This window comes from Camelus bactrianus, unplaced genomic scaffold (genome assembly GCF_048773025.1).
Source record: "Camelus bactrianus isolate YW-2024 breed Bactrian camel unplaced genomic scaffold, ASM4877302v1 HiC_scaffold_34, whole genome shotgun sequence".
Classification (NCBI taxonomy): Eukaryota; Metazoa; Chordata; class Mammalia; order Artiodactyla; family Camelidae; genus Camelus; species Camelus bactrianus.
The window spans coordinates 3,752,628-3,896,806 of NW_027413949.1; positions in this window are offsets into that span (position 1 = coordinate 3,752,628).

Consider the following 144,179-nt stretch of genomic DNA (forward strand, 5'->3'; position numbering starts at 1 on the left):
TATGCTAACAACTCTGTAGTGAATATTTGTCGAATCCGTGATGCATGTAGCGTGTTCAGGACACGGAATATCACGGTGAATGGAAGTAGGGAAATTACCTATCTTTTGGTTATAACTGGTTCTTAGAAAATTTTTCTGCCCAATCTGCCTCATTTTCAAAACTGGCGTTCAAACTAACGTGTGAAATCTGAGAAAATTCTTCAAAGTGTCAGTAAGCCTTGTATGGTGGATGAAAGTGCTGTAATCCACTTGCTAACATCTCTGTTGTGAATATATGTCGCATCCGAGATGCATGTAGCGTGTTCGGAACACGGAATTTGACGGTGAGCGAATCCATGTAAATTACATGTCTATTGGTTAGAATACGCTCCAAGAGATTTTTGCCGTGAAATCTGCCTCATTTTTTATACTGGAGTTTGGAAAGCACTGTGAAATCACAGAAAATGCTTCTAAGCATCTATATGCCTTCTATAGTGAGAAAGTCCTGTAATCCACATGCAAACAACTCTGTAGTGTATTTTTGTCGTATCTTATCTGCATGTAGCATGATAGAAACACGTAATTTCACAGCGGGAGAATCTATGTGATTTACATATCTATTGGGTAGAACACACTCCAACAGTTTTGTCCTTTGAAAACTGCCTGATTTTCAAAACTGCTCTTAGGAAATATATGTGAACTCAGAGGTAACGTTTCTAGGTGTAAATATGCCTTGTATGGTGGATGAAACTTGTGTAATACACATGTACACAACTCATTAAGAAGGTTTGTCAAATCCGTGATGTGTGTAGCGTGTTCGGAACATGGACTGTCACGGTGAGGCAAACTATGTAAATTATATATCTATTGGTTAGAACACGCTCCAGGAGCATTTTACTGAAAAATCTGCCTCAGTTTGGAAACTGTTGATATTAAAACGCTCCAAATCTGAGTAAATGCTTTAAGGTGACAATATGTCTTCAATGGGTTATTAAAGATGTGTAATTCACATGCTAAAAATTCAGCAGGGTATATTTGTTGAATCCGTGGTGCATGTACCGTTTTCGGAACACGGAATGTTTCAGTGAAGTTATCTATGAAAATGAGATGTCTATTGGATAGAACATGCACCAAGAGAATTTTTCTGCGAAAACTGCCTGATTTTCGTAACTGACATTAGGAAAACCTGCGAAATGTAAGTAAATGTTTCTAGGTGTAAATATGCCTTGTATTGTGGTTGAAAAATCGGTAATCCCCATGCTCACGGTCATTAAATAATGTATGTCGAAGCCGTGATGAATGTAACATTTTCGGAACACGGAATGTCTCGGTGAGTGAAGCTCTGAAAATAACAATTCTACTTGATAGAACTCGCTTGAATTGAATGCTTCTGTGAAAATTTTATGATTTTCGAAACTGAATGTTAGGAAAAACCTGCGAAATCAGAATAAATACTTCTAGGTGTAAATATGCCTTGTATAGTGAATGAAAGTTCGGTAATCCACATGCTCAAACTCATTAAAGATTGTTTGTCGAACTCGTGATGCATGTAAGGTGTTTGGAATACGGAATGTCATAGTGAAGGAAAAATGTAATTACATGTGTATTGGGTAGAACTCGCTTGAAGAGAATTTTTCTGTGAAATGTGCCTCAGTTTGAAAACTGCCATTAGGAGAACCCTGTTAAATCTGAGAAAATGCTTCTAAGTGTCAATATGCCTTGAATGGTGAATGAAAGTCCGGTCATCCACATGTTAATAACAGTGTAATAATTGTTTTGGAAACCGTGATTCATGTAGCACTTTTGGAAAATGGAATTTCACGGTAATGAAACTATGTAAATTACAATTCTATTGAGTAGAACGAGCTAGAAGAGAATTTTTCTGCCAAAATTGCATGATTATCGAATCTGAAGTTTGGAAAAAGCTGAAAAAAGGGAGTAAATATTTGCAGGTGTAAATATGCCTTTATGTTGCAAGAAAGTTCGGTAATCCACATTATCACAAGTTATTAAAGAATATTTTCTAATCCGTGATGCATGTAGCGTGTTCAGAACGTGGATTTTCACGGTGATTGAAACAATGTCAATGACTACTCTATTGGGTAGAACTCTCTCCGAGAGAGTTTTTCTGCGAAAACTTCGTCATTTTTGAACCTGGCGTTTAGAAAACGCTGCAAAATCTGAGAAAATACTTCTAAGAATCAATATTCAATGTATTGTGATGAAAGTTCGGTAATCCACATGCTAACAAATTTGTAGTGAATATTTGTCGAATCCTATATGCATGTTACATGTTCGGAACACGGAATTTCACGGCCAGGGAAATTATGTAAATTACATTTCCCTTGTTTAGAAATCACTCCAACTGATTTTTCCTGAGAAATCGGCCTGATTTTCAAAACTGGCGTTAGGAAAAACCTGCAATCCCAGATTTCTAGATTCTCGGTGTACATCTGCCTATTATGGTGGATGAAAGTTCGGTAATCCGGATGCTAACTACTCTGTAGTGAATATTTGTCGAATCTGAGATTCGTGAATTGTGTTCGGGACACAGAATATGACGGTGAGCGTATATATGTAAAATACATGTCTCTTGGGTAGAATATGCTCTAAGAGTTTTTTCTGAGAAATCTGCCTCATTTTAGAACCTGGCGTTTGAAAATCTCTGCAAAATCAGAGAAAATGCTTCAAAGTGTCAATATTCCTTTTATTGTGATGCAAGATCGTAAAACCACATGCAAACAAATCTGTGGTGAATATTTTTAGAAAGCATTATGCATGCAGTTGGGTCGTATCACGGAAAATCCCGGCGATGGAATCTATGTAAATTACACACCTATTGGTTAGAATTCGCTCCAAAAGTTTTTCCCTGAGAAAACGGACTTATTTTCCAAACTGGCATTAGGAAAAAGCTGCAAATTCAGAGTTAATGTTTCTAGTTGTAAATATGCCATGTATGGTGGATGAAACTTCTCTAATCTACATGTTCACAACTCATTTGAGAAAGTTTGTTGAAACCTTGATGCATGTATCATGTTCGTAATATTGAATATCACTGTGAGGGAAAGTATGTTAATTACATTTCTATAGGGAAGTACTCGCTCCACGAGAATTTTTCTGCCAAATCTGCCTCCTTATCAAAACTGGCATTAGGAAAATCTTTCGAAATGTGAGAAAATGCTTCAAATTGTCAACATGGCTTTCATGGTGGATGAAAGTTCGGTAATCCTTATGCTAACAACTCTGTAGTGAATATTTTTCGAATCTGTGATGCATGTAGCTTTTTCGGAACACGGAATTTCATGATGACGGGTTCTATGTAAATTGCATGTCTATTGGGTAGAACTCGCTCCAAGAGGATTTTTCTGTGGAAACTGCATGATTTTAGAGACTGACATTAGGAGAATTCTACTAAATCTGAATAAAATTTCTATGTATATATATGCACTGTAAGGTGGATTAAAGTTCGTTAATACACATGTTCACAACTCATTAAAGAATGTTTGTTGAATCCGTGGTGCATGTAACGTGTTCAGGACATGGAATATCACGGTGAATGGAAGTAGGGAAATTACCTATATTTTGGGTAGAACTGGCTCCAAGAGCATTTTTCTGCCCAATCTGCCTCATTTTCAAAACTGGTGTTCAAACTAAAGTGTGAAATCTGAGAAAATTCTTCAAAGTGTCAGTCAGCCTTGTATGGTGGATGAAAGTGCTGTAATCCACTTGCTAACAACTCTGTTGTGAATATATGTCGCATCCGAGATGCATGTAGTGTGTTCGGAACACGGAATTTGACGGTGAGCGAATCCATGTAAATTACATGTCTATTGGTTAGAACACGCTCCAAGAGATTTTTGCCGTGAAATCTGCCTCATTTTTTAAACTGGAGTTTGGAAAGCACTGTGAAATCACAGAAAATGCTTCTAAGCATCTATATGCCTTCTATAGTGAGAAAGTCCTCTAATCCACATGCAAACAACTCTGTAGTGTATTTTTGTCGTATCTTGTCTGCATGTAGCATGATCGAAACACGTAATTTCACAGCGGGAGAATCTATGTGATTTACATATCTATTGGGTAGAACACACTCCAACAGTTTTGTCCTTTGAAAACTGCCTGATTTTCAAAACTGCTCTTAGGAAATATATGTGAACTCAGAGGTAACGTTTCTAGGTGTAAATATGCCTTGTATGGTGGATGAAAGTTGTGTAATACACATGTACACAACTGATAAAGAATGTTTGTCAAATCCGTGATGTGTGTAGCGTGTTCGGAACATGGACTGTCACGGTGAGGCAAACTATGTAAATTATATATCTATTGGTTAGAACACGCTCCAGGAGCATTTTAATGAAAAATCTGCCTCAGTTTGGAAACTGTTGATATGAAAACGCTGCAAAATCTGAGTAAATGATTTAAGGTGACAATATGTCTTCAATGGGTTATTAAAGATGTGTAATTCACATGCTAAGAATTCAGCAGGGTATATTTGTTGAATCCGTGGTGCATGTACCGTTTTCGGAACACGGAATGTTTCGGTGAAGTTATCTATGAAAATGAGATGTCTATTGGATAGAACATGCAGCAAGAGAATTTTTCTACGAAAACTGCCTGATTTTCGCAACTGACGTTAGGAAATCCTGTGAAATATAAGTAAATGTTTCTAGGTGTAAATATGCCTTGTATTGTGGTTGAAAAATCGGTAATCCACATGCTCACAGTTATTAAATAATTTTTGTCAAAGCCGTGATGAATGTAACGTTTTCAGAACACGGAATGTCTCGGTGAGTGAAGCTCTGAAAATAAAAATTCTGCTGGATAGAACTCGCTTGAATTGAATGTTTCTGTGAAAATATCATGATTTTTGAACCTGGATGTTAGGAAAAACCTGCGAAATCATAATAACTACTTCTAGGTGTAAATATACCTTGTATGGTGGATGAAAGTTCGGTAATACTTATGCTAACAACTCTGTAGTGAATATTTGTCGAATCCGTGATGCATGTAGCGTGTTCAGAACACGGAATTTCATGATGATGTGTTCTATGTAAATTGCATGTCTATTGGGTAGAACTCGTTCCAAGAGGATATTTCTGTGGAAACTGCATGATTTTAGAGACTCACATTAGGAGAATACTACTAAATCTGAATAAAATTTCTATGTATAAATATGCACTGTAAGGTGGATTAAAGTTCGTTAATACACATGTTCACAACTCATTAAAGAATGTTTGTTGAATCCGTGGTGCATATAACGTGTTCAAACACAGAATGTCACGGTGAGTGAAAATAGGTAAATTACATATCTTTTGGGTAGAACAGGCTCCAAGAGCATTTTTCTGCCAAATCTACCTCATTTTCAAAACTGGCGTTCAAATTAAACGTGTGAAATCTGAGAAAATGCTTCTAAGTGTCAATATGCCTTGAATGTTGAATGAAAGTCCGGTAATCCACATGTTAATAACAGTGTAGTAATTATTTTTTAAACCGTGATTCATGTAGTGCCTTTAATAAATGGAATTTCACGGTAATGAAACTATGGAAATTACAATTCTATTGAGTAGAACGAGCTAGAAGAGAATTTTTCTGTGAAAATTGCATGATTATCGAATCTGAATTTTGGAAAAAGCTGCAAAAAGGGAGTTAATATTTGCAGCTGTAAATGTGCCTTTATTTTGCAAGAAAGTTCGGTAATCCACATTTTCACAACATATTAAAGAATGTTTTTCTAATCCGTGATGCATGTAGCGTGTTCAGAACGTGGAATTTCACGGTGATTGAAACAATGTAAATGACTACTCTATTGGTTAGAACTCGCTCCGAGAGAGTTTTTCTGCGAAAACTTCGTCATTTCTGGCGTTTAGAAAACGCTGCAAAATCTGAGAAAATACTTCTAAGAATCAATATTCAATGTATTGAGATGAAAGTCCGGTAATCAAGATGCTAACAAATTTGTAGTGAATATTTGTCGAATCCTTTATGCATGTATCATGTTCGGAACACGGAATTTCACGGCCAGGAAATTTATGTAAATTATATTTCCCTTGGTTAGAAATCACTCCAAGAGATTTTTTCTGAGAAATCTGCCTGATTTTCGAAACTGGCGTTAGGAAAAATCTGCGAACCCAGATTTCTAGATTCTCGGTGTACATCTGCCTTTTATGGTGGATGAAAGTTCAGTAATCCGCATGCTAACTACTCTGTAGTGAATATTTGTCGAATCCGAGATACGTGAAATGTGTTCGGAACACAGAATATCACGGTGAGCGAATCTATGTAAAATACATGTCTCTTGGGTAGAATTTGCTCTAAGAGTTTTTTCTGAGAAATCTGCTTCATTTTTGAACCTGGCGTTTGAAAATCTCTGCAAAATCAGAGAAAATGCTTCAAAGTGTCAATATGCCTTGTATTGTGATGCTAGATCATAAAAACACATGCAAACAAATCTGTGGTGAATATTTTTAGAAGGCGTTATGCATGCAGTGTGATCGTATCACGGAAAATCCTGGCGATGGAATCTATGTAAATTACACACCTATTAGTTAGAATTCGCCCCAAAAATTTTTCCCTGAGAAAACGGCCTGATTTTCGAAACTGGCATTAGGAAAAAGCTGCAAATTCAGAGTTAATGTTTCTAGTTGTAAATATGCCATGTATGGTGGATGAAAGTTCTGTAATCTACATGTTCACAACTCATTCGAGAAAGTTTGTTGAAACCTTGTTGTATGTAGCGTGTTCGGAAAATGGAATGTCACTGTGAGGGAAACTATGTAAATTACTTTTCTATTGGGAAGTAGTCGCTCCACGAGTATTTTTCTGTCAAATCTGTCTCCTTTTCAAAACTGGCATTAGGAAAATCTTTCAAAATGTAAGAAAATGTTTCAAATTGTCAACATGGCTTTTATGGTGGATGAAAGTTCGGTAATACTTATGCTAACAACTCTGTAGTGAATATTTGTCGAATCCGTGATGCATGTAGCTTTTTCGGAACACGGAATTTCACGATGACGGGTTGTATGTAAATTGCATGTCTATTGGGTAAAACACTCTCCAAGAGGATTTTTCTGTGGAAACTGCATGATTTTAGAGACTGACATTAGGAGAATACTACTAAATCAGATTAAAATTTCTATGTAAAAATAAGCACTGTAAGGTCGATTAAATTTCGTTAATACACATGTTCACAACTCATTAAAGAATGATTGTTGAATCCGCGGTGCATGTAACGTGTTCAGAACACGGAAAGTCACGGTTAGTGAAACTAGGTAAATTACATATCTTTTGGGTAGAACTGGCTCCTAGAGCAATTTTCTGCCAAATCTGCCTCCTTTTCAAAACTGGCATTAGGAAAAACTTTCAAAATGTAAGAAAATGTTTCAAATTGTCAACATGGCTTTTATGGTGGATGAAAGTTCGGTAATCCTTATGCTAACAACTCTGTAGTGAATATTTGTCGAATCCGTGATGCATGTAGCGTGTTCAGAACACGGAATATCACAGTGATTGAAAGTAGGGAAATTACCTATCTTTTGGTTATAACTGGTTCTTAGAAAATTTTTCTGCCCAATCTGCCTCATTTTCAAAACTGGCGTTCAAACTAACCTGTGAAATCTGAGAAAATTCTTCAAAGTGTCAGTAAGCCTTGTATGGTGAATGAAAGTGCTGTAATCAACTTGCTAACAACTCTGTAGTGAATATTTGTCGCATCCGAGATGCATGTAGCGTGTTCGGAACACGGAATTTGACGGTGAGCTAATCCATGTAAATTACATGTCTATTGGTTAGAACCCGCTCCAAGAGGTTTTTGCCATGAAATCTGCCTCATTTTCGAAACTGGCATTTGGAAAACTCTGTGAAATCACAGTAAATGCTTCTAAGCATCTATATGCCTTCTATAGTGAGAAAGTCCTGTAATCCACATGCAAACAACTCTGTAGTGTATATTTGTCGTATCTTTCTGCATGTAGTATGTTCGAAACACGTAATTTCACAGCGGGAGAATCTATTTAATTTACATATCTATTGGGTAGAACACGCTCCAACAGTTTTTTCCTTTGAAAACTGCCTGATTTTCGAAACTGCTATAAGGAAATATCTGCGAAATCAGCGTTAATGTTTCTAGGTGTCAATATGCCTTGTATGGTGGATGAAAGTTTTGTACTACACATGTACACAACTGATTAAGAATGTTTGTCAAATCCGTGATGTGTGTAGCGCGTTCGGAACATGGACTGTCACGATGAGGCAAACAATGTAAATTATATATCTATTGGTTAGAACACGCTCCAGGAGCATTTTACTGAAAAATCTGCCTCAGTTTGGAAACTGTTGATATTAAAACGCTCCAAATCTGAGTAAATGCTTTAAGGTGACAATATGTCTTCAATGGGTTATTAAAGATGTGTAATTCACATGCTAAAAATTCAGCAGGGTATATTTGTTGAATCCGTGGTGCATGTACCGTTTTCGGAACACGGAATGTTTCAGTGAAGTTATCTATGAAAATGAGATGTCTATTGGATAGAACATGCACCAAGAGAATTTTTCTGCGAAAACTGCCTGATTTTCGTAACTGACATTAGGAAAACCTGCGAAATGTAAGTAAATGTTTCTAGGTGTAAATATGCCTTGTATTGTGGTTGAAAAATCGGTAATCCACATGCTCACGGTCATTAAATAATGTATGTCGAAGCCGTGATGAATGTAACATTTTCGGAACACGGAATGTCTCGGTGAGTGAAGCTCTGAAAATAACAATTCTACTTGATAGAACTCGCTTGAATTGAATGCTTCTGTGAAAATTTTATGATTTTCGAAACTGAATGTTAGGAAAAACCTGCGAAATCAGAATAAATACTTCTAGGTGTAAATATGCCTTGTATAGTGGATGAAAGTTCGGTAATCCACATGCTCAAACTCATTAAAGATTGTTTGTCGAACTCGTGATGCATGTAAGGTGTTTGGAATACGGAATGTCATAGTGAAGGAAAAATGTAATTACATGTCTATTGGGTAGAACTCGCTTGAAGAGAATTTTTCTGTGAAATGTGCCTCATTTTGAAAACTGCCATTAGGAGAACCCTGTTAAATCTGAGAAAATGCTTCTAAGTGTCAATATGCCTTGAATGGTGAATGAAAGTCCGGTCATCCACATGTTAATAACAGTGTAATAATTGTTTTGGAAACCGTGATTCATGTAGCACTTTTGGAAAATGGAATTTCACGGTAATGAAACTATGTAAATTACAATTCTATTGAGTAGAACGAGCTAGAAGAGAATTTTTCTGCCAAAATTGCATGATTATCGAATCTGAAGTTTGGAAAAAGCTGAAAAAAGGGAGTAAATATTTGCAGGTGTAAATATGCCTTTATGTTGCAAGAAAGTTCGGTAATCCACATTATCACAAGTTATTAAAGAATATTTTCTAATCCGTGATGCATGTAGCGTGTTCAGAACGTGGATTTTCACGGTGATTGAAACAATGTCAATGACTACTCTATTGGGTAGAACTCTCTCCGAGAGAGTTTTTCTGCGAAAACTTCGTCATTTTTGAACCTGGCGTTTAGAAAACGCTGCAAAATCTGAGAAAATACTTCTAAGAATCAATATTCAATGTATTGTGATGAAAGTTCGGTAATCCACATGCTAACAAATTTGTAGTGAATATTTGTCGAATCCTATATGCATGTTACATGTTCGGAACACGGAATTTCACGGCCAGGGAAATTATGTAAATTACATTTCCCTTGTTTAGAAATCACTCCAACTGATTTTTCCTGAGAAATCGGCCTGATTTTCAAAACTGGCGTTAGGAAAAACCTGCAATCCCAGATTTCTAGATTCTCGGTGTACATCTGCCTATTATGGTGGATGAAAGTTCGGTAATCCGGATGCTAACTACTCTGTAGTGAATATTTGTCGAATCTGAGATTCGTGAATTGTGTTCGGGACACAGAATATGACGGTGAGCGTATATATGTAAAATACATGTCTCTTGGGTAGAATATGCTCTAAGAGTTTTTTCTGAGAAATCTGCCTCATTTTAGAACCTGGCGTTTGAAAATCTCTGCAAAATCAGAGAAAATGCTTCAAAGTGTCAATATTCCTTGTATTGTGATGAAAGATCGTAAAACCACATGCAAACAAATCTGTGGTGAATATTTTTAGAAAGCGTTATGCATGCAGTTGGGTCGTATCACGGAAAATCCCGGCGATGGAATCTATGTAAATTACACACCTATTGGTTAGAATTGGTTCCAACAGTTTTTCCCTGAGAAAACGGCCTGATTTTCAAACTGGCATTAGGAAAATCCTGCAAATTCAGATTTAATGTTTCTAGTTGTAAATATGCCATGTATGGTGGATGAAAGTTCTGTAATGTACATGTTCTCAACTCATTCGAGAAAGTTTGTTGAAACATTGTTGCATGTAGCGTGTTCGGAAAATGGAATGTCACTGTGAGGGAAACTATATAAATTACTTTTCTATTGGGAAGTACTCGCTCCACGAGTATTTTTCTGTCAAATCTGCCTCCTTTTCAAAACTGGCATTAGGAAAATCTTTCGAAATGTAATAAAATGTTTCAAATTGTCAACATGGATTTTATGGTGAATGAAAGTTCGTTAATCCTTATGCTAAAAATTGTGTAGTTAATATATGTCGAATCCGTGATGCATGTAGCTTTATCGGAACACGGAATTTCACGATGACGGGTTATATGTAAATTGCAAGTCTATTGGGTAGAACATTCTCCAAGAGGATTTTTCTGTGAAAACCGCATGAATTTACAGACTGACATTAGGAGAATACTACTAAATCAGATTAAAATTTCTATGTATAAATAAGCACTGTAAGGTCGATTAAAGTTCGTTAATACACATGTTCACAACTCATTAAAGAATGTTTGTTGAATCCGTGGTTCATGTAACGTGTTCAGAACACGGAATGTCACGGTTAGTGAAACTACGTAAATTACATATCTTTTGGGTAGAACTGGCTCCTAGAACAATTTTCTGCCAAATCTGCCTCCTTTTCAAAACTGGCATTAGGAAAAACTTTCAAAATGTAAGAAAATGTTTCAAATTGTCAACATGGCTTTTATGGTGGATGAAAGTTCGGTAATCCTTATGCTTACAACTCTGTAGTGAATATTTGTCGAAACCGTGATGCATGTAACGTGTTCAGAACACGGAATATCACGGTGACTGAAAGTAGGGAAATTACCTATTTTTTGGGTATAACTGGATCCAAGAAAATTTTTCTGCCAAATCTGCCTCATTTTCAAAACTGGCATTCAAAGTAACGTGTGAAATCTGAGAAAATTTTTCAAAGTGTCAGTAAGCCTTGTATGGTGGATGAAAGTGCTGTAATCCACTTGCTAACAACTCTGTAGTGAATATTTGTCGCATCCGAGATTCATGTAGCGTGTTCGGAACACAGAATTTGACGGTGAGCAAATCCATGTAAATTACATGTCTATTGGTTAGAACCCGCTCCAAGAGGTTTTTGCCATGAAATCTGCCTCATTTTCGAAACTGGCATTTGGAAAACTCTGTGAAATCACAGAAAATGCTTCTAAACATCGATATGCCTTCTATAGTGAGAAATTCCTGTAATCCACATGCAAACAACTCTGTAGTGTATTTTTGTCGTAACTTTTCAGCATGTAGCATGTTCGAAACACGTAATTTCACAGCGGGAGAATCTATTTAATTTACATATCTATTGGGTAGAACACGCTCCAACAGATTTTTCCTTTGAAAACTGCCTGATTTTCGAAACTGCTATAAGGAAATATCTTCGAAATCAGCGTTAATGTTTCTAGGTGTCAATATGCCTTGTATGGCGGATGAAAGTCTTGTAATACACATGTACACAACTCATTAAGAATGTTTGTCAAATCCGTGATGTGTGTAGTGCGTTCGGAACATGGACTGTCACGGTGAGGCAAACTATGTAAATGACATATCTATTGGTTAGGACAAGCTCCAGGAGCTTTTTACTGAAAAATCTGCCTCAGTTTGGAAACTGTTGTTATGAAAACGCTGCAAAATCTGAGTAAATGCTTTAAGGTGACAATATGTCTTCAATGAGTTATTAAAGATGTGTAATTCACATGCTAAGAACTCAGCAGTGAATGTTTGTTGAATCCGTGGTGCATGTACCATTTTCAAAACACGGAATTTTACGGGGAAAGTATCTGTGAAAATGAGATGTCTATTGGATAGAACAGGCACCAAGAGAATTTTTCTGCGAAAACTGCCTGATTTTAATAACTGACATTGGGAAAACCTGCGAAATGTAAGTTAATGTTTCTAGGTGTAAATATGCCTTTTATTGTGGTTGAAAAATCGGCAATACACATGCTCACGGTCATTAAATACTGTATGTCAAAGCCGTGATGAATGTAACATTTTCGGAACACGGAAAGTCTCGGTGAGTGAAGCTCTGAAAATAACAATTCTACTGGATAGAACTCGCTTGAATTGAATGCTTCTGTGAAAATTTCATGATTTTCGAAACTGAATGTTAGGAAAAACCTGCGAAATAATAATAACTACATCTAGGTGTAAATATTCCTTGTATGGTGGATGAAAGTTCGGTAATGCACATGCTGAAACTCATTAAAGATTCTTTGTCGAACTCGTGATGCATGTAACGTGTTCGGAATACGGAATGACATAGTGAGGGAAAAAATGTAATTACATGTCTATTGGGTAGAACTCGCTTGAAGAGAATTTTTCTGTGAAATGTGACTCATTTTGAAATCTGCCATTAGGAGAACCCTGTTAAATCTGAGAAAGTGCTTCTAAGTGTCTATATGCCTTGAATGGTGAATGAAAGTCCGGTCATCCACATGTTAATAACAGTGTAATAATTGTTTTCTAAACCGTGATTCATGTAGCACTTTTGGAAAATGTAATTTCACGGTAATGAAACTATGTAAATTACAATTCTATTGAGTAGAACGAGCTAGAAGAGAAATTTTTTGCCAAAATTGCATGATTATCGAATCTGAAGTTTGGAAAAAGCTGAAAAAAGGGAGTAAATATTTGCAGGTGTAAATATGCCTTTATGTTGCAAGAAAGTTCGGTAATCCACATTTTCACAACTTATTAAAGAATCTTTTTCTAATCCGTGATTCATGTAGCGTGTTCAGAACGTGGAATTTCACGGTGATTGAAACAATGTAAATGAATTCTCTGTTGGGTAGAACTCGCTCCGAGAGTGTTTTTCTGCTAAACCTTCGTCTTTTTTGAAACTGGCTTTTAGAAAACGCTGCAAAATCTGAGAAAATAGTTCAAAGAATCAATATTCAATGTATTGAGATGAAAGTTCGGTAATCCACATGCTAACAAATTTGCAGTGAATATATCTCGAATCCTTTATGCATGTAACATGTTCAGAACACGGAATTTCACGGCCAGGGAATTTATGTAAATTACATTTCCCTTGCTTAGAAATCACTCCAAGAGGTTTTCTTGAGAAATCGGCCTGATTTTCGAAACTGGCGTTAGGAAAATCCTGCGATCCCAGTTTTCTAGATTCTCGGTGTACATCTGCCTTTTATGGTGCATGAAATTTCGGTAATACACATGCTAACTACTCTGTAGAGAATATTTGTCGAATCCGAGATACGGGAAATGTGTTCAGGGCACAGAATATCACGGTGAGCGAATCTATGTAAAATATATGTCTCTAGGGTAGATTTTGCTCTAAGAGTATTTTCTGAGAAATCTGCCTCATTTTTGAACCTGGCGTTTGAAAATCTCTGCAAAAGCAGAGAAAATGCTTCAAAGTGTCAATATGCCTTGTATTGTGATGCAAGATCGTAAAACCACATGCAAACAAATCTGTGGTGAATATTTTTAGAAAGCGTTATGCATGCAGTGTGATCGTATCACGGAAAATCCGGGCGATGGAATCTATGTAAATTACACACCTATTGGTTAGAATTCGCTCCAAAAGTTTTTCCCTGAGAAAACGGCCTGATTTTTCAAACTGGCATTAGGAAAAAGCTGCAAATTCAGACTTAATATTTCTTGTTGTAAATATGCCATGTATGGTGGTTGAAAGTTCTGTAATCTACATGTTCACAACTCATTCGAGAAATTTTGTTGAAAATTTGATGCATGTAGCGTGTTCGGAAAATGGAATGTCACTGTGAGGGAAACTATGTAAATTACATTTCTATAGGGAAGTACTGACTCTTCGAGAATTTTTCTGCCAAATCTGCCTCCTCTTCTAAACTGGCATTAGGAAAAACTTTCGAAATTGAGAAAATGCTTCAAATTCTCAACATGGCTTTTATGGTGGATGAAAGTTCGGTAATCCTTATGCTAACAACTCTGTAGTGAATATTTGTCGAATCCGTGATGCATGTAGCTTTTTCGGAACACGGAATTTCACAATGACGGGTTCTATGTAAATTGCATGTCTATTGGGTAGAACTCGCTCCAAGAGGATTTTTCTGTGGAAACTGCATGATTTTAGAGACTGACATTAGGAGAACACTACTAAATCACAATAAAATTTCTATGTAGAAATATGCACTGTAAGGTGGATTAAAGTTCGTTATTACACGTGTCCACAACTCATTAAAGAATGTTTGTTGAATCCATGGTGCATGTAACATGTTCAGAACACGGAATGTCACGGTGAATGAAAGTAGGGAAATTACCTATCTTTTGGGTATAACTGGCTCCAAGAGCATTTTTCTGCCCAATCTGCCTCATTTTCAAAACTGGCGTTCAAACTAATGTGTGAAATCTGAGAAAATACTTCAAAGTGTCAGTAAGCATTGTATGGTGGATGAAAGTGCTGTAATCCACTTGCTAACAACTCTGTAGTGAATATTTGTCGCATCCGAGGTGCATGTAGCGTGTTCGGAACACGGAATTTGACGGTGAGCGAATCCATGTAAATTACATGTCTATTGGTTAGAACAAGCTCCAAGAGTTTTTTCCTGTGAAATCTGACTCATTTTCGAAACTGGCGTTTGGAAAGCTCTGTGAAATCACAGAAAATGCTTCTAAGCATCTATATGCCTTCGATAGTGAGAAAGTCCTTTACTACATGCAAACAACACTGTAGTGTATTTTTGTCGTATCTTTTCTGCATGTAGCTTGTTCGAAACACATAATTTCACAGTGGGAGCATCTATGTAAAATATCTATTGGGTAGAACACGCTCCAACAGTTTTTTCCTTTGAAAACTGCCTGATTTTCGAAACTGCTATTAGGAAATATCTGTGAACTCAAAGTAAATGTTTCTAGGTGTCAATATGCCTTGTATGGTGGATGAAACTCTTGTAATACACATGTACACAACTCATTAAGAATGTTTGTCAAATCCGTGATGTGTGTAGCACGTACGGATCATGGAATCTCAAGGTGAGGCAAACTATGTAAATTACATATCTATTGGTTAGAATACGCTCCAGGAGCATTTTACTGAAAAATCTGCCTCAGTTTGGAAACTGTTGTTATGAAAATGCTGCAAAATCTGAGTAAATGCTTTAAGGTGACAATATGTCTTCAATGGGTTATTAAAGATGTGTAATTCACATGCTACGAATTCACCAGGGAATATTAGTTGAATCCGTGGAGCATGTACCGTTTTCAGAACACGGAATGTTTCGGTGAAGGTATCTATGAAAATGAGATGTCTATTGGATAGAACATGCACCAAGAGAATTTTTCTGCGAAAACTGCCTGATTTTCGCAACTGACGTTATGAAGACCTGCGAAATGTAAGTAAATGTTTCTAGGTGTAAATATGCCTTGTATTGTGGTTGAAAAATCGGTAATCCACATGCTCACGGTCATTAAATAATGTTTGTCGAAGCCGTGATGAATGTAACGTTTTCAGAACACGGAATGTCTCGGTGAGTGGAGCTCTGAAAATAACATTTCTGCTGGATAGAACTCGCTTGAATTGAATGTTTCTGTGAATATTTCATGATTTTTGAACCTGGAAGTTAGGAAAAACCTGCGAAATCAGAATAACTACTTCTAGGTGTAAATAAGCCTTTTAGGGTGGATGAAAGTTCGGTATTCCACATGCTCACACTCATTAAAGAATATTTGTCGAACTCGTGATGCATGTAAGGTGTTTGGAATACGGAATGTCATAGTGAAGGAAACAATGTAAGTTACATGTCTATTGGGTAGAACTCGCTTGAAGAGAATATTTCTGCGAAATGTGCCTCATTTTGAAAACTGCCATTAGGAGAACCCTGTGAAATCTGAGAAAATGCTTCTAAGTGTCATTATGCCTTGAATGGTGAATGAAAGTCTGGTAATCCACATGTTAATAACAGTGTAGTAATTATTTTTTAAACCGTGATTCATGTAGCGCTTTTGGAAAATGAAATTTCACGGTAATGAAACTATGTAAATTACAATTCTATTGAGTAGAACGAGCTAGAAGAGAATTTTTCTGCGAAAATTGCATGATTATCGAATCTGAATTTTGGAAAAAGCTGCAAAAAGGGAGTAAATATTTGCAGGTTTAAATGTGCCTTTATGTTGCAAGAAAGTTCGGTAATCCAAATTTTCACAACATATTAAAGAATCTTTTTCTAATCCGTGGTGCATGTACCGTGTTCAGAACGTGGAATTTCATGGTGATTGAAACAATGTAAATGACTTCTTTGTTGGGTAGAACTCGCTCCGAGAGTGTTTTTCTGTGAAAACTTCGTCATTTTTGAAACTGGTGTTTAGAAAACGCTCCAAAATCTGAGAAAATTCTTCTAAGAATCAATATTTAATGTTTTGTGGTGAAAGTTCAGTAATCCACATGCTAACAAATTTGTAGTGAATATTTGTCGAATCCTTTATGCATGTAACATATTCAGAACACGGAAATTCAAGGCCAGGGAATTTATGTAAATTACATTTCCCTTGGCTAGAATTCACTCCAAGAGATTTTTCCTGAGAAATCGGCCTGATTTTCGAAACTGGCGTTAGGAAAATCCTGCGAACCCAGTTTACTTGATTCTCGGTGTACATCTGCCTTTTATGGTGGATGAAAGTTCGGTAATCCGCATGCTAACTAATCTGTAGTGAATATTTGTCGAATCCGAGATACGTGAAGTGTGTTCGGAACACAGAATATCACGGTGAGCGAATCTATGTAAAATACATGTCTCTTGGGTAGAATATGCTCTAAGAGTTTTTTCTGAGAAATCTGCTTCATTTTTGAACCTGGCGTTTGAAAATCTCTGCAAAAGCAGAGAAAATGCTTCAAAGTGTCAATATGCCTTGTATTGTGATGCGAGATCGTAAAACCACATGCAAACAAATCTGTGGTGAATATTTTTAGAAAGCGTTATGCATGCAGTGTGATCGTATCACGGAAAATCCTGGCGATGGAATCTATGTAAATTACACACCTATTAGTTAGAATTCGCTCCAAAAATTTTTCCCTGAGAAAACGGCCTGATTTTCGAAACTGGCATTAGGAAAAAGCTGCAAATTCAGAGTTAATGTTTCTAGTTGTAAATATGCCATGTATGGTGGATGAAAGTTCTGTAATCTACATGTTCACAACTCATTCGAGAAAGTTTGTTGAAACCTTGTTGTATGTAGCGTGTTCGGAAAATGGAATGTTACTGTGAGGGAAACTATGTAAATTACTTTTCTATTGGGAAGTAGTCGCTCCACGAGTATTTTTCTGTCAAATCTGTCTCCTTTTCAAAACTGGCATTAGGAAAATCTTTCAAAATGTAAGAAAATGTTTCAAATTGTCAACATGGCTTTTATGGTGGATGAAAGTTCGGTAATACTTATGCTAACAACTCTGTAGTGAATATTTGTCGAATCCGTGATGCATGTAGCTTTTTCGGAACACGGAATTTCACGATGACGGGTTGTATGTAAATTGCATGTCTATTGGGTAAAACACTCTCCAAGAGGATTTTTCTGTGGAAACTGCATGATTTTAGAGACTGACATTAGGAGAATACTACTAAATCAGATTAAAATTTCTATGTAAAAATAAGCACTGTAAGGTCGATTAAATTTCATTAATACACATGTTCACAACTCATTAAAGAATGATTGTTGAATCCGCGGTGCATGTAACGTGTTCAGAACACGGAAAGTCACGGTTAGTGAAACTAGGTAAATTACATATCTTTTGGGTAGAACTGGCTCCTAGAGCAATTTTCTGCCAAATCTGCCTCCTTTTCAAAACTGGCATTAGGAAAAACTTTCAAAATGTAAGAAAATGTTTCAAATTGTCAACATGGCTTTTATGGTGGATGAAAGTTCGGTAATCCTTATGCTAACAACTCTGTAGTGAATATTTGTCGAATCCGTGATGCATGTAGCGTGTTCAGAACACGGAATATCACAGTGATTGAAAGTAGGGAAATTACCTATCTTTTGGTTATAACTGGTTCTTAGAAAATTTTTCTGCCAAATCTGCCTCATTTTCAAAACTGGCGTTCAAACTAACCTGTGAAATCTGAGAAAATTCTTCAAAGTGTCAGTAAGCCTTGTATGGTGAATGAAAGTGCTGTAATCAACTTGCTAACAACTCTGTAGTGAATATTTGTCGCATCCGAGATGCATGTAGCGTGTTCGGAACACGGAATTTGACGGTGAGCTAATCCATGTAAATTACATGTCTATTGGTTAGAACCCGCTCCAAGAGGTTTTTGCCATGAAATCTGCCTCATTTTCGAAACTGGCATTTGGAAAACTCTGTGAAATCACAGTAAATGCTTCTAAGCATCTATATGCCTTCTATAGTGAGAAAGTCCTGTAATCCACATGCAAACAACTCTGTAGTGTATATTTGTCGTATCTTTCTGCATGTAGTATGTTCGAAACACGTAATTTCACAGCGGGAGAATCTATTTAATTTACATATCTATTGGGTACAACACGCTCCAACAGTTTTTTCCTTTGAAAACTGCCTGATTTTCGAAACTGCTATAAGGAAATATCTGCGAAATCAGCGTTAATGTTTCTAGGTGTCAATATGCCTTGTATGGTGGATGAAAGTTTTGTACTACACATGTACACAACTGATTAAGAATGTTTGTCAAATCCGTGATGTGTGTAGCGCGTTCGGAACATGGACTGTCACGATGAGGCAAACAATGTAAATTATATATCTATTGGTTAGAACACGCTCCAGGAGCATTTTACTGAAAAATCTGCCTCAGTTTGGAAACTGTTGATATTAAAACGCTCCAAATCTGAGTAAATGCTTTAAGGTGACAATATGTCTTCAATGGGTTATTAAAGATGTGTAATTCACATGCTAAAAATTCAGCAGGGTATATTTGTTGAATCCGTGGTGCATGTACCGTTTTCGGAACACGGAATGTTTCAGTGAAGTTATCTATGAAAATGAGATGTCTATTGGATAGAACATGCACCAAGAGAATTTTTCTGCGAAAACTGCCTGATTTTCGTAACTGACATTAGGAAAACCTGCGAAATGTAAGTAAATGTTTCTAGGTGTAAATATGCCTTGTATTGTGGTTGAAAAATCGGTAATCCACATGCTCACGGTCATTAAATAATGTATGTCGAAGCCGTGATGAATGTAACATTTTCGGAACACGGAATGTCTCGGTGAGTGAAGCTCTGAAAATAACAATTCTACTTGATAGAACTCGCTTGAATTGAATGCTTCTGTGAAAATTTTATGATTTTCGAAACTGAATGTTAGGAAAAACCTGCGAAATCAGAATAAATACTTCTAGGTGTAAATATGCCTTGTATAGTGGATGAAAGTTCGGTAATCCACATGCTCAAACTCATTAAAGATTGTTTGTCGAACTCGTGATGCATGTAAGGTGTTTGGAATACGGAATGTCATAGTGAAGGAAAAATGTAATTACATGTCTATTGGGTAGAACTCGCTTGAAGAGAATTTTTCTGTGAAATGTGCCTCATTTTGAAAACTGCCATTAGGAGAACCCTGTTAAATCTGAGAAAATGCTTCTAAGTGTCAATATGCCTTGAATGGTGAATGAAAGTCCGGTCATCCACATGTTAATAACAGTGTAATAATTGTTTTGGAAACCGTGATTCATGTAGCACTTTTGGAAAATGGAATTTCACGGTAATGAAACTATGTAAATTACAATTCTATTGAGTAGAACGAGCTAGAAGAGAATTTTTCTGCCAAAATTGCATGATTATCGAATCTGAAGTTTGGAAAAAGCTGAAAAAAGGGAGTAAATATTTGCAGGTGTAAATATGCCTTTATGTTGCAAGAAAGTTCGGTAATCCACATTATCACAAGTTATTAAAGAATATTTTCTAATCCGTGATGCATGTAGCGTGTTCAGAACGTGGATTTTCACGGTGATTGAAACAATGTCAATGACTACTCTATTGGGTAGAACTCTCTCCGAGAGAGTTTTTCTGCGAAAACTTCGTCATTTTTGAACCTGGCGTTTAGAAAACGCTGCAAAATCTGAGAAAATACTTCTAAGAATCAATATTCAATGTATTGTGATGAAAGTTCGGTAATCCACATGCTAACAAATTTGTAGTGAATATTTGTCGAATCCTATATGCATGTTACATGTTCGGAACACGGAATTTCACGGCCAGGGAAATTATGTAAATTACATTTCCCTTGTTTAGAAATCACTCCAACTGATTTTTCCTGAGAAATCGGCCTGATTTTCAAAACTGGCGTTAGGAAAAACCTGCAATCCCAGATTTCTAGATTCTCGGTGTACATCTGCCTATTATGGTGGATGAAAGTTCGGTAATCCGGATGCTAACTACTCTGTAGTGAATATTTGTCGAATCTGAGATTCGTGAATTGTGTTCGGGACACAGAATATGACGGTGAGCGTATATATGTAAAATACATGTCTCTTGGGTAGAATATGCTCTAAGAGTTTTTTCTGAGAAATCTGCCTCATTTTAGAACCTGGCGTTTGAAAATCTCTGCAAAATCAGAGAAAATGCTTCAAAGTGTCAATATTCCTTGTATTGTGATGAAAGATCGTAAAACCACATGCAAACAAATCTGTGGTGAATATTTTTAGAAAGCGTTATGCATGCAGTTGGGTCGTATCACGGAAAATCCCGGCGATGGAATCTATGTAAATTACACACCTATTGGTTAGAATTGGTTCCAACAGTTTTTCCCTGAGAAAACGGCCTGATTTTCAAACTGGCATTAGGAAAATCCTGCAAATTCAGATTTAATGTTTCTAGTTGTAAATATGCCATGTATGGTGGATGAAAGTTCTGTAATGTACATGTTCTCAACTCATTCGAGAAAGTTTGTTGAAACATTGTTGCATGTAGCGTGTTCGGAAAATGGAATGTCACTGTGAGGGAAACTATATAAATTACTTTTCTATTGGGAAGTACTCGCTCCACGAGTATTTTTCTGTCAAATCTGCCTCCTTTTCAAAACTGGCATTAGGAAAATCTTTCGAAATGTAATAAAATGTTTCAAATTGTCAACATGGATTTTATGGTGAATGAAAGTTCGTTAATCCTTATGCTAAAAATTGTGTAGTTAATATATGTCGAATCCGTGATGCATGTAGCTTTATCGGAACACGGAATTTCACGATGACGGGTTATATGTAAATTGCAAGTCTATTGGGTAGAACATTCTCCAAGAGGATTTTTCTGTGAAAACCGCATGAATTTACAGACTGACATTAGGAGAATACTACTAAATCAGATTAAAATTTCTATGTATAAATAAGCACTGTAAGGTCGATTAAAGTTCGTTAATACACATGTTCACAACTCATTAAAGAATGTTTGTTGAATCCGTGGTTCATGTAACGTGTTCAGAACACGGAATGTCACGGTTAGTGAAACTACGTAAATTACATATCTTTTGGGTAGAACTGGCTCCTAGAACAATTTTCTGCCAAATCTGCCTCCTTTTCAAAACTGGCATTAGGAAAAACTTTCAAAATGTAAGAAAATGTTTCAAATTGTCAACATGGCTTTTATGGTGGATGAAAGTTCGGTAATCCTTATGCTTACAACTCTGTAGTGAATATTTGTCGAAACCGTGATGCATGTAACGTGTTCAGAACACGGAATATCACGGTGACTGAAAGTAGGGAAATTACCTATTTTTTGGGTATAACTGGATCCAAGAAAATTTTTCTGCCAAATCTGCCTCATTTTCAAAACTGGCATTCAAAGTAACGTGTGAAATCTGAGAAAATTTTTCAAAGTGTCAGTAAGCCTTGTATGGTGGATGAAAGTGCTGTAATCCACTTGCTAACAACTCTGTAGTGAATATTTGTCGCATCCGAGATTCATGTAGCGTGTTCGGAACACAGAATTTGACGGTGAGCAAATCCATGTAAATTACATGTCTATTGGTTAGAACCCGCTCCAAGAGGTTTTTGCCATGAAATCTGCCTCATTTTCAAAACTGGCATTTGGAAAACTCTGTGAAATCACAGAAAATGCTTCTAAACATCGATATGCCTTCTATAGTGAGAAATTCCTGTAATCCACATGCAAACAACTCTGTAGTGTATTTTTGTCGTAACTTTTCAGCATGTAGCATGTTCGAAACACGTAATTTCACAGCGGGAGAATCTATTTAATTTACATATCTATTGGGTAGAACACGCTCCAACAGATTTTTCCTTTGAAAACTGCCTGATTTTCGAAACTGCTATAAGGAAATATCTTCGAAATCAGCGTTAATGTTTCTAGGTGTCAATATGCCTTGTATGGCGGATGAAAGTCTTGTAATACACATGTACACAACTCATTAAGAATGTTTGTCAAATCCGTGATGTGTGTAGTGCGTTCGGAACATGGACTGCCACGGTGAGGCAAACTATGTAAATGACATATCTATTGGTTAGGACAAGCTCCAGGAGCTTTTTACTGAAAAATCTGCCTCAGTTTGGAAACTGTTGTTATGAAAACGCTGCAAAATCTGAGTAAATGCTTTAAGGTGACAATATGTCTTCAATGAGTTATTAAAGATGTGTAATTCACATGCTAAGAACTCAGCAGTGAATGTTTGTTGAATCCGTGGTGCATGTACCATTTTCAAAACACGGAATTTTACGGGGAAAGTATCTGTGAAAATGAGATGTCTATTGGATAGAACAGGCACCAAGAGAATTTTTCTGCGAAAACTGCCTGATTTTAATAACTGACATTGGGAAAACCTGCGAAATGTAAGTTAATGTTTCTAGGTGTAAATATGCCTTTTATTGTGGTTGAAAAATCGGCAATACACATGCTCACGGTCATTAAATACTGTATGTCGAAGCCGTGATGAATGTAACATTTTCGGAACACGGAAAGTCTCGGTGAGTGAAGCTCTGAAAATAACAATTCTACTGGATAGAACTCGCTTGAATTGAATGCTTCTGTGAAAATTTCATGATTTTCGAAACTGAATGTTAGGAAAAACCTGCGAAATAATAATAACTACATCTAGGTGTAAATATTCCTTGTATGGTGGATGAAAGTTCGGTAATGCACATGCTGAAACTCATTAAAGATTCTTTGTCGAACTCGTGATGCATGTAACGTGTTCGGAATACGGAATGACATAGTGAGGGAAAAAATGTAATTACATGTCTATTGGGTAGAACTCGCTTGAAGAGAATTTTTCTGTGAAATGTGACTCATTTTGAAATCTGCCATTAGGAGAACCCTGTTAAATCTGAGAAAGTGCTTCTAAGTGTCTATATGCCTTGAATGGTGAATGAAAGTCCGGTCATCCACATGTTAATAACAGTGTAATAATTGTTTTCTAAACCGTGATTCATGTAGCACTTTTGGAAAATGTAATTTCACGGTAATGAAACTATGTAAATTACAATTCTATTGAGTAGAACGAGCTAGAAGAGAAATTTTTTGCCAAAATTGCATGATTATCGAATCTGAAGTTTGGAAAAAGCTGAAAAAAGGGAGTAAATATTTGCAGGTGTAAATATGCCTTTATGTTGCAAGAAAGTTCGGTAATCCACATTTTCACAACTTATTAAAGAATCTTTTTCTAATCCGTGATTCATGTAGCGTGTTCAGAACGTGGAATTTCACGGTGATTGAAACAATGTAAATGAATTCTCTGTTGGGTAGAACTCGCTCCGAGAGTGTTTTTCTGCTAAACCTTCGTCTTTTTTGAAACTGGCTTTTAGAAAACGCTGCAAAATCTGAGAAAATAGTTCAAAGAATCAATATTCAATGTATTGAGATGAAAGTTCGGTAATCCACATGCTAACAAATTTGCAGTGAATATATCTCGAATCCTTTATGCATGTAACATGTTCAGAACACGGAATTTCACGGCCAGGGAATTTATGTAAATTACATTTCCCTTGCTTAGAAATCACTCCAAGAGGTTTTCTTGAGAAATCGGCCTGATTTTCGAAACTGGCGTTAGGAAAATCCTGCGATCCCAGTTTTCTAGATTCTCGGTGTACATCTGCCTTTTATGGTGCATGAAATTTCGGTAATACACATGCTAACTACTCTGTAGAGAATATTTGTCGAATCCGAGATACGGGAAATGTGTTCAGGGCACAGAATATCACGGTGAGCGAATCTATGTAAAATATATGTCTCTAGGGTAGATTTTGCTCTAAGAGTATTTTCTGAGAAATCTGCCTCATTTTTGAACCTGGCGTTTGAAAATCTCTGCAAAAGCAGAGAAAATGCTTCAAAGTGTCAATATGCCTTGTATTGTGATGCAAGATCGTAAAACCACATGCAAACAAATCTGTGGTGAATATTTTTAGAAAGCGTTATGCATGCAGTGTGATCGTATCACGGAAAATCCGGGCGATGGAATCTATGTAAATTACACACCTATTGGTTAGAATTCGCTCCAAAAGTTTTTCCCTGAGAAAACGGCCTGATTTTTCAAACTGGCATTAGGAAAAAGCTGCAAATTCAGACTTAATATTTCTTGTTGTAAATATGCCATGTATGGTGGTTGAAAGTTCTGTAATCTACATGTTCACAACTCATTCGAGAAATTTTGTTGAAAATTTGATGCATGTAGCGTGTTCGGAAAATGGAATGTCACTGTGAGGGAAACTATGTAAATTACATTTCTATAGGGAAGTACTGACTCTTCGAGAATTTTTCTGCCAAATCTGCCTCCTCTTCTAAACTGGCATTAGGAAAAACTTTCGAAATTGAGAAAATGCTTCAAATTCTCAACATGGCTTTTATGGTGGATGAAAGTTCGGTAATCCTTATGCTAACAACTCTGTAGTGAATATTTGTCGAATCCGTGATGCATGTAGCTTTTTCGGAACACGGAATTTCACAATGACGGGTTCTATGTAAATTGCATGTCTATTGGGTAGAACTCGCTCCAAGAGGATTTTTCTGTGGAAACTGCATGATTTTAGAGACTGACATTAGGAGAACACTACTAAATCACAATAAAATTTCTATGTAGAAATATGCACTGTAAGGTGGATTAAAGTTCGTTATTACACGTGTCCACAACTCATTAAAGAATGTTTGTTGAATCCATGGTGCATGTAACATGTTCAGAACACGGAATGTCACGGTGAATGAAAGTAGGGAAATTACCTATCTTTTGGGTATAACTGGCTCCAAGAGCATTTTTCTGCCCAATCTGCCTCATTTTCAAAACTGGCGTTCAAACTAATGTGTGAAATCTGAGAAAATACTTCAAAGTGTCAGTAAGCATTGTATGGTGGATGAAAGTGCTGTAATCCACTTGCTAACAACTCTGTAGTGAATATTTGTCGCATCCGAGGTGCATGTAGCGTGTTCGGAACACGGAATTTGACGGTGAGCGAATCCATGTAAATTACATGTCTATTGGTTAGAACAAGCTCCAAGAGTTTTTTCCCGTGAAATCTGACTCATTTTCGAAACTGGCGTTTGGAAAGCTCTGTGAAATCACAGAAAATGCTTCTAAGCATCTATATGCCTTCGATAGTGAGAAAGTCCTTTACTACATGCAAACAACTCTGTAGTGTATTTTTGTCGTATCTTTTCTGCATGTAGCTTGTTCGAAACACATAATTTCACAGTGGGAGCATCTATGTAAAATATCTATTGGGTAGAACACGCTCCAACAGTTTTTTCCTTTGAAAACTGCCTGATTTTCGAAACTGCTATTAGGAAATATCTGTGAACTCAAAGTAAATGTTTCTAGGTGTCAATATGCCTTGTATGGTGGATGAAACTCTTGTAATACACATGTACACAACTCATTAAGAATGTTTGTCAAATCCGTGATGTGTGTAGCGCGTACGGAACATGGAATCTCAAGGAGAGGCAAACTATGTAAATTACATATCTATTGGTTAGAATACGCTCCAGGAGCATTTTACTGAAAAATCTGCCTCAGTTTGGAAACTGTTGTTATGAAAATGCTGCAAAATCTGAGTAAATGCTTTAAGGTGACAATATGTCTTCAATGGGTTATTAAAGATGTGTAATTCACATGCTACGAATTCACCAGGGAATATTAGTTGAATCCGTGGAGCATGTACCGTTTTCAGAACACGGAATGTTTCGGTGAAGGTATCTATGAAAATGAGATGTCTATTGGATAGAACATGCACCAAGAGAATTTTTCTGCGAAAACTGCCTGATTTTCGCAACTGACGTTATGAAGACCTGCGAAATGTAAGTAAATGTTTCTAGGTGTAAATATGCCTTGTATTGTGGTTGAAAAATCGGTAATCCACATGCTCACGGTCATTAAATAATGTTTGTCGAAGCCGTGATGAATGTAACGTTTTCAGAACACGGAATGTCTCGGTGAGTGGAGCTCTGAAAATAACATTTCTGCTGGATAGAACTCGCTTGAATTGAATGTTTCTGTGAATATTTCATGATTTTTGAACCTGGAAGTTAGGAAAAACCTGCGAAATCAGAATAACTACTTCTAGGTGTAAATAAGCCTTTTAGGGTGGATGAAAGTTCGGTATTCCACATGCTCACACTCATTAAAGAATATTTGTCGAACTCGTGATGCATGTAAGGTGTTTGGAATACGGAATGTCATAGTGAAGGAAACAATGTAAGTTACATGTCTATTGGGTAGAACTCGCTTGAAGAGAATATTTCTGCGAAATGTGCCTCATTTTGAAAACTGCCATTAGGAGAACCCTGTGAAATCTGAGAAAATGCTTCTAAGTGTCATTATGCCTTGAATGGTGAATGAAAGTCTGGTAATCCACATGTTAATAACAGTGTAGTAATTATTTTTTAAACCGTGATTCATGTAGCGCTTTTGGAAAATGAAATTTCACGGTAATGAAACTATGTAAATTACAATTCTATTGAGTAGAACGAGCTAGAAGAGAATTTTTCTGCGAAAATTGCATGATTATCGAATCTGAATTTTGGAAAAAGCTGCAAAAAGGGAGTAAATATTTGCAGGTTTAAATGTGCCTTTATGTTGCAAGAAAGTTCGGTAATCCAAATTTTCACAACATATTAAAGAATCTTTTTCTAATCCGTGGTGCATGTACCGTGTTCAGAACGTGGAATTTCATGGTGATTGAAACAATGTAAATGACTTCTTTGTTGGGTAGAACTCGCTCCGAGAGTGTTTTTCTGTGAAAACTTCGTCATTTTTGAAACTGGTGTTTAGAAAACGCTCCAAAATCTGAGAAAATTCTTCTAAGAATCAATATTTAATGTTTTGTGGTGAAAGTTCAGTAATCCACATGCTAACAAATTTGTAGTGAATATTTGTCGAATCCTTTATGCATGTAACATATTCAGAACACGGAAATTCAAGGCCAGGGAATTTATGTAAATTACATTTCCCTTGGCTAGAATTCACTCCAAGAGATTTTTCCTGAGAAATCGGCCTGATTTTCGAAACTGGCGTTAGGAAAATCCTGCGAACCCAGTTTACTTGATTCTCGGTGTACATCTGCCTTTTATGGTGGATGAAAGTTCGGTAATCCGCATGCTAACTAATCTGTAGTGAATATTTGTCGAATCCGAGATACGTGAAGTGTGTACGGAACACAGAATATCACGGTGAGCGAATCTATGTAAAATACATGTCTCTTGGGTAGAATATGCTCTAAGAGTTTTTTCTGAGAAATCTGCTTCATTTTTGAACCTGGCGTTTGAAAATCTCTGCAAAAGCAGAGAAAATGCTTCAAAGTGTCAATATGCCTTGTATTGTGATGCGAGATCGTAAAACCACATGCAAACAAATCTGTGGTGAATATTTTTAGAAAGCGTTATGCATGCAGTGTGATCGTATCACGGAAAATCCTGGCGATGGAATCTATGTAAATTACACACCTATTAGTTAGAATTCGCTCCAAAAATTTTTCCCTGAGAAAACGGCCTGATTTTCGAAACTGGCATTAGGAAAAAGCTGCAAATTCAGAGTTAATGTTTCTAGTTGTAAATATGCCATGTATGGTGGATGAAAGTTCTGTAATCTACATGTTCACAACTCATTCGAGAAAGTTTGTTGAAACCTTGTTGTATGTAGCGTGTTCGGAAAATGGAATGTCACTGTGAGGGAAACTATGTAAATTACTTTTCTATTGGGAAGTAGTCGCTCCACGAGTATTTTTCTGTCAAATCTGTCTCCTTTTCAAAACTGGCATTAGGAAAATCTTTCAAAATGTAAGAAAATGTTTCAAATTGTCAACATGGCTTTTATGGTGGATGAAAGTTCGGTAATACTTATGCTAACAACTCTGTAGTGAATATTTGTCGAATCCGTGATGCATGTAGCTTTTTCGGAACACGGAATTTCACGATGACGGGTTGTATGTAAATTGCATGTCTATTGGGTAAAACACTCTCCAAGAGGATTTTTCTGTGGAAACTGCATGATTTTAGAGACTGACATTAGGAGAATACTACTAAATCAGATTAAAATTTCTATGTAAAAATAAGCACTGTAAGGTCGATTAAATTTCATTAATACACATGTTCACAACTCATTAAAGAATGATTGTTGAATCCGCGGTGCATGTAACGTGTTCAGAACACGGAAAGTCACGGTTAGTGAAACTAGGTAAATTACATATCTTTTGGGTAGAACTGGCTCCTAGAGCAATTTTCTGCCAAATCTGCCTCCTTTTCAAAACTGGCATTAGGAAAAACTTTCAAAATGTAAGAAAATGTTTCAAATTGTCAACATGGCTTTTATGGTGGATGAAAGTTCGGTAATCCTTATGCTAACAACTCTGTAGTGAATATTTGTCGAATCCGTGATGCATGTAGCGTGTTCAGAACACGGAATATCACAGTGATTGAAAGTAGGGAAATTACCTATCTTTTGGTTATAACTGGTTCTTAGAAAATTTTTCTGCCAAATCTGCCTCATTTTCAAAACTGGCGTTCAAACTAACCTGTGAAATCTGAGAAAATTCTTCAAAGTGTCAGTAAGCCTTGTATGGTGAATGAAAGTGCTGTAATCAACTTGCTAACAACTCTGTAGTGAATATTTGTCGCATCCGAGATGCATGTAGCGTGTTCGGAACACGGAATTTGACGGTGAGCTAATCCATGTAAATTACATGTCTATTGGTTAGAACCCGCTCCAAGAGGTTTTTGCCATGAAATCTGCCTCATTTTCGAAACTGGCATTTGGAAAACTCTGTGAAATCACAGTAAATGCTTCTAAGCATCTATATGCCTTCTATAGTGAGAAAGTCCTGTAATCCACATGCAAACAACTCTGTAGTGTATATTTGTCGTATCTTTCTGCATGTAGTATGTTCGAAACACGTAATTTCACAGCGGGAGAATCTATTTAATTTACATATCTATTGGGTAGAACACGCTCCAACAGTTTTTTCCTTTGAAAACTGCCTGATTTTCGAAACTGCTATAAGGAAATATCTGCGAAATCAGCGTTAATGTTTCTAGGTGTCAATATGCCTTGTATGGTGGATGAAAGTTTTGTACTACACATGTACACAACTGATTAAGAATGTTTGTCAAATCCGTGATGTGTGTAGCGCGTTCGGAACATGGACTGTCACGATGAGGCAAACAATGTAAATTATATATCTATTGGTTAGAACACGCTCCAGGAGCATTTTACTGAAAAATCTGCCTCAGTTTGGAAACTGTTGATATTAAAACGCTCCAAATCTGAGTAAATGCTTTAAGGTGACAATATGTCTTCAATGGGTTATTAAAGATGTGTAATTCACATGCTAAAAATTCAGCAGGGTATATTTGTTGAATCCGTGGTGCATGTACCGTTTTCGGAACACGGAATGTTTCAGTGAAGTTATCTATGAAAATGAGATGTCTATTGGATAGAACATGCACCAAGAGAATTTTTCTGCGAAAACTGCCTGATTTTCGTAACTGACATTAGGAAAACCTGCGAAATGTAAGTAAATGTTTCTAGGTGTAAATATGCCTTGTATTGTGGTTGAAAAATCGGTAATCCCCATGCTCACTGTCATTAAATAATGTATGTCGAAGCCGTGATGAATGTAACATTTTCGGAACACGGAATGTCTCGGTGAGTGAAGCTCTGAAAATAACAATTCTACTTGATAGAACTCGCTTGAATTGAATGCTTCTGTGAAAATTTTATGATTTTCGAAACTGAATGTTAGGAAAAACCTGCGAAATCAGAATAAATACTTCTAGGTGTAAATATGCCTTGTATAGTGGATGAAAGTTCGGTAATCCACATGCTCAAACTCATTAAAGATTGTTTGTCGAACTCGTGATGCATGTAAGGTGTTTGGAATACGGAATGTCATAGTGAAGGAAAAATGTAATTACATGTCTATTGGGTAGAACTCGCTTGAAGAGAATTTTTCTGTGAAATGTGCCTCAGTTTGAAAACTGCCATTAGGAGAACCCTGTTAAATCTGAGAAAATGCTTCTAAGTGTCAATATGCCTTGAATGGTGAATGAAAGTCCGGTCATCCACATGTTAATAACAGTGTAATAATTGTTTTGGAAACCGTGATTCATGTAGCACTTTTGGAAAATGGAATTTCACGGTAATGAAACTATGTAAATTACAATTCTATTGAGTAGAACGAGCTAGAAGAGAATTTTTCTGCCAAAATTGCATGATTATCGAATCTGAAGTTTGGAAAAAGCTGAAAAAAGGGAGTAAATATTTGCAGGTGTAAATATGCCTTTATGTTGCAAGAAAGTTCGGTAATCCACATTATCACAAGTTATTAAAGAATATTTTCTAATCCGTGATGCATGTAGCGTGTTCAGAACGTGGATTTTCACGGTGATTGAAACAATGTCAATGACTACTCTATTGGGTAGAACTCTCTCCGAGAGAGTTTTTCTGCGAAAACTTCGTCATTTTTGAACCTGGCGTTTAGAAAACGCTGCAAAATCTGAGAAAATACTTCTAAGAATCAATATTCAATGTATTGTGATGAAAGTTCGGTAATCCACATGCTAACAAATTTGTAGTGAATATTTGTCGAATCCTATATGCATGTTACATGTTCGGAACACGGAATTTCACGGCCAGGGAAATTATGTAAATTACATTTCCCTTGTTTAGAAATCACTCCAACTGATTTTTCCTGAGAAATCGGCCTGATTTTCAAAACTGGCGTTAGGAAAAACCTGCAATCCCAGATTTCTAGATTCTCGGTGTACATCTGCCTATTATGGTGGATGAAAGTTCGGTAATCCGGATGCTAACTACTCTGTAGTGAATATTTGTCGAATCTGAGATTCGTGAATTGTGTTCGGGACACAGAATATGACGGTGAGCGTATATATGTAAAATACATGTCTCTTGGGTAGAATATGCTCTAAGAGTTTTTTCTGAGAAATCTGCCTCATTTTAGAACCTGGCGTTTGAAAATCTCTGCAAAATCAGAGAAAATGCTTCAAAGTGTCAATATTCCTTGTATTGTGATGAAAGATCGTAAAACCACATGCAAACAAATCTGTGGTGAATATTTTTAGAAAGCGTTATGCATGCAGTTGGGTCGTATCACGGAAAATCCCGGCGATGGAATCTATGTAAATTACACACCTATTGGTTAGAATTGGTTCCAACAGTTTTTCCCTGAGAAAACGGCCTGATTTTCAAACTGGCATTAGGAAAATCCTGCAAATTCAGATTTAATGTTTCTAGTTGTAAATATGCCATGTATGGTGGATGAAAGTTCTGTAATGTACATGTTCTCAACTCATTCGAGAAAGTTTGTTGAAACATTGTTGCATGTAGCGTGTTCGGAAAATGGAATGTCACTGTGAGGGAAACTATATAAATTACTTTTCTATTGGGAAGTACTCACTCCACAAGTATTTTTCTGTCAAATCTGCCTCCTTTTCAAAACTGGCATTAGGAAAATCTTTCGAAATGTAATAAAATGTTTCAAATTGTCAACATGGATTTTATGGTGAATGAAAGTTCGTTAATCCTTATGCTAAAAATTGTGTAGTTAATATATGTCGAATCCGTGATGCATGTAGCTTTATCGGAACACGGAATTTCACGATGACGGGTTATATGTAAATTGCAAGTCTATTGGGTAGAACATTCTCCAAGAGGATTTTTCTGTGAAAACCGCATGAATTTACAGACTGACATTAGGAGAATACTACTAAATCAGATTAAAATTTCTATGTATAAATAAGCACTGTAAGGTCGATTAAAGTTCGTTAATACACATGTTCACAACTCATTAAAGAATGTTTGTTGAATCCGTGGTTCATGTAACGTGTTCAGAACACGGAATGTCACGGTTAGTGAAACTACGTAAATTACATATCTTTTGGGTAGAACTGGCTCCTAGAACAATTTTCTGCCAAATCTGCCTCCTTTTCAAAACTGGCATTAGGAAAAACTTTCAAAATGTAAGAAAATGTTTCAAATTGTCAACATGGCTTTTATGGTGGATGAAAGTTCGGTAATCCTTATGCTTACAACTCTGTAGTGAATATTTGTCGAAACCGTGATGCATGTAACGTGTTCAGAACACGGAATATCACGGTGACTGAAAGTAGGGAAATTACCTATTTTTTGGGTATAACTGGATCCAAGAAAATTTTTCTGCCAAATCTGCCTCATTTTCAAAACTGGCATTCAAAGTAACGTGTGAAATCTGAGAAAATTTTTCAAAGTGTCAGTAAGCCTTGTATGGTGGATGAAAGTGCTGTAATCCACTTGCTAACAACTCTGTAGTGAATATTTGTCGCATCCGAGATTCATGTAGCGTGTTCGGAACACAGAATTTGACGGTGAGCGAATCCATGTAAATTACATGTCTATTGGTTAGAACCCGCTCCAAGAGGTTTTTGCCATGAAATCTGCCTCATTTTCGAAACTGGCATTTGGAAAACTCTGTGAAATCACAGAAAATGCTTCTAAACATCGATATGCCTTCTATAGTGAGAAATTCCTGTAATCCACATGCAAACAACTCTGTAGTGTATTTTTGTCGTAACTTTTCAGCATGTAGCATGTTCGAAACACGTAATTTCACAGCGGGAGAATCTATTTAATTTACATATCTATTGGGTAGAACACGCTCCAACAGATTTTTCCTTTGAAAACTGCCTGATTTTCGAAACTGCTGTAAGGAAATATCTTCGAAATCAGCGTTAATGTTTCTAGGTGTCAATATGCCTTGTATGGCGGATGAAAGTCTTGTAATACACATGTACACAACTCATTAAGAATGTTTGTCAAATCCGTGATGTGTGTAGTGCGTTCGGAACATGGACTGTCACGGTGAGGCAAACTATGTAAATGACATATCTATTGGTTAGGACAAGCTCCAGGAGCTTTTTACTGAAAAATCTGCCTCAGTTTGGAAACTGTTGTTATGAAAACGCTGCAAAATCTGAGTAAATGCTTTAAGGTGACAATATGTCTTCAATGAGTTATTAAAGATGTGTAATTCACATGCTAAGAACTCAGCAGTGAATGTTTGTTGAATCCGTGGTGCATGTACCATTTTCAAAACACGGAATTTTACGGGGAAAGTATCTGTGAAAATGAGATGTCTATTGGATAGAACAGGCACCAAGAGAATTTTTCTGCGAAAACTGCCTGATTTTAATAACTGACATTGGGAAAACCTGCGAAATGTAAGTTAATGTTTCTAGGTGTAAATATGACTTTTATTGTGGTTGAAAAATCGGCAATACACATGCTCACGGTCATTAAATACTGTATGTCGAAGCCGTGATGAATGTAACATTTTCGGAACACGGAAAGTCTCGGTGAGTGAAGCTCTGAAAATAACAATTCTACTGGATAGAACTCGCTTGAATTGAATGCTTCTGTGAAAATTTCATGATTTTCGAAACTGAATGTTAGGAAAAACCTGCGAAATAATAATAACTACATCTAGGTGTAAATATTCCTTCTATGGTGGATGAAAGTTCGGTAATGCACATGCTGAAACTCATTAAAGATTCTTTGTCGAAATCGTCATGCATGTAACGTGTTCGGAATACGGAATGACATAGTGAGGGAAAAAATGTAATTACATGTCTATTGGGTAGAACTCGCTTGAAGAGAATTTTTCTGTGAAATGTGACTCATTTTGAAATCTGCCATTAGGAGAACCCTGTTAAATCTGAGAAAGTGCTTCTAAGTGTCTATATGCCTTGAATGGTGAATGAAAGTCCGGTCATCCACATGTTAATAACAGTGTAATAATTGTTTTCTAAACCGTGATTCATGTAGCACTTTTGGAAAATGGAATTTCACGGTAATGAAACTATGTAAATTACAATTCTATTGAGTAGAACGAGCTAGAAGAGAAATTTTTTGCCAAAATTGCATGATTATCGAATCTGAAGTTTGGAAAAAGCTGAAAAAAGGGAGTAAATATTTGCAGGTGTAAATATGCCTTTATGTTGCAAGAAAGTTCGGTAATCCACATTTTCACAACTTATTAAAGAATCTTTTTCTAATCCGAGATTCATGTAGCGTGTTCAGAACGTGGAATTTCACGGTGATTGAAACAATGTAAATGAATTCTCTGTTGGGTAGAACTCGCTCCGAGAGTGTTTTTCTGCTAAACCTTCGTCTTTTTTGAAACTGGCTTTTAGAAAACGCTGCAAAATCTGAGAAAATAGTTCAAAGAATCAATATTCAATGTATTGAGATGAAAGTTCGGTAATCCACATGCTAACAAATTTGCAGTGAATATATCTCGAATCCTTTATGCATGTAACATGTTCAGAACACGGAATTTCACGGCCAGGGAATTTATGTAAATTACATTTCCCTTGCTTAGAAATCACTCCAAGAGGTTTTCTTGAGAAATCGGCCTGATTTTCGAAACTGGCGTTAGGAAAATCCTGCGATCCCAGTTTTCTAGATTCTCGGTGTACATCTGCCTTTTATGGTGCATGAAATTTCGGTAATACACATGCTAACTACTCTGTAGAGAATATTTGTCGAATCCGAGATACGGGAAATGTGTTCAGGGCACAGAATATCACGGTGAGCGAATCTATGTAAAATATATGTCTCTAGGGTAGATTTTGCTCTAAGAGTATTTTCTGAGAAATCTGCCTCATTTTTGAACCTGGCGTTTGAAAATCTCTGCAAAAGCAGAGAAAATGCTTCAAAGTGTCAATATGCCTTGTATTGTGATGCAAGATCGTAAAACCACATGCAAACAAATCTGTGGTGAATATTTTTAGAAAGCGTTATGCATGCAGTGTGATCGTATCACGGAAAATCCGGGCGATGGAATCTATGTAAATTACACACCTATTGGTTAGAATTCGCTCCAAAAGTTTTTCCCTGAGAAAACGGCCTGATTTTTCAAACTGGCATTAGGAAAAAGCTGCAAATTCAGACTTAATATTTCTTGTTGTAAATATGCCATGTATGGTGGTTGAAAGTTCTGTAATCTACATGTTCACAACTCATTCGAGAAATTTTGTTGAAAATTTGATGCATGTAGCGTGTTCGGAAAATGGAATGTCACTGTGAGGGAAACTATGTAAATTACATTTCTATAGGGAAGTACTGACTCTTCGAGAATTTTTCTGCCAAATCTGCCTCCTCTTCTAAACTGGCATTAGGAAAAACTTTCGAAATTGAGAAAATGCTTCAAATTCTCAACATGGCTTTTATGGTGGATGAAAGTTCGGTAATCCTTATGCTAACAACTCTGTAGTGAATATTTGTCGAATCCGTGATGCATGTAGCTTTTTCGGAACACGGAATTTCACGATGACGGGTTCTATGTAAATTGCATGTCTATTGGGTAGAACTCGCTCCAAGAGGATTTTTCTGTGGAAACTGCATGATTTTAGAGACTGACATTAGGAGAACACTACTAAATCACAATAAAATTTCTATGTAGAAATATGCACTGTAAGGTGGATTAAAGTTCGTTATTACACGTGTCCACAACTCATTAAAGAATGTTTGTTGAATCCATGGTGCATGTAACATGTTCAGAACACGGAATGTCACGGTGAATGAAAGTAGGGAAATTACCTATCTTTTGGGTATAACTGGCTCCAAGAGCATTTTTCTGCCCAATCTGCCTCATTTTCAAAACTGGCGTTCAAACTAATGTGTGAAATCTGAGAAAATACTTCAAAGTGTCAGTAAGCATTGTATGGTGGATGAAAGTGCTGTAATCCACTTGCTAACAACTCTGTAGTGAATATTTGTCGCATCCGAGGTGCATGTAGCGTGTTCGGAACACGGAATTTGACGGTGAGCGAATCCATGTAAATTACATGTCTATTGGTTAGAACAAGCTCCAAGAGTTTTTTCCCGTGAAATCTGACTCATTTTCGAAACTGGCGTTTGGAAAGCTCTGTGAAATCACAGAAAATGCTTCTAAGCATCTATATGCCTTCGATAGTGAGAAAGTCCTTTACTACATGCAAACAACTCTGTAGTGTATTTTTGTCGTATCTTTTCTGCATGTAGCTTGTTCGAAACACATAATTTCACAGTGGGAGCATCTATGTAAAATATCTATTGGGTAGAACACGCTCCAACAGTTTTTTCCTTTGAAAACTGCCTGATTTTCGAAACTGCTATTAGGAAATATCTGTGAACTCAAAGTAAATGTTTCTAGGTGTCAATATGCCTTGTATGGTGGATGAAACTCTTGTAATACACATGTACACAACTCATTAAGAATGTTTGTCAAATCCGTGATGTGTGCAGCGCGTACGGAACATGGAATCTCAAGGTGAGGCAAACTATGTAAATTACATATCTATTGGTTAGAATACGCTCCAGGAGCATTTTACTGAAAAATCTGCCTCAGTTTGGAAACTGTTGTTATGAAAATGCTGCAAAATCTGAGTAAATGCTTTAAGGTGACAATATGTCTTCAATGGGTTATTAAAGATGTGTAATTCACATGCTACGAATTCACCAGGGAATATTAGTTGAATCCGTGGAGCATGTACCGTTTTCAGAACACGGAATGTTTCGGTGAAGGTATCTATGAAAATGAGATGTCTATTGGATAGAACATGCACCAAGAGAATTTTTCTGCGAAAACTGCCTGATTTTCGCAACTGACGTTATGAAGACCTGCGAAATGTAAGTAAATGTTTCTAGGTGTAAACATGCCTTGTATTGTGGTTGAAAAATCGGTAATCCACATGCTCACGGTCATTAAATAATGTTTGTCGAAGCCGTGATGAATGTAACGTTTTCAGAACACGGAATGTCTCGGTGAGTGGAGCTCTGAAAATAACATTTCTGCTGGATAGAACACGCTTGAATTGAATGTTTCTGTGAAAATTTCATGATTTTTGAACCTGGAAGTAAGGAAAAACCTGCGAAATCAGAATAACTACTTCTAGGTGTAAATAAGCCTTTTAGGGTGGATGAAAGTTCGGTATTCCACATGCTCACACTCATTAAAGAATATTTGTCGAACTCGTGATGCATGTAAGGTGTTTGGAATACGGAATGTCATAGTGAAGGAAACAATGTAAGTTACATGTCTATTGGGTAGAACTCGCTTGAAGAGAATATTTCTGCGAAATGTGCCTCATTTTGAAAACTGCCATTAGGAGAACACTGTGAAATCTGAGAAAATGCTTCTAAGTGTCATTATGCCTTGAATGGTGAATGAAAGTCTGGTAATCCACATGTTAATAACAGTGTAGTAATTATTTTTTAAACCGTGATTCATGTAGCGCTTTTGGAAAATGAAATTTCACGGTAATGAAACTATGTAAATTACAATTCTATTGAGTAGAACGAGCTAGAAGAGAATTTTTCTGCGAAAATTGCATGATTATCGAATCTGAATTTTGGAAAAAGCTGCAAAAAGGGAGTAAATATTTGCAGGTTTAAATGTGCCTTTATGTTGCAAGAAAGTTCGGTAATCCAAATTTTCACAACATATTAAAGAATCTTTTTCTAATCCGTGGTGCATGTACCGTGTTCAGAACGTGGAATTTCATGGTGATTGAAACAATGTAAATGACTTCTTTGTTGGGTAGAACTCGCTCCGAGAGTGTTTTTCTGTGAAAACTTCGTCATTTTTGAAACTGGTGTTTAGAAAACGCTCCAAAATCTGAGAAAATTCTTCTAAGAATCAATATTTAATGTTTTGTGGTGAAAGTTCAGTAATCCACATGCTAACAAATTTGTAGTGAATATTTGTCGAATCCTTTATGCATGTAACATATTCAGAACACGGAAATTCAAGGCCAGGGAATTTATGTAAATTACATTTCCCTTGGCTAGAATTCACTCCAAGAGATTTTTCCTGAGAAATCGGCCTGATTTTCGAAACTGGCGTTAGGAAAATCCTGCGAACCCAGTTTACTTGATTCTCGGTGTACATCTGCCTTTTATGGTGGATGAAAGTTCGGTAATCCGCATGCTAACTAATCTGTAGTGAATATTTGTCGAATCCGAGATACGTGAAGTGTGTACGGAACACAGAATATCACGGTGAGCGAATCTATGTAAAATACATGTCTCTTGGGTAGAATATGCTCTAAGAGTTTTTTCTGAGAAATCTGCTTCATTTTTGAACCTGGCGTTTGAAAATCTCTGCAAAAGCAGAGAAAATGCTTCAAAGTGTCAATATGCCTTGTATTGTGATGCGAGATCGTAAAACCACATGCAAACAAATCTGTGGTGAATATTTTTAGAAAGCGTTATGCATGCAGTGGGATCGTATCACGGAAAATCCTGGCGATGGAATGTATGTAAATTACACACCTATTGGTTAGAATTCGCTCCAAAAGATTTTCCCTGAGAAAACGGCCTGATTTTCCAAACTGGCATTAGGAAAAAGCTGCAAATTCAGAGTTAATGTTTCTAGTTGTTAATATGCCATGTATGGTGGATGAAAGTTCTTTAATCTTCATGTTCACAACTCATTCGAGAAAGTTTGTTGAAACCTTGATGCATGTAGCGTGTTCGGAAAATGGAATGTCACTGTGAGGGAAACTATGTAAATTACATTTCTAATGGGAAGTACTCGCTCCACGAGAATTTTTCTGCCAAATCTGCATCCTTTTCAAAACTGGCATTAGGAAAAACTTTCGAAATGTGAGAAAATGCTTCAAAGTGTCAACATGGCTTTTATGGTGGATGAAAGTTCGGTAATCCTTATGCTAACAACTCTGTAGTGAATATTTGTCGAATCCGTGATGCATGTAGCGAGTTCAGAACACGGAATTTCACGATGACGGGTTCTATGTAAATTGCATGTCTATTGGGTAGAACTCGCTCCAAAAAGATTTTTCTGTGGAAACTGCATGATTTTAGAGACTGACATTAGGAGGATACTACTAAAATAGAATAAAATATCTATGTATAAATATGCACTGTAAGGTGGATTAAAGTTCATTAATACACATGTCCACAATTCATTAAAGAATGTTTGTTGAAACTGGGGTGCATGTAACATGTTCAGAACACGGAATGTCATGGTGATTGAAAGTAGGGAAATTACCTATCTTTTGGGTAGAACTGGCTCCAAGAGCATATATCGGCCAAATCTTTCTCATTTTCAAAACTGGCATTCAAACTAAAGTGTGAAATCTGAGAAAATTCTTCAAAGTGTCAGTAAGCCTTGTATGGTGGATGAAAGTGCTGTAATCCACTTGCTAACAACTTTGTAGTGAATATTTGTCGCATCCGAGATGCATGTAACGTGTTCGGAACACGGAATTTGACGGTGAGCGAATCCATGTAAATTACATGTCTATTGGTTAGAACAAGCTCCAAGAGTTTTTTCCCGTGAAATCTGACTCATTTTCGAACCTGGCATTTGGAAAGCTCTGTGAAATCACAGAAAATGCTTCTAAGCATCTATATGCCTTCGATAGTGAGAAAGTCCTTTACTACATGCAAACAACTCTGTAGTGTATTTTTGTCGTATCTTTTCTGCATGTAGCATGTTCGAAACACGTAATTTCACAGTGGGAGCATCTATGTAAAATATCTATTGGGTAGAACACGCTCCAACAGTTTTTTCCTTTGAAAACTGCCTGATTTTCGAAACTGCTATTAGGAAATATCTGTGAACTCAAAGTAAATGTTTCTAGGTGTAAATATGCCTTGTATGGTGGATGAAACTCTTGTAATACACATGTACACAACTCATTAAGAATGTTTGTCAAATCCGTGATGTGTGTAGCGCGTACGGAACATGGAGTCTCAAGGTGAGGCAAACTATGTAAATTACATATCTATTGGTTAGAATACGCTCCAGGAGCATTTTACTGAAAAATCTGCCTCAGTTTGGAAACTGTTGTTATGAAAATGCTGCAAAATCTGAGTAAATGCTTTAAGGTGACAATATGTCTTCAATGGGTTATTAAAGATGTGTAATTCACATGCTACGAATTCACCAGGGAATATTAGTTGAATCCGTGGAGCATGTACCGTTTTCAGAACACGGAATGTTTCGGTGAATGTATCTACGAAAATGAGATGTCTATTGGATAGAACATGCACCAAGAGAATTTTTCTGCGAAAACTGCCTGATTTTCGCAACTGACGTTATGAAAACCTGCGAAATGTAAGTAAATGTTTCTAGGTGTAAATATGCCTTGTATTGTGGTTGAAAAATCGGTAATCCACATGCTCACGGTCATTAAATAATGTTTGTCGAAGCCGTGATGAATGTAACGTTTTCAGAACACGGAATGTCTCGGTGAGTGGAGCTCTGAAAATAACATTTCTGCTGGATAGAACTCGCTTGAATTGAATGTTTCTGTGAATATTTCATGATTTTTGAACCTGGATGTTAGGAAAAACCTGCGAAATCAGAATAACTACTTCTAGGTGTTAATAAGCCTTTTAGGGTGGATGAAAGTTCGGTATTCCACATGCTCACACTCATTAAAGAATATTTGTCGAACTCGTGATGCATGTAAGGTGTTTGGAATACGGAATGTCATAGTGAAGGAAACAATGTAAGTTACATGTCTATTGGGTAGAACTCGCTTGAAGAGAATATTTCTGCGAAATGTGCCTCATTTTGAAAACTGCCATTAGGAGAACCCTGTGAAATCTGAGAAAATGCTTCTAAGTGTCATTATGCCTTGAATGGTGAATGAAAGTCTGGTAATCCACATGTTAATAACAGTGTAGTAATTATTTTTTAAACCTTGATTCATGTAGCGCTTTTGGAAAATGAAATTTCACGGTAATGAAACTATGTAAATTACAATTCTATTGAGTAGAACGAGCTAGATGAGAATTTTTCTGCGAAAATTGCATGCTTATCGAATCTGAAGATTGGAAAAAGCTGCAAAAAGGGAGTAAATATTTGCAGGTTTAAATGTGCCTTTATGTTGCAAGAAAGTTCGGTAATCCAAATTTTCACAACATGTTAAATAATCTTTTTCAAATCCGTGGTGCATGTACCGTGTTCAGAACGTGGAATTTCATGGTGATTGAAACAATGTAAATGACTTCTTTGTTGGGTAGAACTCGCTCTGAGAGTGTTTTTCTGTGAAAACTTCGTCATTTTTGAAACTGGCGTTTAGAAAACGCTCCAAAATCTGAGAAAATTCTTCTAAGAATCAATATTTAATGTTTTGTGATGAAAGTTCGGTAATCCACATGCTAACAAATTTGTAGTGAATATTTGTCGAATCCTTTATGCATGTAACATATTCAGAACACGGAAATTCAAGGCCAGGGAATTTATGTAAATTAAATTTCCCTTGGCTAGAATTCACTCCAAGAGATTTTTCCTGAGAAATCGGCCTGATTTTCGAAACTGGCGTTAGGAAAAACCTGCGAACCCAGTTTACTTGATTCTCGGTGTACATCTGCCTTTTATGGTGGATGAAAGTTCGGTAATCCGCATGCTAACTAATCTGTAGTGAATATTTGTCGAATCCGAGATACGTGAAGTGTGTTCGGAACACAGAATATCACGGTGAGCGAATCTATGTAAAATACATGTCTCTTGGGTAGAATATGCTCTAAGAGTTTTTTCTGAGAAATCTGCTTCATTTTTGAACCTGGCGTTTGAAAATCTCTGCAAAAGCAGAGAAAATGCTTCAAAGTGTCAATATGCCTTGTATTGTGATGCGAGATCGTAAAACCACATGCAAACAAATCTGGGGTGAATATTTTTAGAAAGCGTTATGCATGCAGTGGGATCGTATCACGGAAAATCCCGGCAATGGAATCTATGTAAATTACACACCTATTGGTTAGAATTCGCTCCAAAAGATTTTCCCTGAGAAAACGGCCTGATTTTCCAAACTGGCATTAGGAAAAAGCTGCAAATTCAGAGTTAATGTTTCTAGTTGTTAATATGCCATGTATGGTGGATGAAAGTTCTGTAATCTTCATGTTCACAACTCATTCGAGAAAGTTTGTTCAAACCTTGATGCATGTAGCGTGTTCGGAAAATGGAATGTCACTGTGAGGGAAACTATGTAAATTACATTTCTAATGGGAAGTACTCGCACCACGAGAATTTTTCTGCCAAATCTGCATCCTTTTCAAAACTGGCATTAGGAAAAACTTTCGAAATGTGAGAAAATGCTTCAAATTGTCAACATGGCTTTCATGGTGGATGAAAGTTCGGTAATCCTTATGCTAACAACTCTGTAGTGAATATTTTTCGAATCTGTGATGCATGTAGCTTTTTCGGAACACGGAATTTCATGATGACGGGTTCTATGTAAATTGCATGTCTATTGGGTAGAACTCGCTCCAAGAGGATTTTTCTGTGGAAACTGCATGATTTTAGAGACTGACATTAGGAGAATTCTACTAAATCTGAATAAAATTTCTATGTATATATATGCACTGTAAGGTGGATTAAAGTTCGTTAATACACATGTTCACAACTCATTAAAGAATGTTTGTTGAATCCGTGGTGCATGTAACGTGTTCAGGACACGGAATATCACGGTGAATGGAAGTAGGGAAATTACCTATATTTTGGGTAGAACTGGCTCCAAGAGCATTTTTCTGCCCAATCTGCCTCATTTTCAAAACTGGCGTTCAAACTAAAGTGTGAAATCTGAGAAAATTCTTCAAAGTGTCAGTCAGCCTTGTATGGTGGATGAAAGTGCTGTAATCCACTTGCTAACAACTCTGTTGTGAATATATGTCGCATCCGAGATGCATGTAGCGTGTTCGGAACACGGAATTTGACGGTGAGCGAATCCATGTAAATTACATGTCTATTGGTTAGAACACGCTCCAAGAGATTTTTGCCGTGAAATCTACCTCATTTTTTAAACTGGAGTTTGGAAAGCACTGTGAAATCACAGAAAATGCTTCTAAGCATCTATATGCCTTCTATAGTGAGAAAGTCCTGTAATCCACATGCAAACAACTCTGTAGTGTATTTTTGTCGTATCTTGTCTGCATGTAGCATGATCGAAACACGTAATTTCACAGCGGGAGAATCTATGTGATTTACATATCTATTGGGTAGAACACACTCCAACAGTTTTGTCCTTTGAAAACTGCCTGATTTTCAAAACTGCTCTTAGGAAATATATGTGAACTCAGAGGTAACGTTTCTAGGTGTAAATATGCCTTGTATGGTGGATGAAAGTTGTGTAATACACATGTACACAACTGATAAAGAATGTTTGTCAAATCCGTGATGTGTGTAGCGTGTTCGGAACATGGACTGTCACGGTGAGGCAAACTATGTAAATTATATATCTATTGGTTAGAACACGCTCCAGGAGCATTTTAATGAAAAATCTGCCTCAGTTTGGAAACTGTTGATATGAAAACGCTGCAAAATCTGAGTAAATGATTTAAGGTGACAATATGTCTTCAATGGGTTATTAAAGATGTGTAATTCACATGCTAAGAATTCAGCAGGGTATATTTGTTGAATCCGTGGTGCATGTACCGTTTTCGGAACACGGAATGTTTCGGTGAAGTTATCTATGAAAATGAGATGTCTATTGGATAGAACATGCAGCAAGAGAATTTTTCTACGAAAACTGCCAGATTTTCGCAACTGACGTTAGGAAATCCTGTGAAATATAAGTAAATGTTTCTAGGTGTAAATATGCCTTGTATTGTGGTTGAAAAATCGGTAATCCACATGCTCACAGTTATTAAATAATTTTTGTCGAAGCCGTGATGAATGTAACGTTTTCAGAACACGGAATGTCTCGGTGAGTGAAGCTCTGAAAATAAAAATTCTGCTGGATAGAACTCTCTTGAATTGAATGTTTCTGTGAAAATATCATGATTTTTGGACCTGGATGTTAGGAAAAACCTGCGAAATCAGAATAACTACTTCTAGGTGTAAATATACCTTGTATGGTGGATGAAAGTTCGGTAATACTTATGCTAACAACTCTGTAGTGAATATTTGTCGAATCCGTGATGCATGTAGCGTGTTCAGAACACGGAATTTCATGATGATGTGTTCTATGTAAATTGCATGTCTATTGGGTAGAACTCGTTCCAAGAGGATATTTCTGTGGAAACTGCATGATTTTAGAGACTCACATTAGGAGAATACTACTAAATCTGAATAAAATTTCTATGTATAAATATGCACTGTAAGGTGGATTAAAGTTCGTTAATACACATGTTCACAACTCATTAAAGAATGTTTGTTGAATCCGTGGTGCATATAACGTGTTCAAACACGGAATGTCACGGTGAGTGAAAATAGGTAAATTACATATCTTTTGGGTAGAACAGGCTCCAAGAGCATTTTTCTGCCAAATCTACCTCATTTTCAAAACTGGCGTTCAAATTAAACGTGTGAAATCTGAGAAAATGCTTCTAAGTGTCAATATGCCTTGAATGTTGAATGAAAGTCCGGTAATCCACATGTTAATAACAGTGTAGTAATTATTTTTTAAACCGTGATTCATGTAGTGCCTTTAATAAATGGAATTTCACGGTAATGAAACTATGGAAATTACAATTCTATTGAGTAGAACGAGCTAGAAGAGAATTTTTCTGTGAAAATTGCATGATTATCGAATCTGAAGTTTAGAAAAAGCTGAAGAAAGGGAGTAAATGTTTGCAGGTGTAAATATGCCTTTATGTTGCAAGAAAGTTCAGTAATCCACATTATCACAAGTTATTAAAGAATATTTTCTAATCCGTGATGCATGTAGCGTGTTCAGAACGTGGATTTTCACGGTGATTGAAACAATGTCAATGACTACTCTATTGGGTAGAACTCTCTCCGAGAGTGTTTTTCTGCGAAAACTTCGTCATTTTTGAACCTGGCGTTTAGAAAACGCTGCAAAATCTGAGAAAATACTTCTAAGAATCAATATTAAATGTATTGTGATGAAAGTTCGGTAATCCACATGCTAACAAATTTGTAGTGAATATTTGTCGAATCCTATATGCATGTTACATGTTCGGAACACGGAATTTCACGGCCAGGGAAATTATGTAAATTACATTTCCCTTGTTTAGAAATCACTCCAACTGATTTTTCCTGAGAAATCGGCCTGATTTTCAAAACTGGCGTTAGGAAAAACCTGCAATCCCAGATTTCTAGATTCTCGGTGTACATCTGCCTATTATGGTGGATGAAAGTTCGGTAATCCGGATGCTAACTACTCTGTAGTGAATATTTGTCGAATCTGAGATTCGTGAATTGTGTTCGGGACACAGAATATGACGGTGAGCGTATATATGTAAAATACATGTCTCTTGGGTAGAATATGCTCTAAGAGTTTTTTCTGAGAAATCTGCCTCATTTTAGAACCTGGCGTTTGAAAATCTCTGCAAAATCAGAGAAAATGCTTCAAAGTGTCAATATTCCTTTTATTGTGATGCAAGATCGTAAAACCACATGCAAACAAATCTGTGGTGAATATTTTTAGAAAGCATTATGCATGCAGTTGGGTCGTATCACGGAAAATCCCGGCGATGGAATCTATGTAAATTACACACCTATTGGTTAGAATTCGCTCCAAAAGTTTTTCCCTGAGAAAACGGACTTATTTTCCAAACTGGCATTAGGAAAAAGCTGCAAATTCAGAGTTAATGTTTCTAGTTGTAAATATGCCATGTATGGTGGATGAAACTTCTCTAATCTACATGTTCACAACTCATTTGAGAAAGTTTGTTGAAACCTTGATGCATGTATCATGTTCGTAATATTGAATATCACTGTGAGGGAAAGTATGTTAATTACATTTCTATAGGGAAGTACTCGCTCCACGAGAATTTTTCTGCCAAATCTGCCTCCTTATCAAAACTGGCATTAGGAAAATCTTTTGAAATGTGAGAAAATGCTTCAAATTGTCAACATGGCTTTCATGGTGGATGAAAGTTCGGTAATCCTTATGCTAACAACTCTGTAGTGAATATTTTTCGAATCTGTGATGCATGTAGCTTTTTCGGAACACGGAATTTCATGATGACGGGTTCTATGTAAATTGCATGTCTATTGGGTAGAACTCGCTCCAAGAGGATTTTTCTGTGGAAACTGCATGATTTTAGAGACTGACATTAGGAGAATTCTACTAAATCTGAATAAAATTTCTATGTATATATATGCACTGTAAGGTGGATTAAAGTTCGTTAATACACATGTTCACAACTCATTAAAGAATGTTTGTTGAATCCGTGGTGCATGTAACGTGTTCAGGACACGGAATATCACGGTGAATGGAAGTAGGGAAATTACCTATATTTTGGGTAGAACTGGCTCCAAGAGCATTTTTCTGCCCAATCTGCCTCATTTTCAAAACTGGCATTCAAACTAAAGTGTGAAATCTGAGAAAATTCTTCAAAGTGTCAGTCAGCCTTGTATGGTGGATGAAAGTGCTGTAATCCACTTGCTAACAACTCTGTTGTGAATATATGTCGCATCCGAGATGCATGTAGCGTGTTCGGAACACGGAATTTGACGGTGAGCGAATCCATGTAAATTACATGTCTATTGGTTAGAACACGCTCCAAGAGATTTTTGCCGTGAAATCTGCCTCATTTTTTAAACTGGAGTTTGGAAAGCACTGTGAAATCACAGAAAATGCTTCTAAGCATCTATACGCCTTCTATAGTGAGAAAGTCCTGTAATCCACATGCAAACAACTCTGTAGTGTATTTTTGTCGTATCTTGTCTGCATGTAGCATGATCGAAACACGTAATTTCACAGCGGGAGAATCTATGTGATTTACATATCTATTGGGTAGAACACACTCCAACAGTTTTGTCCTTTGAAAACTGCCTGATTTTCAAAACTGCTCTTAGGAAATATATGTGAACTCAGAGGTAACGTTTCTAGGTGTAAATATGCCTTGTATGGTGGATGAAAGTTGTGTAATACACATGTACACAACTGATAAAGAATGTTTGTCAAATCCGTGATGTGTGTAGCGTGTTCGGAACATGGACTGTCACGGTGAGGCAAACTATGTAAATTATATATCTATTGGTTAGAACACGCTCCAGGAGCATTTTAATGAAAAATCTGCCTCAGTTTGGAAACTGTTGATATGAAAACGCTGCAAAATCTGAGTAAATGATTTAAGGTGACAATATGTCTTCAATGGGTTATTAAAGATGTGTAATTCACATGCTAAGAATTCAGCAGGGTATATTTGTTGAATCCGTGGTGCATGTACCGTTTTCGGAACACGGAATGTTTCGGTGAAGTTATCTATGAAAATGAGATGTCTATTGGATAGAACATGCAGCAAGAGAATTTTTCTACGAAAACTGCCAGATTTTCGCAACTGACGTTAGGAAATCCTGTGAAATATAAGTAAATGTTTCTAGGTGTAAATATGCCTTGTATTGTGGTTGAAAAATCGGTAATCCACATGCTCACAGTTATTAAATAATTTTTGTCGAAGCCGTGATGAATGTAAAGTTTTCAGAACACGGAATGTCTCGGTGAGTGAAGCTCTGAAAATAAAAATTCTGCTGGATAGAACTCTCTTGAATTGAATGTTTCTGTGAAAATATCATGATTTTTGAACCTGGATGTTAGGAAAAACTTGCGAAATCAGAATAACTACTTCTAGGTGTAAATATACCTTGTATGGTGGATGAAAGTTCGGTAATACTTATGCTAACAACTCTGTAGTGAATATTTGTCGAATCCGTGATGCATGTAGCGTGTTCAGAACACGGAATTTCATGATGATGTGTTCTATGTAAATTGCATGTCTATTGGGTAGAACTCGTTCCAAGAGGATATTTCTGTGGAAACTGCATGATTTTAGAGACTCACATTAGGAGAATACTACTAAATCTGAATAAAATTTCTATGTATAAATATGCACTGTAAGGTGGATTAAAGTTCGTTAATACACATGTTCACAACTCATTAAAGAATGTTTGTTGAATCCGTGGTGCATATAACGTGTTCAAACACGGAATGTCACGGTGAGTGAAAATAGGTAAATTACATATCTTTTGGGTAGAACAGGCTCCAAGAGCATTTTTCTGCCAAATCTACCTCATTTTCAAAACTGGCGTTCAAATTAAACGTGTGAAATCTGAGAAAATGCTTCTAAGTGTCAATATGCCTTGAATGTTGAATGAAAGTCCGGTAATCCACATGTTAATAACAGTTTAGTAATTATTTTTTAAACCGTGATTCATGTAGTGCCTTTAATAAATGGAATTTCACGGCAATGAAACTATGGAAATTACAATTCTATTGAGTAGAACGAGCTAGAAGAGAATTTTTCTGTGAAAATTGCATGATTATCGAATCTGAAGTTTAGAAAAAGCTGAAAAAAGGGAGTAAATATTTGCAGGTGTAAATATGCCTTTATGTTGCAAGAAAGTTCAGTAATCCACATTATCACAAGTTATTAAACAATATTTTCTAATCCGTGATGCATGTAGCGTGTTCAGAACGTGGAATTTCACGGTGATTGAAACAATGTAAATGACTACTCTATTGGTTAGAACTCGCTCCGAGAGAGTTTTTCTGCGAAAACTTCGTCATTTCTGGCGTTTAGAAAACGCTGCAAAATCTGAGAAAATACTTCTAAGAATCAATATTCAATGTATTGAGATGAAAGTCCGGTAATCAAGATGCTAACAAATTTGTAGTGAATATTTGTCGAATCCTTTATGCATGTATCATGTTCGGAACACGGAATTTCACGGCCAGGAAATTTATGTAAATTATATTTCCCTTGGTTAGAAATCACTCCAAGAGATTTTTTCTGAGAAATCTGCCTGATTTTCGAAACTGGCGTTAGGAAAAACCTGCGAACCCAGATTTCTAGATTCTCGGTGTACATCTGCCTTTTATGGTGGATGAAAGTTCAGTAATCCGCATGCTAACTACTCTGTAGTGAATATTTGTCGAATCCGAGATACGTGAAATGTGTTCGGAACACAGAATATCACGGTGAGCGAATCTATGTAAAATACATGTCTCTTGGGTAGAATTTGCTCTAAGAGTTTTTTCTGAGAAATCTGCTTCATTTTTGAACCTGGCGTTTGAAAATCTCTGCAAAAGCAGAGAAAATGCTTCAAAGTGTCAATATGCCTTGTATTGTGATGCTAGATCATAAAAACACATGCAAACAAATCTGTGGTGAATATTTTTAGAAGGCGTTATGCATGCAGTGTGATCGTATCACGGAAAATCCTGGCGATGGAATCTATGTAAATTACACACCTATTAGTTAGAATTCGCTCCAAAAATTTTTCCCTGAGAAAATGGCCTGATTTTCGAAACTGGCATTAGGAAAAAGCTGCAAATTCAGAGTTAATGTTTCTAGTTGTAAATATGCCATGTATGGTGGATGAAAGTTCTGTAATCTACATGTTCACAACTCATTCGAGAAAGTTTGTTGAAACCTTGTTGTATGTAGCGTGTTCGGAAAATGGAATGTCACTGTGAGGGAAACTATGTAAATTACTTTTCTATTGGGAAGTAGTCGCTCCACGAGTATTTTTCTGTCAAATCTGTCTCCTTTTCAAAACTGGCATTAGGAAAATCTTTCAAAATGTAAGAAAATGTTTCAAATTGTCAACATGGCTTTTATGGTGGATGAAAGTTCGGTAATACTTATGCTAACAACTCTGTAGTGAATATTTGTCGAATCCGTGATGCATGTAGCTTTTTCGGAACACGGAATTTCACGATGACGGGTTGTATGTAAATTGCATGTCTATTGGGTAAAACACTCTCCAAGAGGATTTTTCTGTGGAAACTGCATGATTTTTCAGACTGACATTAGGAGAATACTACTAAATCAGATTAAAATTTCTATGTAAAAATAAGCACTGTAAGGTCGATTAAATTTCGTTAATACACATGTTCACAACTCATTAAAGAATGATTGTTGAATCCGTGGTGCATGTAACGTGTTCAGAACACGGAAAGTCACGGTTAGTGAAACTAGGTAAATTACATATCTTTTGGGTAGAACTGGCTCCTAGAGCAATTTTCTGCCAAATCTGCCTCCTTTTCAAAACTGGCATTAGGAAAAACTTTCAAAATGTAAGAAAATGTTTCAAATTGTCAACATGGCTTTTATGGTGGATGAAAGTTCGGTAATCCTTATGCTAACAACTCTGTAGTGAATATTTGTCAAATCCGTGATGCATGTAGCGTGTTCAGGACACGGAATATCACGGTGAATGGAAGTAGGGAAATTACCTATCTTTTGGTTATAACTGGTTCTTAGAAAATTTTTCTGCCAAATCTGCCTCATTTTCAAAACTGGCGTTCAAACTAACGTGTGAAATCTGAGAAAATTCTTCAAAGTGTCATTCAGCCTTGTATGGTGGATGAAAGTGCTGTAATCCACTTGCTAACAACTCTGTTGTGAATATATGTCGCATCCGAGATGCATGTAGCGTGTTCGGAACACGGAATTTGACGGTGAGCGAATCCATGTAAATTACATGTCTATTGGTTAGAACACGCTCCAAGAGATTTTTGCCGTGAAATCTGCCTCATTTTTTATACTGGAGTTTGGAAAGCACTGTGAAATCACAGAAAATGCTTCTAAGCATCTATATGCCTTCTATAGTGAGAAAGTCCTGTAATCCACATGCAAACAACTCTGTAGTGTATTTTTGTCGTATCTTATCTGCATGTAGCATGATAGAAACACGTAATTTCACAGCGGGAGAATCTATGTGATTTACATATCTATTGGGTAGAACACACTCCAACAGTTTTGTCCTTTGAAAACTGCCTGATTTTCAAAACTGCTCTTAGGAAATATATGTGAACTCAGAGGTAACGTTTCTAGGTGTAAATATGCCTTGTATGGTGGATGAAACTTGTGTAATACACATGTACACAACTGATAAAGAATGTTTGTCAAATCCGTGATGTGTGTAGCGTGTTCGGAACATGGACTGTCACGGTGAGGCAAACTATGTAAATTATATATCTATTGGTTAGAACACGCTCCAGGAGCATTTTACTGAAAAATCTGCCTCAGTTTGGAAACTGTTGATATTAAAATGCTCCAAATCTGAGTAAATGCTTTAAGGTGACAATATGTCTTCAATGGGTTATTAAAGATGTGTAATTCACATGCTAAAAATTCAGCAGGGTATATTTGTTGAATCCGTGGTGCATGTACCGTTTTCGGAACACGGAATGTTTCAGTGAAGTTATCTATGAAAATGAGATGTCTATTGGATAGAACATGCACCAAGAGAATTTTTCTGCGAAAACTGCCTGATTTTCGTAACTGACATTAGGAAAACCTGCGAAATGTAAGTAAATGTTTCTAGGTGTAAATATGCCTTGTATTGTGGTTGAAAAATCGGTAATCCCCATGCTCACGGTCATTAAATAATGTATGTCGAAGCCGTGATGAATGTAACATTTTCGGAACACGGAATGTCTCGGTGAGTGAAGCTCTGAAAATAACAATTCTACTTGATAGAACTCGCTTGAATTGAATGCTTCTGTGAAAATTTTATGATTTTCGAAACTGAATGTTAGGAAAAACCTGTGAAATCAGAATAAATACTTCTAGGTGTAAATATGCCTTGTATAGTGAATGAAAGTTCGGTAATCCACATGCTCAAACTCATTAAAGATTGTTTGTCGAACTCGTGATGCATGTAAGGTGTTTGGAATACGGAATGTCATAGTGAAGGAAAAATGTAATTACATGTGTATTGGGTAGAACTCGCTTGAAGAGAATTTTTGTGTGAAATGTGCCTCAGTTTGAAAACTGCCATTAGGAGAACCCTGTTAAATCTGAGAAAATGCTTCTAAGTGTCAATATGCCTTGAATGGTGAATGAAAGTCCGGTCATCCACATGTTAATAACAGTGTAATAATTGTTTTGGAAACCGTGATTCATGTAGCACTTTTGGAAAATGGAATTTCACGGTAATGAAACTATGTAAATTACAATTCTATTGAGTAGAACGAGCTAGAAGAGAATTTTTCTGCCAAAATTGCATGATTATCGAATCTGAAGTTTGGAAAAAGCTGAAAAAAGGGAGTAAATATTTGCAGGTGTAAATATGCCTTTATGTTGCAAGAAAGTTCGGTAATCCACATTATCACAAGTTATTAAAGAATATTTTCTAATCCGTGATGCATGTAGCGTGTTCAGAACGTGGATTTTCACGGTGATTGAAACAATGTCAATGACTACTCTATTGGGTAGAACTCTCTCCGAGAGAGTTTTTCTGCGAAAACTTCGTCATTTTTGAACCTGGCGTTTAGAAAACGCTGCAAAATCTGAGAAAATACTTCTAAGAATCAATATTCAATGTATTGTGATGAAAGTTCGGTAATCCACATGCTAACAAATTTGTAGTGAATATTTGTCGAATCCTATATGCATGTTACATGTTCGGAACACGGAATTTCACGGCCAGGGAAATTATGTAAATTACATTTCCCTTGTTTAGAAATCACTCCAACTGATTTTTCCTGAGAAATCGGCCTGATTTTCAAAACTGGCGTTAGGAAAAACCTGCAATCCCAGATTTCTAGATTCTCGGTGTACATCTGCCTATTATGGTGGATGAAAGTTCGGTAATCCGGATGCTAACTACTCTGTAGTGAATATTTGTCGAATCTGAGATTCGTGAATTGTGTTCGGGACACAGAATATGACGGTGAGCGTATATATGTAAAATACATGTCTCTTGGGTAGAATATGCTCTAAGAGTTTTTTCTGAGAAATCTGCCTCATTTTAGAACCTGGCGTTTGAAAATCTCTGCAAAAGCAGAGAAAATGCTTCAAAGTGTCAATATTCCTTTTATTGTGATGCAAGATCGTAAAACCACATGCAAACAAATCTGTGGTGAATATTTTTAGAAAGCATTATGCATGCAGTTGGGTCGTATCACGGAAAATCCCGGCGATGGAATCTATGTAAATTACACACCTATTGGTTAGAATTCGCTCCAAAAGTTTTTCCCTGAAAAAACGGACTTATTTTCCAAACTGGCATTATGAAAAAGCTGCAAATTCAGAGTTAATGTTTCTAGTTGTAAATATGCCATGTATGGTGGATGAAACTTCTCTAATCTACATGTTCACAACTCATTTGAGAAAGTTTGTTGAAACCTTGATGCATGTATCATGTTCGTAATATTGAATATCACTGTGAGGGAAAGTATGTTAATTACATTTCTATAGGGAAGTACTCGCTCCACGAGAATTTTTCTGCCAAATCTGCCTCCTTATCAAAACTGGCATTAGGAAAATCTTTCGAAATGTGAGAAAATGCTTCAAATTGTCAACATGGCTTTCATGGTGGATGAAAGTTCGGTAATCCTTATGCTAACAACTCTGTAGTGAATATTTTTCGAATCTGTGATGCATGTAGCTTTTTCGGAACACGGAATTTCATGATGACGGGTTCTATGTAAATTGCATGTCTATTGGGTAGAACTCGCTCCAAGAGGATTTTTCTGTGGAAACTGCATGATTTTAGAGACTGACATTAGGAGAATTCTACTAAATCTGAATAAAATTTCTATGTATATATATGCACTGTAAGGTGGATTAAAGTTCGTTAATACACATGTTCACAACTCATTAAAGAATGTTTGTTGAATCCGTGGTGCATGTAATGTGTTCAGGACACGGAATATCACGGTGAATGGAAGTAGGGAAATTACCTATATTTTGGGTAGAACTGGCTCCAAGAGCATTTTTCTGCCCAATCTGCCTCATTTTCAAAACTGGCGTTCAAACTAAAGTGTGAAATCTGAGAAAATTCTTCAAAGTGTCAGTCAGCCTTGTATGGTGGATGAAAGTGCTGTAATCCACTTGCTAACAACTCTGTTGTGAATATATGTCGCATCCGAGATGCATGTAGCGTGTTCGGAACACGGAATTTGACGGTGAGCGAATCCATGTAAATTACATGTCTATTGGTTAGAACACGCTCCAAGAGATTTTTGCCGTGAAATCTGCCTCATTTTTTAAACTGGAGTTTGGAAAGCACTGTGAAATCACAGAAAATGCTTCTAAGCATCTATATGCCTTCTATAGTGAGAAAGTCCTCTAATCCACATGCAAACAACTCTGTAGTGTATTTTTGTCGTATCTTGTCTGCATGTAGCATGATCGAAACACGTAATTTCACAGCGGGAGAATCTATGTGATTTACATATCTATTGGGTAGAACACACTCCAACAGTTTTGTCCTTTGAAAACTGCCTGATTTTCAAAACTGCTCTTAGGAAATATATGTGAACTCAGAGGTAACGTTTCTAGGTGTAAATATGCCTTGTATGGTGGATGAAAGTTGTGTAATACACATGTACACAACTGATAAAGAATGTTTGTCAAATCCGTGATGTGTGTAGCGTGTTCGGAACATGGACTGTCACGGTGAGGCAAACTATGTAAATTATATATCTATTGGTTAGAACACGCTCCAGGAGCATTTTAATGAAAAATCTGCCTCAGTTTGGAAACTGTTGATATGAAAACGCTGCAAAATCTGAGTAAATGATTTAAGGTGACAATATGTCTTCAATGGGTTATTAAAGATGTGTAATTCACATGCTAAGAATTCAGCAGGGTATATTTGTTGAATCCGTGGTGCATGTACCGTTTTAGGAACACGGAATGTTTCGGTGAAGTTATCTATGAAAATGAGATGTCTATTGGATAGAACATGCAGCAAGAGAATTTTTCTACGAAAACTGCCTGATTTTCGCAACTGACGTTAGGAAATCCTGTGAAATATAAGTAAATGTTTCTAGGTGTAAATATGCCTTGTATTGTGGTTGAAAAATCGGTAATCCACATGCTCACAGTTATTAAATAATTTTTGTCGAAGCCGTGATGAATGTAACGTTTTCAGAACACGGAATGTCTCGGTGAGTGAAGCTCTGAAAATAAAAATTCTGCTGGATAGAACTCGCTTGAATTGAATGTTTCTGTGAAAATATCATGATTTTTGAACCTGGATGTGAGGAAAAACCTGCGAAATCAGAATAACTACTTCTAGGTGTAAATATACCTTGTATGGTGGATGAAAGTTCGGTAATACTTATGCTAACAACTCTGTAGTAAATATTTGTCGAATCCGTGATGCATGTAGCGTGTTCAGAACACGGAATTTCATGATGATGTGTTCTATGTAAATTGCATGTCTATTGGGTAGAACTCGTTCCAAGAGGATATTTCTGTGGAAACTGCATGATTTTAGAGACTCACATTAGGAGAATACTACTAAATCTGAATAAAATTTCTATGTATAAATATGCACTGTAAGGTGGATTAAAGTTCGTTAATACACATGTTCACAACTCATTAAAGAATGTTTGTTGAATCCGTGGTGCATATAACGTGTTCAAACACAGAATGTCACGGTGAGTGAAAATAGGTAAATTACATATCTTTTGGGTAGAACAGGCTCCAAGAGCATTTTTCTGCCAAATCTACCTCATTTTCAAAACTGGCGTTCAAATTAAACGTGTGAAATCTGAGAAAATGCTTCTAAGTGTCAATATGCCTTGAATGTTGAATGAAAGTCCGGTAATCCACATGTTAATAACAGTGTAGTAATTATTTTTTAAACCGTGATTCATGTAGTGCCTTTAATAAATGGAATTTCACGGTAATGAAACTATGGAAATTACAATTCTATTGAGTAGAACGAGCTAGAAGAGAATTTTTCTGTGAAAATTGCATGATTATCGAATCTGAATTTTGGAAAAAGCTGCAAAAAGGGAGTTAATATTTGCAGCTGTAAATGTGCCTTTATTTTGCAAGAAAGTTCGGTAATCCACATTTTCACAACATATTAAAGAATGTTTTTCTAATCCGTGATGCATGTAGCGTGTTCAGAACGTGGAATTTCACGGTGATTGAAACAATGTAAATGACTACTCTATTGGTTAGAACTCGCTCCGAGAGAGTTTTTCTGCGAAAACTTCGTCATTTCTGGCATTTAGAAAACGCTGCAAAATCTGAGAAAATACTTCTAAGAATCAATATTCAATGTATTGAGATGAAAGTCCGGTAATCAAGATGCTAACAAATTTGTAGTGAATATTTGTCGAATCCTTTATGCATGTATCATGTTCGGAACACGGAATTTCACGGCCAGGAAATTTATGTAAATTATATTTCCCTTGGTTAGAAATCACTCCAAGAGATTTTTTCTGAGAAATCTGCCTGATTTTCGAAACTGGCGTTAGGAAAAATCTGCGAACCCAGATTTCTAGATTCTCGGTGTACATCTGCCTTTTATGGTGGATGAAAGTTCAGTAATCCGCATGCTAACTACTCTGTAGTGAATATTTGTCGAATCCGAGATACGTGAAATGTGTTCGGAACACAGAATATCACGGTGAGCGAATCTATGTAAAATACATGTCTCTTGGGTAGAATTTGCTCTAAGAGTTTTTTCTGAGAAATCTGCTTCATTTTTGAACCTGGCGTTTGAAAATCTCTGCAAAATCAGAGAAAATGCTTCAAAGTGTCAATATGCCTTGTATTGTGATGCTAGATCATAAAAACACATGCAAACTAATCTGTGGTGAATATTTTTAGAAGGCGTTATGCATGCAGTGTGATCGTATCACGGAAAATCCTGGCGATGGAATCTATGTAAATTACACACCTATTAGTTAGAATTCGCTCCAAAAATTTTTCCCTGAGAAAACGGCCTGATTTTCGAAACTGGCATTAGGAAAAAGCTGCAAATTCAGAGTTAATGTTTCTAGTTGTAAATATGCCATGTATGGTGGATGAAAGTTCTGTAATCTACATGTTCACAACTCATTTGAGAAAGTTTGTTGAAACCTTGTTGTATGTAGCGTGTTCGGAAAATGGAATGTCACTGTGAGGGAAACTATGTAAATTACTTTTCTATTGGGAAGTAGTCGCTCCACGAGTATTTTTCTGTCAAATCTGTCTCCTTTTCAAAACTGGCATTAGGAAAATCTTTCAAAATGTAAGAAAATGTTTCAAATTGTCAACATGGCTTTTATGGTGGATGAAAGTTCGGTAATACTTATGCTAACAACTCTGTAGTGAATATTTGTCGAATCCGTGATGCATGTAGCTTTTTCGGAACACGGAATTTCACGATGACGGGTTGTATGTAAATTGCATGTCTATTGGGTAAAACACTCTCCAAGAGGATTTTTCTGTGGAAACTGCATGATTTTAGAGACAGACATTAGGAGAATACTACTAAATCAGATTAAAATTTCTATGTAAAAATAAGCACTGTAAGGTCAATTAAATTTCGTTAATACACATGTTCACAACTCATTAAAGAATGATTGTTGAATCCGCGGTGCATGTAACGTGTTCAGAACACGGAAAGTCACAGTTAGTGAAACTAGGTAAATTACATATCTTTTGGGTAGAACTGGCTCCTAGAGCAATTTTCTGCCAAATCTGCCTCCTTTTCAAAACTGGCATTAGGAAAAACTTTCAAAATGTAAGAAAATGTTTCAAATTGTCAACATGGCTTTTATGGTGGATGAAAGTTCGGTAATCCTTATGCTAACAACTCTGTAGTGAATATTTGTCGAATCCGTGATGCATGTAGCGTGTTCAGAACACGGAATATCACAGTGATTGAAAGTAGGGAAATTACCTATCTTTTGGTTATAACTGGTTCTTAGAAAATTTTTCTGCCAAATCTGCCTCATTTTCAAAACTGGCGTTCAAACTAACCTGTGAAATCTGAGAAAATTCTTCAAAGTGTCAGTAAGCCTTGTATGGTGAATGAAAGTGCTGTAATCAACTTGCTAACAACTCTGTAGTGAATATTTGTCGTATCCGAGATGCATGTAGCGTGTTCGGAACACGGAATTTGACGGTGAGCTAATCCATGTAAATTACATGTCTATTGGTTAGAACCCGCTCCAAGAGGTTTTTGCCATGAAATCTGCCTCATTTTCGAAACTGGCATTTGGAAAACTCTGTGAAATCACAGTAAATGCTTCTAAGCATCTATATGCCTTCTATAGTGAGAAAGTCCTGTAATCCACATGCAAACAACTCTGTAGTGTATATTTGTCGTATCTTTCTGCATGTAGTATGTTCGAAACACGTAATTTCACAGCGGGAGAATCTATTTAATTTACATATCTATTGGGTAGAACACGCTCCAACAGTTTTTTCCTTTGAAAACTGCCTGATTTTCGAAACTGCTATAAGGAAATATCTGCGAAATCAGCGTTAATGTTTCTAGGTGTCAATATGCCTTGTATGGTGGATGAAAGTTTTGTACTACACATGTACACAACTGATTAAGAATGTTTGTCAAATCCGTGATGTGTGTAGCGCGTTCGGAACATGGACTGTCACGATGAGGCAAACAATGTAAATTATATATCTATTGGTTAGAACACGCTCCAGGAGCATTTTACTGAAAAATCTGCCTCAGTTTGGAAACTGTTGATATTAAAACGCTCCAAATCTGAGTAAATGCTTTAAGGTGACAATATGTCTTCAATGGGTTATTAAAGATGTGTAATTCACATGCTAAAAATTCAGCAGGGTATATTTGTTGAATCCGTGGTGCATGTACCGTTTTCGGAACACGGAATGTTTCAGTGAAGTTATCTATGAAAATGAGATGTCTATTGGATAGAACATGCACCAAGAGAATTTTTCTGCGAAAACTGCCTGATTTTCGTAACTGACATTAGGAAAACCTGCGAAATGTAAGTAAATGTTTCTAGGTGTAAATATGCCTTGTATTGTGGTTGAAAAATCGGTAATCCACATGCTCACGGTCATTAAATAATGTATGTCGAAGCCGTGATGAATGTAACATTTTCAGAACACGGAATGTCTCGGTGAGTGAAGCTCTGAAAATAACAATTCTACTTGATAGAACTCGCTTGAATTGAATGCTTCTGTGAAAATTTTATGATTTTCGAAACTGAATGTTAGGAAAAACCTGCGAAATCAGAATAAATACTTCTAGGTGTAAATATGCCTTGTATAGTGGATGAAAGTTCGGTAATCCACATGCTCAAACTCATTAAAGATTGTTTGTCGAACTCGTGATGCATGTAAGGTGTTTGGAATACGGAATGTCATAGTGAAGGAAAAATGTAATTACATGTCTATTGGGTAGAACTCGCTTGAAGAGAATTTTTCTGTGAAATGTGCCTCAGTTTGAAAACTGCCATTAGGAGAACCCTGTTAAATCTGAGAAAATGCTTCTAAGTGTCAATATGCCTTGAATGGTGAATGAAAGTCCGGTCATCCACATGTTAATAACAGTGTAATAATTGTTTTGGAAACCGTGATTCATGTAGCACTTTTGGAAAATGGAATTTCACGGTAATGAAACTATGTAAATTACAATTCTATTGAGTAGAACGAGCTAGAAGAGAATTTTTCTGCCAAAATTGCATGATTATCGAATCTGAAGTTTGGAAAAAGCTGAAAAAAGGGAGTAAATATTTGCAGGTGTAAATATGCCTTTATGTTGCAAGAAAGTTCGGTAATCCACATTATCACAAGTTATTAAAGAATATTTTCTAATCCGTGATGCATGTAGCGTGTTCAGAACGTGGATTTTCACGGTGATTGAAACAATGTCAATGACTACTCTATTGGGTAGAACTCTCTCCGAGAGAGTTTTTCTGCGAAAACTTCGTCATTTTTGAACCTGGCGTTTAGAAAACGCTGCAAAATCTGAGAAAATACTTCTAAGAATCAATATTCAATGTATTGTGATGAAAGTTCGGTAATCCACATGCTAACAAATTTGTAGTGAATATTTGTCGAATCCTATATGCATGTTACATGTTCGGAACACGGAATTTCACGGCCAGGGAAATTATGTAAATTACATTTCCCTTGTTTAGAAATCACTCCAACTGATTTTTCCTGAGAAATCGGCCTGATTTTCAAAACTGGCGTTAGGAAAAACCTGCAATCCCAGATTTCTAGATTCTCGGTGTACATCTGCCTATTATGGTGGATGAAAGTTCGGTAATCCGGATGCTAACTACTCTGTAGTGAATATTTGTCGAATCTGAGATTCGTGAATTGTGTTCGGGACACAGAATATGACGGTGAGCGTATATATGTAAAATACATGTCTCTTGGGTAGAATATGCTCTAAGAGTTTTTTCTGAGAAATCTGCCTCATTTTAGAACCTGGCGTTTGAAAATCTCTGCAAAATCAGAGAAAATGCTTCAAAGTGTCAATATTCCTTGTATTGTGATGAAAGATCGTAAAACCACATGCAAACAAATCTGTGGTGAATATTTTTAGAAAGCGTTATGCATGCAGTTGGGTCGTATCACGGAAAATCCCGGCGATGGAATCTATGTAAATTACACACCTATTGGTTAGAATTGGTTCCAACAGTTTTTCCCTGAGAAAACGGCCTGATTTTCAAACTGGCATTAGGAAAATCCTGCAAATTCAGATTTAATGTTTCTAGTTGTAAATATGCCATGTATGGTGGATGAAAGTTCTGTAATGTACATGTTCTCAACTCATTCGAGAAAGTTTGTTGAAACATTGTTGCATGTAGCGTGTTCGGAAAATGGAATGTCACTGTGAGGGAAACTATATAAATTACTTTTCTATAGGGAAGTACTCGCTCCACGAGTATTTTTCTGTCAAATCTGCCTCCTTTTCAAAACTGGCATTAGGAAAATCTTTCGAAATGTAATAAAATGTTTCAAATTGTCAACATGGATTTTATGGTGAATGAAAGTTCGTTAATCCTTATGCTAAAAATTGTGTAGTTAATATATGTCGAATCCGTGATGCATGTAGCTTTATCGGAACACGGAATTTCACGATGACGGGTTATATGTAAATTGCAAGTCTATTGGGTAGAACATTCTCCAAGAGGATTTTTCTGTGAAAACCGCATGAATTTACAGACTGACATTAGGAGAATACTACTAAATCAGATTAAAATTTCTATGTATAAATAAGCACTGTAAGGTCGATTAAAGTTCGTTAATACACATGTTCACAACTCATTAAAGAATGTTTGTTGAATCCGTGGTTCATGTAACGTGTTCAGAACACGGAATGTCACGGTTAGTGAAACTACGTAAATTACATATCTTTTGGGTAGAACTGGCTCCTAGAACAATTTTCTGCCAAATCTGCCTCCTTTTCAAAACTGGCATTAGGAAAAACTTTCAAAATGTAAGAAAATGTTTCAAATTGTCAACATGGCTTTTATGGTGGATGAAAGTTCGGTAATCCTTATGCTTACAACTCTGTAGTGAATATTTGTCGAAACCGTGATGCATGTAACGTGTTCAGAACACGGAATATCACGGTGACTGAAAGTAGGGAAATTACCTATTTTTTGGGTATAACTGGATCCAAGAAAATTTTTCTGCCAAATCTGCCTCATTTTCAAAACTGGCATTCAAAGTAACGTGTGAAATCTGAGAAAATTTTTCAAAGTGTCAGTAAGCCTTGTATGGTGGATGAAAGTGCTGTAATCCACTTGCTAACAACTCTGTAGTGAATATTTGTCGCATCCGAGATTCATGTAGCGTGTTCGGAACACAGAATTTGACGGTGAGCAAATCCATGTAAATTACATGTCTATTGGTTAGAACCCGCTCCAAGAGGTTTTTGCCATGAAATCTGCCTCATTTTCGAAACTGGCATTTGGAAAACTCTGTGAAATCACAGAAAATGCTTCTAAACATCGATATGCCTTCTATAGTGAGAAATTCCTGTAATCCACATGCAAACAACTCTGTAGTGTATTTTTGTCGTAACTTTTCAGCATGTAGCATGTTCGAAACACGTAATTTCACAGCGGGAGAATCTATTTAATTTACATATCTATTGGGTAGAACACGCTCCAACAGATTTTTCCTTTGAAAACTGCCTGATTTTCGAAACTGCTATAAGGAAATATCTTCGAAATCAGCGTTAATGTTTCTAGGTGTCAATATGCCTTGTATGGCGGATGAAAGTCTTGTAATACACATGTACACAACTCATTAAGAATGTTTGTCAAATCCGTGATGTGTGTAGTGCGTTCGGAACATGGACTGTCACGGTGAGGCAAACTATGTAAATGACATATCTATTGGTTAGGACAAGCTCCAGGAGCTTTTTACTGAAAAATCTGCCTCAGTTTGGAAACTGTTGTTATGAAAACGCTGCAAAATCTGAGTAAATGCTTTAAGGTGACAATATGTCTTCAATGAGTTATTAAAGATGTGTAATTCACATGCTAAGAACTCAGCAGTGAATGTTTGTTGAATCCGTGGTGCATGTACCATTTTCAAAACACGGAATTTTACGGGGAAAGTATCTGTGAAAATGAGATGTCTATTGGATAGAACAGGCACCAAGAGAATTTTTCTGCGAAAACTGCCTGATTTTAATAACTGACATTGGGAAAACCTGCGAAATGTAAGTTAATGTTTCTAGGTGTAAATATGCCTTTTATTGTGGTTGAAAAATCGGCAATACACATGCTCACGGTCATTAAATACTGTATGTCGAAGCCGTGATGAATGTAACATTTTCGGAACACGGAAAGTCTCGGTGAGTGAAGCTCTGAAAATAACAATTCTACTGGATAGAACTCGCTTGAATTGAATGCTTCTGTGAAAATTTTATGATTTTCGAAACTGAATGTTAGGAAAAACCTGCGAAATAATAATAACTACATCTAGGTGTAAATATTCCTTCTATGGTGGATGAAAGTTCGGTAATGCACATGCTGAAACTCATTAAAGATTCTTTGTCGAAATCGTCATGCATGTAACGTGTTCGGAATACGGAATGACATAGTGAGGGAAAAAATGTAATTACATGTCTATTGGGTAGAACTCGCTTGAAGAGAATTTTTCTGTGAAATGTGACTCATTTTGAAATCTGCCATTAGGAGAACCCTGTTAAATCTGAGAAAGTGCTTCTAAGTGTCTATATGCCTTGAATGGTGAATGAAAGTCCGGTCATCCACATGTTAATAACAGTGTAATAATTGTTTTCTAAACCGTGATTCATGTAGCACTTTTGGAAAATGGAATTTCACGGTAATGAAACTATGTAAATTACAATTCTATTGAGTAGAACGAGCTAGAAGAGAAATTTTTTGCCAAAATTGCATGATTATCGAATCTGAAGTTTGGAAAAAGCTGAAAAAAGGGAGTAAATATTTGCAGGTGTAAATATGCCTTTATGTTGCAAGAAAGTTCGGTAATCCACATTTTCACAACTTATTAAAGAATCTTTTTCTAATCCGTGATTCATGTAGCGTGTTCAGAACGTGGAATTTCACGGTGATTGAAACAATGTAAATGAATTCTCTGTTGGGTAGAACTCGCTCCGAGAGTGTTTTTCTGCTAAACCTTCGTCTTTTTTGAAACTGGCTTTTAGAAAACGCTGCAAAATCTGAGAAAATAGTTCAAAGAATCAATATTCAATGTATTGAGATGAAAGTTCGGTAATCCACATGCTAACAAATTTGCAGTGAATATATCTCGAATCCTTTATGCATGTAACATGTTCAGAACACGGAATTTCACGGCCAGGGAATTTATGTAAATTACATTTCCCTTGCTTAGAAATCACTCCAAGAGGTTTTCTTGAGAAATCGGCCTGATTTTCGAAACTGGCGTTAGGAAAATCCTGCGATCCCAGTTTTCTAGATTCTCGGTGTACATCTGCCTTTTATGGTGCATGAAATTTCGGTAATACACATGCTAACTACTCTGTAGAGAATATTTGTCGAATCCGAGATACGGGAAATGTGTTCAGGGCACAGAATATCACGGTGAGCGAATCTATGTAAAATATATGTCTCTAGGGTAGATTTTGCTCTAAGAGTATTTTCTGAGAAATCTGCCTCATTTTTGAACCTGGCGTTTGAAAATCTCTGCAAAAGCAGAGAAAATGCTTCAAAGTGTCAATATGCCTTGTATTGTGATGCAAGATCGTAAAACCACATGCAAACAAATCTGTGGTGAATATTTTTAGAAAGCGTTATGCATGCAGTGTGATCGTATCACGGAAAATCCGGGCGATGGAATCTATGTAAATTACACACCTATTGGTTAGAATTCGCTCCAAAAGTTTTTCCCTGAGAAAACGGCCTGATTTTTCAAACTGGCATTAGGAAAAAGCTGCAAATTCAGACTTAATATTTCTTGTTGTAAATATGCCATGTATGGTGGTTGAAAGTTCTGTAATCTACATGTTCACAACTCATTCGAGAAATTTTGTTGAAAATTTGATGCATGTAGCGTGTTCGGAAAATGGAATGTCACTGTGAGGGAAACTATGTAAATTACATTTCTATAGGGAAGTACTGACTCTTCGAGAATTTTTCTGCCAAATCTGCCTCCTCTTCTAAACTGGCATTAGGAAAAACTTTCGAAATTGAGAAAATGCTTCAAATTCTCAACATGGCTTTTATGGTGGATGAAAGTTCGGTAATCCTTATGCTAACAACTCTGTAGTGAATATTTGTCGAATCCGTGATGCATGTAGCTTTTTCGGAACACGGAATTTCATGATGACGGGTTCTATGTAAATTGCATGTCTATTGGGTAGAACTCGCTCCAAGAGGATTTTTCTGTGGAAACTGCATGATTTTAGAGACTGACATTAGGAGAACACTACTAAATCACAATAAAATTTCTATGTAGAAATATGCACTGTAAGGTGGATTAAAGTTCGTTATTACACGTGTCCACAACTCATTAAAGAATGTTTGTTGAATCCATGGTGCATGTAACATGTTCAGAACACGGAATGTCACGGTGAATGAAAGTAGGGAAATTACCTATCTTTTGGGTATAACTGGCTCCAAGAGCATTTTTCTGCCCAATCTGCCTCATTTTCAAAACTGGCGTTCAAACTAATGTGTGAAATCTGAGAAAATACTTCAAAGTGTCAGTAAGCATTGTATGGTGGATGAAAGTGCTGTAATCCACTTGCTAACAACTCTGTAGTGAATATTTGTCGCATCCGAGGTGCATGTAGCGTGTTCGGAACACGGAATTTGACGGTGAGCGAATCCATGTAAATTACATGTCTATTGGTTAGAACAAGCTCCAAGAGTTTTTTCCTGTGAAATCTGACTCATTTTCGAAACTGGCGTTTGGAAAGCTCTGTGAAATCACAGAAAATGCTTCTAAGCATCTATATGCCTTCGATAGTGAGAAAGTCCTTTACTACATGCAAACAACACTGTAGTGTATTTTTGTCGTATCTTTTCTGCATGTAGCTTGTTCGAAACACATAATTTCACAGTGGGAGCATCTATGTAAAATATCTATTGGGTAGAACACGCTCCAACAGTTTTTTCCTTTGAAAACTGCCTGATTTTCGAAACTGCTATTAGGAAATATCTGTGAACTCAAAGTAAATGTTTCTAGGTGTCAATATGCCTTGTATGGTGGATGAAACTCTTGTAATACACATGTACACAACTCATTAAGAATGTTTGTCAAATCCGTGATGTGTGTACCGCGTACGGAACATGGAATCTCAAGGTGAGGCAAACTATGTAAATTACATATCTATTGGTTAGAATACGCTCCAGGAGCATTTTACTGAAAAATCTGCCTCAGTTTGGAAACTGTTGTTATGAAAATGCTGCAAAATCTGAGTAAATGCTTTAAGGTGACAATATGTCTTCAATGGGTTATTAAAGATGTGTAATTCACATGCTACGAATTCACCAGGGAATATTAGTTGAATCCGTGGAGCATGTACCGTTTTCAGAACACGGAATGTTTCGGTGAAGGTATCTATGAAAATGAGATGTCTATTGGATAGAACATGCACCAAGAGAATTTTTCTGCGAAAACTGCCTGATTTTCGCAACTGACGTTATGAAGACCTGCGAAATGTAAGTAAATGTTTCTAGGTGTAAATATGCCTTGTATTGTGGTTGAAAAATCGGTAATCCACATGCTCACGGTCATTAAATAATGTTTGTCGAAGCCGTGATGAATGTAACGTTTTCAGAACACGGAATGTCTCGGTGAGTGGAGCTCTGAAAATAACATTTCTGCTGGATAGAACACGCTTGAATTGAATGTTTCTGTGAAAATTTCATGATTTTTGAACCTGGAAGTTAGGAAAAACCTGCGAAATCAGAATAACAACTTCTAGGTGTAAATAAGCCTTTTAGGGTGGATGAAAGTTCGGTATTCCACATGCTCACACTCATTAAAGAATATTTGTCGAACTCGTGATGCATGTAAGGTGTTTGGAATACGGAATGTCATAGTGAAGGAAACAATGTAAGTTACATGTCTATTGGGTAGAACTCGCTTGAAGAGAATATTTCTGCGAAATGTGCCTCATTTTGAAAACTGCCATTAGGAGAACCCTGTGAAATCTGAGAAAATGCTTCTAAGTGTCATTATGCCTTGAATGGTGAATGAAAGTCTGGTAATCCACATGTTAATAACAGTGTAGTAATTATTTTTTAAACCGTGATTCATGTAGCGCTTTTGGAAAATGAAATTTCACGGTAATGAATCTATGTAAATTACAATTCTATTGAGTAGAACGAGCTAGAAGAGAATTTTTCTGCGAAAATTGCATGATTATCGAATCTGAATTTTGGAAAAAGCTGCAAAAAGGGAGTAAATATTTGCAGGTTTAAATGTGCCTTTATGTTGCAAGAAAGTTCGGTAATCCAAATTTTCACAACATATTAAAGAATCTTTTTCTAATCCGTGGTGCATGTACCGTGTTCAGAACGTGGAATTTCATGGTGATTGAAACAATGTAAATGACTTCTTTGTTGGGTAGAACTCGCTCCGAGAGTGTTTTTCTGTGAAAACTTCGTCATTTTTGAAACTGGTGTTTAGAAAACGCTCCAAAATCTGAGAAAATTCTTCTAAGAATCAATATTTAATGTTTTGTGATGAAAGTTCAGTAATCCACATGCTAACAAATTTGTAGTGAATATTTGTCGAATCCTTTATGCATGTAACATATTCAGAACACTGAAATTCAAGGCCAGGGAATTTATGTAAATTACATTTCCCTTGGCTAGAATTCACTCCAAGAGATTTTTCCTGAGAAATCGGCCTGATTTTCGAAACTGGCGTTAGGAAAATCCTGCGAACCCAGTTTACTTGATTCTCGGTGTACATCTGCCTTTTATGGTGGATGAAAGTTCGGTAATCCGCATGCTAACTAATCTGTAGTGAATATTTGTCGAATCCGAGATACGTGAAGTGTGTACGGAACACAGAATATCACGGTGAGCGAATCTATGTAAAATACATGTCTCTTGGGTAGAATATGCTCTAAGAGTTTTTTCTGAGAAATCTGCTTCATTTTTGAACCTGGCGTTTGAAAATCTCTGCAAAAGCAGAGAAAATGCTTCAAAGTGTCAATATGCCTTGTATTGTGATGCGAGATCGTAAAACCACATGCAAACAAATCTGTGGTGAATATTTTTAGAAAGCGTTATGCATGCAGTGGGATCGTATCACGGAAAATCCCGGCGATGGAATGTATGTAAATTACACACCTATTGGTTAGAATTCGCTCCAAAAGATTTTCCCTGAGAAAACGGCCTGATTTTCCAAACTGGCATTAGGAAAAAGCTGCAAATTCAGAGTTAATGTTTCTAGTTGTTAATATGCCATGTATGGTGGATGAAAGTTCTGTAATCTTCATGTTCACAACTCATTCGAGAAAGTTTGTTGAAACCTTGATGCATGTAGCGTGTTCGGAAAATGGAATGTCACTGTGAGGGAAACTATGTAAATTACATTTCTAATGGGAAGTACTCGCTCCACGAGAATTTTTCTGCCAAATCTGCATCCTTTTCAAAACTGGCATTAGGAAAAACTTTCGAAATGTGAGAAAATGCTTCAAAGTGTCAACATGGCTTTTATGGTGGATGAAAGTTCGGTAATCCTTATGCTAACAACTCTGTAGTGAATATTTGTCGAATCCGTGATGCATGTAGCGAGTTCAGAACACGGAATTTCACGATGACGGGTTCTATGTAAATTGCATGTCTATTGGGTAGAACTCGCTCCAAAAAGATTTTTCTGTGGAAACTGCATGATTTTAGAGACTGACATTAGGAGGATACTACTAAAATAGAATAAAATATCTATGTATAAATATGCACTGTAAGGTGGATTAAAGTTCATTAATACACATGTCCACAATTCATTAAAGAATGTTTGTTGAAACTGGGGTGCATGTAACATGTTCAGAACACGGAATGTCATGGTGATTGAAAGTAGGGAAATTACCTATCTTTTGGGTAGAACTGGCTCCAAGAGCATATATCGGCCAAATCTTTCTCATTTTCAAAACTGGCATTCAAACTAAAGTGTGAAATCTGAGAAAATTCTTCAAAGTGTCAGTAAGCCATGTATGGTGGATGAAAGTGCTGTAATCCACTTGCTAACAACTTTGTAGTGAATATTTGTCACATCCGAGATGCATGTAACGTGTTCGGAACACGGAATTTGACGGTGAGCGAATCCATGTAAATTACATGTCTATTGGTTAGAACAAGCTCCAAGAGATTTTTCCCGTGAAATCTGACTCATTTTCGAACCTGGCATTTGGAAAGCTCTGTGAAATCACAGAAAATGCTTCTAAGCATCTATATGCCTTCGATAGTGAGAAAGTCCTTTACTACATGCAAACAACTCTGTAGTGTATTTTTGTCGTATCTTTTCTGCATGTAGCATGTTCGAAACACGTAATTTCACAGTGGGAGCATCTATGTAAAATATCTATTGGGTAGAACACGCTCCAACAGTTTTTTCCTTTGAAAACTGCCTGATTTTCGAAACTGCTATTAGGAAATATCTGTGAACTCAAAGTAAATGTTTCTAGGTGTAAATATGCCTTGTATGGTGGATGAAACTCTTGTAATACACATGTACACAACTCATTAAGAATGTTTGTCAAATCCGTGATGTGTGTAGCGCGTACGGAACATGGAGTCTCAAGGTGAGGCAAACTATGTAAATTACATATCTATTGGTTAGAATACGCTCCAGGAGCATTTTACTGAAAAATCTGCCTCAGTTTGGAAACTGTTGTTATGAAAATGCTGCAAAATCTGAGTAAATGCTTTAAGGTGACAATATGTCTTCAATGGGTTATTAAAGATGTGTAATTCACATGCTACGAATTCACCAGGGAATATTAGTTGAATCCGTGGAGCATGTACCGTTTTCAGAACACGGAATGTTTCGGTGAATGTATCTACGAAAATGAGATGTCTATTGGATAGAACATGCACCAAGAGAATTTTTCTGCGAAAACTGCCTGATTTTCGCAACTGACGTTATGAAAACCTGCGAAATGTAAGTAAATGTTTCTAGGTGTAAATATGCCTTGTATTGTGGTTGAAAAATCGGTAATCCACATGCTCACGGTCATTAAATAATGTTTGTCGAAGCCGTGATGAATGTAACGTTTTCAGAACACGGAATGTCTCGGTGAGTGGAGCTCTGAAAATAACATTTCTGCTGGATAGAACTCGCTTGAATTGAATGTTTCTGTGAATATTTCATGATTTTTGAACCTGGATGTTAGGAAAAACCTGCGAAATCAGAATAACTACTTCTAGGTGTTAATAAGCCTTTTAGGGTGGATGAAAGTTCGGTATTCCACATGCTCACACTCATTAAAGAATATTTGTCGAACTCGTGATGCATGTAAGGTGTTTGGAATACGGAATGTCATAGTGAAGGAAACAATGTAAGTTACATGTCTATTGGGTAGAACTCGCTTGAAGAGAATATTTCTGCGAAATGTGCCTCATTTTGAAAACTGCCATTAGGAGAACCCTGTGAAATCTGAGAAAATGCTTCTAAGTGTCATTATGCCTTGAATGGTGAATGAAAGTCTGGTAATCCACATGTTAATAACAGTTTAGTAATTATTTTTTAAACCTTGATTCATGTAGCGCTTTTGGAAAATGAAATTTCACGGTAATGTAACTATGTAAATTACAATTCTATTGAGTAGAACGAGCTAGATGAGAATTTTTCTGCGAAAATTGCATGCTTATCGAATCTGAAGATTGGAAAAAGCTGCAAAAAGGGAGTAAATATTTGCAGGTTTAAATGTGCCTTTATGTTGCAAGAAAGTTCGGTAATCCAAATTTTCACAACATGTTAAATAATCTTTTTCTAATCCGTGGTGCATGTACCGTGTTCAGAACGTGGAATTTCATGGTGATTGAAACAATGTAAATGACTTCTTTGTTGGGTAGAACTCGCTCCGAGAGTGTTTTTCTGTGAAAACTTCGTCATTTTTGAAACTGGCGTTTAGAAAACGCTCCAAAATCTGAGAAAATTCTTCTAAGAATCAATATTTAATGTTTTGTGATGAAAGTTCGGTAATCCACATGCTAACAAATTTGTAGTGAATATTTGTCGAATCCTTTATGCATGTAACATATTCAGAACACGGAAATTCAAGGCCAGGGAATTTATGTAAATTACATTTCCCTTGGCTAGAATTCACTCCAAGAGATTTTTCCTGAGAAATCGGCCTGATTTTCGAAACTGGCGTTAGGAAAAACCTGCGAACCCAGTTTACTTGATTCTCGGTGTACATCTGCCTTTTATGGTGGATGAAAGTTCGGTAATCCGCATGCTAACTAATCTGTAGTGAATATTTGTCGAATCCGAGATACGTGAAGTGTGTTCGGAACACAGAATATCACGGTGAGCGAATCTATGTAAAATACATGTCTCTTGGGTAGAATATGCTCTAAGTGTTTTTTCTGAGAAATCTGCTTCATTTTTGAACCTGGCGTTTGAAAATCTCTGCAAAAGCAGAGAAAATGCTTCAAAGTGTCAATATGCCTTGTATTGTGATGCGAGATCGTAAAACCACATGCAAACAAATCTGTGGTGAATATTTTTAGAAAGCGTTATGCATGCAGTGGGATCGTATCACGGAAAATCCCGGCAATGGAATCTATGTAAATTACACACCTATTGGTTAGAATTCGCTCCAAAAGATTTTCCCTGAGAAAACGGCCTGATTTTCCAAACTGGCATTAGGAAAAAGCTGCAAATTCAGAGTTAATGTTTCTAGTTGTTAATATGCCATGTATGGTGGATGAAAGTTCTGTAATCTTCATGTTCACAACTCATTCGAGAAAGTTTGTTGAAACCTTGATGCATGTAGCGTGTTCGGAAAATGGAATGTCACTGTGAGGGAAACTATGTAAATTACATTTCTAATGGGAAGTACTCGCACCACGAGAATTTTTCTGCCAAATCTGCCTCCTTTTCAAAACTGGCATTAGGAAAAACTTTCGAAATGTGAGAAAATGCTTCAAAGTGTCAACATGGCTTTTATGGTGGATGAAAGTTCGGTAATCCTTATGCTAACAAATCTGTAGTGAATATTTGTCGAATCCGTGATGCATGTAGCTTTTTCGGAACACGGAATTTCACGATGATGGGTTCTATGTAAATTGCATGTCTATTGGGTAGAACTCGCTCCAAAAAGATTTTTCTGTGGAAACTGCATGATTTTAGAGACTGACATTAGGAGGATACTACTAAAACAGAATAAAATATCTATGTATAAATATGCACTGTAAGGTGGATTAAAGTTCGTTAATACACATGTCCACAACTCATTAAAGAATGTTTGTTGAAACTGGGGTGCATATAACATGTTCAGAACACGGAATGTCATGGTGATTGAAAGTAGGGAAATTACCTATCTTTTGGGTAAAACTGGCTCCAAGAGCATATTTCGGCCAAATCTTTCTCATTTTCAAAACTGGCATTCAAACTAACGTGTGAAATCTGAGAAAATTCTTCAAAGTGTCAGTGAGCCTTGTATGGTGGATGAAAGTGCTTTAATCCACTTGCTAACAACTTTGTAGTGAATATTTGTCGCATCCGAGATGCATGTAACGTGTTCGGAACACGGAATTTGACGGTGAGCGAATCCATGTAAATTACATGTCTATTAGTTAGAACAAGCTCCAAGAGTTTTTTCCCGTGAAATCTGACTCATTTTCGAAACTGGCGTTTGGAAAGCTCTGTGAAATCACAGAAAATGCTTCTAAGCATCTATATGCCTTCGATAGTGAGAAAGTCCTTTACTACATGCAAACAACTCTGTAGTGTTTTTCTGTCGTATCTTTTCTGCATGTAGCATGTTCGAAACACGTAATTTCACAGTGGGAGCATCTATGTAAAATATCTATTGGGTAGAACACGCTCCAACAGTTTTTTCCTTTGAAAACTGCCTGATTTTCGAAACTGCTATTAGGAAATATCTGTGAACTCAAAATAAATGTTTCTAGGTGTAAATATGCCTTGTATGGTGGATGAAACTCTTGTAATACACATGTACACAACTCATTAAGAATGTTTGTCAAATCCGTGATGTGTGTAGTGCGTACGGAACATGGACTCTCAAGGTGAGGCAAACTATGTAAATTACATATCTATTGGTTAGAATACGCTCCAGGAGCATTTTACTGAAAAATCTGCCTCAGTTTGGAAACTGTTGTTATGAAAATGCTGCAAAATCTGAGTAAATGCTTTAAGGTGACAATATGTCTTCAATGGGTTATTAAAGATGTGTAATTCACATGCTACGAATTCACCAGGGAATATTAGTTGAATCCGTGGAGCATGTACCGTTTTCAGAACACGGAATGTTTCGGTGAAGGTATCTAAGAAAATGAGATGTCTATTGGATAGAACATGCACCAAGAGAATTTTTCTGCGAAAACTGCCTGATTTTCGCAACTGACGTTATGAAAACCTGCGAAATGTAAGTAAATGTTTCTAAGTGTAAATATGCCTTGTATTGTGGTTGAAAAATCGGTAATCCACATGCTCACGGTCATTAAATAATGTTTGTCGAAGCCGTGATGAATGTAACGTTTTCAGAACACGGAATGTCTCGGTGAGTGGTGCTCTGAAAATAACATTTCTGCTGGATAGAACTCGCTTGAATTGAATGTTTCTGTGAAAATTTCATGATTTTTGAACCTGGATGTTAGGAAAAACCTGCGAAATCAGAATAACTACTTCTAGGTGTAAATAAGCCTTTTAGGGTGGATGAAAGTTCGGTATTCCACATGCTCACACTCATTAAAGAATATTTGTCGAACTCGTGATGCATGTAAGGTGTTTGGAATACGGAATGTCATAGTGAAGGAAACAATGTAAGTTACATGTCTATTGGGTAGAACTCGCTTGAAGAGAATATTTCTGCGAAATGTGCCTCATTTTGAAAACTGCCATTAGGAGAACCCTGTGAAATCTGAGAAAATGCTTCTAAGTGTCATTATGCCTTGAATGGTGAATGAAAGTCTGGTAATCCACATGTTAATAACAGTGTAGTAATTATTTTTTAAACCGTGATTCATGTAGCGCTTTTGGAAAATGAAATTTCACGGTAATGAAACTATGTAAATTACAATTCTATTGAGTAGAACGAGCTAGAAGAGGATTTTTCTGCGAAAATTGCATGATTATCGAATCTGAATTTTGGAAAAAGCTGAAAAAAGGGAGTAAATATTTGCAGGTTTAAATGTGCCTTTATGTTGCAAGAAAGTTCGGTAATCCAAATTTTCACAACATATTAAAGAATCTTTTTCTAATCCGTGGTGCATGTACTGTGTTCAGAACGTGGAACTTCATGGTGATTGAAACAATGTAAATGACTTCTTTGTTGGGTAGAACTCGCTCCGAGAGTGTTTTTCTGTGAAAACTTCGTCATTTTTGAAACTGGCGTTTAGAAAACGCTCCAAAATCTGAGAAAATTCTTCTAAGAATCAATATTTAATGTTTTGTGATGAAAGTTCGGTAATCCACATGCTAACAAATTTGTAGTGAATATTTGTCGAATCCTTTATGCATGTAACATATTCAGAACACGGAAATTCAAGGCCAGGGAATTTATGTAAATTACATTTCCCTTGGCTAGAATTCACTCCAAGAGATTTTTCCTGAGAAATCTGCCTGATTTTCGAAACTGGCTTTAGGAAATACCTGCGAACCCAGTTTACTTGATTCTCGGTGTACATCTGCCTTTTATGGTGGATGAAAGTTCGGTAATCCGCATGCTAACTAATCTGTAGTGAATATTTGTCGAATCCGTGATGCATGTAGCGAGTTCAGAACACGGAATTTCACGATGACGGGTTGTATGTAAATTGCATGTCTATTGGGTAAAACACTCTCCAAGAGGATTTTTCTGTGGAAACTGCATGATTTTTCAGACTGACATTAGGAGAATACTACTAAATAAGATTAAAATTTCTATGTAAAAATAAGCACTGTAAGGTCGATTATATTTCGTTAATACACATGTTCACAACTCATTAAAGAATGATTGTTGAATCCACGGTGCATGTAACGTGTTCAGAACACGGAAAGTCACGGTTAGTGAAACTAGGTAAATTACATATCTTTTGGGTAGAACTGGCTCCTAGAGCAATTTTCTGCCAAATCTGCCTCCTTTTCAAAACTGGCATTAGGAAAAACTTTCAAAATGTAAGAAAATGTTTCAAATTGTCAACATGGCTTTTATGGTGGATGAAAGTTCGGTAATACTTATGCTAACAACTCTGTAGTGAATATTTGTCGAATCCGTGATGCATGTAGCTTTTTCGGAACACGGAATTTCACGATGACGGGTTGTATGTAAATTGCATGTCTATTGGGTAAAACACTCTCCAAGAGGATTTTTCTGTGGAAACTGCATGATTTTTCAGACTGACATTAGGAGAATACTACTAAATCAGATTAAAATTTCTATGTAAAAATAAGCACTGTAAGGTCGATTAAATTTCGTTAATACACATGTTCACAACTCATTAAAGAATGATTGTTGAATCCGCGGTGCATGTAACGTGTTCAGAACACGGAAAGTCACGGTTAGTGAAACTAGGTAAATTACATATCTTTTGGGTAGAACTGGCTCCTAGAGCAATTTTCTGCCAAATCTGCCTCCTTTTCAAAACTGGCATTAGGAAAAACTTTCAAAATGTAAGAAAATGTTTCAAATTGTCAACATGGCTTTTATGGTGGATGAAAGTTCGGTAATCCTTATGCTAACAACTCTGTAGTGAATATTTGTCGAATCCGTGATGCATGTAGCGTGTTCAGGACACGGAATATCACGGTGAATGGAAGTAGGGAAATTACCTATCTTTTGGTTATAACTGGTTCTTAGAAAATTTTTCTGCCCAATCTGCCTCATTTTCAAAACTGGCGTTCAAACTAACGTGTGAAATCTGAGAAAATTCTTCAAAGTGTCATTCAGCCTTGTATGGTGGATGAAAGTGCTGTAATCCACTTGCTAACAACTCTGTTGTGAATATATGTCGCATCCGAGATGCATGTAGCGTGTTCGGAACACGGAATTTGACGGTGAGCGAATCCATGTAAATTACATGTCTATTGGTTAGAACACGCTCCAAGAGATTTTTGCCGTGAAATCTGCCTCATTTTTTATACTGGAGTTTGGAAAGCACTGTGAAATCACAGAAAATGCTTCTAAGCATCTATATGCCTTCTATAGTGAGAAAGTCCTGTAATCCACATGCAAACAACTCTGTAGTGTATTTTTGTCGTATCTTATCTGCATGTAGCATGATAGAAACACGTAATTTCACAGCGGGAGAATCTATGTGATTTACATATCTATTGGGTAGAACACACTCCAACAGTTTTGTCCTTTGAAAACTGCCTGATTTTCAAAACTGCTCTTAGGAAATATATGTGAACTCAGAGGTAACGTTTCTAGGTGTAAATATGCCTTGTATGGTGGATGAAACTTGTGTAATACACATGTACACAACTCATTAAGAATGTTTGTCAAATCCGTGATGTGTGTAGCGTGTTCGGAACATGGACTGTCACGGTGAGGCAAACTATGTAAATTATATATCTATTGGTTAGAACATGCTCCAGGAGCATTTTACTGAAAAATCTGCCTCAGTTTGGAAACTGTTGATATTAAAACGCTCCAAATCTGAGTAAATGCTTTAAGGTGACAATATGTCTTCAATGGGTTATTAAAGATGTGTAATTCACATGCTAAAAATTCAGCAGGGTATATTTGTTGAATCCGTGGTGCATGTACCGTTTTCGGAACACGGAATGTTTCAGGGAAGTTATCTATGAAAATGAGATGTCTATTGGATAGAACATGCACCAAGAGAATTTTTCTGCGAAAACTGCCTGATTTTCGTAACTGACATTAGGAAAACCTGCGAAATGTAAGTAAATGTTTCTAGGTGTAAATATGCCTTGTATTGTGGTTGAAAAATCGGTAATCCACATGCTCACGGTCATTAAATAATGTATGTCGAAGCCGTGATGAATGTAACATTTTCGGAACACGGAATGTCTCGGTGAGTGAAGCTCTGAAAATAACAATTCTACTTGATAGAACTCGCTTGAATTGAATGCTTCTGTGAAAATTTTATGATTTTCGAAACTGAATGTTAGGAAAAACCTGCGAAATCAGAATAAATACTTCTAGGTGTAAATATGCCTTGTATAGTGTATGAAAGTTCGGTAATCCACATGCTCAAACTCATTAAAGATTGTTTGTCGAACTCGTGATGCATGTAAGGTGTTTGGAATACGGAATGTCATAGTGAAGGAAAAATGTAATTACATGTGTATTGGGTAGAACTCGCTTGAAGAGAATTTTTGTGTGAAATGTGCCTCAGTTTGAAAACTGCCATTAGGAGAACCCTGTTAAATCTGAGAAAATGCTTCTAAGTGTCAATATGCCTTGAATGGTGAATGAAAGTCCGGTCATCCACATGTTAATAACAGTGTAATAATTGTTTTGGAAACCGTGATTCATGTAGCACTTTTGGAAAATGGAATTTCACGGTAATGAAACTATGTAAATTACAATTCTATTGAGTAGAACGAGCTAGAAGAGAATTTTTCTGCCAAAATTGCATGATTATCGAATCTGAAGTTTGGAAAAAGCTGAAAAAAGGGAGTAAATATTTGCAGGTGTAAATATGCCTTTATGTTGCAAGAAAGTTCGGTAATCCACATTATCACAAGTTATTAAAGAATATTTTCTAATCCGTGATGCATGTAGCGTGTTCAGAACGTGGATTTTCACGGTGATTGAAACAATGTCAATGACTACTCTATTGGGTAGAACTCTCTCCGAGAGAGTTTTTCTGCGAAAACTTCGTCATTTTTGAACCTGGCGTTTAGAAAACGCTGCAAAATCTGAGAAAATACTTCTAAGAATCAATATTCAATGTATTGTGATGAAAGTTCGGTAATCCACATGCTAACAAATTTGTAGTGAATATTTGTCGAATCCTATATGCATGTTACATGTTCGGAACACGGAATTTCACGGCCAGGGAAATTATGTAAATTACATTTCCCTTGTTTAGAAATCACTCCAACTGATTTTTCCTGAGAAATCGGCCTGATTTTCAAAACTGGCGTTAGGAAAAACCTGCAATCCCAGATTTCTAGATTCTCGGTGTACATCTGCCTATTATGGTGGATGAAAGTTCGGTAATCCGGATGCTAACTACTCTGTAGTGAATATTTGTCGAATCTGAGATTCGTGAATTGTGTTCGGGACACAGAATATGACGGTGAGCGTATATATGTAAAATACATGTCTCTTGGGTAGAATATGCTCTAAGAGTTTTTTCTGAGAAATCTGCCTCATTTTAGAACCTGGCGTTTGAAAATCTCTGCAAAATCAGAGAAAATGCTTCAAAGTGTCAATATTCCTTTTATTGTGATGCAAGATCGTAAAACCACATGCAAACAAATCTGTGGTGAATATTTTTAGAAAGCATTATGCATGCAGTTGGGTCGTATCACGGAAAATCCCGGCGATGGAATCTATGTAAATTACACACCTATTGGTTAGAATTCGCTCCAAAAGTTTTTCCCTGAAAAAACGGACTTATTTTCCAAACTGGCATTATGAAAAAGCTGCAAATTCAGAGTTAATGTTTCTAGTTGTAAATATGCCATGTATGGTGGATGAAACTTCTCTAATCTACATGTTCACAACTCATTTGAGAAAGTTTGTTGAAACCTTGATGCATGTATCATGTTCGTAATATTGAATATCACTGTGAGGGAAAGTATGTTAATTACATTTCTATAGGGAAGTACTCGCTCCACGAGAATTTTTCTGCCAAATCTGCCTCCTTATCAAAACTGGCATTAGGAAAATCTTTCGAAATGTGAGAAAATGCTTCAAATTGTCAACATGGCTTTCATGGTGGATGTAAGTTCGGTAATCCTTATGCTAACAACTCTGTAGTGAATATTTTTCGAATCTGTGATGCATGTAGCTTTTTCGGAACACGGAATTTCATGATGACGGGTTCTATGTAAATTGCATGTCTATTGGGTAGAACTCGCTCCAAGAGGATTTTTCTGTGGAAACTGCATGATTTTAGAGACTGACATTAGGAGAATTCTACTAAATCTGAATAAAATTTCTATGTATATATATGCACTGTAAGGTGGATTAAAGTTCGTTAATACACATGTTCACAACTCATTAAAGAATGTTTGTTGAATCCGTGGTGCATGTAACGTGTTCAGGACACGGAATATCACGGTGAATGGAAGTAGGGAAATTACCTATATTTTGGGTAGAACTGGCTCCAAGAGCATTTTTCTGCCCAATCTGCCTCATTTTCAAAACTGGCGTTCAAACTAAAGTGTGAAATCTGAGAAAATTCTTCAAAGTGTCAGTCAGCCTTGTATGGTGGATGAAAGTGCTGTAATCCACTTGCTAACAACTCTGTTGTGAATATATGTCGCATCCGAGATGCATGTAGTGTGTTCGGAACACGGAATTTGACGGTGAGCGAATCCATGTAAATTACATGTCTATTGGTTAGAACACGCTCCAAGAGATTTTTGCCGTGAAATCTGCCTCATTTTTTAAACTGGAGTTTGGAAAGCACTGTGAAATCACAGAAAATGCTTCTAAGCATCTATATGCCTTCTATAGTGAGAAAGTCCTGTAATCCACATGCAAACAACTCTGTAGTGTATTTTTGTCGTATCTTGTCTGCATGTAGCATGATCGAAACACGTAATTTCACAGCGGGAGAATCTATGTGATTTACATATCTATTGGGTAGAACACACTCCAACAGTTTTGTCCTTTGAAAACTGCCTGATTTTCAAAACTGCTCTTAGGAAATATATGTGAACTCAGAGGTAACGTTTCTAGGTGTAAATATGCCTTGTATGGTGGATGAAATTTGTGTAATACACATGTACACAACTGATAAAGAATGTTTGTCAAATCCGTGATGTGTGTAGCGTGTTCGGAACATGGACTGTCACGGTGAGGCAAACTATGTAAATTATATATCTATTGGTTAGAACACGCTCCAGGAGCATTTTAATGAAAAATCTGCCTCAGTTTGGAAACTGTTGATATGAAAACGCTGCAAAATCTGAGTAAATGATTTAAGGTGACAATATGTCTTCAATGGGTTATTAAAGATGTGTAATTCACATGCTAAGAATTCAGCAGGGTATATTTGTTGAATCCGTGGTGCATGTACCGTTTTCGGAACACGGAATGTTTCGGTGAAGTTATCTATGAAAATGAGATGTCTATTGGATAGAACATGCAGCAAGAGAATTTTTCTACGAAAACTGCCTGATTTTCGCAACTGACGTTAGGAAATCCTGTGAAATATAAGTAAATGTTTCTAGGTGTAAATATGCCTTGTATTGTGGTTGAAAAATCGGTAATCCACATGCTCACAGTTATTAAATAATTTTTGTCAAAGCCGTGATGAATGTAACGTTTTCAGAACACGGAATGTCTCGGTGAGTGAAGCTCTGAAAATAAAAATTCTGCTGGATAGAACTCGCTTGAATTGAATGTTTCTGTGAAAATATCATGATTTTTGAACCTGGATGTTAGGAAAAACCTGCGAAATCATAATAACTACTTCTAGGTGTAAATATACCTTGTATGGTGGATGAAAGTTCGGTAATACTTATGCTAACAAATCTGTAGTGAATATTTGTCGAATCCGTGATGCATGTAGCTTTTTCGGAACACGGAATTTCACGATGATGGGTTCTATGTAAATTGCATGTCTATTGGGTAGAACTCGCTCCAAAAAGATTTTTCTGTGGAAACTGCATGATTTTAGAGACTGACATTAGGAGGATACTACTAAAACAGAATAAAATATCTATGTATAAATATGCACTGTAAGGTGGATTAAAGTTCGTTAATACACATGTCCACAACTCATTAAAGAATGTTTGTTGAAACTGGGGTGCATATAACATGTTCAGAACACGGAATGTCATGGTGATTGAAAGTAGGGAAATTACCTATCTTTTGGGTAAAACTGGCTCCAAGAGCATATTTCGGCCAAATCTTTCTCATTTTCAAAACTGGCATTCAAACTAACGTGTGAAATCTGAGAAAATTCTTCAAAGTGTCAGTGAGCCTTGTATGGTGGATGAAAGTGCTTTAATCCACTTGCTAACAACTTTGTAGTGAATATTTGTCGCATCCGAGATGCATGTAACGTGTTCGGAACACGGAATTTGACGGTGAGCGAATCCATGTAAATTACATGTCTATTAGTTAGAACAAGCTCCAAGAGTTTTTTCCCGTGAAATCTGACTCATTTTCGAAACTTGCGTTTGGAAAGCTCTGTGAAATCACAGAAAATGCTTCTAAGCATCTATATGCCTTCGATAGTGAGAAAGTCCTTTACTACATGCAAACAACTCTGTAGTGTATTTCTGTCGTATCTTTTCTGCATGTAGCATGTTCGAAACACGTAATTTCACAGTGGGAGCATCTATGTAAAATATCTATTGGGTAGAACACGCTCCAACAGTTTTTTCCTTTGAAAACTGCCTGATTTTCGAAACTGCTATTAGGAAATATCTGTGAACTCAAAATAAATGTTTCTAGGTGTAAATATGCCTTGTATGGTGGATGAAACTCTTGTAATACACATGTACACAACTCATTAAGAATGTTTGTCAAATCCGTGATGTGTGTAGTGCGTACGGAACATGGACTCTCAAGGTGAGGCAAACTATGTAAATTACATATCTATTGGTTAGAATACGCTCCAGGAGCATTTTACTGAAAAATCTGCCTCAGTTTGGAAACTGTTGTTATGAAAATGCTGCAAAATCTGAGTAAATGCTTTAAGGTGACAATATGTCTTCAATGGGTTATTAAAGATGTGTAATTCACATGCTACGAATTCACCAGGGAATATTAGTTGAATCCGTGGAGCATGTACCGTTTTCAGAACACGGAATGTTTCGGTGAAGGTATCTAAGAAAATGAGATGTCTATTGGATAGAACATGCACCAAGAGAATTTTTCTGCGAAAACTGCCTGATTTTCGCAACTGACGTTATGAAAACCTGCGAAATGTAAGTAAATGTTTCTAAGTGTAAATATGCCTTGTATTGTGGTTGAAAAATCGGTAATCCACATGCTCACGGTCATTAAATAATGTTTGTCGAAGCCGTGATGAATGTAACGTTTTCAGAACACGGAATGTCTCGGTGAGTGGTGCTCTGAAAATAACATTTCTGCTGGATAGAACTCGCTTGAATTGAATGTTTCTGTGAAAATTTCATGATTTTTGAACCTGGATGTTAGGAAAAACCTGCGAAATCAGAATAACTACTTCTAGGTGTAAATAAGCCTTTTAGGGTGGATGAAAGTTCGGTATTCCACATGCTCACACTCATTAAAGAATATTTGTCGAACTCGTGATGCATGTAAGGTGTTTGGAATACGGAATGTCATAGTGAAGGAAACAATGTAAGTTACATGTCTATTGGGTAGAACTCGCTTGAAGAGAATATTTCTGCGAAATGTGCCTCATTTTGAAAACTGCCATTAGGAGAACCCTGTGAAATCTGAGAAAATGCTTCTAAGTGTCATTATGCCTTGAATGGTGAATGAAAGTCTGGTAATCCACATGTTAATAACAGTGTAGTAATTATTTTTTAAACCGTGATTCATGTAGCGCTTTTGGAAAATGAAATTTCACGGTAATGAAACTATGTAAATTACAATTCTATTGAGTAGAACGAGCTAGAAGAGGATTTTTCTGCGAAAATTGCATGATTATCGAATCTGAATTTTGGAAAAAGCTGAAAAAAGGGAGTAAATATTTGCAGGTTTAAATGTGCCTTTATGTTGCAAGAAAGTTCGGTAATCCAAATTTTCACAACATATTAAAGAATCTTTTTCTAATCCGTGGTGCATGTACTGTGTTCAGAACGTGGAACTTCATGGTGATTGAAACAATGTAAATGACTTCTTTGTTGGGTAGAACTCGCTCCGAGAGTGTTTTTCTGTGAAAACTTCGTCATTTTTGAAACTGGCGTTTAGAAAACGCTCCAAAATCTGAGAAAATTCTTCTAAGAATCAATATTTAATGTTTTGTGATGAAAGTTCGGTAATCCACATGCTAACAAATTTGTAGTGAATATTTGTCGAATCCTTTATGCATGTAACATATTCAGAACACGGAAATTCAAGGCCAGGGAATTTATGTAAATTACATTTCCCTTGGCTAGAATTCACTCCAAGAGATTTTTCCTGAGAAATCTGCCTGATTTTCGAAACTGGCTTTAGGAAAAACCTGCGAACCCAGTTTACTTGATTCTCGGTGTACATCTGCCTTTTATGGTGGATGAAAGTTCGGTAATCCGCATGCTAACTAATCTGTAGTGAATATTTGTCGAATCCGTGATGCATGTAGCGAGTTCAGAACACGGAATTTCACGATGACGGGTTGTATGTAAATTGCATGTCTATTGGGTAAAACACTCTCCAAGAGGATTTTTCTGTGGAAACTGCATGATTTTTCAGACTGACATTAGGAGAATACTACTAAATAAGATTAAAATTTCTATGTAAAAATAAGCACTGTAAGGTCGATTATATTTCGTTAATACACATGTTCACAACTCATTAAAGAATGATTGTTGAATCCACGGTGCATGTAACGTGTTCAGAACACGGAAAGTCACGGTTAGTGAAACTAGGTAAATTACATATCTTTTGGGTAGAACTGGCTCCTAGAGCAATTTTCTGCCAAATCTGCCTCCTTTTCAAAACTGGCATTAGGAAAAACTTTCAAAATGTAAGAAAATGTTTCAAATTGTCAACATGGCTTTTATGGTGGATGAAAGTTCGGTAATACTTATGCTAACAACTCTGTAGTGAATATTTGTCGAATCCGTGATGCATGTAGCTTTTTCGGAACACGGAATTTCACGATGACGGGTTGTATGTAAATTGCATGTCTATTGGGTAAAACACTCTCCAAGAGGATTTTTCTGTGGAAACTGCATGATTTTTCAGACTGACATTAGGAGAATACTACTAAATCAGATTAAAATTTCTATGTAAAAATAAGCACTGTAAGGTCGATTAAATTTCGTTAATACACATGTTCACAACTCATTAAAGAATGATTGTTGAATCCGCGGTGCATGTAACGTGTTCAGAACACGGAAAGTCACGGTTAGTGAAACTAGGTAAATTACATATCTTTTGGGTAGAACTGGCTCCTAGAGCAATTTTCTGCCAAATCTGCCTCCTTTTCAAAACTGGCATTAGGAAAAACTTTCAAAATGTAAGAAAATGTTTCAAATTGTCAACATGGCTTTTATGGTGGATGAAAGTTCGGTAATCCTTATGCTAACAACTCTGTAGTGAATATTTGTCGAATCCGTGATGCATGTAGCGTGTTCAGGACACGGAATATCACGGTGAATGGAAGTAGGGAAATTACCTATCTTTTGGTTATAACTGGTTCTTAGAAAATTTTTCTGCCCAATCTGCCTCATTTTCAAAACTGGCGTTCAAACTAACGTGTGAAATCTGAGAAAATTCTTCAAAGTGTCATTCAGCCTTGTATGGTGGATGAAAGTGCTGTAATCCACTTGCTAACAACTCTGTTGTGAATATATGTCGCATCCGAGATGCATGTAGCGTGTTCGGAACACGGAATTTGACGGTGAGCGAATCCATGTAAATTACATGTCTATTGGTTAGAACACGCTCCAAGAGATTTTTGCCGTGAAATCTGCCTCATTTTTTATACTGGAGTTTGGAAAGCACTGTGAAATCACAGAAAATGCTTCTAAGCATCTATATGCCTTCTATAGTGAGAAAGTCCTGTAATCCACATGCAAACAACTCTGTAGTGTATTTTTGTCGTATCTTATCTGCATGTAGCATGATAGAAACACGTAATTTCACAGCGGGAGAATCTATGTGATTTACATATCTATTGGGTAGAACACACTCCAACAGTTTTGTCCTTTTGAAACTGCCTGATTTTCAAAACTGCTCTTAGGAAATATATGTGAACTCAGAGGTAACGTTTCTAGGTGTAAATATGCCTTGTATGGTGGATGAAACTTGTGTAATACACATGTACACAACTCATTAAGAATGTTTGTCAAATCCGTGATGTGTGTAGCGTGTTCGGAACATGGACTGTCACGGTGAGGCAAACTATGTAAATTATATATCTATTGGTTAGAACACGCTCCAGGAGCATTTTACTGAAAAATCTGCCTCAGTTTGGAAACTGTTGATATTAAAACGCTCCAAATCTGAGTAAATGCTTTAAGGTGACAATATGTCTTCAATGGGTTATTAAAGATGTGTAATTCACATGCTAAAAATTCAGCAGGGTATATTTGTTGAATCCGTGGTGCATGTACCGTTTTCGGAACACGGAATGTTTCAGTGAAGTTATCTATGAAAATGAGATGTCTATTGGATAGAACATGCACCAAGAGAATTTTTCTGCGAAAACTGCCTGATTTTCGTAACTGACATTAGGAAAACCTGCGAAATGTAAGTAAATGTTTCTAGGTGTAAATATGCCTTGTATTGTGGTTGAAAAATCGGTAATCCCCATGCTCACTGTCATTAAATAATGTATGTCGAAGCCGTGATGAATGTAACATTTTCGGAACACGGAATGTCTCGGTGAGTGAAGCTCTGAAAATAACAATTCTACTTGATAGAACTCGCTTGAATTGAATGCTTCTGTGAAAATTTTATGATTTTCGAAACTGAATGTTAGGAAAAACCTGCGAAATCAGAATAAATACTTCTAGGTGTAAATATGCCTTGTATAGTGGATGAAAGTTCGGTAATCCACATGCTCAAACTCATTAAAGATTGTTTGTCGAACTCGTGATGCATGTAAGGTGTTTGGAATACGGAATGTCATAGTGAAGGAAAAATGTAATTACATGTGTATTGGGTAGACCTCGCTTGAAGAGAATTTTTGTGTGAAATGTGCCTCAGTTTGAAAACTGCCATTAGGAGAACCCTGTTAAATCTGAGAAAATGCTTCTAAGTGTCAATATGCCTTGAATGGTGAATGAAAGTCCGGTCATCCACATGTTAATAACAGTGTAATAATTGTTTTGGAAACCGTGATTCATGTAGCACTTTTGGAAAATGGAATTTCACGGTAATGAAACTATGTAAATTACAATTCTATTGAGTAGAACGAGCTAGAAGAGAATTTTTCTGCCAAAATTGCATGATTATCGAATCTGAAGTTTGGAAAAAGCTGAAAAAAGGGAGTAAATATTTGCAGGTGTAAATATGCCTTTATGTTGCAAGAAAGTTCGGTAATCCACATTATCACAAGTTATTAAAGAATATTTTCTAATCCGTGATGCATGTAGCGTGTTCAGAACGTGGATTTTCACGGTGATTGAAACAATGTCAATGACTACTCTATTGGGTAGAACTCTCTCCGAGAGAGTTTTTCTGCGAAAACTTCGTCATTTTTGAACCTGGCGTTTAGAAAACGCTGCAAAATCTGAGAAAATACTTCTAAGAATCAATATTCAATGTATTGTGATGAAAGTTCGGTAATCCACATGCTAACAAATTTGTAGTGAATATTTGTCGAATCCTATATGCATGTTACATGTTCGGAACACGGAATTTCACGGCCAGGGAAATTATGTAAATTACATTTCCCTTGTTTAGAAATCACTCCAACTGATTTTTCCTGAGAAATCGGCCTGATTTTCAAAACTGGCGTTAGGAAAAACCTGCAATCCCAGATTTCTAGATTCTCGGTGTACATCTGCCTATTATGGTGGATGAAAGTTCGGTAATCCGGATGCTAACTACTCTGTAGTGAATATTTGTCGAATCTGAGATTCGTGAATTGTGTTCGGGACACAGAATATGACGGTGAGCGTATATATGTAAAATACATGTCTCTTGGGTAGAATATGCTCTAAGAGTTTTTTCTGAGAAATCTGCCTCATTTTAGAACCTGGCGTTTGAAAATCTCTGCAAAATCAGAGAAAATGCTTCAAAGTGTCAATATTCCTTTTATTGTGATGCAAGATCGTAAAACCACATGCAAACAAATCTGTGGTGAATATTTTTAGAAAGCATTATGCATGCAGTTGGGTCGTATCACGGAAAATCCCGGCGATGGAATCTATGTAAATTACACACCTATTGGTTAGAATTCGCTCCAAAAGTTTTTCCCTGAAAAAACGGACTTATTTTCCAAACTGGCATTATGAAAAAGCTGCAAATTCAGAGTTAATGTTTCTAGTTGTAAATATGCCATGTATGGTGGATGAAACTTCTCTAATCTACATGTTCACAACTCATTTGAGAAAGTTTGTTGAAACCTTGATGCATGTATCATGTTCGTAATATTGAATATCACTGTGAGGGAAAGTATGTTAATTACATTTCTATAGGGAAGTACTCGCTCCACGAGAATTTTTCTGCCAAATCTGCCTCCTTATCAAAACTGGCATTAGGAAAATCTTTCGAAATGTGAGAAAATGCTTCAAATTGTCAACATGGCTTTCATGGTGGATGTAAGTTCGGTAATCCTTATGCTAACAACTCTGTAGTGAATATTTTTCGAATCTGTGATGCATGTAGCTTTTTCGGAACACGGAATTTCATGATGACGGGTTCTATGTAAATTGCATGTCTATTGGGTAGAACTCGCTCCAAGAGGATTTTTCTGTGGAAACTGCATGATTTTAGAGACTGACATTAGGAGAATTCTACTAAATCTGAATAAAATTTCTATGTATATATATGCACTGTAAGGTGGATTAAAGTTCGTTAATACACATGTTCACAACTCATTAAAGAATGTTTGTTGAATCCGTGGTGCATGTAACGTGTTCAGGACACGGAATATCACGGTGAATGGAAGTAGGGAAATTACCTATATTTTGGGTAGAACTGGCTCCAAGAGCATTTTTCTGCCCAATCTGCCTCATTTTCAAAACTGGCGTTCAAACTAAAGTGTGAAATCTGAGAAAATTCTTCAAAGTGTCAGTCAGCCTTGTATGGTGGATGAAAGTGCTGTAATCCACTTGCTAACAACTCTGTTGTGAATATATGTCGCATCCGAGATGCATGTAGTGTGTTCGGAACACGGAATTTGACGGTGAGCGAATCCATGTAAATTACATGTCTATTGGTTAGAACACGCTCCAAGAGATTTTTGCCGTGAAATCTGCCTCATTTTTTAAACTGGAGTTTGGAAAGCACTGTGAAATCACAGAAAATGCTTCTAAGCATCTATATGCCTTCTATAGTGAGAAAGTCCTGTAATCCACATGCAAACAACTCTGTAGTGTATTTTTGTCGTATCTTGTCTGCATGTAGCATGATCGAAACACGTAATTTCACAGCGGGAGAATCTATGTGATTTACATATCTATTGGGTAGAACACACTCCAACAGTTTTGTCCTTTGAAAACTGCCTGATTTTCAAAACTGCTCTTAGGAAATATATGTGAACTCAGAGGTAACGTTTCTAGGTGTAAATATGCCTTGTATGGTGGATGAAAGTTGTGTAATACACATGTACACAACTGATAAAGAATGTTTGTCAAATCCGTGATGTGTGTAGCGTGTTCGGAACATGGACTGTCACGGTGAGGCAAACTATGTAAATTATATATCTATTGGTTAGAACACGCTCCAGGAGCATTTTAATGAAAAATCTGCCTCAGTTTGGAAACTGTTGATATGAAAACGCTGCAAAATCTGAGTAAATGATTTAAGGTGACAATATGTCTTCAATGGGTTATTAAAGATGTGTAATTCACATGCTAAGAATTCAGCAGGGTATATTTGTTGAATCCGTGGTGCATGTACCGTTTTCGGAACACGGAATGTTTCGGTGAAGTTATCTATGAAAATGAGATGTCTATTGGATAGAACATGCAGCAAGAGAATTTTTCTACGAAAACTGCCTGATTTTCGCAACTGACGTTAGGAAATCCTGTGAAATATAAGTAAATGTTTCTAGGTGTAAATATGCCTTGTATTGTGGTTGAAAAATCGGTAATCCACATGCTCACAGTTATTAAATAATTTTTGTCAAAGCCGTGATGAATGTAACGTTTTCAGAACACGGAATGTCTCGGTGAGTGAAGCTCTGAAAATAAAAATTCTGCTGGATAGAACTCGCTTGAATTGAATGTTTCTGTGAAAATATCATGATTTTTGAACCTGGATGTTAGGAAAAACCTGCGAAATCAGAATAACTACTTCTAGGTGTAAATATACCTTGTATGGTGGATGAAAGTTCGGTAATACTTATGCTAACAACTCTGTAGTGAATATTTGTCGAATCCGTGATGCATGTAGCGTGTTCAGAACACGGAATTTCATGATGATGTGTTCTATGTAAATTGCATGTCTATTGGGTAGAACTCGTTCCAAGAGGATATTTCTGTGGAAACTGCATGATTTTAGAGACTCACATTAGGAGAATACTACTAAATCTGAATAAAATTTCTATGTATAAATATGCACTGTAAGGTGGATTAAAGTTCGTTAATACACATGTTCACAACTCATTAAAGAATGTTTGTTGAATCCGTGGTGCATATAACGTGTTCAAACACAGAATGTCACGGTGAGTGAAAATAGGTAAATTACATATCTTTTGGGTAGAACAGGCTCCAAGAGCATTTTTCTGCCAAATCTACCTCATTTTCAAAACTGGCGTTCAAATTAAACGTGTGAAATCTGAGAAAATGCTTCTAAGTGTCAATATGCCTTGAATGTTGAATGAAAGTCCGGTAATCCACATGTTAATAACAGTGTAGTAATTATTTTTTAAACCGTGATTCATGTAGTGCCTTTAATAAATGGAATTTCACGGTAATGAAACTATGGAAATTACAATTCTATTGAGTAGAACGAGCTAGAAGAGAATTTTTCTGTGAAAATTGCATGATTATCGAATCTGAATTTTGGAAAAAGCTGCAAAAAGGGAGTTAATATTTGCAGCTGTAAATGTGCCTTTATTTTGCAAGAAAGTTCGGTAATCCACATTTTCACAACATATTAAAGAATGTTTTTCTAATCCGTGATGCATGTAGCGTGTTCAGAACGTGGAATTTCACGGTGATTGAAACAATGTAAATGACTACTCTATTGGTTAGAACTCGCTCCGAGAGAGTTTTTCTGCGAAAACTTCGTCATTTCTGGCGTTTAGAAAACGCTGCAAAATCTGAGAAAATACTTCTAAGAATCAATATTCAATGTATTGAGATGAAAGTCCGGTAATCAAGATGCTAACAAATTTGTAGTGAATATTTGTCGAATCCTTTATGCATGTATCATGTTCGGAACACGGAATTTCACGGCCAGGAAATTTATGTAAATTATATTTCCCTTGGTTAGAAATCACTCCAAGAGATTTTTTCTGAGAAATCTGCCTGATTTTCGAAACTGGCGTTAGGAAAAATCTGCGAACCCAGATTTCTAGATTCTCGGTGTACATCTGCCTTTTATGGTGGATGAAAGTTCAGTAATCCGCATGCTAACTACTCTGTAGTGAATATTTGTCGAATCCGAGATACGTGAAATGTGTTCGGAACACAGAATATCACGGTGAGCGAATCTATGTAAAATACATGTCTCTTGGGTAGAATTTGCTCTAAGAGTTTTTTCTGAGAAATCTGCTTCATTTTTGAACCTGGCGTTTGAAAATCTCTGCAAAATCAGAGAAAATGCTTCAAAGTGTCAATATGCCTTGTATTGTGATGCTAGATCATAAAAACACATGCAAACAAATCTGTGGTGAATATTTTTAGAAGGCGTTATGCATGCAGTGTGATCGTATCACGGAAAATCCTGGCGATGGAATCTATGTAAATTACACACCTATTAGTTAGAATTCGCTCCAAAAATTTTTCCCTGAGAAAACGGCCTGATTTTCGAAACTGGCATTAGGAAAAAGCTGCAAATTCAGAGTTAATGTTTCTAGTTGTAAATATGCCATGTATGGTGGATGAAAGTTCTGTAATCTACATGTTCACAACTCATTCGAGAAAGTTTGTTGAAACCTTGTTGTATGTAGCGTGTTCGGAAAATGGAATGTCACTGTGAGGGAAACTATGTAAATTACTTTTCTATTGGGAAGTAGTCGCTCCACGAGTATTTTTCTGTCAAATCTGTCTCCTTTTCAAAACTGGCATTAGGAAAATCTTTCAAAATGTAAGAAAATGTTTCAAATTGTCAACATGGCTTTTATGGTGGATAAAAGTTCGGTAATACTTATGCTAACAACTCTGTAGTGAATATTTGTCGAATCCGTGATGCATGTAGCTTTTTCGGAACACGGAATTTCACGATGACGGGTTGTATGTAAATTGCATGTCTATTGGGTAAAACACTCTCCAAGAGGATTTTTCTGTGGAAACTGCATGATTTTAGAGACTGACATTAGGAGAATACTACTAAATCAGATTAAAATTTCTATGTAAAAATAAGCACTGTAAGGTCGATTAAATTTCGTTAATACACATGTTCACAACTCATTAAAGAATGATTGTTGAATCCGCGGTGCATGTAACGTGTTCAGAACACGGAAAGTCACGGTTAGTGAAACTAGGTAAATTACATATCTTTTGGGTAGAACTGGCTCCTAGAGCAATTTTCTGCCAAATCTGCCTCCTTTTCAAAACTGGCATTAGGAAAAACTTTCAAAATGTAAGAAAATGTTTCAAATTGTCAACATGGCTTTTATGGTGGATGAAAGTTCGGTAATCCTTATGCTAACAACTCTGTAGTGAATATTTGTCGAATCCGTGATGCATGTAGCGTGTTCAGAACACGGAATATCACAGTGATTGAAAGTAGGGAAATTACCTATCTTTTGGTTATAACTGGTTCTTAGAAAATTTTTCTGCCCAATCTGCCTCATTTTCAAAACTGGCGTTCAAACTAACCTGTGAAATCTGAGAAAATTCTTCAAAGTGTCAGTAAGCCTTGTATGGTGAATGAAAGTGCTGTAATCAACTTGCTAACAACTCTGTAGTGAATATTTGTCGCATCCGAGATGCATGTAGCGTGTTCGGAACACGGAATTTGACGGTGAGCTAATCCATGTAAATTACATGTCTATTGGTTAGAACCCGCTCCAAGAGGTTTTTGCCATGAAATCTGCCTCATTTTCGAAACTGGCATTTGGAAAACTCTGTGAAATCACAGTAAATGCTTCTAAGCATCTATATGCCTTCTATAGTGAGAAAGTCCTGTAATCCACATGCAAACAACTCTGTAGTGTATATTTGTCGTATCTTTCTGCATGTAGTATGTTCGAAACACGTAATTTCACAGCGGGAGAATCTATTTAATTTACATATCTATTGGGTAGAACACGCTCCAACAGTTTTTTCCTTTGAAAACTGCCTGATTTTCGAAACTGCTATAAGGAAATATCTGCGAAATCAGCGTTAATGTTTCTAGGTGTCAATATGCCTTGTATGGTGGATGAAAGTTTTGTACTACACATGTACACAACTGATTAAGAATGTTTGTCAAATCCGTGATGTGTGTAGCGCGTTCGGAACATGGACTGTCACGATGAGGCAAACAATGTAAATTATATATCTATTGGTTAGAACACGCTCCAGGAGCATTTTACTGAAAAATCTGCCTCAGTTTGGAAACTGTTGATATTAAAACGCTCCAAATCTGAGTAAATGCTTTAAGGTGACAATATGTCTTCAATGGGTTATTAAAGATGTGTAATTCACATGCTAAAAATTCAGCAGGGTATATTTGTTGAATCCGTGGTGCATGTACCGTTTTCGGAACACGGAATGTTTCAGTGAAGTTATCTATGAAAATGAGATGTCTATTGGATAGAACATGCAGCAAGAGAATTTTTCTGCGAAAACTGCCTGATTTTCGTAACTGACATTAGGAAAACCTGCGAAATGTAAGTAAATGTTTCTAGGTGTAAATATGCCTTGTATTGTGGTTGAAAAATCGGTAATCCACATGCTCACGGTCATTAAATAATGTATGTCGAAGCCGTGATGAATGTAACATTTTCGGAACACGGAATGTCTCGGTGAGTGAAGCTCTGAAAATAACAATTCTACTTGATAGAACTCGCTTGAATTGAATGCTTCTGTGAAAATTTTATGATTTTCGAAACTGGATGTTAGGAAAAACCTGCGAAATCAGAATAAATACTTCTAGGTGTAAATATGCCTTGTATAGTGGATGAAAGTTCGGTAATCCACATGCTCAAACTCATTAAAGATTGTTTGTCGAACTCGTGATGCATGTAAGGTGTTTGGAATACGGAATGTCATAGTGAAGGAAAAATGTAATTACATGTGTATTGGGTAGAACTCGCTTGAAGAGAATTTTTGTGTGAAATGTGCCTCAGTTTGAAAACTGCCATTAGGAGAACCCTGTTAAATCTGAGAAAATGCTTCTAAGTGTCAATATGCCTTGAATGGTGAATGAAAGTCCGGTCATCCACATGTTAATAACAGTGTAATAATTGTTTTGGAAACCGTGATTCATGTAGCACTTTTGGAAAATGGAATTTCACGGTAATGAAACTATGTAAATTACAATTCTATTGAGTAGAACGAGCTAGAAGAGAATTTTTCTGCCAAAATTGCATGATTATTGAATCTGAAGTTTGGAAAAAGCTGAAAAAAGGGAGTAAATATTTGCAGGTGTAAATATGCCTTTATGTTGCAAGAAAGTTCGGTAATCCACATTATCACAAGTTATTAAAGAATATTTTCTAATCCGTGATGCATGTAGCGTGTTCAGAACGTGGATTTTCACGGTGATTGAAACAATGTCAATGACTACTCTATTGGGTAGAACTCTCTCCGAGAGAGTTTTTCTGCGAAAACTTCGTCATTTTTGAACCTGGCGTTTAGAAAACGCTGCAAAATCTGAGAAAATACTTCTAAGAATCAATATTCAATGTATTGTGATGAAAGTTCGGTAATCCACATGCTAACAAATTTGTAGTGAATATTTGTCGAATCCTATATGCATGTTACATGTTCGGAACACGGAATTTCACGGCCAGGGAAATTATGTAAATTACATTTCCCTTGTTTAGAAATCACTCCAACTGATTTTTCCTGAGAAATCGGCCTGATTTTCAAAACTGGCGTTAGGAAAAACCTGCAATCCCAGATTTCTAGATTCTCGGTGTACATCTGCCTATTATGGTGGATGAAAGTTCGGTAATCCGGATGCTAACTACTCTGTAGTGAATATTTGTCGAATCTGAGATTCGTGAATTGTGTTCGGGACACAGAATATGACGGTGAGCGTATATATGTAAAATACATGTCTCTTGGGTAGAATATGCTCTAAGAGTTTTTTCTGAGAAATCTGCCTCATTTTAGAACCTGGCGTTTGAAAATCTCTGCAAAATCAGAGAAAATGCTTCAAAGTGTCAATATTCCTTGTATTGTGATGAAAGATCGTAAAACCACATGCAAACAAATCTGTGGTGAATATTTTTAGAAAGCGTTATGCATGCAGTTGGGTCGTATCACGGAAAATCCCGGCGATGGAATCTATGTAAATTACACACCTATTGGTTAGAATTGGTTCCAACAGTTTTTCCCTGAGAAAACGGCCTGATTTTCAAACTGGCATTAGGAAAATCCTGCAAATTCAGATTTAATGTTTCTAGTTGTAAATATGCCATGTATGGTGGATGAAAGTTCTGTAATGTACATGTTCTCAACTCATTCGAGAAAGTTTGTTGAAACATTGTTGCATGTAGCGTGTTCGGAAAATGGAATGTCACTGTGAGGGAAACTATATAAATTACTTTTCTATTGGGAAGTACTCGCTCCACGAGTATTTTTCTGTCAAATCTGCCTCCTTTTCAAAACTGGCATTAGGAAAATCTTTCGAAATGTAATAAAATGTTTCAAATTGTCAACATGGATTTTATGGTGAATGAAAGTTCGTTAATCCTTATGCTAAAAATTGTGTAGTTAATATATGTCGAATCCGTGATGCATGTAGCTTTATCGGAACACGGAATTTCACGATGACGGGTTATATGTAAATTGCAAGTCTATTGGGTAGAACATTCTCCAAGAGGATTTTTCTGTGAAAACCGCATGAATTTACAGACTGACATTAGGAGAATACTACTAAATCAGATTAAAATTTCTATGTATAAATAAGCACTGTAAGGTCGATTAAAGTTCGTTAATACACATGTTCACAACTCATTAAAGAATGTTTGTTGAATCCGTGGTTCATGTAACGTGTTCAGAACACGGAATGTCACGGTTAGTGAAACTACGTAAATTACATATCTTTTGGGTAGAACTGGCTCCTAGAACAATTTTCTGCCAAATCTGCCTCCTTTTCAAAACTGGCATTAGGAAAAACTTTCAAAATGTAAGAAAATGTTTCAAATTGTCAACATGGCTTTTATGGTGGATGAAAGTTCGGTAATCCTTATGCTTACAACTCTGTAGTGAATATTTGTCGAAACCGTGATGCATGTAACGTGTTCAGAACACGGAATATCACGGTGACTGAAAGTAGGGAAATTACCTATTTTTTGGGTATAACTGGATCCAAGAAAATTTTTCTGCCAAATCTGCCTCATTTTCAAAACTGGCATTCAAAGTAACGTGTGAAATCTGAGAAAATTTTTCAAAGTGTCAGTAAGCCTTGTATGGTGGATGAAAGTGCTGTAATCCACTTGCTAACAACTCTGTAGTGAATATTTGTCGCATCCGAGATTCATGTAGCGTGTTCGGAACACAGAATTTGACGGTGAGCAAATCCATGTAAATTACATGTCTATTGGTTAGAACCCGCTCCAAGAGGTTTTTGCCATGAAATCTGCCTCATTTTCGAAACTGGCATTTGGAAAACTCTGTGAAATCACAGAAAATGCTTCTAAACATCGATATGCCTTCTATAGTGAGAAATTCCTGTAATCCACATGCAAACAACTCTGTAGTGTATTTTTGTCGTAACTTTTCAGCATGTAGCATGTTCGAAACACGTAATTTCACAGCGGGAGAATCTATTTAATTTACATATCTATTGGGTAGAACACGCTCCAACAGATTTTTCCTTTGAAAACTGCCTGATTTTCGAAACTGCTATAAGGAAATATCTTCGAAATCAGCGTTAATGTTTCTAGGTGTCAATATGCCTTGTATGGCGGATGAAAGTCTTGTAATACACATGTACACAACTCATTAAGAATGTTTGTCAAATCCGTGATGTGTGTAGTGCGTTCGGAACATGGACTGTCACGGTGAGGCAAACTATGTAAATGACATATCTATTGGTTAGGACAAGCTCCAGGAGCTTTTTACTGAAAAATCTGCCTCAGTTTGGAAACTGTTGTTATGAAAACGCTGCAAAATCTGAGTAAATGCTTTAAGGTGACAATATGTCTTCAATGAGTTATTAAAGATGTGTAATTCACATGCTAAGAACTCAGCAGTGAATGTTTGTTGAATCCGTGGTGCATGTACCATTTTCAAAACACGGAATTTTACGGGGAAAGTATCTGTGAAAATGAGATGTCTATTGGATAGAACAGGCACCAAGAGAATTTTTCTGCGAAAACTGCCTGATTTTAATAACTGACATTGGGAAAACCTGCGAAATGTAAGTTAATGTTTCTAGGTGTAAATATGCCTTTTATTGTGGTTGAAAAATCGGCAATACACATGCTCACGGTCATTAAATACTGTATGTCGAAGCCGTGATGAATGTAACATTTTCGGAACACGGAAAGTCTCGGTGAGTGAAGCTCTGAAAATAACAATTCTACTGGATAGAACTCGCTTGAATTGAATGCTTCTGTGAAAATTTCATGATTTTCGAAACTGAATGTTAGGAAAAACCTGCGAAATAATAATAACTACATCTAGGTGTAAATATTCCTTGTATGGTGGATGAAAGTTCGGTAATGCACATGCTGAAACTCATTAAAGATTCTTTGTCGAAATCGTCATGCATGTAACGTGTTCGGAATACGGAATGACATAGTGAGGGAAAAAATGTAATTACATGTCTATTGGGTAGAACTCGCTTGAAGAGAATTTTTCTGTGAAATGTGACTCATTTTGAAATCTGCCATTAGGAGAACCCTGTTAAATCTGAGAAAGTGCTTCTAAGTGTCTATATGCCTTGAATGGTGAATGAAAGTCCGGTCATCCACATGTTAATAACAGTGTAATAATTGTTTTCTAAACCGTGATTCATGTAGCACTTTTGGAAAATGTAATTTCACGGTAATGAAACTATGTAAATTACAATTCTATTGAGTAGAACGAGCTAGAAGAGAAATTTTTTGCCAAAATTGCATGATTATCGAATCTGAAGTTTGGAAAAAGCTGAAAAAAGGGAGTAAATATTTGCAGGTGTAAATATGCCTTTATGTTGCAAGAAAGTTCGGTAATCCACATTTTCACAACTTATTAAAGAATCTTTTTCTAATCCGTGATTCATGTAGCGTGTTCAGAACGTGGAATTTCACGGTGATTGAAACAATGTAAATGAATTCTCTGTTGGGTAGAACTCGCTCCGAGAGTGTTTTTCTGCTAAACCTTCGTCTTTTTTGAAACTGGCTTTTAGAAAACGCTGCAAAATCTGAGAAAATAGTTCAAAGAATCAATATTCAATGTATTGAGATGAAAGTTCGGTAATCCACATGCTAACAAATTTGCAGTGAATATATCTCGAATCTTTTATGCATGTAACATGTTCAGAACACGGAATTTCACGGCCAGGGAATTTATGTAAATTACATTTCCCTTGCTTAGAAATCACTCCAAGAGGTTTTCTTGAGAAATCGGCCTGATTTTCGAAACTGGCGTTAGGAAAATCCTGCGATCCCAGTTTTCTAGATTCTCGGTGTACATCTGCCTTTTATGGTGCATGAAATTTCGGTAATACACATGCTAACTACTCTGTAGAGAATATTTGTCGAATCCGAGATACGGGAAATGTGTTCAGGGCACAGAATATCACGGTGAGCGAATCTATGTAAAATATATGTCTCTAGGGTAGATTTTGCTCTAAGAGTATTTTCTGAGAAATCTGCCTCATTTTAGAACCTGGCGTTTGAAAATCTCTGCAAAAGCAGAGAAAATGCTTCAAAGTGTCAATATGCCTTGTATTGTGATGCAAGATCGTAAAACCACATGCAAACAAATCTGTGGTGAATATTTTTAGAAAGCGTTATGCATGCAGTGTGATCGTATCACGGAAAATCCGGGCGATGGAATCTATGTAAATTACACACCTATTGGTTAGAATTCGCTCCAAAAGTTTTTCCCTGAGAAAACGGCCTGATTTTTCAAACTGGCATTAGGAAAAAGCTGCAAATTCAGACTTAATATTTCTTGTTGTAAATATGCCATGTATGGTGGTTGAAAGTTCTGTAATCTACATGTTCACAACTCATTCGAGAAATTTTGTTGAAAATTTGATGCATGTAGCGTGTTCGGAAAATGGAATGTCACTGTGAGGGAAACTATGTAAATTACATTTCTATAGGGAAGTACTGACTCTTCGAGAATTTTTCTGCCAAATCTGCCTCCTCTTCTAAACTGGCATTAGGAAAAACTTTCGAAATTGAGAAAATGCTTCAAATTCTCAACATGGCTTTTATGGTGGATGAAAGTTCGGTAATCCTTATGCTAACAACTCTGTAGTGAATATTTGTCGAATCCGTGATGCATGTAGCTTTTTCGGAACACGGAATTTCATGATGACGGGTTCTATGTAAATTGCATGTCTATTGGGTAGAACTCGCTCCAAGAGGATTTTTCTGTGGAAACTGCATGATTTTAGAGACTGACATTAGGAGAACACTACTAAATCACAATAAAATTTCTATGTAGAAATATGCACTGTAAGGTGGATTAAAGTTCGTTATTACACGTGTCCACAACTCATTAAAGAATGTTTGTTGAATCCATGGTGCATGTAACATGTTCAGAACACGGAATGTCACGGTGAATGAAAGTAGGGAAATTACCTATCTTTTGGGTATAACTGGCTCCAAGAGCATTTTTCTGCCCAATCTGCCTCATTTTCAAAACTGGCGTTCAAACTAATGTGTGAAATCTGAGAAAATACTTCAAAGTGTCAGTAAGCATTGTATGGTGGATGAAAGTGCTGTAATCCACTTGCTAACAACTCTGTAGTGAATATTTGTCGCATCCGAGGTGCATGTAGCGTGTTCGGAACACGGAATTTGACGGTGAGCGAATCCATGTAAATTACATGTCTATTGGTTAGAACAAGCTCCAAGAGTTTTTTCCCGTGAAATCTGACTCATTTTCGAAACTGGCGTTTGGAAAGCTCTGTGAAATCACAGAAAATGCTTCTAAGCATCTATATGCCTTCGATAGTGAGAAAGTCCTTTACTACATGCAAACAACTCTGTAGTGTATTTTTGTCGTATCTTTTCTGCATGTAGCTTGTTCGAAACACATAATTTCACAGTGGGAGCATCTATGTAAAATATCTATTGGGTAGAACACGCTCCAACAGTTTTTTCCTTTGAAAACTGCCTGATTTTCGAAACTGCTATTAGGAAATATCTGTGAACTCAAAGTAAATGTTTCTAGGTGTCAATATGCCTTGTATGGTGGATGAAACTCTTGTAATACACATGTACACAACTCATTAAGAATGTTTGTCAAATCCGTGATGTGTGTAGCGCGTACGGAACATGGAATCTCAAGGAGAGGCAAACTATGTAAATTACATATCTATTGGTTAGAATACGCTCCAGGAGCATTTTACTGAAAAATCTGCCTCAGTTTGGAAACTGTTGTTATGAAAATGCTGCAAAATCTGAGTAAATGCTTTAAGGTGACAATATGTCTTCAATGGGTTATTAAAGATGTGTAATTCACATGCTACGAATTCACCAGGGAATATTAGTTGAATCCGTGGAGCATGTACCGTTTTCAGAACACGGAATGTTTCGGTGAAGGTATCTATGAAAATGAGATGTCTATTGGATAGAACATGCACCAAGAGAATTTTTCTGCGAAAACTGCCTGATTTTCGCAACTGACGTTATGAAGACCTGCGAAATGTAAGTAAATGTTTCTAGGTGTAAATATGCCTTGTATTGTGGTTGAAAAATCGGTAATCCACATGCTCACGGTCATTAAATAATGTTTGTCGAAGCCGTGATGAATGTAACGTTTTCAGAACACGGAATGTCTCGGTGAGTGGAGCTCTGAAAATAACATTTCTGCTGGATAGAACTCGCTTGAATTGAATGTTTCTGTGAAAATTTCATGATTTTTGAACCTGGAAGTTAGGAAAAACCTGCGAAATCAGAATAACTACTTCTAGGTGTAAATAAGCCTTTTAGGGTGGATGAAAGTTCGGTATTCCACATGCTCACACTCATTAAAGAATATTTGTCGAACTCGTGATGCATGTAAGGTGTTTGGAATACGGAATGTCATAGTGAAGGAAACAATGTAAGTTACATGTCTATTGGGTAGAACTCGCTTGAAGAGAATATTTCTGCGAAATGTGCCTCATTTTGAAAACTGCCATTAGGAGAACCCTGTGAAATCTGAGAAAATGCTTCTAAGTGTCATTATGCCTTGAATGGTGAATGAAAGTCTGGTAATCCACATGTTAATAACAGTTTAGTAATTATTTTTTAAACCTTGATTCATGTAGCGCTTTTGGAAAATGAAATTTCACGGTAATGTAACTATGTAAATTACAATTCTATTGAGTAGAACGAGCTAGATGAGAATTTTTCTGCGAAAATTGCTTGCTTATCGAATCTGAAGATTGGAAAAAGCTGCAAAAAGGGAGTAAATATTTGCAGGTTTAAATGTGCCTTTATGTTGCAAGAAAGTTCGGTAATCCAAATTTTCACAACATGTTAAATAATCTTTTTCTAATCCGTGGTGCATGTACCGTGTTCAGAACGTGGAACTTCATGGTGATTGAAACAATGTAAATGACTTCTTTGTTGGGTAGAACTCGCTCCGAGAGTGTTTTTCTGTGAAAACTTCGTCATTTTTGAAACTGGCGTTTAGAAAACGCTCCAAAATCTGAGAAAATTCTTCTAAGAATCAATATTTAATGTTTTGTGATGAAAGTTCGGTAATCCACATGCTAACAAATTTGTAGTGAATATTTGTCGAATCCTTTATGCATGTAACAAATTCAGAACACGGAAATTCAAGGCCAGGGAATTTATGTAAATTACATTTCCCTTGGCTAGAATTCACTCCAAGAGATTTTTCCTGAGAAATCGGCCTGATTTTCGAAACTGGCGTTAGGAAAAACCTGCGAACCCAGTTTACTTGATTCTCGGTGTACATCTGCCTTTTATGGTGGATGAAAGTTCGGTAATCCGCATGCTAACTAATCTGTAGTGAATATTTGTCGAATCCGAGATACGTGAAGTGTGTTCGGAACACAGAATATCACGGTGAGCGAATCTATGTAAAATACATGTCTCTTGGGTAGAATATGCTCTAAGAGTTTTTTCTGAGAAATCTGCTTCATTTTTGAACCTGGCGTTTGAAAATCTCTGCAAAAGCAGAGAAAATGCTTCAAAGTGTCAATATGCCTTGTATTGTGATGCGAGATCGTAAAACCACATGCAAACAAATCTGTGGTGAATATTTTTAGAAAGCGTTATGCATGCAGTGGGATCGTATCACGGAAAATCCCGGCAATGGAATCTATGTAAATTACACACCTATTGGTTAGAATTCGCTCCAAAAGATTTTCCCTGAGAAAACGGCCTGATTTTCCAAACTGGCATTAGGAAAAAGCTGCAAATTCAGAGTTAAAGTTTCTAGTTGTTAATATGCCATGTATGGTGGATGAAAGTTCTGTAATCTTCATGTTCACAACTCATTCGAGAAAGTTTGTTGAAACCTTGATGCATGTAGCGTGTTCGGAAAATGGAATGTCACTGTGAGGGAAACTATGTAAATTACATTTCTAATGGGAAGTACTCGCACCACGAGAATTTTTCTGCCAAATCTGCCTCCTTTTCAAAACTGGCATTAGGAAAAACTTTCGAAATGTGAGAAAATGCTTCAAAGTGTCAACATGGCTTTTATGGTGGATGAAAGTTCGGTAATCCTTATGCTAACAAATCTGTAGTGAATATTTGTCGAATCCGTGATGCATGTAGCTTTTTCGGAACACGGAATTTCACGATGATGGGTTCTATGTAAATTGCATGTCTATTGGGTAGAACTCGCTCCAAAAAGATTTTTCTGTGGAAACTGCATGATTTTAGAGACTGACATTAGGAGGATACTACTAAAACAGAATAAAATATCTATGTATAAATATGCACTGTAAGGTGGATTAAAGTTCGTTAATACACATGTCCACAACTCATTAAAGAATGTTTGTTGAAACTGGGGTGCATATAACATGTTCAGAACACGGAATGTCATGGTGATTGAAAGTAGGGAAATTACCTATCTTTTGGGTAAAACTGGCTCCAAGAGCATATTTCGGCCAAATCTTTCTCATTTTCAAAACTGGCATTCAAACTAACGTGTGAAATCTGAGAAAATTCTTCAAAGTGTCAGTGAGCCTTGTATGGTGGATGAAAGTGCTTTAATCCACTTGCTAACAACTTTGTAGTGAATATTTGTCGCATCCGAGATGCATGTAACGTGTTCGGAACACGGAATTTGACGGTGAGCGAATCCATGTAAATTACATGTCTATTGGTTAGAACAAGCTCCAAGAGTTTTTTCCCGTGAAATCTGACTCATTTTCGAAACTGGCGTTTGGAAAGCTCTGTGAAATCACAGAAAATGCTTCTAAGCATCTATATGCCTTCGATAGTGAGAAAGTCCTTTACTACATGCAAACAACTCTGTAGTGTATTTCTGTCGTATCTTTTCTGCATGTAGCATGTTCGAAACACGTAATTTCACAGTGGGAGCATCTATGTAAAATATCTATTGGGTAGAACACGCTCCAACAGTTTTTTCCTTTGAAAACTGCCTGATTTTCGAAACTGCTATTAGGAAATATCTGTGAACTCAAAGTAAATGTTTCTAGGTGTCAATATGCCTTGTATGGTGGATGAAACTCTTGTAATACACATGTACACAACTCATTAAGAATGTTTGTCAAATCCGTGATGTGTGTAGTGCGTACGGAACATGGACTCTCAAGGTGAGGCAAACTATGTAAATTACATATCTATTGGTTAGAATACGCTCCAGGAGCATTTTACTGAAAAATCTGCCTCAGTTTGGAAACTGTTGTTATGAAAATGCTGCAAAATCTGAGTAAATGCTTTAAGGTGACAATATGTCTTCAATGGGTTATTAAAGATGTGTAATTCACATGCTACGAATTCACCAGGGAATATTAGTTGAATCCGTGGAGCATGTACCGTTTTCAGAACACGGAATGTTTCGGTGAAGGTATCTACGAAAATGAGATGTCTATTGGATAGAACATGCACCAAGAGAATTTTTCTGCGAAAACTGCCTGATTTTCGCAACTGACGTTATGAAAACCTGCGAAATGTAAGTAAATGTTTCTAAGTGTAAATATGCCTTGTATTGTGGTTGAAAAATCGGTAATCCACATGCTCACGGTCATTAAATAATGTTTGTCGAAGCCGTGATGAATGTAACGTTTTCAGAACACGGAATGTCTCGGTGAGTGGAGCTCTGAAAATAACATTTCTGCTGGATAGAACTCGCTTGAATTGAATGTTTCTGTGAATATTTCATGATTTTTGAACCTGGATGTTAGGAAAAACCTGCGAAATCAGAATAACTACTTCTAGGTGTTAATAAGCCTTTTAGGGTGGATGAAAGTTCGGTATTCCACATGCTCACACTCATTAAAGAATATTTGTCGAACTCGTGATGCATGTAAGGTGTTTGGAATACGGAATGTCATAGTGAAGGAAACAATGTAAGTTACATGTCTATTGGGTAGAACTCGCTTGAAGAGAATATTTCTGCGAAATGTGCCTCATTTTGAAAACTGCCATTAGGAGAACCCTGTGAAATCTGAGAAAATGCTTCTAAGTGTCATTATCCCTTGAATGGTGAATGAAAGTCTGGTAATCCACATGTTAATAACAGTTTAGTAATTATTTTTTAAACCTTGATTCATGTAGCGCTTTTGGAAAATGAAATTTCACGGTAATGTAACTATGTAAATTACAATTCTATTGAGTAGAACGAGCTAGATGAGAATTTTTCTGCGAAAATTGCTTGCTTATCGAATCTGAAGATTGGAAAAAGCTGCAAAAAGGGAGTAAATATTTGCAGGTTTAAATGTGCCTTTATGTTGCAAGAAAGTTCAGTAATCCAAATTTTCACAACATGTTAAATAATCTTTTTCTAATCCGTGGTGCATGTACCGTGTTCAGAACGTGGAACTTCATGGTGATTGAAACAATGTAAATGACTTCTTTGTTGGGTAGAACTCGCTCCGAGAGTGTTTTTCTGTGAAAACTTCGTCATTTTTGAAACTGGCGTTTAGAAAACGCTCCAAAATCTGAGAAAATTCTTCTAAGAATCAATATTTAATGTTTTGTGATGAAAGTTCGGTAATCCACATGCTAACAAATTTGTAGTGAATATTTGTCGAATCCTTTATGCATGTAACAAATTCAGAACACGGAAATTCAAGGCCAGGGAATTTATGTAAATTACATTTCCCTTGGCTAGAATTCACTCCAAGAGATTTTTCCTGAGAAATCGGCCTGATTTTCGAAACTGGCGTTAGGAAAAACCTGCGAACCCAGTTTACTTGATTCTCGGTGTACATCTGCCTTTTATGGTGGATGAAAGTTCGGTAATCCGCATGCTAACTAATCTGTAGTGAATATTTGTCGAATCCGAGATACGTGAAGTGTGTTCGGAACACAGAATATCACGGTGAGCGAATCTATGTAAAATACATGTCTCTTGGGTAGAATATGCTCTAAGAGTTTTTTCTGAGAAATCTGCTTCATTTTTGAACCTGGCGTTTGAAAATCTCTGCAAAAGCAGAGAAAATGCTTCAAAGTGTCAATATGCCTTGTATTGTGATGCGAGATCGTAAAACCACATGCAAACAAATCTGTGGTGAATATTTTTAGAAAGCGTTATGCATGCAGTGGGATCGTATCACGGAAAATCCCGGCAATGGAATCTATGTAAATTACACACCTATTGGTTAGAATTCGCTCCAAAAGATTTTCCCTGAGAAAACGGCCTGATTTTCCAAACTGGCATTAGGAAAAAGCTGCAAATTCAGAGTTAAAGTTTCTAGTTGTTAATATGCCATGTATGGTGGATGAAAGTTCTGTAATCTTCATGTTCACAACTCATTCGAGAAAGTTTGTTGAAACCTTGATGCATGTAGCGTGTTCGGAAAATGGAATGTCACTGTGAGGGAAACTATGTAAATTACATTTCTAATGGGAAGTACTCGCACCACGAGAATTTTTCTGCCAAATCTGCCTCCTTTTCAAAACTGGCATTAGGAAAAACTTTCGAAATGTGAGAAAATGCTTCAAAGTGTCAACATGGCTTTTATGGTGGATGAAAGTTCGGTAATCCTTATGCTAACAAATCTGTAGTGAATATTTGTCGAATCCGTGATGCATGTAGCTTTTTCGGAACACGGAATTTCACGATGATGGGTTCTATGTAAATTGCATGTCTATTGGGTAGAACTCGCTCCAAAAAGATTTTTCTGTGGAAACTGCATGATTTTAGAGACTGACATTAGGAGGATACTACTAAAACAGAATAAAATATCTATGTATAAATATGCACTGTAAGGTGGATTAAAGTTCGTTAATACACATGTCCACAACTCATTAAAGAATGTTTGTTGAAACTGGGGTGCATATAACATGTTCAGAACACGGAATGTCATGGTGATTGAAAGTAGGGAAATTACCTATCTTTTGGGTAAAACTGGCTCCAAGAGCATATTTCGGCCAAATCTTTCTCATTTTCAAAACTGGCATTCAAACTAACGTGTGAAATCTGAGAAAATTCTTCAAAGTGTCAGTGAGCCTTGTATGGTGGATGAAAGTGCTTTAATCCACTTGCTAACAACTTTGTAGTGAATATTTGTCGCATCCGAGATGCATGTAACGTGTTCGGAACACGGAATTTGACGGTGAGCGAATCCATGTAAATTACATGTCTATTGGTTAGAACAAGCTCCAAGAGTTTTTTCCCGTGAAATCTGACTCATTTTCGAAACTGGCGTTTGGAAAGCTCTGTGAAATCACAGAAAATGCTTCTAAGCATCTATATGCCTTCGATAGTGAGAAAGTCCTTTACTACATGCAAACAACTCTGTAGTGTATTTCTGTCGTATCTTTTCTGCATGTAGCATGTTCGAAACACGTAATTTCACAGTGGGAGCATCTATGTAAAATATCTATTGGGTAGAACACGCTCCAACAGTTTTTTCCTTTGAAAACTGCCTGATTTTCGAAACTGCTATTAGGAAATATCTGTGAACTCAAAGTAAATGTTTCTAGGTGTCAATATGCCTTGTATGGTGGATGAAACTCTTGTAATACACATGTACACAACTCATTAAGAATGTTTGTCAAATCCGTGATGTGTGTAGTGCGTACGGAACATGGACTCTCAAGGTGAGGCAAACTATGTAAATTACATATCTATTGGTTAGAATACGCTCCAGGAGCATTTTACTGAAAAATCTGCCTCAGTTTGGAAACTGTTGTTATGAAAATGCTGCAAAATCTGAGTAAATGCTTTAAGGTGACAATATGTCTTCAATGGGTTATTAAAGATGTGTAATTCACATGCTACGAATTCACCAGGGAATATTAGTTGAATCCGTGGAGCATGTACCGTTTTCAGAACACGGAATGTTTCGGTGAAGGTATCTATGAAAATGAGATGTCTATTGGATAGAACATGCACCAAGAGAATTTTTCTGCGAAAACTGCCTGATTTTCGCAACTGACGTTATGAAAACCTGCGAAATGTAAGTAAATGTTTCTAAGTGTAAATATGCCTTGTATTGTGGTTGAAAAATCGGTAATCCACATGCTCACGGTCATTAAATAATGTTTGTCGAAGCCGTGATGAATGTAACGTTTTCAGAACACGGAATGTCTCGGTGAGTGGAGCTCTGAAAATAACATTTCTGCTGGATAGAACTCGCTTGAATTGAATGTTTCTGTGAAAATTTCATGATTTTTGAACCTGGATGTTAGGAAAAACCTGCGAAATCAGAATAACTACTTCTAGGTGTAAATAAGCCTTTTATGGTGGATGAAAGTTCGGTATTCCACATGCTCACACTCATTAAAGAATATTTGTCGAACTCGTGATGCATGTAAGGTGTTTGGAATACGGAATGTCATAGTGAAGGAAACAATGTAAGTTACATGTCTATTGGGTAGAACTCGCTTGAAGAGAATATTTCTGCGAAATGTGCCTCATTTTGAAAACTGCCATTAGGAGAACCCTGTGAAATCTGAGAAAATGCTTCTAAGTGTCATTATGCCTTGAATGGTGAATGAAAGTCTGGTAATCCACATGTTAATAACAGTGTAGTAATTATTTTTTAAACCGTGATTCATGTAGCGCTTTTGGAAAATGAAATTTCACGGTAATGAAACTATGTAAATTACAATTTTATTGAGTAGAACGAGCTAGAAGAGGATTTTTCTGCGAAAATTGCATGATTATCGAATCTGAATTTTGGAAAAAGCTGAAAAAAGGGAGTAAATATTTGCAGGTTTAAATGTGCCTTTATGTTGCAAGAAAGTTCGGTAATCCAAATTTTCACAACATATTAAAGAATCTTTTTCTAATCCGTGGTGCATGTACCGTGTTCAGAACGTGGAATTTCATGGTGATTGAAACAATGTAAATGACTTCTTTGTTGGGTAGAACTCGCTCCGAGAGTGTTTTTCTGTGAAAACTTCGTCATTTTTGAAACTGGCGTTTAGAAAACGCTCCAAAATCTGAGAAAATTCTTCTAAGAATCAATATTTAATGTTTTGTGATGAAAGTTCGGTAATCCACATGCTAACAAATTTGTAGTGAATATTTGTCGAATCCTTTATGCATGTAACATATTCAGAACACGGAAATTCAAGGCCAGGGAATTTATGTAAATTACATTTCCCTTGGCTAGAATTCACTCCAAGAGATTTTTCCTGAGAAATCTGCCTGATTTTCGAAACTGGCTTTAGGAAAAACCTGCGAACCCAGTTTACTTGATTCTCGGTGTACATCTGCCTTTTATGGTGGATGAAAGTTCGGTAATCCGCATGCTAACTAATCTGTAGTGAATATTTGTCGAATCCGTGATGCATGTAGCGAGTTCAGAACACGGAATTTCACGATGACGGGTTGTATGTAAATTGCATGTCTATTGGGTAAAACACTCTCCAAGAGGATTTTTCTGTGGAAACTGCATGATTTTTCAGACTGACATTAGGAGAATACTACTAAATAAGATTAAAATTTCTATGTAAAAATAAGCACTGTAAGGTCGATTAAATTTCGTTAATACACATGTTCACAACTCATTAAAGAATGATTGTTGAATCCACGGTGCATGTAACGTGTTCAGAACACGGAAAGTCACGGTTAGTGAAACTAGGTAAATTACATATCTTTTGGGTAGAACTGGCTCCTAGAGCAATTTTCTGCCAAATCTGCCTCCTTTTCAAAACTGGCATTAGGAAAAACTTTCAAAATGTAAGAAAATGTTTCAAATTGTCAACATGGCTTTTATGGTGGATGAAAGTTCGGTAATCCTTATGCTAAGAACTCTGTAGTGAATATTTGTCGAATCCGTGATGCATGTAGCGTGTTCAGAACACGGAATATCACGGTGATTGAAAGTAGGGAAATTACCTATCTTTTGGTTATAACTGGTTCTTAGAAAATTTTTCTGCCAAATCTGCTTCATTTTCAAAACAGGCGTTCAAACTAACGTGTGAAATCTGAGAAAATTCTTCAAAGTGTCAGTAAGCCTTGTATGGTGGATGAAAGTGCTGTAATCAACTTGCTAACAACTCTGTAGTGAATATTTGTCGCATCCGAGATGCATGTAGCGTGTTCGGAACACGGAATTTGACGGTGAGCGAATCCATGTAAATTACATGTCTATTGGTTAGAACCCGCTCCAAGAGGTTTTTGCCATGAAATCTGCCTCATTTTCGAAACTGGCATTTGGAAAACTCTGTGAAATCACAGAAAATGCTTCTAAGCATCTATATGCCTTCTATAGTGAGAAAGTCCTGTAATCCACATGCAAACAACTCTGTAGTGTATATTTGTCGTATCTTTCTGCATGTAGTATGTTCGAAACACGTAATTTCACAGCGGGAGAATCTATTTAATTTACATATCTATTGGGTAGAACACGCTCCAACAGTTTTTTCCTTTGAAAACTGCCTGATTTTCGAAACTGCTATAAGGAAATATCTGCGAAATCAGCGTTAATATTTCTAGGTGTCAATATGCCTTGTATGGTGGATGAAAGTTTTGTACTACACATGTACACAACTGATTAAGAATGTTTGTCAAATCCGTGATGTGTGTAGCGCGTTCGGAACATGGACTGTCACGGTGAGGCAAACAATGTAAATTATATATCTATTGGTTAGAACACGCTCCAGGAGCATTTTACTGAAAAATCTGCCTCAGTTTGGAAACTGTTGATATTAAAACGCTCCAAATTTGAGTAAATGATTTAAGGTGACAATATGTCTTCAATGGGTTATTAAAGATGTGTAATTCACATGCTAAGAATTCAGCAGGGTATATTTGTTGAATCCGTGGTGCATGTACCGTTTTCGGAACACGGAATGTTTCGGTGAAGTTATCTATGAAAATGAGATGTCTATTGGATAGAACATGCAGCAAGAGAATTTTTCTACGAAAACTGCCAGATTTTCGCAACTGACGTTAGGAAATCCTGTGAAATATAAGTAAATGTTTCTAGGTGTAAATATGCCTTGTATTGTGGTTGAAAAATCGGTAATCCACATGCTCACAGTTATTAAATAATTTTTGTCGAAGCCGTGATGAATGTAACGTTTTCAGAACACGGAATGTCTCGGTGAGTGAAGCTCTGAAAATAAAAATTCTGCTGGATAGAACTCGCTTGAATTGAATGTTTCTGTGAAAATATCATGATTTTTGAACCTGGATGTTAGGAAAAACCTGCGAAATCAGAATAACTACTTCTAGGTGTAAATATACCTTGTATGGTGGATGAAAGTTCGGTAATACTTATGCTAACAACTCTGTAGTGAATATTTGTCGAATCCGTGATGCATGTAGCGTGTTCAGAACACGGAATTTCATGATGATGTGTTCTATGTAAATTGCATGTCTATTGGGTAGAACTCGTTTCAAGAGGATATTTCTGTGGAAACTGCATGATTTTAGAGACTCACATTAGGAGAATACTACTAAATCTGAATAAAATTTCTATGTATAAATACGCACTGTAAGGTGGATTAAAGTTCGTTAATACACATGTTCACAACTCATTAAAGAATGTTTGTTGAATCCGTGGTGCATATAACGTGTTCAAACACGGAATGTCACGGTGAGTGAAAATAGGTAAATTACATATCTTTTGGGTAGAACAGGCTCCAAGAGCATTTTTTTGCCAAATCTACCTCATTTTCAAAACTGGCGTTCAAATTAAACGTGTGAAATCTGAGAAAATGCTTCTAAGTGTCAATATGCCTTGAATGTTGAATGAAAGTCCGGTAATCCACATGTTAATAACAGTGTAGTAATTATTTTTTAAACCGTGATTCATGTAGTGCCTTTAATAAATGGAATTTCACGGTAATGAAACAATGGAAATTACAATTCTATTGAGTAGAACGAGCTAGAAGAGAATTTTTCTGCGAAAATTGCATGATTATCGAATCTGAAGTTTGGAAAAAGCTGCAAAAAGGGAGTTAATATTTGCAGCTGTAAATGTTCCTTTATTTTGCAAGAAAGTTCGGTAATCCACATTTTCACAACATATTAAAGAATGTTTTTCTAATCCGTGATGCATGTAGTGTGTTCAGAACGTGGAATTTCACGGTGATTGAAACAATGTAAATGACTTCTCTATTGGTTAGAACTCGCTCCGAGAGAGTTTTTCTGCGAAAACTTCATCATTTCTGGCGTTTAGAAAACGCTGCAAAATCTGAGAAAATACTTCTAAGAATCAATATTCAATGTATTGAGATGAAAGTCCGGTAATCAAGATGCTAACAAATTTGTAGTGAATATTTCTCGAATCCTTTATGCATGTATCATGTTCGGAACACGGAATTTCACGGCCAGGAAATTTATGTAAATTATATTTCCCTTGGTTAGAAATCACTCCAAGAGATTTTTTCTGAGAAATCTGCCTGATTTTCGAAACTGGCGTTAGGAAAAATCTGCGAACCCAGATTTCTAGATTCTCGGTGTACATCTGCCTTTTATGGTGGATGAAAGTTCAGTAATCCGCATGCTAACTACTCTGTAGTGAATATTTGTCGAATCCGAGATACGTGAAATGTGTTCGGAACACAGAATATCACGGTGAGCGAATCTATGTAAAATACATGTCTCTTGGGTAGAATTTGCTCTAAGAGTTTTTTCTGAGAAATCTGCTTCATTTTTGAACCTGGCATTTGAAAATCTCTGCAAAATCAGAGAAAATGCTTCAAAGTGTCAATATGCCTTGTATTGTGATGCTAGATCATAAAAACACATGCAAACAAATCTGTGGTGAATATTTTTAGAAGGCGTTATGCATGCAGTGTGATCGTATCACGGAAAATCCTGGCGATGGAATCTATGTAAATTACACACCTATTAGTTAGAATTCGCTCCAAAAATTTTTCCCTGAGAAAACGGCCTGATTTTCGAAACTGGCATTAGGAAAAAGCTGCAAATTCAGAGTTAATGTTTCTAGTTGTAAATATGCCATGTATGGTGGATGAAAGTTCTGTAATCTACATGTTCACAACTCATTCGAGAAAGTTTGTTGAAACCTTGTTGTATGTAGCGTGTTCGGAAAATGGAATGTCACTGTGAGGGAAACTATGTAAATTACTTTTCTATTGGGAAGTAGTCGCTCCACGAGTATTTTTCTGTCAAATCTGTCTCCTTTTCAAAACTGGCATTAGGAAAATCTTTCAAAATGTAAGAAAATGTTTCAAATTGTCAACATGGCTTTTATGGTGGATGAAAGTTCGGTAATACTTATGCTAACAACTCTGTAGTGAATATTTCTCGAATCCGTGATGCATGTAGCTTTTTCGGAACACGGAATTTCACGATGACGGGTTGTATGTAAATTGCATGTCTATTGGGTAAAACACTCTCCAAGAGGATTTTTCTGTGGAAACTGCATGATTTTTCAGACTGACATTAGGAGAATACTACTAAATCAGATTAAAATTTCTATGTAAAAATAAGCACTGTAAGGTCGATTAAATTTCGTTAATACACATGTTCACAACTCATTAAAGAATGATTGTTGAATCCGCGGTGCATGTAATGTGTTCAGAACACGGAAAGTCACGGTTAGTGAAACTAGGTAAATTACAAATCTTTTGGGTAGAACTGGCTCCTAGAGCAATTTTCTGCCAAATCTGCCTCCTTTTCAAAACTGGCATTAGGAAAAACTTTCAAAATGTAAGAAAATGTTTCAAATTGTCAACATGGCTTTATGGTGGATGAAAGTTCGGTAATCCTTATGCTAACAACTCTGTAGTGAATATTTGTCGAATCCGTGATGCATGTAGCTTTTTCGGAACACGGAATATCACGGTGATTGAAAGTAGGGAAATTACCTATCTTTTGGTTATAACTGGTTCTTAGAAAATTTTTCTGCCAAATCTGCCTCATTTTCAAAACTGGCGTTCAAACTAACGTGTGAAATCTGAGAAAATTCTTCAAAGTGTCAGTAAGCCTTGTATGGTGGATGAAAGTGCTGTAATCAACTTGCTAACAACTCTGTAGTGAATATTTGTCGCATCCGAGATGCATGTAGCGTGTTCGGAACACGGAATTTGACGGTGAGCTAATCCATGTAAATTACATGTCTATTGGTTAGAACCCGCTCCAAGAGGTTTTTGCCATGAAATCTGCCTCATTTTCGAAACTGGCATTTGGAAAACTCTGTGAAATCACAGAAAATGCTTCTAAGCATCTATATGCCTTCTATAGTGAGAAAGTCCTGTAATCCACATGCAAACAACTCTGTAGTGTATATTTTTCGTATCTTTCTGCATGTAGTATGTTCGAAACACGTAATTTCACAGCGGGAGAATCTATTTAATTTACATATCTATTGGGTAGAACATGCTCCAACAGTTTTTTCCTTTGAAAACTGCCTGATTTTCGAAACTGCTATAAGGAAATATCTGCGAAATCAGCGTTAATGTTTCTAGGTGTCAATATGCCTTGTATGGTGGATGAAAGTTTTGTACTACACATGTACACAACTCATTAAGAATGTTTGTCAAATCCGTGATGTGTGTAGCGCGTTCGGAACATGGACTGTCACGGTGAGGCAAACAATGTAAATTATATATCTATTGGTTAGAACACGCTCCAGGAGCATTTTACTGAAAAATCTGCCTCAGTTTGGAAACTGTTGATATTAAAACGCTCCAAATCTGAGTAAATGCTTTAAGGTGACAATATGTCTTCAATGGGTTATTAAAGATGTGTAATTCACATGCTAAAAATTCAGCAGGGTATATTTGTTGAATCCGTGGTGCATGTACCGTTTTCGGAACACGGAATGTTTCAGTGAAGTTATCTATGAAAATGAGATGTCTATTGGATAGAACATGCACCAAGAGAATTTTTCTGCGAAAACTGCCTGATTTTCGTAACTGACATTAGGAAAACCTGCGAAATGTAAGTAAATGTTTCTAGGTGTAAATATGCCTTGTATTGTGGTTGAAAAATCGGTAATCCCCATGCTCACGGTCATTAAATAATGTATGTCGAAGCCGTGATGAATGTAACATTTTCGGAACACGGAATGTCTCGGTGAGTGAAGCTCTGAAAATAACAATTCTACTTGATAGAACTCGCTTGAATTGAATGCTTCTGTGAAAATTTTATGATTTTCGAAACTGAATGTTAGGAAAAACCTGCGAAATCAGAATAAATACTTCTAGGTGTAAATATGCCTTGTATAGTGGATGAAAGTTCGGTAATCCACATGCTCAAACTCATTAAAGATTGTTTGTCGAACTCGTGATGCATGTAAGGTGTTTGGAATACGGAATGTCATAGTGAAGGAAAAATGTAATTACATGTCTATTGGGTAGAACTCGCTTGAAGAGAATTTTTCTGTGAAATGTGCCTCATTTTGAAAACTGCCATTAGGAGAACCCTGTTAAATCTGAGAAAATGCTTCTAAGTGTCAATATGCCTTGAATGGTGAATGAAAGTCCGGTCATCCACATGTTAATAACAGTGTAATAATTGTTTTGGAAACCGTGATTCATGTAGCACTTTTGGAAAATGGAATTTCACGGTAATGAAACTATGTAAATTACAATTCTATTGAGTAGAACGAGCTAGAAGAGAATTTTTCTGCCAAAATTGCATGATTATCGAATCTGAAGTTTGGAAAAAGCTGAAAAAAGGGAGTAAATATTTGCAGGTGTAAATATGCCTTTATGTTGCAAGAAAGTTCGGTAATCCACATTATCACAAGTTATTAAAGAATATTTTCTAATCCGTGATGCATGTAGCGTGTTCAGAACGTGGATTTTCACGGTGATTGAAACAATGTCAATGACTACTCTATTGGGTAGAACTCTCTCCGAGAGAGTTTTTCTGCGAAAACTTCGTCATTTTTGAACCTGGCGTTTAGAAAACGCTGCAAAATCTGAGAAAATACTTCTAAGAATCAATATTCAATGTATTGTGATGAAAGTTCGGTAATCCACATGCTAACAAATTTGTAGTGAATATTTGTCGAATCCTATATGCATGTTACATGTTCGGAACACGGAATTTCACGGCCAGGGAAATTATGTAAATTACATTTCCCTTGTTTAGAAATCACTCCAACTGATTTTTCCTGAGAAATCGGCCTGATTTTCAAAACTGGCGTTAGGAAAAACCTGCAATCCCAGATTTCTAGATTCTCGGTGTACATCTGCCTATTATGGTGGATGAAAGTTCGGTAATCCGGATGCTAACTACTCTGTAGTGAATATTTGTCGAATCTGAGATTCGTGAATTGTGTTCGGGACACAGAATATGACGGTGAGCGTATATATGTAAAATACATGTCTCTTGGGTAGAATATGCTCTAAGAGTTTTTTCTGAGAAATCTGCCTCATTTTAGAACCTGGCGTTTGAAAATCTCTGCAAAATCAGAGAAAATGCTTCAAAGTGTCAATATTCCTTGTATTGTGATGCAAGATCGTAAAACCACATGCAAACAAATCTGTGGTGAATATTTTTAGAAAGCATTATGCATGCAGTTGGGTCGTATCACGGAAAATCCCGGCGATGGAATCTATGTAAATTACACACCTATTGGTTAGAATTCGCTCCAAAAGTTTTTCCCTGAGAAAACGGACTTATTTTCCAAACTGGCATTAGGAAAAAGCTGCAAATTCAGAGTTAATGTTTCTAGTTGTAAATATGCCATGTATGGTGGATGAAACTTCTCTAATCTACATGTTCACAACTCATTTGAGAAAGTTTGTTGAAACCTTGATGCATGTATCATGTTCGTAATATTGAATATCACTGTGAGGGAAAGTATGTTAATTACATTTCTATAGGGAAGTAGTCGCTCCACGAGTATTTTTCTGTCAAATCTGTCTCCTTTTCAAAACTAGCATTAGGAAAAACTTTCAAAATGTAAGAAAATGTTTCAAATTGTCAACATGGCTTTTATGGTGGATGAAAGTTCGGTAATCCTTATGCTAACAACTCTGTAGTGAATATTTGTCGAATCCGTGATGCATGTAGCGTGTTCAGAACACGGAATATCACGGTGATTGAAAGTAGGGAAATTACCTATCTTTTGGTTATAACTGGTTCTTAGAAAATTTTTCTGCCAAATCTGCCTCATTTTCAAAACTGGCGTTCAAACTAACGTGTGAAATCTGAGAAAATTCTTCAAAGTGTCAGTAAGCCTTGTATGGTGGATGAAAGTGCTGTAATCAACTTGCTAACAACTCTGTAGTGAATACTTGTCGCATCCGAGATGCATGTAGCGTGTTCGGAACACGGAATTTGACGGTGAGCGAATCCATGTAAATTACATGTCTATTGGTTAGAACACGCTCCAAGAGATTTTTGCCGTGAAAACTGCCTCATTTTTTAAACTGGAGTTTGGAAAGCACTGTGAAATCACAGAAAATGCTTCTAAGCATCTATATGCATTCTATAGTGAGAAAGTCCTGTAATCCACATGCAAACAACTCTGTAGTGTATTTTTGTCGTATCTTGTCTGCATGTAGCATGATCGAAACACGTAATTTCACAGCGGGAGAATCTATGTGATTTACATATCTATTGGGTAGAACACACTCCAACAGTTTTGTCCTTTGAAAACTGCCTGATTTTCAAAACTGCTCTTAGGAAATATATGTGAACTCAGAGGTAACGTTTCTAGGTGTAAATATGCCTTGTATGGTGGATGAAAGTTGTGTAATACACATGTACACAACTCATTAAGAATGTTTGTCAAATCCGTGATGTGTGTAGCGTGTTCGGAACATGGACTGTCACAGTGAGGCAAACAATGTAAATTATATATCTATTGGTTAGAACACGCTCCAGGAGCATTTTACTGAAAAATCTGCCTCAGTTTGGAAACTGTTGATATTAAAACGCTCCAAATCTGAGTAAATGCTTTAAGGTGACAATATGTCTTCAATGGGTTATTAAAGATGTGTAATTCACATGCTAAAAATTCAGCAGGGTATATTTGTTGAATCCGTGGTGCATGTACCGTTTTCGGAACACGGAATGTTTCAGTGAAGTTATCTATGAAAATGAGATGTCTATTGGATAGAACATGCACCAAGAGAATTTTTCTGCGAAAACTGCCTGATTTTCGTAACTGACATTAGGAAAACCTGCGAAATGTAAGTAAATGTTTCTAGGTGTAAATATGCCTTGTATTGTGGTTGAAAAATCGGTAATCCACATGCTCACGGTCATTAAATAATGTATGTCGAAGCCGTGATGAATGTAACATTTTCGGAACACGGAATGTCTCGGTGAGTGAAGCTCTGAAAATAAAAATTCTGCTGGATAGAACTCGCTTGAATTGAATATTTCTGTGAAAATATCATGATTTTTGAACCTGGATGTTAGGAAAAACCTGCGAAATCAGAATAACTACTTCTAGGTGTAAATATACCTTGTATGGTGGATGAAAGTTCGGTAATACTTATGCTATCAACTCTGTAGTGAATATTTGTCGAATCCGTGATGCATGTAGCGTGTTCAGAACACGGAATTTCATGATGATGTGTTCTATGTAAATTGCATGTCTATTGGGTAGAACTCGTTCCAAGAGGATATTTCTGTGGAAACTGCATGATTTTAGAGACTCACATTAGGAGAATACTACTAAATCTGAATAAAATTTCTATGTATAAATATGCACTGTAAGGTGGATTAAAGTTCGTTAATACACATGTTCACAACTCATTAAAGAATGTTTGTTGAATCCGTGGTGCATATAACGTGTTCAAACACGGAATGTCACGGTGAGTGAAAATAGGTAAATTACATATCTTTTGGGTAGAACAGGCTCCAAGAGCATTTTTCTGCCAAATCTACCTCATTTTCAAAACTGGCGTTCAAATTAAACGTGTGAAATCTGAGAAAATGCTTCTAAGTGTCAATATGCCTTGAATGTTGAATGAAAGTCCGGTAATCCACATGTTAATAACAGTGTAGTAATTATTTTTTAAACCGTGATTCATGTAGTGCCTTTAATAAACGGAATTTCACGGTAATTAAACTATGGAAATTACAATTCTATTGAGTAGAACGAGCTAGAAGAGAATTTTTCTGCGAAAATTGCATGATTATCGAATCTGAATTTTGGAAAAAGCTGCAAAAAGGGAGTTAATATTTGCAGCTGTAAATGTTCCTTTATTTTGCAAGAAAGTTCGGTAATCCACATTTTCACAACATATTAAAGAATGTTTTTCTAATCCGTGATGCATGTAGCGTGTTCAGAACGTGGAATTTCACGGTGATTGAAACAATGTAAATGACTTCTCTATTGGTTAGAACTCGCTCCGAGAGAGTTTTTCTGCGAAAACTTCATCATTTCTGGCGTTTAGAAAACGCTGCAAAATCTGAGAAAATACTTCTAAGAATCAATATTCAATGTATTGAGATGAAAGTCCGGTAATCAAGATGCTAACAAATTTGTAGTGAATATTTGTCGAATCTTTATGCATGTATCATGTTCGGAACATGGAATTTCACGGCCAGGAAATTTATGTAAATTATATTTCCCTTGGTTAGAAATCACTCCAACTGATTTTTCCTGAGAAATCGGCCTGATTTTCAAAACTGGCGTTAGGAAAAACCTGCAATCCCAGATTTCTAGATTCTCGGTGTACATCTGCCTATTATGGTGGATGAAAGTTCGGTAATCCGGATGCTAACTACTCTGTAGTGAATATTTGTCGAATCTGAGATTCGTGAATTGTGTTCGGGACACAGAATATGACGGTGAGCGTATATATGTAAAATACATGTCTCTTGGGTAGAATATGCTCTAAGAGTTTTTTCTGAGAAATCTGCCTCATTTTAGAACCTGGCGTTTGAAAATCTCTGCAAAATCAGAGAAAATGCTTCAAAGTGTCAATATTCCTTGTATTGTGATGCAAGATCGTAAAACCACATGCAAACAAATCTGTGGTGAATATTTTTAGAAAGCATTATGCATGCAGTTGGGTCGTATCACGGAAAATCCCGGCGATGGAATCTATGTAAATTACACACCTATTGGTTAGAATTCGCTCCAAAAGTTTTTCCCTGAGAAAACGGACTTATTTTCCAAACTGGCATTAGGAAAAAGCTGCAAATTCAGAGTTAATGTTTCTAGTTGTAAATATGCCATGTATGGTGGATGAAACTTCTCTAATCTACATGTTCACAACTCATTTGAGAAAGTTTGTTGAAACCTTGATGCATGTATCATGTTCGTAATATTGAATATCACTGTGAGGGAAAGTATGTTAATTACATTTCTATAGGGAAGTAGTCGCTCCACGAGTATTTTTCTGTCAAATCTGTCTCCTTTTCAAAACTGGCATTAGGAAAAACTTTCAAAATGTAAGAAAATGTTTCAAATTGTCAACATGGCTTTTATGGTGGATGAAAGTTCGGTAATCCTTATGCTAACAACTCTGTAGTGAATATTTGTCGAATCCGTGATGCATGTAGCGTGTTCAGAACACGGAATATCACGGTGATTGAAAGTAGGGAAATTACCTATCTTTTGGTTATAACTGGTTCTTAGAAAATTTTTCTGCCAAATCTGCCTCATTTTCAAAACTGGCGTTCAAACTAACGTGTGAAATCTGAGAAAATTCTTCAAAGTGTCAGTAAGCCTTGTATGGTGGATGAAAGTGCTGTAATCAACTTGCTAACAACTCTGTAGTGAATACTTGTCGCATCCGAGATGCATGTAGCGTGTTCGGAACACGGAATTTGACGGTGAGCGAATCCATGTAAATTACATGTCTATTGGTTAGAACACGCTCCAAGAGATTTTTGCCGTGAAATCTGCCTCATTTTTTAAACTGGAGTTTGGAAAGCACTGTGAAATCACAGAAAATGCTTCTAAGCATCTATATGCATTCTATAGTGAGAAAGTCCTGTAATCCACATGCAAACAACTCTGTAGTGTATTTTTGTCGTATCTTGTCTGCATGTAGCATGATCGAAACACGTAATTTCACAGCGGGAGAATCTATGTGATTTACATATCTATTGGGTAGAACACACTCCAACAGTTTTGTCCTTTGAAAACTGCCTGATTTTCAAAACTGCTCTTAGGAAATATATGTGAACTCAGAGGTAACGTTTCTAGGTGTAAATATGCCTTGTATGGTGGATGAAAGTTGTGTAATACACATGTACACAACTCATTAAGAATGTTTGTCAAATCCGTGATGTGTGTAGCGTGTTCGGAACATGGACTGTCACAGTGAGGCAAACAATGTAAATTATATATCTATTGGTTAGAACACGCTCCAGGAGCATTTTACTGAAAAATCTGCCTCAGTTTGGAAACTGTTGATATTAAAACGCTCCAAATCTGAGTAAATGCTTTAAGGTGACAATATGTCTTCAATGGGTTATTAAAGATGTGTAATTCACATGCTAAAAATTCAGCAGGGTATATTTGTTGAATCCGTGGTGCATGTACCGTTTTCGGAACACGGAATGTTTCAGTGAAGTTATCTATGAAAATGAGATGTCTATTGGATAGAACATGCACCAAGAGAATTTTTCTGCGAAAACTGCCTGATTTTCGTAACTGACATTAGGAAAACCTGCGAAATGTAAGTAAATGTTTCTAGGTGTAAATATGCCTTGTATTGTGGTTGAAAAATCGGTAATCCACATGCTCACGGTCATTAAATAATGTATGTCGAAGCCGTGATGAATGTAACATTTTCGGAACACGGAATGTCTCGGTGAGTGAAGCTCTGAAAATAAAAATTCTGCTGGATAGAACTCGCTTGAATTGAATATTTCTGTGAAAATATCATGATTTTTGAACCTGGATGTTAGGAAAAACCTGCGAAATCAGAATAACTACTTCTAGGTGTAAATATACCTTGTATGGTGGATGAAAGTTCGGTAATACTTATGCTATCAACTCTGTAGTGAATATTTGTCGAATCCGTGATGCATGTAGCGTGTTCAGAACACGGAATTTCATGATGATGTGTTCTATGTAAATTGCATGTCTATTGGGTAGAACTCGTTCCAAGAGGATATTTCTGTGGAAACTGCATGATTTTAGAGACTCACATTAGGAGAATACTACTAAATCTGAATAAAATTTCTATGTAGAAATATGCACTGTAAGGTGGATTAAAGTTCGTTAATACACATGTTCACAACTCATTAAAGAATGTTTGTTGAATCCGTGGTGCATATAACGTGTTCAAACACGGAATGTCACGGTGAGTGAAAATAGGTAAATTACATATCTTTTGGGTAGAACAGGCTCCAAGAGCATTTTTCTGCCAAATCTACCTCATTTTCAAAACTGGCGTTCAAATTAAACGTGTGAAATCTGAGAAAATGCTTCTAAGTGTCAATATGCCTTGAATGTTGAATGAAAGTCCGGTAATCCACATGTTAATAACAGTGTAGTAATTATTTTTTAAACCGTGATTCATGTAGTGCCTTTAATAAACGGAATTTCACGGTAATTAAACTATGGAAATTACAATTCTATTGAGTAGAACGAGCTAGAAGAGAATTTTTCTGCGAAAATTGCATGATTATCGAATCTGAATTTTGGAAAAAGCTGCAAAAAGGGAGTTAATATTTGCAGCTGTAAATGTTCCTTTATTTTGCAAGAAAGTTCGGTAATCCACATTTTCACAACATATTAAAGAATGTTTTTCTAATCCGTGATGCATGTAGCGTGTTCAGAACGTGGAATTTCACGGTGATTGAAACAATGTAAATGACTTCTCTATTGGTTAGAACTCGCTCCGAGAGAGTTTTTCTGCGAAAACTTCATCATTTCTGGCGTTTAGAAAACGCTGCAAAATCTGAGAAAATACTTCTAAGAATCAATATTCAATGTATTGAGATGAAAGTCCGGTAATCAAGATGCTAACAAATTTGTAGTGAATATTTGTCGAATCTTTATGCATGTATCATGTTCGGAACATGGAATTTCACGGCCAGGAAATTTATGTAAATTATATTTCCCTTGGTTAGAAATCACTCCAAGAGATTTTTTATGAGTAATCTGCCTGATTTTCGAAACTGGCGTTAGGAAAAATCTGCGAACCCAGATTTCTAGATTCTTGGTGTACATCTGCCTTTTATGGTGGATGAAAGTTCAGTAATCCGCATGCTAACTACTCTGTAGTGAATATTTGTCGAATCCGAGATACGTGAAATGTGTTCGGAACACAGAATATCACGGTGAGCGAATCTATGTAAAATACATGTCTCTTGGGTAGAATTTGCTCTAAGAGTTTTTTCTGAGAAATCTGCTTCATTTTTGAACCTGGCGTTTGAAAATCTCTGCAAAATCAGAGAAAATGCTTCAAAGTGTCAATATGCCTTGTATTGTGATGCTAGATCATAAAAACACATGCAAACAAATCTGTGGTGAATATTTTTAGAAGGCGTTATGCATGCAGTGTGATCGTATCACGGAAAATCCTGGCGATGGAATCTATGTAAATTACACACCTATTAGTTAGAATTCGCTCCAAAAATTTTTCCCTGAGAAAACGGCCTGATTTTCGAAACTGGCATTAGGAAAAAGCTGCAAATTCAGAGTTAATGTTTCTAGTTGTAAATATGCCATGTATGGTGGATGAAAGTTCTGTAATCTACATGTTCACAACTCATTCGAGAAAGTTTGTTGAAACCTTGTTGTATGTAGCGTGTTCGGAAAATGGAATGTCACTGTGAGGGAAACTATGTAAATTACTTTTCTATTGGGAAGTAGTCGCTCCACGAGTATTTTTCTGTCAAATCTGTCTCCTTTTCAAAACTGGCATTAGGAAAATCTTTCAAAATGTAAGAAAATGTTTCAAATTGTCAACATGGCTTTTATGGTGGATGAAAGTTCGGTAATACTTATGCTAACAACTCTGTAGTGAATATTTGTCGAATCCGTGATGCATGTAGCTTTTTCGGAACACGGAATTTCACGATGACGGGTTGTATGTAAATTGCATGTCTATTGGGTAAAACACTCTCCAAGAGGATTTTTCTGTGGAAACTGCATGATTTTTCAGACTGACATTAGGAGAATACTACTAAATCAGATTAAAATTTCTATGTAAAAATAAGCACTGTAAGGTCGATTAAATTTCGTTAATACACATGTTCACAACTCATTAAAGAATGATTGTTGAATCCGCGGTGCATGTAACATGTTCAGAACACGGAAAGTCACGGTTAGTGAAACTAGGTAAATTACATATCTTTTGGGTAGAACTGGCTCCTAGAGCAATTTTCTGCCAAATCTGCCTCCTTTTCAAAACTGGCATTAGGAAAAACTTTCAAAATGTAAGAAAATGTTTCAAATTGTCAACATGGCTTTTATGGTGGATGAAAGTTCGGTAATCCTTATGCTAACAACTCTGTAGTGAATATTTGTCGAATCCGTGATGCATGTAGCGTGTTCAGAACACGGAATATCACGGTGATTGAAAGTAGGGAAATTACCTATCTTTTGGTTATAACTGGTTCTTAGAAAATTTTTCTGCCAAATCTGCCTCATTTTCAAAACTGGCGTTCAAACTAACGTGTGAAATCTGAGAAAATTCTTCAAAGTGTCAGTAAGCCTTGTATGGTGGATGAAAGTGCTGTAATCAACTTGCTAACAACTCTGTAGTGAATATTTGTCGCATCCGAGATGCATGTAGCGTGTTCGGAACACGGAATTTGACGGTGAGCTAATCCATGTAAATTACATGTCTATTGGTTAGAACCCGCTCCAAGAGGTTTTTGCCATGAAATCTGCCTCATTTTCGAAACTGGCATTTGGAAAACTCTGTGAAATCACAGAAAATGCTTCTAAGCATCTATATGCCTTCTATAGTGAGAAAGTCCTGTAATCCACATGCAAACAACTCTGTAGTGTATATTTTTCGTATCTTTCTGCATGTAGTATGTTCGAAACACGTAATTTCACAGCGGGAGAATCTATTTAATTTACATATCTATTGGGTAGAACATGCTCCAACAGTTTTTTCCTTTGAAAACTGCCTGATTTTCGAAACTGCTATAAGGAAATATCTGCGAAATCAGCGTTAATGTTTCTAGGTGTCAATATGCCTTGTATGGTGGATGAAAGTTTTGTACTACACATGTACACAACTCATTAAGAATGTTTGTCAAATCCGTGATGTGTGTAGCGCGTTCGGAACATGGACTGTCACGGTGAGGCAAACAATGTAAATTATATATCTATTGGTTAGAACACGCTCCAGGAGCATTTTACTGAAAAATCTGCCTCAGTTTGGAAACTGTTGATATTAAAACGCTCCAAATCTGAGTAAATGCTTTAAGGTGACAATATGTCTTCAATGGGTTATTAAAGATGTGTAATTCACATGCTAAAAATTCAGCAGGGTATATTTGTTGAATCCGTGGTGCATGTACCGTTTTCGGAACACGGAATGTTTCAGTGAAGTTATCTATGAAAATGAGATGTCTATTGGATAGAACATGCACCAAGAGAATTTTTCTGCGAAAACTGCCTGATTTTCGTAACTGACATTAGGAAAACCTGCGAAATGTAAGTAAATGTTTCTAGGTGTAAATATGCCTTGTATTGTGGTTGAAAAATCGGTAATCCCCATGCTCACGGTCATTAAATAATGTATGTCGAAGCCGTGATGAATGTAACATTTTCGGAACACGGAATGTCTCGGTGAGTGAAGCTCTGAAAATAACAATTCTACTTGATAGAACTCGCTTGAATTGAATGCTTCTGTGAAAATTTTATGATTTTCGAAACTGAATGTTAGGAAAAACCTGCGAAATCAGAATAAATACTTCTAGGTGTAAATATGCCTTGTATAGTGGATGAAAGTTCGGTAATCCACATGCTCAAACTCATTAAAGATTGTTTGTCGAACTCGTGATGCATGTAAGGTGTTTGGAATACGGAATGTCATAGTGAAGGAAAAATGTAATTACATGTCTATTGGGTAGAACTCGCTTGAAGAGAATTTTTCTGTGAAATGTGCCTCATTTTGAAAACTGCCATTAGGAGAACCCTGTTAAATCTGAGAAAATGCTTCTAAGTGTCAATATGCCTTGAATGGTGAATGAAAGTCCGGTCATCCACATGTTAATAACAGTGTAATAATTGTTTTGGAAACCGTGATTCATGTAGCACTTTTGGAAAATGGAATTTCACGGTAATGAAACTATGTAAATTACAATTCTATTGAGTAGAACGAGCTAGAAGAGAATTTTTCTGCCAAAATTGCATGATTATCGAATCTGAAGTTTGGAAAAAGCTGAAAAAAGGGAGTAAATATTTGCAGGTGTAAATATGCCTTTATGTTGCAAGAAAGTTCGGTAATCCACATTATCACAAGTTATTAAAGAATATTTTCTAATCCGTGATGCATGTAGCGTGTTCAGAACGTGGATTTTCACGGTGATTGAAACAATGTCAATGACTACTCTATTGGGTAGAACTCTCTCCGAGAGAGTTTTTCTGCGAAAACTTCGTCATTTTTGAACCTGGCGTTTAGAAAACGCTGCAAAATCTGAGAAAATACTTCTAAGAATCAATATTCAATGTATTGTGATGAAAGTTCGGTAATCCACATGCTAACAAATTTGTAGTGAATATTTGTCGAATCCTATATGCATGTTACATGTTCGGAACACGGAATTTCACGGCCAGGGAAATTATGTAAATTACATTTCCCTTGTTTAGAAATCACTCCAACTGATTTTTCCTGAGAAATCGGCCTGATTTTCAAAACTGGCGTTAGGAAAAACCTGCAATCCCAGATTTCTAGATTCTCGGTGTACATCTGCCTATTATGGTGGATGAAAGTTCGGTAATCCGGATGCTAACTACTCTGTAGTGAATATTTGTCGAATCTGAGATTCGTGAATTGTGTTCGGGACACAGAATATGACGGTGAGCGTATATATGTAAAATACATGTCTCTTGGGTAGAATATGCTCTAAGAGTTTTTTCTGAGAAATCTGCCTCATTTTAGAACCTGGCGTTTGAAAATCTCTGCAAAATCAGAGAAAATGCTTCAAAGTGTCAATATTCCTTGTATTGTGATGCAAGATCGTAAAACCACATGCAAACAAATCTGTGGTGAATATTTTTAGAAAGCATTATGCATGCAGTTGGGTCGTATCACGGAAAATCCCGGCGATGGAATCTATGTAAATTACACACCTATTGGTTAGAATTCGCTCCAAAAGTTTTTCCCTGAGAAAACGGACTTATTTTCCAAACTGGCATTAGGAAAAAGCTGCAAATTCAGAGTTAATGTTTCTAGTTGTAAATATGCCATGTATGGTGGATGAAACTTCTCTAATCTACATGTTCACAACTCATTTGAGAAAGTTTGTTGAAACCTTGATGCATGTATCATGTTCGTAATATTGAATATCACTGTGAGGGAAAGTATGTTAATTACATTTCTATAGGGAAGTAGTCGCTCCACGAGTATTTTTCTGTCAAATCTGTCTCCTTTTCAAAACTGGCATTAGGAAAAACTTTCAAAATGTAAGAAAATGTTTCAAATTGTCAACATGGCTTTTATGGTGGATGAAAGTTCGGTAATCCTTATGCTAACAACTCTGTAGTGAATATTTGTCGAATCCGTGATGCATGTAGCGTGTTCAGAACACGGAATATCACGGTGATTGAAAGTAGGGAAATTACCTATCTTTTGGTTATAACTGGTTCTTAGAAAATTTTTCTGCCAAATCTGCCTCATTTTCAAAACTGGCGTTCAAACTAACGTGTGAAATCTGAGAAAATTCTTCAAAGTGTCAGTAAGCCTTGTATGGTGGATGAAAGTGCTGTAATCAACTTGCTAACAACTCTGTAGTGAATACTTGTCGCATCCGAGATGCATGTAGCGTGTTCGGAACACGGAATTTGACGGTGAGCGAATCCATGTAAATTACATGTCTATTGGTTAGAACACGCTCCAAGAGATTTTTGCCGTGAAATCTGCCTCATTTTTTAAACTGGAGTTTGGAAAGCACTGTGAAATCACAGAAAATGCTTCTAAGCATCTATATGCATTCTATAGTGAGAAAGTCCTGTAATCCACATGCAAACAACTCTGTAGTGTATTTTTGTCGTATCTTGTCTGCATGTAGCATGATCGAAACACGTAATTTCACAGCGGGAGAATCTATGTGATTTACATATCTATTGGGTAGAACACACTCCAACAGTTTTGTCCTTTGAAAACTGCCTGATTTTCAAAACTGCTCTTAGGAAATATATGTGAACTCAGAGGTAACGTTTCTAGGTGTAAATATGCCTTGTATGGTGGATGAAAGTTGTGTAATACACATGTACACAACTCATTAAGAATGTTTGTCAAATCCGTGATGTGTGTAGCGTGTTCGGAACATGGACTGTCACAGTGAGGCAAACAATGTAAATTATATATCTATTGGTTAGAACACGCTCCAGGAGCATTTTACTGAAAAATCTGCCTCAGTTTGGAAACTGTTGATATTAAAACGCTCCAAATCTGAGTAAATGCTTTAAGGTGACAATATGTCTTCAATGGGTTATTAAAGATGTGTAATTCACATGCTAAAAATTCAGCAGGGTATATTTGTTGAATCCGTGGTGCATGTACCGTTTTCGGAACACGGAATGTTTCAGTGAAGTTATCTATGAAAATGAGATGTCTATTGGATAGAACATGCACCAAGAGAATTTTTCTGCGAAAACTGCCTGATTTTCGTAACTGACATTAGGAAAACCTGCGAAATGTAAGTAAATGTTTCTAGGTGTAAATATGCCTTGTATTGTGGTTGAAAAATCGGTAATCCACATGCTCACGGTCATTAAATAATGTATGTCGAAGCCGTGATGAATGTAACATTTTCGGAACACGGAATGTCTCGGTGAGTGAAGCTCTGAAAATAAAAATTCTGCTGGATAGAACTCGCTTGAATTGAATATTTCTGTGAAAATATCATGATTTTTGAACCTGGATGTTAGGAAAAACCTGCGAAATCAGAATAACTACTTCTAGGTGTAAATATACCTTGTATGGTGGATGAAAGTTCGGTAATACTTATGCTATCAACTCTGTAGTGAATATTTGTCGAATCCGTGATGCATGTAGCGTGTTCAGAACACGGAATTTCATGATGATGTGTTCTATGTAAATTGCATGTCTATTGGGTAGAACTCGTTCCAAGAGGATATTTCTGTGGAAACTGCATGATTTTAGAGACTCACATTAGGAGAATACTACTAAATCTGAATAAAATTTCTATGTATAAATATGCACTGTAAGGTGGATTAAAGTTCGTTAATACACATGTTCACAACTCATTAAAGAATGTTTGTTGAATCCGTGGTGCATATAACGTGTTCAAACACGGAATGTCACGGTGAGTGAAAATAGGTAAATTACATATCTTTTGGGTAGAACAGGCTCCAAGAGCATTTTTCTGCCAAATCTACCTCATTTTCAAAACTGGCGTTCAAATTAAACGTGTGAAATCTGAGAAAATGCTTCTAAGTGTCAATATGCCTTGAATGTTGAATGAAAGTCCGGTAATCCACATGTTAATAACAGTGTAGTAATTATTTTTTAAACCGTGATTCATGTAGTGCCTTTAATAAACGGAATTTCACGGTAATTAAACTATGGAAATTACAATTCTATTGAGTAGAACGAGCTAGAAGAGAATTTTTCTGCGAAAATTGCATGATTATCGAATCTGAATTTTGGAAAAAGCTGCAAAAAGGGAGTTAATATTTGCAGCTGTAAATGTTCCTTTATTTTGCAAGAAAGTTCGGTAATCCACATTTTCACAACATATTAAAGAATGTTTTTCTAATCCGTGATGCATGTAGCGTGTTCAGAACGTGGAATTTCACGGTGATTGAAACAATGTAAATGACTTCTCTATTGGTTAGAACTCGCTCCGAGAGAGTTTTTCTGCGAAAACTTCATCATTTCTGGCGTTTAGAAAACGCTGCAAAATCTGAGAAAATACTTCTAAGAATCAATATTCAATGTATTGAGATGAAAGTCCGGTAATCAAGATGCTAACAAATTTGTAGTGAATATTTGTCGAATCTTTATGCATGTATCATGTTCGGAACATGGAATTTCACGGCCAGGAAATTTATGTAAATTATATTTCCCTTGGTTAGAAATCACTCCAAGAGATTTTTTATGAGTAATCTGCCTGATTTTCGAAACTGGCGTTAGGAAAAATCTGCGAACCCAGATTTCTAGATTCTTGGTGTACATCTGCCTTTTATGGTGGATGAAAGTTCAGTAATCCGCATGCTAACTACTCTGTAGTGAATATTTGTCGAATCCGAGATACGTGAAATGTGTTCGGAACACAGAATATCACGGTGAGCGAATCTATGTAAAATACATGTCTCTTGGGTAGAATTTGCTCTAAGAGTTTTTTCTGAGAAATCTGCTTCATTTTTGAACCTGGCGTTTGAAAATCTCTGCAAAATCAGAGAAAATGCTTCAAAGTGTCAATATGCCTTGTATTGTGATGCTAGATCATAAAAACACATGCAAACAAATCTGTGGTGAATATTTTTAGAAGGCGTTATGCATGCAGTGTGATCGTATCACGGAAAATCCTGGCGATGGAATCTATGTAAATTACACACCTATTAGTTAGAATTCGCTCCAAAAATTTTTCCCTGAGAAAACGGCCTGATTTTCGAAACTGGCATTAGGAAAAAGCTGCAAATTCAGAGTTAATGTTTCTAGTTGTAAATATGCCATGTATGGTGGATGAAAGTTCTGTAATCTACATGTTCACAACTCATTCGAGAAAGTTTGTTGAAACCTTGTTGTATGTAGCGTGTTCGGAAAATGGAATGTCACTGTGAGGGAAACTATGTAAATTACTTTTCTATTGGGAAGTAGTCGCTCCACGAGTATTTTTCTGTCAAATCTGTCTCCTTTTCAAAACTGGCATTAGGAAAATCTTTCAAAATGTAAGAAAATGTTTCAAATTGTCAACATGGCTTTTATGGTGGATGAAAGTTCGGTAATACTTATGCTAACAACTCTGTAGTGAATATTTGTCGAATCCGTGATGCATGTAGCTTTTTCGGAACACGGAATTTCACGATGACGGGTTGTATGTAAATTGCATGTCTATTGGGTAAAACACTCTCGAAGAGGATTTTTCTGTGGAAACTGCATGATTTTTCAGACTGACATTAGGAGAATACTACTAAATCAGATTAAAATTTCTATGTAAAAATAAGCACTGTAAGGTCGATTAAATTTCGTTAATACACATGTTCACAACTCATTAAAGAATGATTGTTGAATCCGCGGTGCATGTAACGTGTTCAGAACACGGAAAGTCACGGTTAGTGAAACTAGGTAAATTACATATCTTTTGGGTAGAACTGGCTCCTAGAGCAATTTTCTGCCAAATCTGCCTCCTTTTCAAAACTGGCATTAGGAAAAACTTTCAAAATGTAAGAAAATGTTTCAAATTGTCAACATGGCTTTTATGGTGGATGAAAGTTCGGTAATCCTTATGCTAACAACTCTGTAGTGAATATTTGTCGAATCCGTGATGCATGTAGCGTGTTCAGAACACGGAATATCACGGTGATTGAAAGTAGGGAAATTACCTATCTTTTGGTTATAACTGGTTCTTAGAAAATTTTTCTGCCCAATCTGCCTCATTTTCAAAACTGGCGTTCAAACTAACGTGTGAAATCTGAGAAAATTCTTCAAAGTGTCAGTAAGCCTTGTATGGTGGATGAAAGTGCTGTAATCAACTTGCTAACAACTCTGTAGTGAATATTTGTCGCATCCGAGATGCATGTAGCGTGTTCGGAACACGGAATTTGACGGTGAGCTAATCCATGTAAATTACATGTCTATTGGTTAGAACCCGCTCCAAGAGGTTTTTGCCATGAAATCTGCCTCATTTTCGAAACTGGCATTTGGAAAACTCTGTGAAATCACAGAAAATGCTTCTAAGCATCTATATGCCTTCTATAGTGAGAAAGTCCTGTAATCCACATGCAAACAACTCTGTAGTGTATATTTGTCGTATCTTTCTGCATGTAGTATGTTCGAAACACGTAATTTCACAGCGGGAGAATCTATTTAATTTACATATCTATTGGGTAGAACATGCTCCAACAGTTTTTTCCTTTGAAAACTGCCTGATTTTCGAAACTGCTATAAGGAAATATCTGCGAAATCAGCGTTAATGTTTCTAGGTGTCAATATGCCTTGTATGGTGGATGAAAGTTTTGTACTACACATGTACACAACTCATTAAGAATGTTTGTCAAATCCGTGATGTGTGTAGCGCGTTCGGAACATGGACTGTCACGGTGAGGCAAACAATGTAAATTATATATCTATTGGTTAGAACACGCTCCAGGAGCATTTTACTGAAAAATCTGCCTCAGTTTGGAAACTGTTGATATTAAAACGCTCCAAATCTGAGTAAATGCTTTAAGGTGACAATATGTCTTCAATGGGTTATTAAAGATGTGTAATTCACATGCTAAAAATTCAGCAGGGTATATTTGTTGAATCCGTGGTGCATGTACCGTTTTCGGAACACGGAATGTTTCAGTGAAGTTATCTATGAAAATGAGATGTCTATTGGATAGAACATGCACCAAGAGAATTTTTCTGCGAAAACTGCCTGATTTTCGTAACTGACATTAGGAAAACCTGCGAAATGTAAGTAAATGTTTCTAGGTGTAAATATGCCTTGTATTGTGGTTGAAAAATCGGTAATCCCCATGCTCACGGTCATTAAATAATGTATGTCGAAGCCGTGATGAATGTAACATTTTCGGAACACGGAATGTCTCGGTGAGTGAAGCTCTGAAAATAACAATTCTACTTGATAGAACTCGCTTGAATTGAATGCTTCTGTGAAAATTTTATGATTTTCGAAACTGAATGTTAGGAAAAACCTGCGAAATCAGAATAAATACTTCTAGGTGTAAATATGCCTTGTATAGTGGATGAAAGTTCGGTAATCCACATGCTCAAACTCATTAAAGATTGTTTGTCGAACTCGTGATGCATGTAAGGTGTTTGGAATACGGAATGTCATAGTGAAGGAAAAATGTAATTACATGTCTATTGGGTAGAACTCGCTTGAAGAGAATTTTTCTGTGAAATGTGCCTCATTTTGAAAACTGCCATTAGGAGAACCCTGTTAAATCTGAGAAAATGCTTCTAAGTGTCAATATGCCTTGAATGGTGAATGAAAGTCCGGTCATCCACATGTTAATAACAGTGTAATAATTGTTTTGGAAACCGTGATTCATGTAGCACTTTTGGAAAATGGAATTTCACGGTAATGAAACTATGTAAATTACAATTCTATTGAGTAGAACGAGCTAGAAGAGAATTTTTCTGCCAAAATTGCATGATTATCGAATCTGAAGTTTGGAAAAAGCTGAAAAAAGGGAGTAAATATTTGCAGGTGTAAATATGCCTTTATGTTGCAAGAAAGTTCGGTAATCCACATTATCACAAGTTATTAAAGAATATTTTCTAATCCGTGATGCATGTAGCGTGTTCAGAACGTGGATTTTCACGGTGATTGAAACAATGTCAATGACTACTCTATTGGGTAGAACTCTCTCCGAGAGAGTTTTTCTGCGAAAACTTCGTCATTTTTGAACCTGGCGTTTAGAAAACGCTGCAAAATCTGAGAAAATACTTCTAAGAATCAATATTCAATGTATTGTGATGAAAGTTCGGTAATCCACATGCTAACAAATTTGTAGTGAATATTTGTCGAATCCTATATGCATGTTACATGTTCGGAACACGGAATTTCACGGCCAGGGAAATTATGTAAATTATATTTCCCTTGTTTAGAAATCACTCCAACTGATTTTTCCTGAGAAATCGGCCTGATTTTCAAAACTGGCGTTAGGAAAAACCTGCAATCCCAGATTTCTAGATTCTCGGTGTACATCTGCCTATTATGGTGGATGAAAGTTCGGTAATCCGGATGCTAACTACTCTGTAGTGAATATTTGTCGAATCTGAGATTCGTGAATTGTGTTCGGGACACAGAATATGACGGTGAGCGTATATATGTAAAATACATGTCTCTTGGGTAGAATATGCTCTAAGAGTTTTTTCTGAGAAATCTGCCTCATTTTAGAACCTGGCGTTTGAAAATCTCTGCAAAATCAGAGAAAATGCTTCAAAGTGTCAATATTCCTTGTATTGTGATGCAAGATCGTAAAACCACATGCAAACAAATCTGTGGTGAATATTTTTAGAAAGCATTATGCATGCAGTTTGGTCGTATCACGGAAAATCCCGGCGATGGAATCTATGTAAATTACACACCTATTGGTTAGAATTCGCTCCAAAAGTTTTTCCCTGAGAAAACGGACTTATTTTCCAAACTGGCATTAGGAAAAAGCTGCAAATTCAGAGTTAATGTTTCTAGTTGTAAATATGCCATGTATGGTGGATGAAACTTCTCTAATCTACATGTTCACAACTCATTTGAGAAAGTTTGTTGAAACCTTGATGCATGTATCATGTTCGTAATATTGAATATCACTGTGAGGGAAAGTATGTTAATTACATTTCTATAGGGAAGTAGTCGCTCCACGAGTATTTTTCTGTCAAATCTGTCTCCTTTTCAAAACTGGCATTAGGAAAAACTTTCAAAATGTAAGAAAATGTTTCAAATTGTCAACATGGCTTTTATGGTGGATGAAAGTTCGGTAATCCTTATGCTAACAACTCTGTAGTGAATATTTGTCGAATCCGTGATGCATGTAGCGTGTTCAGAACACGGAATATCACGGTGATTGAAAGTAGGGAAATTACCTATCTTTTGGTTATAACTGGTTCTTAGAAAATTTTTCTGCCAAATCTGCCTCATTTTCAAAACTGGCGTTCAAACTAACGTGTGAAATCTGAGAAAATTCTTCAAAGTGTCAGTAAGCCTTGTATGGTGGATGAAAGTGCTGTAATCAACTTGCTAACAACTCTGTAGTGAATACTTGTCGCATCCGAGATGCATGTAGCGTGTTCGGAACACGGAATTTGACGGTGAGCGAATCCATGTAAATTACATGTCTATTGGTTAGAACACGCTCCAAGAGATTTTTGCCGTGAAATCTGCCTCATTTTTTAAACTGGAGTTTGGAAAGCACTGTGAAATCACAGAAAATGCTTCTAAGCATCTATATGCATTCTATAGTGAGAAAGTCCTGTAATCCACATGCAAACAACTCTGTAGTGTATTTTTGTCGTATCTTGTCTGCATGTAGCATGATCGAAACACGTAATTTCACAGCGGGAGAATCTATGTGATTTACATATCTATTGGGTAGAACACACTCCAACAGTTTTGTCCTTTGAAAACTGCCTGATTTTCAAAACTGCTCTTAGGAAATATATGTGAACTCAGAGGTAACGTTTCTAGGTGTAAATATGCCTTGTATGGTGGATGAAAGTTGTGTAATACACATGTACACAACTCATTAAGAATGTTTGTCAAATCCGTGATGTGTGTAGCGTGTTCGGAACATGGACTGTCACAGTGAGGCAAACAATGTAAATTATATATCTATTGGTTAGAACACGCTCCAGGAGCATTTTACTGAAAAATCTGCCTCAGTTTGGAAACTGTTGATATTAAAACGCTCCAAATCTGAGTAAATGCTTTAAGGTGACAATATGTCTTCAATGGGTTATTAAAGATGTGTAATTCACATGCTAAAAATTCAGCAGGGTATATTTGTTGAATCCGTGGTGCATGTACCGTTTTCGGAACACGGAATGTTTCAGTGAAGTTATCTATGAAAATGAGATGTCTATTGGATAGAACATGCACCAAGAGAATTTTTCTGCGAAAACTGCCTGATTTTCGTAACTGACATTAGGAAAACCTGCGAAATGTAAGTAAATGTTTCTAGGTGTAAATATGCCTTGTATTGTGGTTGAAAAATCGGTAATCCACATGCTCACGGTCATTAAATAATGTATGTCGAAGCCGTGATGAATGTAACATTTTCGGAACACGGAATGTCTCGGTGAGTGAAGCTCTGAAAATAACAATTCTACTTGATAGAACTCGCTTGAATTGAATGCTTCTGTGAAAATTTTATGATTTTCGAAACTGAATGTTAGGAAAAACCTGCGAAATCAGAATAAATACTTCTAGGTGTAAATATGCCTTGTATAGTGGATGAAAGTTCGGTAATCCACATGCTCAAACTCATTAAAGATTGTTTGTCGAACTCGTGATGCATGTAAGGTGTTTGGAATACGGAATGTCATAGTGAAGGAAAAATGTAATTACATGTCTATTGGGTAGAACTCGCTTGAAGAGAATTTTTCTGTGAAATGTGCCTCATTTTGAAAACTGCCATTAGGAGAACCCTGTTAAATCTGAGAAAATGCTTCTAAGTGTCAATATGCCTTGAATGGTGAATGAAAGTCCGGTCATCCACATGTTAATAACAGTGTAATAATTGTTTTGGAAACCGTGATTCATGTAGCACTTTTGGAAAATGGAATTTCACGGTAATGAAACTATGTAAATTACAATTCTATTGAGTAGAACGAGCTAGAAGAGAATTTTTCTGCCAAAATTGCATGATTATCGAATCTGAAGTTTGGAAAAAGCTGAAAAAAGGGAGTAAATATTTGCAGGTGTAAATATGCCTTTATGTTGCAAGAAAGTTCGGTAATCCACATTATCACAAGTTATTAAAGAATATTTTCTAATCCGTGATGCATGTAGCGTGTTCAGAACGTGGATTTTCACGGTGATTGAAACAATGTCAATGACTACTCTATTGGGTAGAACTCTCTCCGAGAGAGTTTTTCTGCGAAAACTTCGTCATTTTTGAACCTGGCGTTTAGAAAACGCTGCAAAATCTGAGAAAATACTTCTAAGAATCAATATTCAATGTATTGTGATGAAAGTTCGGTAATCCACATGCTAACAAATTTGTAGTGAATATTTGTCGAATCCTATATGCATGTTACATGTTCGGAACACGGAATTTCACGGCCAGGGAAATTATGTAAATTACATTTCCCTTGTTTAGAAATCACTCCAACTGATTTTTCCTGAGAAATCGGCCTGATTTTCAAAACTGGCGTTAGGAAAAACCTGCAATCCCAGATTTCTAGATTCTCGGTGTACATCTGCCTATTATGGTGGATGAAAGTTTGGTAATCCGGATGCTAACTACTCTGTAGTGAATATTTGTCGAATCTGAGATTCGTGAATTGTGTTCGGGACACAGAATATGACGGTGAGCGTATATATGTAAAATACATGTCTCTTGGGTAGAATATGCTCTAAGAGTTTTTTTCTGAGAAATCTGCCTCATTTTAGAACCTGGCGTTTGAAAATCTCTGCAAAATCAGAGAAAATGCTTCAAAGTGTCAATATTCCTTGTATTGTGATGCAAGATCGTAAAACCACATGCAAACAAATCTGTGGTGAATATTTTTAGAAAGCATTATGCATGCAGTTGGGTCGTATCACGGAAAATCCCGGCGATGGAATCTATGTAAATTACACACCTATTGGTTAGAATTCGCTCCAAAAGTTTTTCCCTGAGAAAACGGACTTATTTTCCAAACTGGCATTAGGAAAAAGCTGCAAATTCAGAGTTAATGTTTCTAGTTGTAAATATGCCATGTATGGTGGATGAAACTTCTCTAATCTACATGTTCACAACTCATTTGAGAAAGTTTGTTGAAACCTTGATGCATGTATCATGTTCGTAATATTGAATATCACTGTGAGGGAAAGTATGTTAATTACATTTCTATAGGGAAGTACTCGCTCCACGAGAATTTTTCTGCCAAATCTGCCTCCTTATCAAAACTGGCATTAGGAAAATCTTTCGAAATGTGAGAAAATGCTTCAAATTGTCAACATGGCTTTCATGGTGGATGAAAGTTCGGTAATCCTTATGCTAACAACTCTGTAGTGAATATTTTTCGAATCTGTGATGCATGTAGCTTTTTCGGAACACGGAATTTCATGATGACGGGTTCTATGTAAATTGCATGTCTATTGGGTAGAACTCGCTCCAAGAGGATTTTTCTGTGGAAACTGCATGATTTTAGAGACTGACATTAGGAGAATTCTACTAAATCTGAATAAAATTTCTATGTATAAATATGCACTGTAAGGTGGATTAAAGTTCGTTAATACACATGTTCACAACTCATTAAAGAATGTTTGTTGAATCCGTGGTGCATGTAACGTGTTCAGGACACGGAATATCACGGTGAATGGAAGTAGGGAAATTACCTATATTTTGGGTAGAACTGGCTCCAAGAGCATTTTTCTGCCCAATCTGCCTCATTTTCAAAACTGGCGTTCAAACTAAAGTGTGAAATCTGAGAAAATTCTTCAAAGTGTCAGTCAGCCTTGTATGGTGGATGAAAGTGCTGTAATCCACTTGCTAACAACTCTGTTGTGAATATATGTCGCATCCGAGATGCATGTAGTGTGTTCGGAACACGGAATTTGACGGTGAGCGAATCCATGTAAATTACATGTCTATTGGTTAGAACACGCTCCAAGAGATTTTTGCCGTGAAATCTGCCTCATTTTCGAAACTGGAGTTTGGAAAGCACTGTGAAATCACAGAAAATGCTTCTAAGCATCTATATGCCTTCTATAGTGAGAAAGTCCTGTAATCCACATGCAAACAACTCTGTAGTGTATATTTTTCGTATCTTTCTGCATGTAGTATGTTCGAAACACGTAATTTCACAGCGGGAGAATCTATTTAATTTACATATCTATTGGGTAGAACATGCTCCAACAGTTTTTTCCTTTGAAAACTGCCTGATTTTCGAAACTGCTATAAGGAAATATCTGCGAAATCAGCGTTAATGTTTCTAGGTGTCAATATGCCTTGTATGGTGGATGAAAGTTTTGTACTACACATGTACACAACTCATTAAGAATGTTTGTCAAATCCGTGATGTGTGTAGCGCGTTCGGAACATGGACTGTCACGGTGAGGCAAACAATGTAAATTATATATCTATTGGTTAGAACACGCTCCAGGAGCATTTTACTGAAAAATCTGCCTCAGTTTGGAAACTGTTGATATTAAAACGCTCCAAATCTGAGTAAATGCTTTAAGGTGACAATATGTCTTCAATGGGTTATTAAAGATGTGTAATTCACATGCTAAAAATTCAGCAGGGTATATTTGTTGAATCCGTGGTGCATGTACCGTTTTCGGAACACGGAATGTTTCAGTGAAGTTATCTATGAAAATGAGATGTCTATTGGATAGAACATGCACCAAGAGAATTTTTCTGCGAAAACTGCCTGATTTTCGTAACTGACATTAGGAAAACCTGCGAAATGTAAGTAAATGTTTCTAGGTGTAAATATGCCTTGTATTGTGGTTGAAAAATCGGTAATCCCCATGCTCACGGTCATTAAATAATGTATGTCGAAGCCGTGATGAATGTAACATTTTCGGAACACGGAATGTCTCGGTGAGTGAAGCTCTGAAAATAACAATTCTACTTGATAGAACTCGCTTGAATTGAATGCTTCTGTGAAAATTTTATGATTTTCGAAACTGAATGTTAGGAAAAACCTGCGAAATCAGAATAAATACTTCTAGGTGTAAATATGCCTTGTATAGTGGATGAAAGTTCGGTAATCCACATGCTCAAACTCATTAAAGATTGTTTGTCGAACTCGTGATGCATGTAAGGTGTTTGGAATACGGAATGTCATAGTGAAGGAAAAATGTAATTACATGTCTATTGGGTAGAACTCGCTTGAAGAGAATTTTTCTGTGAAATGTGCCTCATTTTGAAAACTGCCATTAGGAGAACCCTGTTAAATCTGAGAAAATGCTTCTAAGTGTCAATATGCCTTGAATGGTGAATGAAAGTCCGGTCATCCACATGTTAATAACAGTGTAATAATTGTTTTGGAAACCGTGATTCATGTAGCACTTTTGGAAAATGGAATTTCACGGTAATGAAACTATGTAAATTACAATTCTATTGAGTAGAACGAGCTAGAAGAGAATTTTTCTGCCAAAATTGCATGATTATCGAATCTGAAGTTTGGAAAAAGCTGAAAAAAGGGAGTAAATATTTGCAGGTGTAAATATGCCTTTATGTTGCAAGAAAGTTCGGTAATCCACATTATCACAAGTTATTAAAGAATATTTTCTAATCCGTGATGCATGTAGCGTGTTCAGAACGTGGATTTTCACGGTGATTGAAACAATGTCAATGACTACTCTATTGGGTAGAACTCTCTCCGAGAGAGTTTTTCTGCGAAAACTTCGTCATTTTTGAACCTGGCGTTTAGAAAACGCTGCAAAATCTGAGAAAATACTTCTAAGAATCAATATTCAATGTATTGTGATGAAAGTTCGGTAATCCACATGCTAACAAATTTGTAGTGAATATTTGTCGAATCCTATATGCATGTTACATGTTCGGAACACGGAATTTCACGGCCAGGGAAATTATGTAAATTACATTTCCCTTGTTTAGAAATCACTCCAACTGATTTTTCCTGAGAAATCGGCCTGATTTTCAAAACTGGCGTTAGGAAAAACCTGCAATCCCAGATTTCTAGATTCTCGGTGTACATCTGCCTATTATGGTGGATGAAAGTTTGGTAATCCGGATGCTAACTACTCTGTAGTGAATATTTGTCGAATCTGAGATTCGTGAATTGTGTTCGGGACACAGAATATGACGGTGAGCGTATATATGTAAAATACATGTCTCTTGGGTAGAATATGCTCTAAGAGTTTTTTTCTGAGAAATCTGCCTCATTTTAGAACCTGGCGTTTGAAAATCTCTGCAAAATCAGAGAAAATGCTTCAAAGTGTCAATATTCCTTGTATTGTGATGCAAGATCGTAAAACCACATGCAAACAAATCTGTGGTGAATATTTTTAGAAAGCATTATGCATGCAGTTGGGTCGTATCACGGAAAATCCCGGCGATGGAATCTATGTAAATTACACACCTATTGGTTAGAATTCGCTCCAAAAGTTTTTCCCTGAGAAAACGGACTTATTTTCCAAACTGGCATTAGGAAAAAGCTGCAAATTCAGAGTTAATGTTTCTAGTTGTAAATATGCCATGTATGGTGGATGAAACTTCTCTAATCTACATGTTCACAACTCATTTGAGAAAGTTTGTTGAAACCTTGATGCATGTATCATGTTCGTAATATTGAATATCACTGTGAGGGAAAGTATGTTAATTACATTTCTATAGGGAAGTACTCGCTCCACGAGAATTTTTCTGCCAAATCTGCCTCCTTATCAAAACTGGCATTAGGAAAATCTTTCGAAATGTGAGAAAATGCTTCAAATTGTCAACATGGCTTTCATGGTGGATGAAAGTTCGGTAATCCTTATGCTAACAACTCTGTAGTGAATATTTTTCGAATCTGTGATGCATGTAGCTTTTTCGGAACACGGAATTTCATGATGACGGGTTCTATGTAAATTGCATGTCTATTGGGTAGAACTCGCTCCAAGAGGATTTTTCTGTGGAAACTGCATGATTTTAGAGACTGACATTAGGAGAATTCTACTAAATCTGAATAAAATTTCTATGTATAAATATGCACTGTAAGGTGGATTAAAGTTCGTTAATACACATGTTCACAACTCATTAAAGAATGTTTGTTGAATCCGTGGTGCATGTAACGTGTTCAGGACACGGAATATCACGGTGAATGGAAGTAGGGAAATTACCTATATTTTGGGTAGAACTGGCTCCAAGAGCATTTTTCTGCCCAATCTGCCTCATTTTCAAAACTGGCGTTCAAACTAAAGTGTGAAATCTGAGAAAATTCTTCAAAGTGTCAGTCAGCCTTGTATGGTGGATGAAAGTGCTGTAATCCACTTGCTAACAACTCTGTTGTGAATATATGTCGCATCCGAGATGCATGTAGCGTGTTCGGAACACGGAATTTGACGGTGAGCGAATCCATGTAAATTACATGTCTATTGGTTAGAACACGCTCCAAGAGATTTTTGCCGTGAAATCTGCCTCATTTTTTAAACTGGAGTTTGGAAAGCACTGTGAAATCACAGAAAATGCTTCTAAGCATCTATATGCCTTCTATAGTGAGAAAGTCCTGTAATCCACATGCAAACAACTCTGTAGTGTATTTTTGTCGTATCTTGTCTGCATGTAGCATGATCGAAACACGTAATTTCACAGCGGGAGAATCTATGTGATTTACATATCTATTGGGTAGAACACACTCCAACAGTTTTGTCCTTTGAAAACTGCCTGATTTTCAAAACTGCTCTTAGGAAATATATGTGAACTCAGAGGTAACGTTTCTAGGTGTAAATATGCCTTGTATGGTGGATGAAAGTTGTGTAATACACATGTACACAACTGATAAAGAATGTTTGTCAAATCCGTGATGTGTGTAGCGTGTTCGGAACATGGACTATCACGGTGAGGCAAACAATGTAAATTATATATCTATTGGTTAGAACACGCTCCAGGAGCATTTTAATGAAAAATCTGCCTCAGTTTGGAAACTGTTGATATGAAAACGCTGCAAAATTTGAGTAAATGATTTAAGGTGACAATATGTCTTCAATGGGTTATTAAAGATGTGTAATTCACATGCTAAGAATTCAGCAGGGTATATTTGTTGAATCCGTGGTGCATGTACCGTTTTCGGAACACGGAATGTTTCGGTGAAGTTATCTATGAAAATGAGATGTCTATTGGATAGAACATGCAGCAAGAGAATTTTTCTACGAAAACTGCCAGATTTTCGCAACTGACGTTAGGAAATGCTGTGAAATATAAGTAAATGTTTCTAGGTGTAAATATGCCTTGTATTGTGGTTGAAAAATCGGTAATCCACATGCTCACAGTTATTGAATAATTTTTGTCGAAGCCGTGATGAATGTAACGTTTTCAGAACACGGAATGTCTCGGTGAGTGAAGCTCTGAAAATAAAAATTCTGCTGGATAGAACTCGCTTGAATTGAATGTTTCTGTGAAAATATCATGATTTTTGAACCTGGATGTTAGGAAAAACCTGCGAAATCAGAATAACTACTTCTAGGTGTAAATATACCTTGTATGGTGGATGAAAGTTCGGTAATACATATGCTAACAACTCTGTAGTGAATATTTGTCGAATCCGTGATGCATGTAGCGTGTTCAGAACACGGAATTTCATGATGATGTGTTCTATGTAAATTGCATGTCTATTGGGTAGAACTCGTTCCAAGAGGATATTTCTGTGGAAACTGCATGATTTTAGAGACTCACATTAGGAGAATACTACTAAATCTGAATAAAATTTCTATGTATAAATATGCACTGTAAGGTGGATTAAAGTTCGTTAATACACATGTTCACAACTCATTAAAGAATGTTTGTTGAATCCTTGGTGCATATAACGTGTTCAAACACGGAATGTCACGGTGAGTGAAAATAGGTAAATTACATATCTTTTGGGTAGAACAGGCTCCAAGAGCATTTTTTTGCCAAATCTACCTCATTTTCAAAACTGGCGTTCAAATTAAACGTGTGAAATCTGAGAAAATGCTTCTAAGTGTCAATATGCCTTGAATGTTGAATGAAAGTCCGGTAATCCACATGTTAATAACAGTGTAGTAATTATTTTTTAAACCGTGATTCATGTAGTGCCTTTAATAAATGGAATTTCACGGTAATGAAACAATGGAAATTACAATTCTATTGAGTAGAACGAGCTAGAAGAGAATTTTTCTGCCAAAATTGCATGATTATCGAATCTGAAGTTTGGAAAAAGCTGCAAAAAGGGAGTTAATATTTGCAGCTGTAAATGTTCCTTTATTTTGCAAGAAAGTTCGGTAATCCACATTTTCACAACATATTAAAGAATGTTTTTCTAATCCGTGATGCATGTAGTGTGTTCAGAACGTGGAATTTCACGGTGATTGAAACAATGTAAATGACTTCTCTATTGGTTAGAACTCGCTCCGAGAGAGTTTTTCTGCGAAAACTTCATCATTTCTGGCGTTTAGAAAACGCTGCAAAATCTGAGAAAATACTTCTAAGAATCAATATTCAATGTATTGAGATGAAAGTCCGGTAATCAAGATGCTAACAAATTTGTAGTGAATATTTCTCGAATCCTTTATGCATGTATCATGTTCGGAACACGGAATTTCACGGCCAGGAAATTTATGTAAATTATATTTCCCTTGGTTAGAAATCACTCCAAGAGATTTTTTCTGAGAAATCTGCCTGATTTTCGAAACTGGCGTTAGGAAAAATCTGCGAACCCAGATTTCTAGATTCTCGGTGTACATCTGCCTTTTATGGTGGATGAAAGTTCAGTAATCCGCATGCTAACTACTCTGTAGTGAATATTTGTCGAATCCGAGATACGTGAAATGTGTTCGGAACACAGAATATCACGGTGAGCGAATCTATGTAAAATACATGTCTCTTGGGTAGAATTTGCTCTAAGAGTTTTTTCTGAGAAATCTGCTTCATTTTTGAACCTGGCGTTTGAAAATCTCTGCAAAATCAGAGAAAATGCTTCAAAGTGTCAATATGCCTTGTATTGTGATGCTAGATCATAAAAACACATGCAAACAAATCTGTGGTGAATATTTTTAGAAGGCGTTATGCATGCAGTGTGATCGTATCACGGAAAATCCTGGCGATGGAATCTATGTAAATTACACACCTATTAGTTAGAATTCGCTCCAAAAATTTTTCCCTGAGAAAACGGCCTGATTTTCGAAACTGGCATTAGGAAAAAGCTGCAAATTCAGAGTTAATGTTTCTAGTTGTAAATATGCCATGTATGGTGGATGAAAGTTCTGTAATCTACATGTTCACAACTCATTCGAGAAAGTTTGTTGAAACCTTGTTGTATGTAGCGTGTTCGGAAAATGGAATGTCACTGTGAGGGAAACTATGTAAATTACTTTTCTATTGGGAAGTAGTCGCTCCACGAGTATTTTTCTGTCAAATCTGTCTCCTTTTCAAAACTGGCATTAGGAAAATCTTTCAAAATGTAAGAAAATGTTTCAAATTGTCAACATGGCTTTTATGGTGGATGAAAGTTCGGTAATACTTATGCTAACAACTCTGTAGTGAATATTTGTCGAATCC